The 136,582-nt window shown below is 49.9% G+C and overlaps 27 protein-coding genes and 16 pseudogenes across 27 annotated transcripts; 20 read left to right on the forward strand and 23 right to left on the reverse strand.

Moving 5' to 3' along the window:
- Window positions 1-6,588: 6,588 nt before the first annotated feature.
- Window positions 6,589-9,451, reverse strand: SAPIO_CDS2447 (putative beta-glucosidase I; the record flags this gene model as incomplete). The annotated part of the gene is made up of 6 exons (XM_016785462.1): window positions 6,589-6,734; window positions 6,784-7,642; window positions 7,703-9,078; window positions 9,138-9,193; window positions 9,253-9,285; window positions 9,339-9,451. 6 exons carry the CDS (start codon window positions 9,449-9,451, stop codon window positions 6,589-6,591), a joined length of 2,583 nt encoding a protein of 860 aa, XP_016644838.1.
- A 382-nt stretch (window positions 9,452-9,833) lies between these two features.
- SAPIO_CDS2448 (uncharacterized protein) lies at window positions 9,834-11,981 on the forward strand (the record flags this gene model as incomplete). The annotated part of the gene is made up of 10 exons (XM_016785463.1): window positions 9,834-9,870; window positions 9,935-10,082; window positions 10,138-10,145; window positions 10,195-10,443; window positions 10,813-10,823; window positions 10,883-11,031; window positions 11,190-11,263; window positions 11,317-11,503; window positions 11,558-11,734; window positions 11,786-11,981. The coding sequence occupies 10 exons, from the start codon at window positions 9,834-9,836 to the stop codon at window positions 11,979-11,981; spliced, it is 1,236 nt and encodes a 411-aa protein (XP_016644839.1).
- Window positions 11,982-12,193: 212 nt separating this feature from the next.
- Window positions 12,194-14,786, reverse strand: SAPIO_CDS2449 (uncharacterized protein; the record flags this gene model as incomplete). Its single annotated transcript, XM_016785464.1, has 8 exons — window positions 12,194-12,350; window positions 12,423-12,661; window positions 12,718-12,959; window positions 13,014-13,170; window positions 13,225-13,366; window positions 13,416-13,439; window positions 13,705-13,875; window positions 14,011-14,786. 8 exons carry the CDS (start codon window positions 14,784-14,786, stop codon window positions 12,194-12,196), a joined length of 1,908 nt encoding a protein of 635 aa, XP_016644840.1.
- Window positions 14,787-15,530: 744 nt separating this feature from the next.
- SAPIO_CDS2450 (uncharacterized protein) lies at window positions 15,531-17,724 on the reverse strand (the record flags this gene model as incomplete). The annotated part of the gene is made up of 9 exons (XM_016785465.1): window positions 15,531-15,756; window positions 15,817-15,993; window positions 16,143-16,236; window positions 16,294-16,367; window positions 16,421-16,640; window positions 16,905-17,057; window positions 17,124-17,323; window positions 17,388-17,484; window positions 17,694-17,724. The coding sequence occupies 9 exons, from the start codon at window positions 17,722-17,724 to the stop codon at window positions 15,531-15,533; spliced, it is 1,272 nt and encodes a 423-aa protein (XP_016644841.1).
- Window positions 17,725-19,215: 1,491 nt separating this feature from the next.
- SAPIO_CDS2451 lies at window positions 19,216-20,238 on the reverse strand (annotated as a pseudogene; the record flags this gene model as incomplete).
- An 854-nt stretch (window positions 20,239-21,092) lies between these two features.
- Window positions 21,093-22,727, forward strand: SAPIO_CDS2452 (putative pantothenate protein; the record flags this gene model as incomplete). Its single annotated transcript, XM_016785466.1, has 2 exons — window positions 21,093-21,407; window positions 21,474-22,727. 2 exons carry the CDS (start codon window positions 21,093-21,095, stop codon window positions 22,725-22,727), a joined length of 1,569 nt encoding a protein of 522 aa, XP_016644842.1.
- A 2,607-nt stretch (window positions 22,728-25,334) lies between these two features.
- SAPIO_CDS2453 lies at window positions 25,335-27,710 on the forward strand (annotated as a pseudogene; the record flags this gene model as incomplete).
- Window positions 27,711-28,954: 1,244 nt separating this feature from the next.
- SAPIO_CDS2454 lies at window positions 28,955-30,592 on the reverse strand (annotated as a pseudogene; the record flags this gene model as incomplete).
- A 427-nt stretch (window positions 30,593-31,019) lies between these two features.
- Window positions 31,020-32,413, reverse strand: SAPIO_CDS2455 (Alpha-mannosyltransferase cmt1; the record flags this gene model as incomplete). Its single annotated transcript, XM_016785467.1, has 2 exons — window positions 31,020-32,230; window positions 32,299-32,413. 2 exons carry the CDS (start codon window positions 32,411-32,413, stop codon window positions 31,020-31,022), a joined length of 1,326 nt encoding a protein of 441 aa, XP_016644843.1.
- A 1,023-nt stretch (window positions 32,414-33,436) lies between these two features.
- On the forward strand, window positions 33,437-33,985 carry SAPIO_CDS2456 (annotated as a pseudogene; the record flags this gene model as incomplete).
- A 792-nt stretch (window positions 33,986-34,777) lies between these two features.
- On the forward strand, window positions 34,778-35,545 carry SAPIO_CDS2457 (annotated as a pseudogene; the record flags this gene model as incomplete).
- A 184-nt stretch (window positions 35,546-35,729) lies between these two features.
- Window positions 35,730-37,994, reverse strand: SAPIO_CDS2458 (uncharacterized protein; the record flags this gene model as incomplete). The annotated part of the gene is made up of 6 exons (XM_016785468.1): window positions 35,730-35,779; window positions 36,098-36,307; window positions 36,397-36,501; window positions 36,559-37,310; window positions 37,369-37,788; window positions 37,846-37,994. The coding sequence occupies 6 exons, from the start codon at window positions 37,992-37,994 to the stop codon at window positions 35,730-35,732; spliced, it is 1,686 nt and encodes a 561-aa protein (XP_016644844.1).
- A 1,040-nt stretch (window positions 37,995-39,034) lies between these two features.
- On the reverse strand, window positions 39,035-40,851 carry SAPIO_CDS2459 (uncharacterized protein; the record flags this gene model as incomplete). Its single annotated transcript, XM_016785469.1, has 5 exons — window positions 39,035-39,282; window positions 39,363-39,577; window positions 39,654-39,995; window positions 40,424-40,720; window positions 40,793-40,851. The coding sequence occupies 5 exons, from the start codon at window positions 40,849-40,851 to the stop codon at window positions 39,035-39,037; spliced, it is 1,161 nt and encodes a 386-aa protein (XP_016644845.1).
- A 672-nt stretch (window positions 40,852-41,523) lies between these two features.
- On the forward strand, window positions 41,524-42,570 carry SAPIO_CDS2460 (annotated as a pseudogene; the record flags this gene model as incomplete).
- A 307-nt stretch (window positions 42,571-42,877) lies between these two features.
- Window positions 42,878-43,662, reverse strand: SAPIO_CDS2461 (Lactoylglutathione lyase; the record flags this gene model as incomplete). The annotated part of the gene is made up of 2 exons (XM_016785470.1): window positions 42,878-42,928; window positions 43,012-43,662. 2 exons carry the CDS (start codon window positions 43,660-43,662, stop codon window positions 42,878-42,880), a joined length of 702 nt encoding a protein of 233 aa, XP_016644846.1.
- A 465-nt stretch (window positions 43,663-44,127) lies between these two features.
- Window positions 44,128-44,940, forward strand: SAPIO_CDS2462 (annotated as a pseudogene; the record flags this gene model as incomplete).
- Window positions 44,941-45,096: 156 nt separating this feature from the next.
- SAPIO_CDS2463 (uncharacterized protein) lies at window positions 45,097-47,914 on the reverse strand (the record flags this gene model as incomplete). The annotated part of the gene is made up of 5 exons (XM_016785471.1): window positions 45,097-46,139; window positions 46,504-46,618; window positions 46,706-47,478; window positions 47,548-47,669; window positions 47,844-47,914. The coding sequence occupies 5 exons, from the start codon at window positions 47,912-47,914 to the stop codon at window positions 45,097-45,099; spliced, it is 2,124 nt and encodes a 707-aa protein (XP_016644847.1).
- Window positions 47,915-51,513: 3,599 nt separating this feature from the next.
- SAPIO_CDS2464 lies at window positions 51,514-52,062 on the reverse strand (annotated as a pseudogene; the record flags this gene model as incomplete).
- A 4,083-nt stretch (window positions 52,063-56,145) lies between these two features.
- On the forward strand, window positions 56,146-56,761 carry SAPIO_CDS2465 (uncharacterized protein; the record flags this gene model as incomplete). The annotated part of the gene is made up of 2 exons (XM_016785472.1): window positions 56,146-56,422; window positions 56,484-56,761. The coding sequence occupies 2 exons, from the start codon at window positions 56,146-56,148 to the stop codon at window positions 56,759-56,761; spliced, it is 555 nt and encodes a 184-aa protein (XP_016644848.1).
- A 550-nt stretch (window positions 56,762-57,311) lies between these two features.
- On the reverse strand, window positions 57,312-59,066 carry SAPIO_CDS2466 (uncharacterized protein; the record flags this gene model as incomplete). Its single annotated transcript, XM_016785473.1, has 2 exons — window positions 57,312-58,925; window positions 58,986-59,066. 2 exons carry the CDS (start codon window positions 59,064-59,066, stop codon window positions 57,312-57,314), a joined length of 1,695 nt encoding a protein of 564 aa, XP_016644849.1.
- A 2,171-nt stretch (window positions 59,067-61,237) lies between these two features.
- Window positions 61,238-63,410, forward strand: SAPIO_CDS2467 (putative urea active transporter 1; the record flags this gene model as incomplete). Its single annotated transcript, XM_016785474.1, has 5 exons — window positions 61,238-61,529; window positions 61,613-61,969; window positions 62,029-62,126; window positions 62,191-63,047; window positions 63,098-63,410. 5 exons carry the CDS (start codon window positions 61,238-61,240, stop codon window positions 63,408-63,410), a joined length of 1,917 nt encoding a protein of 638 aa, XP_016644850.1.
- A 444-nt stretch (window positions 63,411-63,854) lies between these two features.
- SAPIO_CDS2468 lies at window positions 63,855-64,427 on the reverse strand (annotated as a pseudogene; the record flags this gene model as incomplete).
- Window positions 64,428-66,026: 1,599 nt separating this feature from the next.
- Window positions 66,027-68,369, forward strand: SAPIO_CDS2469 (annotated as a pseudogene; the record flags this gene model as incomplete).
- A 713-nt stretch (window positions 68,370-69,082) lies between these two features.
- SAPIO_CDS2470 lies at window positions 69,083-70,795 on the reverse strand (annotated as a pseudogene; the record flags this gene model as incomplete).
- Window positions 70,796-71,968: 1,173 nt separating this feature from the next.
- Window positions 71,969-73,314, forward strand: SAPIO_CDS2471 (uncharacterized protein; the record flags this gene model as incomplete). The annotated part of the gene is made up of 6 exons (XM_016785475.1): window positions 71,969-72,002; window positions 72,107-72,177; window positions 72,251-72,462; window positions 72,520-72,601; window positions 72,700-72,991; window positions 73,052-73,314. 6 exons carry the CDS (start codon window positions 71,969-71,971, stop codon window positions 73,312-73,314), a joined length of 954 nt encoding a protein of 317 aa, XP_016644851.1.
- Window positions 73,315-74,134: 820 nt separating this feature from the next.
- Window positions 74,135-74,806, reverse strand: SAPIO_CDS2472 (uncharacterized protein; the record flags this gene model as incomplete). Its single annotated transcript, XM_016785476.1, has 2 exons — window positions 74,135-74,173; window positions 74,381-74,806. 2 exons carry the CDS (start codon window positions 74,804-74,806, stop codon window positions 74,135-74,137), a joined length of 465 nt encoding a protein of 154 aa, XP_016644852.1.
- A 2,009-nt stretch (window positions 74,807-76,815) lies between these two features.
- SAPIO_CDS2473 lies at window positions 76,816-78,574 on the forward strand (annotated as a pseudogene; the record flags this gene model as incomplete).
- A 270-nt stretch (window positions 78,575-78,844) lies between these two features.
- On the reverse strand, window positions 78,845-80,312 carry SAPIO_CDS2474 (annotated as a pseudogene; the record flags this gene model as incomplete).
- A 1,625-nt stretch (window positions 80,313-81,937) lies between these two features.
- SAPIO_CDS2475 (Uncharacterized protein) lies at window positions 81,938-83,536 on the forward strand (the record flags this gene model as incomplete). Its single annotated transcript, XM_016785477.1, has 3 exons — window positions 81,938-82,162; window positions 82,233-82,955; window positions 83,021-83,536. 3 exons carry the CDS (start codon window positions 81,938-81,940, stop codon window positions 83,534-83,536), a joined length of 1,464 nt encoding a protein of 487 aa, XP_016644853.1.
- Window positions 83,537-88,459: 4,923 nt separating this feature from the next.
- Window positions 88,460-89,972, forward strand: SAPIO_CDS2476 (uncharacterized protein; the record flags this gene model as incomplete). Its single annotated transcript, XM_016785478.1, has 6 exons — window positions 88,460-88,761; window positions 88,944-89,010; window positions 89,074-89,101; window positions 89,175-89,187; window positions 89,252-89,684; window positions 89,745-89,972. The coding sequence occupies 6 exons, from the start codon at window positions 88,460-88,462 to the stop codon at window positions 89,970-89,972; spliced, it is 1,071 nt and encodes a 356-aa protein (XP_016644854.1).
- Window positions 89,973-92,104: 2,132 nt separating this feature from the next.
- Window positions 92,105-92,917, reverse strand: SAPIO_CDS2477 (annotated as a pseudogene; the record flags this gene model as incomplete).
- A 1,740-nt stretch (window positions 92,918-94,657) lies between these two features.
- Window positions 94,658-96,667, forward strand: SAPIO_CDS2478 (Siderophore iron transporter mirB; the record flags this gene model as incomplete). The annotated part of the gene is made up of 4 exons (XM_016785479.1): window positions 94,658-94,911; window positions 94,983-95,253; window positions 95,326-95,668; window positions 95,736-96,667. 4 exons carry the CDS (start codon window positions 94,658-94,660, stop codon window positions 96,665-96,667), a joined length of 1,800 nt encoding a protein of 599 aa, XP_016644855.1.
- Window positions 96,668-97,027: 360 nt separating this feature from the next.
- On the reverse strand, window positions 97,028-99,584 carry SAPIO_CDS2479 (uncharacterized protein; the record flags this gene model as incomplete). Its single annotated transcript, XM_016785480.1, has 10 exons — window positions 97,028-97,200; window positions 97,311-97,455; window positions 97,518-97,698; window positions 97,767-97,784; window positions 97,863-97,960; window positions 98,058-98,181; window positions 98,260-98,509; window positions 98,619-98,730; window positions 98,980-99,403; window positions 99,496-99,584. The coding sequence occupies 10 exons, from the start codon at window positions 99,582-99,584 to the stop codon at window positions 97,028-97,030; spliced, it is 1,614 nt and encodes a 537-aa protein (XP_016644856.1).
- A 1,377-nt stretch (window positions 99,585-100,961) lies between these two features.
- SAPIO_CDS2480 (uncharacterized protein) lies at window positions 100,962-101,845 on the forward strand (the record flags this gene model as incomplete). The annotated part of the gene is made up of 3 exons (XM_016785481.1): window positions 100,962-101,072; window positions 101,193-101,301; window positions 101,373-101,845. The coding sequence occupies 3 exons, from the start codon at window positions 100,962-100,964 to the stop codon at window positions 101,843-101,845; spliced, it is 693 nt and encodes a 230-aa protein (XP_016644857.1).
- Window positions 101,846-102,843: 998 nt separating this feature from the next.
- SAPIO_CDS2481 lies at window positions 102,844-103,923 on the reverse strand (annotated as a pseudogene; the record flags this gene model as incomplete).
- A 2,116-nt stretch (window positions 103,924-106,039) lies between these two features.
- SAPIO_CDS2482 (uncharacterized protein) lies at window positions 106,040-107,544 on the forward strand (the record flags this gene model as incomplete). Its single annotated transcript, XM_016785482.1, has 7 exons — window positions 106,040-106,180; window positions 106,251-106,367; window positions 106,441-106,743; window positions 106,809-106,894; window positions 106,961-107,077; window positions 107,141-107,422; window positions 107,514-107,544. The coding sequence occupies 7 exons, from the start codon at window positions 106,040-106,042 to the stop codon at window positions 107,542-107,544; spliced, it is 1,077 nt and encodes a 358-aa protein (XP_016644858.1).
- A 5,601-nt stretch (window positions 107,545-113,145) lies between these two features.
- On the forward strand, window positions 113,146-114,395 carry SAPIO_CDS2483 (uncharacterized protein; the record flags this gene model as incomplete). The annotated part of the gene is made up of 2 exons (XM_016785483.1): window positions 113,146-113,356; window positions 113,578-114,395. 2 exons carry the CDS (start codon window positions 113,146-113,148, stop codon window positions 114,393-114,395), a joined length of 1,029 nt encoding a protein of 342 aa, XP_016644859.1.
- Window positions 114,396-114,851: 456 nt separating this feature from the next.
- On the reverse strand, window positions 114,852-115,628 carry SAPIO_CDS2484 (Uncharacterized protein; the record flags this gene model as incomplete). The annotated part of the gene is made up of 2 exons (XM_016785484.1): window positions 114,852-115,401; window positions 115,465-115,628. 2 exons carry the CDS (start codon window positions 115,626-115,628, stop codon window positions 114,852-114,854), a joined length of 714 nt encoding a protein of 237 aa, XP_016644860.1.
- Window positions 115,629-117,738: 2,110 nt separating this feature from the next.
- SAPIO_CDS2485 (uncharacterized protein) lies at window positions 117,739-123,773 on the reverse strand (the record flags this gene model as incomplete). Its single annotated transcript, XM_016785485.1, has 7 exons — window positions 117,739-118,736; window positions 118,884-120,005; window positions 120,056-120,116; window positions 121,089-121,778; window positions 121,968-122,090; window positions 122,163-122,283; window positions 122,395-123,773. The coding sequence occupies 7 exons, from the start codon at window positions 123,771-123,773 to the stop codon at window positions 117,739-117,741; spliced, it is 4,494 nt and encodes a 1,497-aa protein (XP_016644861.1).
- Window positions 123,774-125,760: 1,987 nt separating this feature from the next.
- Window positions 125,761-127,304, forward strand: SAPIO_CDS2486 (uncharacterized protein; the record flags this gene model as incomplete). Its single annotated transcript, XM_016785486.1, has 6 exons — window positions 125,761-125,849; window positions 125,933-126,064; window positions 126,132-126,291; window positions 126,350-126,621; window positions 126,688-126,970; window positions 127,053-127,304. The coding sequence occupies 6 exons, from the start codon at window positions 125,761-125,763 to the stop codon at window positions 127,302-127,304; spliced, it is 1,188 nt and encodes a 395-aa protein (XP_016644862.1).
- Window positions 127,305-127,929: 625 nt separating this feature from the next.
- On the reverse strand, window positions 127,930-129,425 carry SAPIO_CDS2487 (Uncharacterized protein; the record flags this gene model as incomplete). The annotated part of the gene is made up of 2 exons (XM_016785487.1): window positions 127,930-129,058; window positions 129,262-129,425. 2 exons carry the CDS (start codon window positions 129,423-129,425, stop codon window positions 127,930-127,932), a joined length of 1,293 nt encoding a protein of 430 aa, XP_016644863.1.
- Window positions 129,426-132,127: 2,702 nt separating this feature from the next.
- On the forward strand, window positions 132,128-133,386 carry SAPIO_CDS2488 (putative Dimethylaniline monooxygenase; the record flags this gene model as incomplete). The annotated part of the gene is made up of 2 exons (XM_016785488.1): window positions 132,128-132,409; window positions 132,487-133,386. The coding sequence occupies 2 exons, from the start codon at window positions 132,128-132,130 to the stop codon at window positions 133,384-133,386; spliced, it is 1,182 nt and encodes a 393-aa protein (XP_016644864.1).
- A 705-nt stretch (window positions 133,387-134,091) lies between these two features.
- SAPIO_CDS2489 lies at window positions 134,092-135,330 on the reverse strand (annotated as a pseudogene; the record flags this gene model as incomplete).
- Window positions 135,331-136,582: the final 1,252 nt, after the last annotated feature.

Genomic DNA, 136,582 nt, shown 5'->3' on the forward strand with positions numbered 1-136,582 from the left:
GAGCTTTACCCACTTCGCATTAGCTAATTAAGTAAGAAAATGGTATCTCCCTACGACAAGGATGTTTATGATTTCTCAATAAAAAATTTGTAGCAGATCTAGTAGATCTAACTAGGCCCAGACCAGAAGAATCCCTATATCGTCGATGTGGTAATGAAAAATGTAAACTTGCTGCTTGGTCTACTGAGGCTTATCTTGGTGGTTGTGGAAGCCCTGGAAACCCCCTGCTGGAAGGCTCTCGCATTTTCTCGCACTGCATGTGCTGCCTCGCGAGCTCTTGTATGTTCCGGGTTCAGCCTCGAAAGTCATGGGATGTTGGCATAACCCCGCAATTCTAGGCGTATGATGGGTTGGATACACAACCAGGCCATGCTTAATTGGGTTATGATCACTGGGGCTGGGATGTGCACTGCCTGGCTAGCCCGGACTAATTCTCCTGTATATGTTCCGATTTTCTATGTAATGTGGGGTAATATTTTGCATCCCTCAATCTCTTTCTACTTTCGGACGCACTCTCTTGCTTAGCTCTTGCATTTTCTCGGATCAATCCGAGTTAGAGTGGACTAAGTGTTGCTGGCTGTAGCTAAGGACCCGGTGAGGAGATGGCCTGGGAACAATCTTATCATGCAATCCAAAATAGTGTATCTGTGACTATCTCTAGTGGAAATGTTTCTAATATTTTCGGATTATAACGGGTCTATCAATTAAAGCTTTACTAACTTATTATGCTTTAATCATCTACTTCTTATATTGTAGAGAGGCGCAGACTGGTATTTCTGCTTTTACTTTAGGTGGTTAGATTTCTGAGACTAGTCTGGTTAGCCGGGTGATACCCTAATATTTAACGTAGGTTCGATACCTAAGAGTAATCTAAAAGTAATGCTTTCCCGACTAACTTTTAATATATTATGACGAATTGCCTGTAACTATTAACCTAGAGAATAAAGAAGGTAAATGGTAGATAATAAATTAGGCCCAATAGATCAACCCTACCTACACTGCTGAGGTGAAATAGTTGTCGTAGACCCCACTGAAAATCCCCTGAAATAGTTTAAATTACCCTTCCTTCTCTGTAATAATAATACCTTCAGGATCCGCCTCCTTTCTACGTGGTGTATTGGCTCCTAGACCATCAAAGATGAGAGCAATCTCCTTGAGTATAGGTCCCTTGGTTTCTGGAAAGATGAAATAAACCCTAATAAATTCGCAAACTACCAAAGGCAGAAAAATAATGTAGAACTTCTAGCCCATATCCTCAAGACCTATAAGGATGGCGAAGGTTGATAAGACTGTCCAGCAAGTCTAGAATAGCTGAAATAGACCTGCGCCCCGTATTTGCAGCGCAAACGGAAGGATTTCGACCATGTATAGACCCAGATTGCTAGTGTAGCCCAGGTTAAATGCTAGCGAAAACAAATATAAGAAGGCAACTACGGTATAACTGGTACTCTTGTTGGAGTTATCTTTAGCAAACTCCGCGCTCCCGGCGGTAATGGTGACAAGGCAACATAGAATGCACACTCCAGAGGCTAGAAAGAGTGTTCGGTGACCCAGTTTTGTGGGGAGTGTTGTGAAATACAGAGCCGAGACCTAGGATAATATTTGCTGGGTGGTGTTGATGAGAGTCTGCTGGAGGCTGCTCTTGATTCCGATGGAGCTTAAGATGGGAACTAGGTAATATAAAATGAAGGCATTCCTGGACATCTGACTAATATATATGCTCTATACTAGAATTAGAAGTTAGTGATAGTTCCCTGGAGTTTGGAAGAATTGGAGATAACCTTGAAGGATGCTTTCTGTAATAATTTTCCTTTCGGCCTCTAGAGCCTCGTGAATCTTGTGGTATTTGAATTGAACTAATGGGTTGTTTGTATTGCCTTTGGTGTGGTACTTGGTAAGAATAGTAAGGGCTTCCTCTGATTAGTCTTTCAAAATTAGAAATCTGGGGCTTTCTGGAATGAAGTAGAGATTAGTGAGTTGGATGACTGATGGGAGAGCCTGGAGGGCTGAAGGGATCCTCTATGCCTATGTGCTGTTGATGTGGAAGGACCTAAAAGTGGCCTAGGTGGTAACTATGGCTCCTAATCCCTATGAGGTCTGGAATAGAGCTGTAGTAGTAGTATGATGGGCAGGGTGTGCTATCTCTGTAATTAAGGGTCTGCTGTATGTGCTTAGCTGTATGGTACTAATACTGAGAATACTATGAGTAATAATAAATATGGGAAGGTTCTGAGTGCTGGCTTGGAGTGTAGCTCTGATATAATAAATAATGCTATTAGTAAGTAGACCTGCTTTGTGTCCTTATGTGTTATTGATGAGAGGTATAAATGGGATTGATATGAGGCTGCTAATTGGATATGTGGTATTGAAAAGGCCAAGAGTGGCACCTTTTGGTTTACTGAAGTAGTCTCTCTATATCTTTACTGACTGGAGACTGTTTATTATAGACCTATTAAAACTAGTACTAAGGATTAGACTCTGGTATATAGAAATAAGGAGTAATAACTTTAACCTATTTAATAGTAAATATAGAGAGAAGAGGGAATATGAGGAGGAGATTAAGTGTCTGTAAATTCTTGTGTTGCTACTAGTATTTAGTGTTAAGAGTTAATACTGGCTGGGGTGCTGTGATAGCCTGGGAAACCTTGTAGTTCTAGGCTTTATTGAATTTTGCTATGGTGATTTATGAGAAAGAGGTATGATGCTCTGAGTTAGTAGTGTTTATTATTTTATGGATGTTTAGTGAAGAGCTTTGATGAATTGAGGGCTTAGAGTTTTCTTATATAAAGCTTCTGATAAAGCCTATGATTGCTTTTGTTGGTTATAAAAATGCTGTTGTCTAAGTCCTGTGTGGAGTTAAAACTGGAAAATAGGCCTATAATACCTAAATTAAGCTCCTGAGGACCATGTAATCATGTAACAATGTCGTAGAGCTCTGGAGTATAATCTGACTACCTTATAGGCTACTATTGTAGAGAGGTGCTTGTGTGGGGCTTGTGGTGGGGCCCTTATATCTATGTAGTAAAGTGTCCCTGGTTATGAACTTGGTGTATCTATGTGCGAGGGTGAGTTCAAAGTTATAGTACTGGGGGGAGGTTGTGGGGAATCCAGCTTTTATTGTACTAGTAATGGTGATAAGCTAATTAGTTATTACCGAGGCATTAAAACCATAGGTCTCGTTCGATTTCTAGGTTATCTGGCAAATACGCTAGCTATCCTAAGTTTAGATATTATAGTGGTCTGCCTTATGCTTAACTGGAGGGCAAAGGAAATAATCTAAAGTAGCTTCTGTTTCTAAACTATCTAGATTGGAGAAGGTAATACTTAAAAGTAGTAGTAAAGGGTAAGTAGCCTCTATCGGCTGCGCACTCATCTGAAAGAATAGATGTATTATATAGTAGTTTAATATCCTTTAACTCTTTACCCTTAAGTATATAAGAGAATTAGAGTCTCCCTCCTAAGTATAGACAGTGCTAATGTCACTTTACCCTCGTTGGGTATGCTGGCCAGTGGAAATAAGAGTGTATCTAGAGCAGAATGCGGATTTAGTTTTTCTGCTGTTATTAGAAGAAGCTGTCGCTGACTGTTCGAGTCCGCTGTCACTGTTAGGTAGTAAGTAGATTGCGGCTACTGGAAATCTTCAGGCAGCTGTTTGTAAAAGTGTATAGCTGTTTAGCCTAGTAAACATTGTTGTCTTGACTGGCCGGTAGGTTGACAGTAATACTTGGAGTAGGGCTATTCTTGATGTATAGCCAGTCATCACTGGCCTAATATGCCTCCTGGATCCTAGTCTTGCGCCTAAGAATATATTGATGTTCTTTACCTACAGGCCTTATATAGAGATGGACAAGGTAAGTCCGGCTATTAGGAGTATTAATAATATTGCTATTGCCGGCCTTTTGAAGAGGAGAGAATAGTTTATAGCTTGCGGTCAAGATTGGATTTTAGGGATGTGTCTTATAGGGATCCCAAATCTTATGGGATTGAGTAATAGTGTAGTAATGAGCGCCCAACTCGTGCCGCCTTCGGCGACTAGGAGGTAGTGCTAGCCCTTCCGCTTCTATAGATGTGGTCCTTCAACCGCTCTCAATACTGTCCTTTTGTAAATATTCTTTCTTGGACCGACGAGTCTTCCTTTACGAGGGTCGAACTCTTGGAGGCAATGCCGGAGAAGTTCTCGGACTAGGAATGATCCTATAGTATATTGATAATTTATTTACTACTATTATTATTATAGAATAAGGAAGGGTGAAATCCCGAAGAGTTGATGTCGTAATATACTAGTCCTCACCGACTCGGACGATAAAAGGGTCCGGGTTAAATCCTGGAAGAATGGGAGTTTTTACGAACGGTATTTGGGATTTTATAGGAATTTGCTTGACAAGGTTGTAGTTTATGAGAAATTATGAAAAATGACCTGGGAGATGAGTATACTCGGTCGACTTATTTTTATCGGCCGAGTCGTTAATCCCGTCTCTTATGTCGTGCTACTACCTGCATTTAGTCTAAAACCCAAGCTATGTCTTAAATATGACGTGAGCGAAATATAATACTTCGTCTCTTAATAAACAGTTTAGCTACGTTCCAGCTTGGCTCAGCTATGACGAGTGTCAAGTGTGGTTATATGGTAGCTTGTCATGACGTGTGAGACCGTACTGCGTTTTCCCTATATTAATAGGTCGGTTGATAATTACCTGAGATAAGACTTTAAATAAATATAACTTACTATTATCGAAATTTTAGTTATCGCTGCCCCCCAGCTCTCTCGGCTCCTATTTCTCTGCGGCGGCTTATCAGGCCGGACATCGTGGACGTATAGTTGATATGGGAAGAATGCTTCAGTTCTCAGTTTATAGAGCTCTCTTACGAGCTAACTCCTATGAGAGGAATACTACCTTCTAGAAGAGAGTTATAGACCTCCTATAATTAGTAATAAGGTACTGTTTATAGTTTAGCTAGTCCCTACACCTAGGACTAATAACTTATTAGTATACGCAGAACCAGATTACTTAGTAGAGATTAGACGTGAAGAATATCTTCTAATATTATAAACTATATAAAGCTTTTAAATTTTTTAAGACTATAAAGTAAAAAAGATAGAAATAGTAGACTAATTAGCTAGATATATATCTTTATATTAATAGATCTTATATAAAACCTATATTTTATATTAATATTCTTAATTTTAAATTATAAAATCTATTCTTTTTAAGTTATTATTATTTACTATATTATATATATAATATTATAATCCTAATACTAAGGCTTAGTATATTAGGTAAGTATAGCTAGTATTAGAGTTGAGGGGCTTATTATAAAGTAAGTAAAGTAGTTAAATAGTATTTATAAGATATTAATAAAAAGTATATATTTAAGTATAAGAATATAGTTATATTTAAATTAACTACTAGAGAATTTTAAAAAATAAACTAGATATATAAAGTAAACTATAGTTTATATAAATATTTTCCTTCTAAGCTCTCTTATAATTAGTTAATTAGTCCCTAATTAACTAGTTAGTTAGACTCTTTCTATTTAACTATCAATTAGTTAGTCTTTAACTATCTAATTATTCCTTTAGTAATTACATACTGTCCCTGTAGTTTCTGCTACTGCTTACCGCCTCCCCTGGCAGCCCATGTCGCAGCCAGGTTATAATAAGATACTTATATATATAAAATAATAAAAAAATTATCTAGAATTACTATATAAGATAATTTATAAGAGATAATAATAATAAAATTAATTAAAAAAAGGACTAATAATTATTATCTTTAAAGAATTTAAAAAATTTATTTAAGAATTTAATCTTCTTTTTTTAGAGAAAGAAAAGAAAAAGAAATAACTATAGCTTTAGGCCTTAGTAAGAAATAATATTTTTCTACTTCTTTTAATATTTGTGGAATCTTTAGGATGTCTTTCTTTTTACTAATATCTCTTTTTTTACTATTATAATATATTTAAATATAAAAGTATAATTATATTTAATTTAATTATTAAAAAGTTTTAAAAGATAGACTAGATATATAATAGAATTTATAGTTTATATAGATATTTCTCTTTTAAACTCTCTTTAAGTTAATTATATTTTTAGCTAACTAATTAGTTAATTATAAATATAACTAACTTATTAAACTTCTATTTAATTAATTAATTAAATAAGGTCCTATTTAACTTTTTTTTTATATAACTTATAGTTTTACTATATTATACTACTTTCTTGTAACCTGGTCGTGGCTATGTCGTGATACTAAGAACGTTCCTTTTTTTACTAATATTCCTATTTTTACTATTATAATATAATTTTAGTAAAAGCTTAAACTAATTATTATATTAATATTATAATAATAATTTAAATATAAGTTAGCTAGTATTTTAAATAATAGTATTATAATAACAGTATTAGTATATATATATTTTTTAATTTCTTTTTAATAATATAAAAGTAGCGCTACTTATAATAATATTAATTAGGAGGCGGAATATCTTATAAGTTTATTTTAGAAGCCTGCTTTAAATAGCTGCCGGACCGAGTCTGTCGCCTTATCTTATTTACTCTAGAGTAGTGTTAAGTCTATAACTGCAATACTAAAGTCCTGTCCACTGGAAGCCAGGAGGTACAGTAAACGACTCCTTGGCGCACATTGTCTGGGCATCTCTCCCGATCTGTACTTGCCATTGGCCAGGCTCGGCTCGCCATGATGAAGTCAATTCATCCCAATGCGAGATAGCGTCTATCTTGTTGTTAGCGGGATACCGAACTTTTAACACAGCACGACTTACATTTGTCCATCTCAATAGAAACAGTTTCAGAATGCCCAGGTGACAGTACAGCGGTCTTAGCAAAGGCTTGTAGAGTTACTTCAGGGTGTATAAGGGAGTTAGAAGTCGGAGGTGGGGGGGTGGTGTAGAAGTGGACCGAATGAGCACCGGGAACCGACCCAGTGTTAGTCACCTTAGTAGAGACGTTGATCCGCCATGAGCTGGGCAAAGCGGATGCGGAGGCAGAAACGGTGAGTTCAGAGTACTCAAAGGTGGTGTATGACAAGCCGTGGCCGAAGGGGTACATGGGATCAATGCCTCTAGCGTTGAAGTGGCGGTAGCCAACCCAGATGCCTTCTTCATAGTAAGTTTTGGTCCTGGCCGACTTGAAATTGAGATTTGCAGCGATGTCAAGCTCTCTCTTGGGCAGACTAATTGGTAACCTGCCAGAAGGATTTACCTTCCCGTAGACGATGTCGGCAATAGCATTTCCCGCTTCATTTCCGCCGTACCAAGGCCATATAACCGAGTCAACGTGTTTCAGCCAGGGCATCGATACGGCGGAGCCTGTCTGCAGGACGACAACCATTTTGGTGTCTGGAGCCTCGGTGGCTACACGATGAACAAGGTCATTTAGCCGGAGAGGCAGAGACAGGTTGGGCCTGTCATAGCTTTCCGATTCCCAATCTTGATCTAACCCAACAACCAAGACAGCCACATCCGACGCTCTCGCCAGCTCGACAGCCTTGTCAATTGTTTGGTCTTCGTCGATGACCGGTAGGGACCCGAGCTTTATGCCAATGAGTTGCAATGGCTGGCTGTCTTGTCCTGGAGCCAGTGGAGGCTTTCTGGAGTCATGGACCAGGCGGAAGCGGTAGACCTGAGGATTGAGTTAGCGAAGCAACGTAAATATCCGGCCACGGCTTATCTATCAACTTACTTTGTCCTTAGTCACTGGGACCGTGATTATAGTGCCATTTCCTCCGTTTCCAAAGAAAGAAGAAGTTCGTTTCTGTCCTTTGGACAGGTCGGCCACTAGCTCATCGTCGAGATACAGCCAAGCTTGACCAGTGACACTGACTTCGAACTGCCAGTCACCGGTAATTGATGCGGTGAATAAAGCACGGATCTCAGTGAAGTAATCTTCCCCCAAGTCTGGATGGTGAAAATCGGCGAGCATGATGTCTGAGTTCTTCCAGACCTCAGAGACAGCTGGCCGGCTCGCCTGCCTACCGCCGATGATGGCGTAGTGAAGTATATCGAAACCTGGTGTGGCACCGTCCATACTGGTGAACTCTTCACCAAGGATGGGCAAGAACTTGGAACCCTTGCAGCCCAGTGTATACGATAGCTCAACGCGGTCTGGTTTGTTGTCGACTAGGCCCTGCCATGGCGAGACACACCAGGCCGGCCGAAGCCTTGCACTGCCACCGCCCATAATAACAGCGTTCTTGGCATTGGGACCAATTACGGCTACCTTGCCCTGCCGAATGGGAAGCGTTGACTGCTCATTTTTGAGCAGTACGATGCCCTCGTTACCGATACGCCGTACCAGGGCCGCATCCGCTTCCTGGTGCTCCTTGCGTGTCCATTCTATGGAGTCGTCTTGGCCATAGACGATATCAGGGTTCAAGGAAGCAAGCTTCTGGACCCATTTCAGGACCGTAGTGACTCGCTCATCGAGTGTCTCGGGTAGAATCTTATGAGCATTGATCGATTGACGCACCAGCTGCAGTTGACGCCAGCGAGGTTTTCCGGGCATTTCCAAGTCGAGTCCGGCGTTGATGGCCTCGGCAACAGAGTATGTACCCATCCAGTCGGATATGACAAGTCCGTCGAATCCCCACTCAGTTCGGAGAAGTTGTTTCAACAGCCAGTCGTGCTCAGAGCAGTGGGTGCCGTTGAGCTTGTTGTACGAAGCCATGTACGACCAAGGGCTAGCGCGGGCTTGTGCTATCTGGAAAGGCCGAAGATAAATCTCCCGGAGCGCTCGGGGGCCAATTATGGAGTCCTGACCCATTCTCTCATGCTCTTGATCGTTGGCAACGAAGTGCTTGATGGTTGCGCTGATGCCTTCGGCTTGAAGAGCCTTAATGTACTCGGAGGCCACGATACCGCTAAGGGTAGGGTCCTCGCTAAACGATTCGAATGCTCTGCCTCCGAGGGGACTTCGGCAGATGATGACGGTCGGCGCCAACAAACAGACTGAGCTCCTTGCTTTGGCCTCAGCGGCGAGTAAGCGACCGGCGTCGCTGGCAAGGGCCTGAGAGAAAGTGGCAGCTAAACAGGTTGCATCGGGAAGAACAACAGCAGGGGCTTGGTTCATGTCAGAGCCAGGACAGTCTGCGGAGATATTAAGCCATTACATTACTCACTCATCTTGGAAAATGATTGCCCTCGGGCACCGTTGGGTCCATCTGTAACCTTTACACTAGAAAGAAACCGTCAGTAAGGCTACCACGGAAATAAATAGCCAGACAAGATCCTTACGAAGGAATATTAAGCCTGCGTAAAGCCACGGTCCTACCAAGCCAAGTCAGTAAGATAAGCAGAGACGATTGCGCATTTGCACCCACCTCCACCAATCCTCCCCTGCGATAAAAGCCACCTTCTCCGTGAGGGACATGTGACGAACAAGATCCTCGACAGAGGCTGTCAAAAATGACCGATCCATTCCCGTGTTAGCCATTATGATGTATCTTTACGTTGGATGTGACTCGTGCTTTGTTCTTCTTGTAAGAACGGGGATCAGAGTAGCAAAGATAATAATAACGCCGGAAACTGGCTTTATTGTTGCCCCTGTCGCTGGATACAGTTCCAACTAAATGCTTGGGGCCTACGGCATCTCCCCGGAATCTCCACCACCTGTGGGGTAGCGAGTTGCATCAAGAGGTAACTCGTGGCTCGGATGTTCCCCGAATCTAATCTAAGTCAGCACTAGCCTTTACCCTCTCATATTCGTCCCTTTTCATGCCCACTTTTTCCCCAGATTTCACTGTGGACCGACCCAGTTGATCCAAATTTTCGAAACGGACTGGTCAGTCGCTCTGAGCATTTGATCTTCCCGAATCATGGCACAACAAACTTCTTCGTTTTCCAACATACCCAGTAAGAACATTCTAAACGAAGGATGGATCTTTGCAATTACAATGCCACTAACACCGTTGACAAGACAATACCCATAAGAAGTGGTACAAGGACCCTTGTCTCAAAAGGAACATCGCAGAATGGTGCGGAGTCCTTCTAACCGTCGACCAGCATGGCTTGCTTGCTAACGCAGCCTCATCAGTTTGGGATTGTGTCTCGTCATATTCTATCTTGTAAGTGACCCCATCTGCTAGTCCGGAGAGCATCGCACTGAGACATCTTGAATAGGGTTGTGAGTAAAGACCGTAAACAAGACGTGTCTTTCATCAACTGACTGAACCATAGATGATGCGAGCCTCCTCAACGGGTTGCAAGCTGTTGCCTCATGGGGCGAGTTCCTGGACGATCCGAAAGGCCCCATCCTAGGGCTCTACACTGCAACCCTGTATCTCCCATCAATAGTCACTGCTTATCTGGGTGATTTTGTGTCTCAACGCTTTGGGCGAAGACTTGCCCTGACCTTGGGGACTTTGCTTGTCCTGGCTGGTAGTCTCATTAATGCTCTTGCTGTAAAATCTGAGATGTGGGTTGCTGGTAAGTCTATCCTCCTTTGAATTAAACTAGGCTCACTTTGAAACGCGCCTAGGCCGGGTTATCATAGGTGCTGGGGGTGGGATGGCCAAGGTGGCTGCCCCAGCTCTCATTCAAGAGATTGCCCATCCTCGTTTGCGACCGATGCTTGCATGCTGCTATTATCCCTTCTTCTACTTTGGAAGCCTGCTATCGGCTTTGTTATGCTGTAGGTCGTCTTCATTATCATCGAGTCGTTGATTGCCGCGCGCTAAATTACGTACGCTACAGTCGCAAGCCTCTACATCCCGGGTAGCTGGTCTTGGAGGATGCCGTCGATATTCCAGGTTCTGGGGCCGTTATTGGTACTCGTAACGCTACTAAGCTGTCCAGAATCTCCCAGAGTGAGTTATCAGGCCGACCGTGTAAAATATCCTGTGGTTAACGAAGAATCGTGTCTTAGTGGCTAGTCGACAAGAACAGACTAGCTGAGGCTTTAGCTGTACTGAGCAAGCACCACGCTAACAATGTCGTTGATGACCCTCTCGTCCAATGGGAGTTGGCCGAGATCCAAGCTGCAATCGAGGAGGAACGTGCCATCCATCAAGTATCGTATCTAGACTTCTTCAGGACACCTGGAAACCGGCGACGCCTTGTTGTCCTCTTGTCCCTATGTATAGGATCTAACTGGGTAGGAAATGGCATTATCTCTTAGTAGGTCCGCAATGCTCAGCTTCTTCACACTATTCCACTAAGATGTTGTCTTGCAGTTATCTTACGCCCGTGCTTCGCTCCATTGGCATCACTTCGCCGTTACGGATCACGCTCCTAACGTCCGGTCTTGGTAGGTTGTCAAGTCTCTCAGAGGACCCGTCCAGCTAATGGAAGAGATTGTAGCTATCTGGAACCTCATACTGGCATTTGGTGCAGCGCTCAACGTCGAGCGCTTTGGCCGTCGTCCTCTTTTCCTACTATCTATTTTGGGCATGCTCATATCGTACTGCTTGGTTATGGGCTTCTCAGCTGGTTTCGACTCAACCAAGAAATCCGGACTGGGCATTGCCGTTATCCCAGCCTTGTTCCTGTGAGTAATGCTTCGCACTTGGTCATTCGGTTACAGAATCTGACGTGACTCAAGATACTACGGCTTTTACGACATCGCTTGGACACCGCTGCCGGTCCCGTATACAGCCGAAATTCTGCCTTTCAAGCTACGCACCAAAGGGCTCGCTATCTTCACTTCCGTTGGTACCATGGCGAACGCTTTTAATCAGTTTGTGAACCCCATTGCTCTGCAAGCAATCACATGGAAATAGTACGTAACATACTGGAGACGGCCAAATTTCAGTGACTGACTCAGGGATAGTTATGCTGTTTATATTACGATTCTGTTATTCTACCTGGTTTTCGCCTACTTCATGTATCCGGAAACCAGAAACTATACAATCGAAGAAGTCTCGATGCTTTTTGACGGTCCGGATGTTCACGCCGAGAGACTCAACGAGCTTGCGATCCTACAGGCCGAGAAGAGCAAAACTGGGACGTTTGAGCACCGCGAGTAGGGAAGAATGAAGAGGGGGAGCAAAAACACCATTTCCTTATCAATGTGACACAGGGACTCAAATGAGTCTTCGGAGTGCAGCGTACAGTACAAATCCAGTCAAAGAGTAATGCATATTCGTGCTCAGACCTCCTGGTAGAAAACCGTCGACGTGACGCCAGATGGGGATTCTCTCATCATCTTGTCGAGTAAAATGATACAAAGACCGCGAAATCATGGCCCCGATGATGGAGGCAGAAAAGACTGGGTAAAGTCGAAATAGCCCCCGAGGTCCAGGCTTATCTCGCCCACCGGCACGTTCTGGCCTAGAAAGGTAGAGATATCAAAATCCCAGTCCGGCTCCGGAAGGTTAGGCTCTGGCGCTGCCGAGCTATTCATATGCCGCGTCAGCTTACAGGATTAAGACGAAGACGACATCGGGAATTCAGTAGTTAACACATACCCGGCGATTATCCCTTCGTTATCGACAGAAAGCCCTGCGTGGCGTGTTAAGTCGCGACAAATCTGGGCTATCCAGCCACAGATATTAGTCGTGGATAGGTTATTCGCCTCCATCAGTTCAATGGCTTTCTTGAGATAGTGCAAGAGGACAAGCCGGTCTATTGGCAAAGGCTGCTCTAGCCGAGCCGTAAGTATCCGAATGAGAAACACTGTCGCTTGGCCGAGTATCAGGACCACATACTATTGGCGGCGGCCCACGTTAGCGAAGACACATACAGAGGTCGATGTGTACTCACATCTGCACCATATCGAATAAGTGGCTCGTCACCGGATGACTCAAGATGGCCTTTGACAATGGACACGGCCGCATCGCAGGCTCTTGTCAGATATGCCGTCGGTACCTGGTTTTGACGATGTTCATCATCCCCTTTCGCAGTGACGAGGTTTAACGAAAGCGAGTTCAAGCACAGCCTAGCATGCTCTCCATACATCACCACTAGTTTGGCGTATGTGCCGAGAGTGACGGCATCGTAAGATCCTAGATAGTGCGTGAGCGTCTAAGGTCGAAGAGCCGGAGAATGCGAAAACTCACCACCCCACGTCCATTGATGCTCCCACTCGTCTAATCGCGGGTTCATATCGGACAGAAGGGCAGAAACATTACTCCACGCAGCAAGTTGATAATCATCTTGCCGGTTGTTTGGCTGCAAGTGAGCGGTGCGAAGGCCAGAGATCAAATCCCACGTTATCTATTGCCAGGGCAAGTCAGCAAGCCAGTAAAGGAACAGCAACGAAAAACTCACAGTAGAAAGTTCAACAAGACTAGCCGCGTACGCCGCCGCTGCCAGATCGACTTGAGCTGAAGGTCCCAACATACGTGCGACAGTAAGATATTGCCGAGAGCAGGCAGCGATCGGCATGGCATGTGGACGACCAAATCCAAGGCTAAGTGATATGTCATATCTGCGAACAGGAATTAGATAGTGGATCGTACATAACAAGGGTGGGCAGCGCATTACTGGTTGAGCATTAGCCAAGTGTGCCATTGGTGCAAGACACTATTGACCTCGTCAATGTTTACGTTGGCGTCGAGAGTGGTAAAGCGTGAAATAAATGGACGATTCAATATGTCCGGTATTCCAATTCGATGTGCCAGGCGAGTACACAGCCCTGTGATCATCCACTGATCTGCTGATTGTCCTTTACCTCTAGGTATCCACACAGAAAGCAGCAGAGCAGCTTGCACGTCTGATAGTTGATGTTGTTTGCGAAGGAGGACAAACCCCAGGTGCGCATTAGCGAGATCAGCAAGGCCCTCTAGGGCGTTAGCCGAGATGGGTGGTAAAGTTAACAGAGTAGGCTGTGTCCTCCGATAGCTAGGGTAATAGCGAGCGGCAACGGCAAGGATGCTGGTGAAGAGAAATGGTGATGAAGATCGAACGTGGTCGAAGTGGCTGTCAAGGTCCGTGTACTGTTCCAAGAGTGGGAACGACGGATGACACTTTTGAAAAAACCTACATGAGACGTGGATTAGGTACGGTTGGGTAAGTGAGGTGGGGAGTGATAGAAGGTAGCACCACATGACCTACAATCCAAAAAGCGCTCTCGCCACCATCTCCCCAATAATACCTTCGGAAATAGGCTCGCTCTGCAAGTGCACTTGAGCCCTGTAGTGGGCCAGCCCGAGAGTGGGTTGAGCGGCGATACCACCTAGGCTAGGCTTTGCTGGTTCTTCAGACCACACTGTGGGGTGGGCCATCAGAGGAGGAAAGGGCGCGACGTTACGTTGCAGGGCGGCCCAGCGGGACTCGAGTGTCTCTGACATTCTAGGATTGGCCGAGGAGCTGCGCAAAGAATTAGGAGTAGCATCCGAGCCCTGGCTTTGGGCAGCTGGGCTGACTTGTTTGGGAGACGAGACAAGGTGCAGAGGTTCATTCACGTTGACTGATGAGTCTGGAATGGCTTGAACCCCAAGTGAAGGACCCGACAGTGGAGGTACTGAGGCATGGGCGCAACTATCACCCACAGGTTGCGGGTTCTTTAGGTGGCTCAAACTGGCTGCCAGATCCGCAATCGTCTTTTCGAGTTGAGAGAGCCGCTGGTTGGTTGCCGAAATGCTCTGCTGGGAATCCCATACCCGATCACCAAAGTCACAGTCGGCGCTGGCCCGTTGGCAGGCACCGCAGGGATGACCGCCCATACACCGAAGCTTTTTCATGCGGCATCTCTCGCAAGCTAACGCGGTGCGTTTCGTCCGCTGTTTCGGGGCCTGTCTCTCGTCGCCAGCTAGGGCGGCGGTTGAGTTGCGACGCTTTCGGGTCTGCCTAAGACTGCTAGCGTCTGATAGAGGCGGACTGGCCGACATGAAGCTGTATTTGTTAGTTCAGTTGGCGCTACGATTGGTAGATAGGTTCAGAGGCAGTGAGTGTTGGGAGAAAACGGGTCATCCCATTGATCTAATAAATCTTTGAGGGATCTACCCCCATCGCAATCAGACTTCAAAAACACTACACCCATATTACGTAACTTACCTAGGTAAGTTAGTACATCTTATAAATGGCGAGGTTGTGCCACTAGTTACAAGGTACCTTACACCTAGATTTGTCTCGTGACATCGTAGTATCGGTACAAGAGAAGAAAGAGCATATTCATACACGCTTCGTAGTTCGAGTCCAGTGAGATGATTCATTGCTAAAAAGGAGTTATACACTACGAGAAGATTGAAGGTGGATCAGGTGCCTAACTACGCGACAGTTGGAGATAGCCAAATCAGGTTGTATTGTTGACATATCAATATTAATAAGTAAGCACTAGATATCACAGTTACAATAAAGGAGTTTTTACTGTCGGCCAGTCCACCAGGTCTTTCAATCTCTACAGTGGGGGGCAAAAAGTTTGCAACCCCCCTTGCAACATTTTGCAGGGCTGGAGGAAGAACGCAACCAGGCTAACCAGTAAAAACCGAGACTTGGGCGGGGGGGTTGCAAACTTTTTGCCACGTAGTGTAGGTCTCTAGGAAATACGACGGGCCATCTCGGTCAGAACCAACGTCGACGACGATCAGCATCGAGATACCGAGCAAGTGTTCAGACATTCGATCAGGGTCAGTTTATTTTCCCTTGTCTTCGCCCTCGGCCATAGAGACAAATGCTTCTTTGTCGTCGCTGTGGCTACCTCTGCTGCGCTCAAGATCTATAGGCTCGCCCAAGGGATGCCCCTTCCTATCGAAGTCGAAAGCCCTCGCAGCATCTTCAGCCGATAGACGCTTAGTTTCGGGGAACATCAAAAAGATGAATACGAAATAGAAGAGCAGAATCGCAATATATACGGCGTAACTGAGTCCAAGCGGTAAGCAAATGACACCAATATCTCAGGTTTAAGCGCGAAGTACTCACTATCGCCATGCAATGCTCTTAAGGGCTATCGGGTTCACGAATTGATTGAAAGCATTGCCCAAGGTAGCTGTGCTTGTGAAGAGGGCCATGCCTTTGGATCGAATAGAGAAGGGTAAGATCTCAACCGTATACGCGATCGGGAGAGGGGTGTATGCAATGTCATAAAACCCAAAATAGCTGGGTCGATACGGTCAGCGTTAGGCCTATCGGGCTCGATCTAAAGAAGAACTTGCATAAAGAGAAAAGGGATGACAGCAATTCCCAGTGCGCGGTTTTGGGTGTTTGCGAACCCTGCGGATAAACCCATAACGACGACGTATGAGCACAACATGCCTACAGTCGATGTGAGAAATAGAGGTCGGCGACCGGCCTTGTCGCAGTACACAGAGGCGATGGCGGCGAGTATCAGATTCCACACCGCTACCGACAGGTTAGCAACAGCTTTCAACAGGTTTTCAGGGACGGAAATGTATTTACCAAGCCCGACGTTAATCAAAGTGATCTGAACTGGGGCAGTGATGCCGACAGATCTCAGGACAGGTGCGAGATAGCTAAATAATCAGTCGGAAATCTCATTCTGGCGGCAATTCAGAGTGCAACTTACTAGGTGATGATGCCATTGCCCATCCAGTTTAAAGAGCACGCCAAAGCCACAAGCGTAGCCAATCGCTTCCTATTTCCGGGGGTCCGCAGGAAGTCCAAGAAACTTGCGTCTTTCTGTGACATCTCCTTTTTGATAGCATCGTTAATTTGTTCCATCTCAAACAGTACGAGGGCATCGTTCTCATCGCCATTAGCATGCATCGCGGCGAGGATTTTGTGAGCTTGTTCTCCCCGGTTATTTTTCATGAGCCACTACATACAAGTTTCTGTGAGTTCTCCTGACGCCATTTACATGTGCCGGGGATTTTCTTACACGCGGGGATTCCGGGCATAGTACTGCCACAATTATGACCGCAAAGGGACCGAGTATCTGTATCAGCGACGGAAACCGCCATCCCCAGGTACCAGGCACGTATAAACCAACGTCTACACACGAGGGTCAGTTCAAAGACCTGATGTCGTCAGGCCTCGCTCCGAAAACTCACAGGTCATTAGAGCCGCGAAGAAGATTCCAAAGTAGGCAAATGTTTGGTAGCAGGAGCCAAGAATAGGTCGAAGCCGAGGGTGGCTAATCTCCTGAATGAGCACGGGAGTCGCGACTTTGATTATACCAACTCCTGCTCCCATAATAGCACGACCTAAAACCATTCGTGATTAGTCCCACTGCTATATACACCCTCTGGAGGTGAAAAAGACTGCCTTACCGGCGCACCACATGCCGATAGAGATGGCAAAGGTATTGACAAGGGCTCCAAGGATGAGAACCATGCACGCGATGATGATGCACCATCGTCGACCGATTTTGGTGGAGAGATAGTCACCAATGAACGATGTGAAGATGGAAGGAAGGAAGAAAGAAGCAGCGTAGATGCCAAGTAGGGCACCGGTAGGTTGTTTGAAGTAGCTGGCGAAGAGTTAGAAATCGACAGCATGAAGACGTGAGTAACAAAGACACTACGGTAACATACCTTTGCCACGAGGGCATGGCCTGAAAGCCAGAGAGAAGACTTGCTTGGTCTTGAGGTTGATTAGCAACCAACCCGTCGAGCATCAGGTCCGTCTTCACTTACATCCCTGTAAAGGTGGTTAGCTTTGTAAACCATGTAAGTAGCAGAGAACGTCAACTCACATTAGTAGCTATTACAAGGCAAAGCCCAAGACCCAAGGCCACGTTTCGACGTAAGCCAGCATCCTTGTACCAGATGGGATTGGTATTGTCTGGCAGCAGATGGTCAACAATAGGTACGTTGTTTGGTCCATGCAATAAGGCTTACTCGGGAGTTCGTGCCATTTGACGAGGGCCATTTTGAGAATAACTTCGGATGTAATACTTTTCGCACTCAATGTTGGGACCTTTGTCGTTCAAACAGTCTTGAAATTCCCCATGGGGATCCCCACGGGGTCCCCATCTAGGGTTTTTATGGAGGCCGTGATTTCACTTCTCATTCTTCGTTGTCCGATCGGGGTGCATGAGGAGAGGTCGGTTGCAGGGTTTTCGGGGAACTGCCGGGACTTTCCCAGTCTTGGCGGAGAGGTACGTACTCTGCCACTTGGGGGGGATTCGGGGAATTGCCGAGTCAGTACAATTATCATGACTGGACGAGTATCCACCTAACGTGGCGTTTGGTTCGCTGGCTTTATCCTTATATAATGATAATTTACTAATATTGTACTAAAGTTGGCCTCACGCTGTCTAATTCCTATGACGAGAAGGTCAAATCTCCAAGGTTTTTGGGGGACCTGCCGGCCTAATCTAAATCTTGCCACGTTGGAGCGACCGCTGCACGCCCCGGCCCCCCTTTTTTTTTAAAAAAAAAAAGAAAAGGTTACGAAGTATTATAAACTATAAAGGGTTTATTAATATCTAAAACTATCTTAAAGATGTAGAGATCAGTATTGTGATAGGGAAAAGGGGTACAGCAGTGGAAATGGTGACGTTCTCTCATGGGACCTCAAGAATAGAGGCGGAGAAATATTGTTCCTTACCATGGGCCAGGGGCAACATGGTTGTTTCCTTTCTTTTCTTTCCTCTCTCGAGGGAGGAAGAAAAACAACAAGGTTTTCAAGTTCTTCAAGTATTCGGTTATTAATCTTTCTTTCAATTGACTTCATTATTATTATTCTCATGGATCATCTGGTGTGGTGACTCCAGACAGTTCTTCTATTGTTTTGTGTGTCCAAGTGTCCTGTATTTGACACTTACATGATTCTTGGCTTCCCCCTATTTTGGAAGCCTCCTTTTCTTGTGATCCGGCCCTATTCCCGTTGATCAACCATTCCGACGTCCCATTACCATTCCTGCAGGAGGAATTGCAGCAGCTCCCTGCAGGAACCATTCTAGACCATTCGTTTCCTTTTCGTTTCATTCTTGTTGTGTGCGGGCAGGCTGCACTGCTCCATTTCAATGGTCATTAGAATAGTCTAATGGGCAAGTGGGATATTGAGAAATCATTAATCAGTCGGAATCTATATTAGGATACTTTATATCTAAAGAAGAGAAGAGAAAAGATAGAAAAGAAGTTAAAGTGAGGAAAATAGTAAAAGAAAGTGTCCTAAGTAACTCTCTGGCTGATAGGGAATGACTAATTGCTTGCTGCTGCTATGTTGCCCTTTGCCTGCTTCTGTGCTGCTGTCCTTTCTTAAGATCTATTCTATAAAACTGGGGGCTGCTATTGCTTTTCATATGTAAGTGAGGGCTGGATGTGTGGCATTTTGGGCTTCTGCGGCGGCACCGATCTGCAATGCGGTGGCGCTGCCGCCAGTTGCCCTACGCACCAACACAATATTATAATATCTTTAGTTTAACGAGCTGCGACTATTTCCAATGATTTTCCCCAGATACCGGAGCCAGTTCTCCCCGAGAACCTTTCGTATTTTATCTTCACTCCATCCCTTGCGCGCCATTGCAACCGCCAGCTCGGCTCTCTTAGCTAGAGGGCCTAGAGGCTTCACGACCTTCTGACTTCCCCATGGTGTCAGTTGTCGCGCGTAACCTTTATCCTTGTTGCACCAGACCAAGAATTCACTGGGCCGTTCGTGACCCTCGCTGGCATCTGATCCAATGCCCACTAGGTCTTCACCAATGAGCCCAATGACATAGTCCAGAGCGTCTACGTAGTCATCGATTGTGCTGTCGTTTCCCTTGGCCATGTGCGGGCCGAACTGGCTCAGCCCCACGAACCCGCCTTTGGCACCGAGTGCCTGGATGAGATCGTCGCTCTTGTTCCGTGGGTGGTCCTTTAGACCGGCTGGCAGGATATGGCTAAAGCACGGAGGCTTGCCCTCGGGTGCATGTTCGATGACGTCGATCGAGGTTTGCGGACCTACGTGACTCAAATCGCACACGATACCAAGGCGTGCCATCTCATCGACAACCTCACGGCCGAAGCCGGTGAGGCCGGAGTCGCGAAGTTCCAAGTATCCGGCGCCCGAGTAGTTTTGGGTGTTGTACGTCAGCTGCATCTTGCGCACGCCGAGATCGCGGAATACGCGGAGGTAGTCCAACTGGTCTTCGATGCCCGCTGTGTTTTGCCAGCTCAGTAGCACCGCCGTCTTCCCGGCGACCTTGGCGGCGCGGATGTCCGCTACCGAGTGTGCCTGCACGATGAGGTCGGCATGCTCCTCAAACCATTTCTTCCACTGCACCACGTTGGCGATGGATTCCCGGAACCCCTCCCAGAGCCCGCACGTACACGAGACGCCGGTGAGACCACCCGCGCGCCATGATTCGAAGATTTCACGGGAAAAGTTGCAGATATTAAGACCGTCGAAGTGGATAGTGTTGGCGTAGAGGTCGCGGGCCTCGGATTCTGTGACCATGCTGATCGGTGGGGCAGGGGAACGGCTAAGACGTTGTTGCGTCAACTGTTAACTTGCCACGAGGTGAAAACGAAGTCGAGGGTAAGTCTCGCCAAGCTAAAGATCATAAATAGTATTGTAACTATTATGCTTGGGTGAAGCAAACTTCCGAGAGATGAAAGATCCTGACAGTTTCGATGTTTTACTCGAATTTTTTTTTTTTTTTTTTTTTTTTTTTTTTTTCTCCTTCTAGTCAACAGCAGTAACGTCATTCACTCACAGTTACGCGGAATCTCCACACACTTAAGGAAACCGGCAATATCGTACGTCTCCTAGCGTCGGGTGGCCTCCGACAACCCATTCGCGATAGTAATCGCTGAGCCCAACTTGGAAAAGTCCGCAATGTGAGTAATCCTTCGGTCAAAGCGTCGGCCCCACCCCGACTTGGTTCCAAACTCCCACTCCCAAATTTTACAACTCTCCTTGAAGACAAGCCAAATTTTGCGGTGTTCTCTCTCCGAGTAGAGTCTCTCCTTTGGGGTCTAAGCAAACGTTCTCATCGATAGCGGCCCGCCTCAACGATGACGTTATCGGCGAAACGGATAACGACAGTTGGTGGTGGGAATGCACAACCCATAGTCGCGTCTACGTACTGGATTGATTGTATTTTCCATTTGTGGAATAAGGCAAGGGCATGCAATGTTCTCGTCGTAAAGGTATTAGGGGGGCTTCGACTCGACTGTTTTATATAGCCCACTGTTTTTCTCTATCCAGGTGTATAAAGTCTCATGGCTTATCTTTTTAGACATGTTTGTTTAACGAATATCCGTTCCACTTTGCGAGTCGTTCCTCCGCCCTCGAACAACTCGTGAAGGATGACTGCCCACGCGGACCCAGATCGGTCGTCGGACCCGCCCGTCTCGGCCGTAACCCAGAAGACCTTCGTAGCTACTGCTACTAAAACGGCGGACACAGACAAAAAGGAGAACGCCGATGCATATGTCACCTCCGATACCAACAGTCTGGCACAGACTCCACAGACTCTTACGTTACGCCAGAAGTTCCTTGCAGTCGTATGGGATTCTCTAGATAAGAGCCCCGAGGAGCGGGCATTTGTTGCCAAGGCGGACTGGTGGATCTTGAGCTACTGCTGCATTTCCTATTTTGTCAAGTACCTGGATCAAACGAATGTAAGTCTACTTTTTTAAGAATAGTATAGCGGGTACTAGCCGGAAGCTGACGACGATCACTGAAAGATCTCCAACGCCTATGTCTCAGGTATGCGAGAAGATCTTAAGCTTACCGGAAATGATCTTAACTACCTAACGACGTGGTGGAATGTCGGGTATATCCTCGGCCAGCTGCCTTCCCAGCTTGCCCTCACCCGGATCCGTCCGTCCGTCTGGTTGCCAACGCTTGAGCTCATCTGGAGCTTCATCGTGATGGGCATGGCCGGTGCGAAAAACGTCAAAACGTTGCACGCTTTGCGGTTCTTCACCGGCTTCCTCGAGGCCTCGGCGTATCCCGGTATTATGACGCTTTTAGGTAACTGGTACACGCCAAGCGAGTTGGGCAAGCGAGCTTGCATCTTTCAGGCTTCTTCAAGCGCCGCCCAGATGTTCTCGGGATACTTACAGGCCGCTCTGTATAAGGGCATGGACGGCCGCGCAGGGCTCCGGGCCTGGCAGTGGCTCTTCATCTTTGATGGCATCATCGGCGTGCCTATCTGCCTCTACGGTTACTTCGCCATCCCTGACGCGCCTACGGGATCGCGAGCCCGGTGGCTTAAGCCAAAGGATCGCGCCATGGCCGTCGAACGCATGGAGAAGTGCGGTCGAGAGCCCATGAAGAAACTCACGTGGCGCACCATACGCAACATTGTCACGAGCTGGCCCGTCTACCTCTTTTGCTCCATATTCATCGCCCATGTACTGGGCATCCGAATCTACAGCTACTTCAATCTCTGGCTTAAAGCCACCCGTCGCTACACTACCGAGGAGGTCAACGTCATCCCGACAGCTGGGTATGCCTTGCAGATCTGTTTCACTTTAACCTACGCTTGGACGTCTGATGCCATTGGCCGCCGATGGCCGATTATAATCGTGGCGTGCCTAGTAGCCATCATCGGAACGATTATTTTGTCTGTGTGGCCCGAGGACAACATCCCCGCCATGATGGCCGGGTGGCTCCTCACGTTTTGCGAGACTGGTGCTGGGGCGCTCATAATAACGTGGATTAACGAGATCTTGTCGCATTCCGCAGAAGAGCGCGCCCTCGTCATCGGCGTTGTCGAGACGCTGGCTTTCACTTTCCAGGCGTGGGTGCCACTGTTCGTGTATAACACGGGCCAGGCACCGCATTTCCCGATCGGTTATGAAATGGCCACTATGTTCTTTGGCCTCGAGATTGTCTTGACACTGGTCATTTTGTATTGCGTGAAGAAGTGGCCACAGGGTAAAAGGGAGAGGGAGGAGGTCCGGGATTGGAGCAGGGATGGAGGGGCCGTTTGATCGTTGCTTGAGAAAAAAAAAACAAAAAAGAAAAAACCTGTAATAGCGATAGAGCTCGCTATCTTAGGAGTGCTGCCCTTTGCCTTGTCTCACTTGGGATGGGCATGGATTACATTAATTTCGGTAAACTTTATATAAGTGTGAATCTTGAGCGTATTTGCTAGGTGGAATGTCGATTTGTTGACGTTGGTTACGATCAGGTTTAGCAGCTTTCGAACGCCCATCGTCATGTGTTGCCTGGAAGTAAAGAAAGAAAAACACTGAAGATGGCTTTAAAGTCATCTTAAATTATTGGGCTGGGAAATTCTGCTATAGGGTTCAGACTTCAAAGTGTAATAGGGACCTCTTGCTACGCAGCTAATTTGAGGATATATTGATCTCCAAAATCTAGTTCTTCTCCTGCTTCCAAGCTTTGAAGTCGAACCCTAATTCCTCTAGCCGCTTCACCTCTACCCTCTTCATCCCCAATTTTTGACTCGCCTCTTTAATAGCAGGAAACCGCTCCCGCACCCACGCCTTTTCCTCATCCCAATACGGCGCTTCCCTTCCGTGCCCTTCTCTCTCTAAACCATGTAAGGGGGCTGCTTTCGAGGACAGGTCGTGCAAGCGGTTGATATACGCCACGTCCCTCGGATACCGTAGGTCATGCAAAGATGAGACGTCACAGTCCCGCTTTTGAATTTCCTGCTCTTCCCACATTGTCATCTCCTCTTTTGTCGGTAGCGCTAAGCGATTTGACCACCATCGGGCTATAGTCGCGCTTTGTGCTTCCGCGATGGGAAACGGCACGACACGTTGCAGCACACCGAGGAACGCTAACGAGGGGTCTGGGATAAATAACATGTGTTCAAATAGGTGCCTGAGTGTTCGTCCATCTTCTGTGACGTGAGGGGAGAGACCGAGTAGAAATGGGTATGAGTAGAAATACCCCGTACAGAAGATGATGGAATCGATGCCGGACTCAGTAGTCCCATCAGAAAAGCGCACGATTCTATTCGCACTATCGTCAAACGATGAGATCTCGGGCTTAAAATGGATAGAGCTGGCTTCGTCATTGGACAAAGCGTTGGGCGCCGACTTTGAGGACGGGAGTTTCTCTGAGACTAATACTCGAACGCCAGCCGAGGCGAGCTGGCGGCTAACATCTAGACCGGAGGCAGAATTACCAACTACAATGGTTTTCTGTTCGTTCCTCCGAGCAGGACATTAGCGGATCGTACAAAATCTTCGCTTGTGTTCGGGTCGCATGTAGCACGCGTCACATCAACTCGGTAAGGTTGGCTCACCTTTCCGGTATACTCATTTGGCCGCCTGTAAAATTTTGAATGTGTCACGGAACCTGGATACCGCGCACTGAATTCCCTGAGACCCGGGATATCAGGGACGAAAGGATCGCTGTAGTGGCCCGTTGCCACAACCACGGCATCAAACGACTCTGTGTGCACATGGCCCGTTTTCAAGTCGAGCGTTTAAGGAGCCACTGGGTTTGGTGGTTGTCCGAGGGCTGCTTGTCTATTGAGATTACTTGAGTCTGGAATTGCACCTCTAGCCCCGACAGGGTTTCGAGCTCCCTGCCGTAGTTGTGCAGATAGTCCTTAACTACCCGGTGTGCTGGGAAGAGTGAAGCCGTCGCTGGGAATGGCTCACCGAGAAAGTTCATAAGACTGTGTGGTATATTTGTCTCTAACGCGTCGTAGATTGGCGACACGAACGAGGCCTCGCCACTGTCACTGGCGGAAGGGCGGAGAGGCGGGTCCGGTTTTGGGCACGGACTCACGAGGGGTACAACGAAGCCCACCTCCTCAGTAGCAACGGTGTCTGGCCCGTAATTCCATAATCCCCCAACCGACGCTCGCTGCTCAATAAGACGGATGCTAAACTTCTTCTCTGCTGCGAGGTATCTAGCCGAGAGGGTGTATTAAGTTAATACTGGATTATTTGTGCTTTTTTTTGAAGAGGGGGGGGGAGGCTCAGAGTTACTTAGCGGCGGTAAGACCGGTCGCACCAGCACCGATGATGGCGACACGGTGGATGGAGAAGACTGAGGATGCTGGCATTGACGAAGACATAGATACCTGTATGCCGAGGCAGGGGATTACGGGAGAAGAGGACAGGCCTTTGAGGCTTGATGACAAAAACCCGGCGCTGAAAGCTCTTTTGTACTTTACTTACAAACAACAACTCGGCCGTAGATATATGTAGGTGTCTCAATCTGCTGATCTTGCTTAGACACGGGCAGTGTGTAGTCCCTGTATTGACTGATGACAATGGGTTTTTTGCTACCGAAAGTAAACAGTTTAGCTGGCTGATAAGAAATTGAACACTTGGAGCATTCGAATGGTACGGTGCGAGTAAATGCCATAATTGATCAAATCATACTTCGTATTCCTGATGTCGGCCATCGTCCGACGCTAAAGTGCATGAAAATGCCCATCTTCGAGCACGCAATCGCTTAGGGATCCACGCCAGCACACCGGCATACAAACGAACACAAAACCAGCGTCGCCGACGATAACACCAGCGTCTCTCGTCCCCGCGCATGATCGGGAACGTTCCGATGCAGTCCCCGTGGCCAAGGTCGGAGGACCCCCGACATACTCAGCGATAATGAACTACGATTCACCTCTCCCAGGCCTTAACTCGACAGGTTTGGATTTCGGTGTAATGGCGCCTACAAAGCCGCCCATTCCTGAGTTAGTCCACCAAAATGCCGCCAGGCGGGACGACCAACACGAGGAAAGACCCCGCGATTTCGCCGTCTTTCCTAACACAACAGCGGCCATTCCCGTCCCACCGCACAGCAGTCCTCTCAGTTCCGTCAAAGACCTTCCTGCGTGCGACAGATGTCGCAAGTTCAAGAAGAAATGTAGCCGTACCTACCCCATTTGCACGCTGTGCGCCAACGCTGGTCAGCGATGTTCTTTCACCACCAATGCTCCCTCCAAAACGGCTTCGTTGCAGATTAGCCAGCTGGAAGCCAGAATAGAATGGCTTTCGCGCTACATCAAGGAGAACGTGCCCGTCCGCCAGACCGAGATTGAAGATGTCGAATCGGGGTCGCTGGTTGCGCCGCCACAAGGAGCCTCGATGCTCGCGGCACCTACCCTTCGCAGCGGCGTGCAGCAAAGCGGCGGCCCAAATGCGCTTAACACTTCGAACCTGAATGAAGGCGCCGGTTTCTCCACCTTGAATGGCCCAGGAGTTAACAGCATCCGAAGCCGTGGGACGGTAACATCCGCCTCGGCATATTACCGTGACGGTGGTCGCGAACCGCCCTTAACTCCTGCCTATACCATGCCGGTCCATGTTTCGGAGTCGGCGGGTTCACCGCTGTTCGGGCGTGGCCCACTGTCCGACAACAACCCGTCCACGTGCGATAGTCGCACATTAAGGTTGTTCGTGGATGCCTATTTCCGGAATGTACATCGGGCCTACCCGTTCATTGATCGTTCCCGAATCCTTCGGGATTTGGCAGATGTAAGACACGACATGGTCAACTTGTCACAGTGGAGAAGAAGCTCCGACACTACTACCCTCCTGTATCTTGTCATGGCTATCGGATGCACAACGCTTCAGCGCGCCGGCAGATATGTAGGCGCGTCTTTCGATGTTCCTTACTCGGGAATCGTTCACGAATGTCTGAGTCGCGCGGACACGGAATCAGTCCGGGTGCTAGTATTACTCGCCCTCCGCTCCCTATTTGACCCAGGGGCTCTGTCCACATGGGCTATTGTGGGACTGGCCGCTCGCCAGGGTGTTCTCCTGGGTCTCACCCGTCGAGCACCACAAGACGGAGGACTATCCCCAACCGAGATAGAACTGCAGCATCGTCTCTTCTGGGGCATATATGTGCTGGATAGAATGGTGTCTGTCTCCCTAGGTCTGCCCATGGCCCTCACGGACGAAAATATGGATGTACCGTTACCCTCTTTAACTCCGGAAGAATTTAATACCGCGGTAGGGGAGCGCCCCAGCCCGTCTCACATGCTCCAGACCAGCCGACACGTGATCCAACTCCGTGAGATCGAAGACCGGATTCTCTCCCGTGTCCTCCTACGCAAAAATGTCGATGTAGCGCAACTGCCGCTAGCCGATCGCGTAACTCTTGCACATGAGATCCGCGGCGACATCGAGAACTGGTATAGCAACGGCTGTCTCGTCACGCCTCAGGAGACAGATAACATCCCTATCCACAGCTCGATGACGTGGCTGAATGCTCGTTACTATCAGCTTCTTGTTCTGCTCTACTACCCATCTCGGTTCACCAGTTTCGGGCTGCTCGTACCTTGTACTAAACTGATCGAATTTGCCCAGAAACACATCCGAGCGACCTACACCCTATTTCAGCACCGCCAATTGCCTTTGAACCGTGTTACGCTTTACCGAATTTTTCCCGTGGCCCTGGTTTTGCTGTATGGGTTTATGGGTTGCGCTGAGGAAGGCCTCCGTTTCCCTGCCCGCGACGAGATTGCCACTCTTGTTGGGATACTGCAAGCGTTCCCCAACGGGGACTGGCTGCCGGCACGACGGGCGGCGCAGCACTTGACCCACTTCTTGAATCTTGTCTCAAACTTCCCCATGACGGTGTCGACCGGTATGAACCCGGCCGTTTCGACGCATCTCGCATGCTCTATGTCTCCGGGCCCGCAAGCGCCAGCACTATCCGCGCCCTCTTCCAGTGAATGCATGAAGGAGACGATGCCCGGTTCTGTTCGACCGACCGTATCATCATTCATCTCTCTAATGGAAGAGGTCCTCGGTAAATCATCCTGCTATTGCGTGCGAGATATCTTGGAGCAGCGGGAAACTGGAATTTGGGGGAGTGCTAGAGCCTCGATCCCTGCTGTTCACGAGCACATGCAGGTAGAGCTAGACGGCAATGGAAATGCTTCTTTAGGATACATACACGATCCTGCAAGCTTGTCCGGATCTGATATTCCATTCACGTATACTTGGGATTCTCTTGAACTGAGCTTCTTGTAGTTAGACGAACCAATGCCACATCTATATGTCACTCCAAGGGTATATAAGATGGACTGACTGTAGGCTTGCAAATATCCTCCCTCGCTGGGGATGATGAACCCCTTCCGTCTGAAGGCGCCGGTTCTCCTCACCTCCAGTTCTGGGTGGACCTCCTCTAGATATACTGGTTCGCCGTCCCGGCAGCAATAACAATTCTAACGATCCTGACAAAAACTAGGGGAAGAATTGTGAACAGACAGTTTCGCGCACAGACCTAAACATGTAGGATCTCCTCGCACTACCCGATGACGGAGCTGAAGTTTCCGCTTATGTACGTAAAGACATGGAGGAAAGGACCCTCCACCAACCGCGATGCTAAGTATTCATTGTGCCATGCCGAGATCCGAGCTACAATGCACCCTTAAATGCACCTCATATTGACAGGCCTAGAGAATGAGAAGCAGTGGGTTCATTTTGAAGAAGTAGGACGACAACCTGTTGTCCTCCGCCGTGACCGGGACGCAACGACACAGCGTGCTTGACTTGATCGGAGGCTGCCATGGCTCATATCAGTTGTATAAATATAGACAAGCTCATCTATGAAATGAAGCCGCCGGATCCAATATCTTCTGTCCCTGAACATACGCCGTCCGAGTTGAGGCAGGCGTTTCCTAGAGCGGACCCCCTACCGGGAGACTCGAGTTGAGTGCGTCTGTATTAACCCTAGCGAAGATTTTGTCAACTACACACGGAACCAAGAGGTGCATAAAGTTTAAATAACATATGGTCTTTTAGTATCCACCAAAGCCTGAACAAAAGGATCCGATTCTGAGCCGGCAAGACCTTGGGTGAAGACGCTGGAAGCGGTTACAAGCAAGGTCCACTTGATCTCGAACACGCACGAAAGAGCCTGTCTGCAATTGCTTTGCCACAACACGGGAGAGATCCTGAAATATACATACCGTGATGGGACTAAGGCTATTAAAGAAGACCAAGTATTTGCGGGAGAGGCGGGCTAGCTTGTGATAATAATTATGTAGTGGGAGCAACGCGCTACTACTAACATACATGCTGCCGGCTTAGTCCACAATTCCTTCTGAGACCCTCTCATTTGGGGCGCGGGGGGGGCTAGTATTCTCATCACAGCAGCTCCCAATTATAGTACGGTTGACAATCTTACGTCAAAAGAATCGACGCTGCTCGTGGCGGTTTGGAATAGACCTAGGTTGACTCGATGGGCTCACCACCGCTCATCCCTCGACTACCTAGCCCCGGTTATGCTTAGGCTTGGGCGGATCGGGCACGACTACTAGGCCCTTCGTACCCCGCAAGCCCATCTTGCCAACTGTGGACTTCGCAATTGATGGAGTTTCCGGCGTCATGAGTCCGTCCCTGGCGTACAAGTTGGCCTGCGCGACCAATGTCACGTTATCCCACTTCAAGCCCTTGAGATGGTTCTTATAGTAACCCAGCCAGCCCTGGTAAATCTTTGCCCTCTCCTGGATATCCATCTTCTCAGCAACACTGGCAACCGCTTCGGCAGAGGAGAGATCCGCGTCGTGAGGTAGAAATGAAATCTCCTTAAGCGTCCACTTCGGGAACCACGCCTCGTCCTCGGAGATAATGAAGATGCCACGGCCTTCTGCACTCGCCCGCGCCGTACGGCCGATACGGTGGATGTAGGATTCCTTTTCAGACGGTATCCCGACTTGGAACACGGTAGTGACGCCGGGAAAGTCCATGCCGCGGGCAACTACGTCGGTGGCGACGAGGATGCCGGTCTTAGCATCGCGGTAATTGTTGGTGACCTTGGTGCGTTTATTCTGTGATATTCGAGAGTGGAGAACGGACACGGGAGGCAAATCTGGAAGCTCAGAGAGGATGGCCCCGTATAAATTGCCAAGAGCAGCCGTGGGGGCAAAGACGATTGCCTTGAAACCTTCGCTGCCGACTGTGTCCATCTCTTCGCGGATGGAGCCTACCATGGCGGCGGCTACAGAGGAAAACGTCGGCACGGTGATGAGAAATTGAGGCACGCGCTGATGTATATTAGCCTCGCCGGCTGGGATGGTGGATATAAACTTGTAGCCGGGCGAGAGGACGAGACCGGCGACCTTGTCCACGTGGGCGGCGACGGTGGCTGAGAAGAGCATTCCCTGTCGGCCCGTCTCAGATCGGTCAGGCAAACGCTTGATGATATCCTTTAGGGCAGGGAGGAACCCCATGTCTAGTAGACGATCGGCTTCGTCGAGCACGAGAGTGTCCAAGTGCTGGAAAGAGTCGAGCACACCCTCATTAGACATATGATCCAAGAGGCGACCGGGGGTGGCGATGAGAATGTCGCATCCCTGCAGAATCTGCTTCTCCTCGCGATCTTTGTTGGTTCCGCCGATGGCAACACAGGTCCGATATCTTGGCAATCGCTGAAGCATACGCTTGGCCTCGTTCCCAATTTGCTGAGCGAGTTCGCGAGTCGGCGAAATGACGAGAAGAGAAAGTCTAGTTTCAGGTCCCCGGTTTCCGCTAAGCATGGTCTGTAAGGCGGGGAGAAGGAACGCGACAGTTTTTCCGGTGCCAGTTTTCGCTTGGACTAGACAATCGGTGCGATTGGGAGGTAGGAGCTCGCGAATAGTGGCGGCTTGAACAGGCATCATGTGATCAAACTTGAGATCCTCGGTGAGGGTTTCAATAAGGGTTGAGTGGACTAGATTAGTGCCCAACAGCTCAGAAAACCTTGGCGTATCCTGGGGAACGGGCTCGGCAAGAAGAGGCATCGCCACACCCTCCGTAACGGTCGTCGTGGGGGGCTCTTGTTGTGAAGGTGTTGGGGCTGATGGGGAAGAATTATCAGGATCGCGTCGATGTGGCCGGCCGTCGCGCCGGCGACGCTTTTGCTTGTCCATAGCAGCCGTGTGAAAGAACTGGTCTCCGAATTGATGCGCGATAGACAGGCTTGTCTAAGGGGGTTTGGGAAAAGGAAAATGAGAAAGGGTTGATAGAAAAGAAGGGAAGTTCAAGTTTTCTGTTTGTCGACGAGACAGAAGAAAAGGATGATTGTTGATTGATCTGTCAGACGCACAATGGGTAGGATTACATAAGACTCTTCCCAAGTTGTGGTGACGTTGGGAGTTTTGAGGGTGAGAACATAATGAAACAACAACTTGGTGATTCAGATAAAGCTGAATATGTCTCTTAGTATTTGTTTTCTCAAGCGCCTGGGTATCAGTCAATATCAGACATGGAGGCAAAGGGCTGAGTTGAAATTTTTTTTTTTTTAATCCTCCTCTCTTCCTCGGCCATTGTCAATTCGACATTATGGCGTTTCCACCGTCAAGACTCAAAGAGTCCCTCATCCCATGGCCTCCATTCCTGGTTGTCGTAGCTCGCCATGCATTTAATCTTTGCAGGAGGACTAATTTTCCATTCGATGACCGGTATGTCATTTGGTTCCTGCTCAACCCATTGGGAAGCGTATCCTTTCAAGGCCTTAATTTTAATCGCGTGTTCGTTGTCGTACTCAAGATTGACGCTAGGGATCACAGCGATCTTGCCAAATCCCGCATGCCAGAGGTCCTTACAGAAGAGCTGTGGCTCACCCTGGAAACATTCTTCGGGTGACGGAGCACGGAACCGGATGCCTTTGTCCCACAGGGGACGAGCAGTGAACACGGCAGCGCCGTTCCAACACGAGAATACTTGGAAAGGACTGTGACTTTGGAACCTTACACGATCCTCTGGTGAGTTCCAGAACAGGTTCCATGCCGAATCCCAATTTCCGTCGGGTGGAATCTCAAAAAATGAGTCGCCTGTGATGGTACGAGCAACCCAAACATCGTAAAAGGTTGGATGTTCTCCGACGTATGTCCAATCAAAGCCGCAAGTCATATCCGCGCCGATACGTTGCCTCTGGTGTACCAGTTCCAGGATGTCCTCAGGGCAGATGGCCACATCATTCAGAAAGATGACAGTTGTTTCGTGATTAAACCCGACCTCGTTGCTTGTCAGGGGCTCAAGCGCGAGATTCCGAAGCGCCGCGAGGTCGCCAATACGATCGCCGCTGGTGGACGGGTTGATATCGCTACGGAGAAAATGATATTGCGCACCGAGAGCCTCGATTTCCTTCCGGAGCAGACTAAGAACCTCGGAGGTCCCGTCCTGGGAATTGCCCTCGACGACTGATAAAACGCAGTGGCGTGGGCCAAGAAACCGCACCACCTCGACAATAGACCCCATCAGCCTGGGTAATAATGTAATGATTTCTCGTAGATCGAGAGCGAAAAAGTAGCTAGGCTCTTTGGGGGATTTTGGCTTCAAATAGTTGTATCGCTTAGAGTTGAGACGCGGACAGGCCAGGCCCTCCAATTCCCTGTTGTCGGGATCCATGATAGCATGTAGATACATCGTTGCGTTCTCGACGATCGGACGTGCAGTAGGAGAGTCAGAACTGGAGTTTGTCGGCCGCTGCTCGCTCGTAGGTGTGGACTCGGCTGTAGCTTCGCTTGCGCCGGGATCGAGGTATCTGGTGGGTTGGGAGATGGAGCCTAGAAATGAATAGATTAACAAGTGTGTTTGAGGAAGCAACTGCTTGGTCCTTCCTCGGAGGGCTTACGGAGAATGTGCGACGTTTTCGAGAGGAGCCCGTAGTAGGATAGGAGGAGGAGAATAACCAAGAGAATACCGAAAGCAGAACGGCGTCGAAGGGCCCTCAGAGTGAACCAGCCCATAGTCAGGATGGAGTCTTGAACTTTTGCCTCCGGCGGTAGGCCAAGAACGCGTCGCGTGTTGTATCAGGCGAGATTCCAGAGTATACAGAGTTGGAGAGCCGCAAATATGAAGGAGTGGCGTTTTTCATTGCCGCTCGTGACTCAAGTCATATTCTCGTTAAGCGCCGTCAGGGGAAAGGGGTTTCACTTCATCTCCTCGGATTTTCAACTAGCCAATTAGAAGCCGGGGTATTCTGTTTTGGTGACACAAGGGCATCGTCACGCGCATGGGGAGATGTGATATGCTTTGTGATTGAGCGATATTTCTGGAGGGTACCCCACCCGCGCAAAAAAAAAAAAAAAAAAAAAAAAAAAAAAAAAAGGAAAAAAAAAAGAAGAAGAGGAAGAAACACAAAAACCAAGAGAGGCCTTAGCCAAGCGCTTAGGAAATTTCGCTCCTGAACAAAAACATCCTCCAACCTTAGCTCATATCGCTCTTAAAGGTCGCCCTGACACGCTGGCCGCCTGGAATTGGCATACCTGGGCAACTTTTCCCCGCGGAACGAATACCGATCATGGCCTGCTGCCTTCGAAGAACCGCGTCCTTCCTTATCCAACTCGGATGGTTCTGTGCGGCCCTTGCTAGTCCTCGAGTGATTATCCCCCCCGAAAATCTCCCTTCCGTCACCGACCCAGCCACTATATTGAGTGCATTGCCGAATCTTGCGCAGAGAGAGTTGGAGCTCAAGATCAGGCAAGCTGGGAACTCTCTTGTGACATGCGGATACCTGAGTGGGGATGAGAAGCATCCTCGGTCAGCGGCCCCTGGATTCAACTGCCGCGTGGACACCCAACGAGGTCTCTGGGGATTTTGCCCAACCACTGTCATCGCTGCCAGTGATTGTGGACTTGCGGGGAATTGCATCGATAAACACAGCTGTTCCCGGGGATGCGGCTTGGCTGGAATTCCTGGCATTACGACCTTTACTTGGTAACATAGACCACCTCGCTTAGCTCTCACGGTCAATCCGCTCCAAATTGGCGATGGTGCTAATTCTCTTCGGATACAGTGGCTCGCAGGAGTTTTGTTCGACAGCGATTCTTGCCCTCGGCACCGACGCACATTTCTCGTACATCGCATGCGGCCAGGAGGCCATTACCGAGACGTATTTTCCCTCCCCGACTCAGGCGGCCGATACCACGACAGACTCATCTACAAAAAAGTCCCAATCGAGTGTAGAGTCTGCCGAGCCAACCCCAGCGGCGTCAACGTTCCCTGGCGCGAGTGCATCCAACCCGAGTCAAACGGCCAACACTGAGGCGAGTCAATCTGATAATGGACAACCGAGCAATACAGGCGCCATCATTGGCGGTGTCATTGGTGGGCTGGCATTGATTTGTATTACGACGGTGGCCACCCTGTACCTTCTACGGCGCAGTCGAAATAATCACGACGCGATACCGGGAGCTATAAAGGAGAACAATCCCCCCCAATCACTGTTGGCCACTCCGGCTGCCGTACCGTTGAAGCCGGAAACCGCCTGGGAGCTGGAGGGGAGACGGTACGAGACGCCGACAGAGCTTCCAGGCTGAAATTCGACCCATTTTTGATATAGCTGCACATATTGGCAACAAAGCTCGTAATACCAAGAGGCGAGTCGAAGGTCTTGAAGATGATTTGGCAGAAATTACTTGGAGAGTAGCCCCCTGCCAGAGGCAGGCATTCCCTTCGAAGTCGACAGAACTAAAGTCCCTTCTCAGAATGCCTTTCTCGCGGCTTTGTACTACTTAGCGCTGATAGATTCTTTAGAATGTGACGTGGTGCTTGAATCGGATTCAAGACGATGGATTTTTAAAATAGGAGGGGCCCCGTAATTAGAAAAGTCCAAGCAAAAGTCCACAACCCGAGACGATAATTACGCAGACAAATACAAGTGCCGCCGGCCTGGGGATTCGTACATGAAATTACACTACGGCACGATCGTTTGTATGTTTATTATCCCAATCTTCGGCGAGCCGCGCAGTGCAGGCATTTCCCAGCTGGGCCCATTCTCTTTCCCGGCTAGCCCCTCCCGGTCTTCCTGCTTCGGAATCCTGCGGAGAATCCGAAGGTGGAGGACGGCTCTGACCTTCCTAGTTAAATCTTTGCAACTAGGTAACATACACTCCCCGCTGTCCAGATGGCCCCTCGGGTTTCCTGGTTTTAAATGTTGATAAATAGTCTGCCCTCCTCCCGTTCAGGCATGTCTTCGGCATTTGCGCCACCATCTGCAACAAACAATCCGAAAGAAATTTCGGCACCTGATCCCGAACCCGTCCACTTTCCGATCAATTATGTCGGGGAATGCAATAGCGACTCCATCCGCCTCAGATCGTGCAACCTCAATGCCTTCAGTCTCGCCAAGTTTGCTGGGAAAGGTTGCCGTGGTATCCTGCAGCTGCAGTGGCATCGGTCTCGCTATCGCACAAGAGCTCAGCTCGCGGGGCGCACATGTCGTTATCAATTACCCCTTTGCTGGTCTCGCAACAGAGGCCTCAACAGCCGCTGCCAGCCTATCGGGACCTAATCTTGTGGTCGAGGCCGACCTCAGCACCGTCGACGGTCCAAGAAAGTTAATCGAAGCAGCGGTCCGGAAGTACAAGCAGATCGATATCCTCGTGAACAATGCCGGCGTAGCCGTCAACCTTCCGCTCGAGGAACATACACTAGAACACTGGGACGCATTAGTCAATCTCAACGGCCGCGGCACTTACCTCCTCACACAAGCGGTTCTGCCATATCTCAACCGTGGCAGTCGTATCATCAACATCTGCTCAGTGAGCTCTCGCGCGCCTCCTCCTCTCCAGACCATCTACGCGGGAACGAAAGGGATGGTGGATTCATTTACTCGCGTTTGGGCAAAGGAATTGCCCCCGAAGTACGGCTGCACAGTCAACGCTGTCTCTCCCGGCCCAGTTGCGACAACAGCTTTTACAACGCTCGGGGAGGACGTGATGAAAGTTCTCGGACCTACCATTGAGGCAACTCCAGTTGAGAGGAGGATGGGTGGACCCGAGGAGGTCGCTTTTGCGGTTGCCTTTCTTTGTGAGGAAAGATCACGATGGGTGAACGGAGAGCACTTGTTTGTCAATGGCGCCCTGTTTATTGATTAAACAGATGGTGTGGATATCATTGTATTGATGCTAGAAATATTCTCCTTGCAGCGACCCTACAAGAGTATTAAATAACCTCCGATTAGACACCCGGGGGGGGGGGGGGGGGGGGGGGAGCGATATCTATTTTGCCCATTTTTGATCTAGTTTCACTGTCCCCACTGCCATTCCAGTGGCATGCCAACTAGTCCACAGTGCTGAATTCCTTCAACTGAGTTCCCTCCGAAGAGGCTCCTAAACCGGTTTGTTCAGTAGCTCACTTCCTGATGCATCGGCAGGCGGAGGTCTTAGCACATAACGACGGAAGGATATTCCTGTCGAGTTTTAGGAGCTTCATAAAATAGTATGGGCTGGTGACGAAGCTAGAGCTAACTGGTAGGTTAACTAAATTTGAGATATCGTGGGCACTATCAAATCATTAAGCCTCTGTAGAAAGCTGCAATGCCCAGCTTCCAACCTGCCCCCGCAAGTGCATTCTTCCATCTTGATAATTCATGCCAACCTCACCCATATCACAGGATCCCCGTCACTTCCCATAACATGCCTACTCACCGACTTCGCGGTCGGCGTTCCAGTGAAGGAATTTCGTCACCCACCGCCATTTCCATGAAGCCCGGCGAAGTTTGTCCCCCCACACGTAGAATATTGAGGTAGACAAGAACACCGCTGCCGAGACGCCTGCAAGAATAGAGAACACTGTAATGTACCCATCCCGTCGGATCCACAAGTCCGCATAGAAACTGAGTAGAAATCCAAAAATGGCTATAGATACAGGGTCAGAAATTCCTGTAGTTAATATGCGAGGCAATCGGGATGAAAGGGGGGTGGGGATGTTCATTCCTTCTATTTACCTTTGAATACAGATTGTGTGATGATAACCTCGCCGGCGATTGGCCGGTACGAGTCGATAATGTATACTAGGCCGATGTTGTTCGATTGGACAATCGTGAAATTAACTATATAACCGTTAGCACTGAGATATGCAGCTTTCACAGTGGTTCATATTTACTCACCAAGTCCAATACCAACAGTCGCGCACATCCAGTGCAGTTTCTTCCCGAAACCAAATCCATATAGTAGACAGGACAACGGCCCGGTGACCAAGCTGATGGCCATGGCAGGCAGACGCATCTCAGGGGTACGGACACCTCCATTCCTGAGTGTCAGCTTGTCAGCAACCCAGTCTCCTGCATGTCCGCCCCAGAAAATTCCGACGAGAGAGCCGACGATGCTAGCAATAAAGGTCAACCCTGCCTGCCACGTCTCGAAGCCATAGATCTCCGAGAAAGCGCTGGAGAAGCTGGCCGAAAGTACAACAATCATGCCTATCGTCATTGTGTTAACTAGAGTTGCCCACAGAAGCGCCGGGAGTACGATGGCTGCAATAGGACGGAAGACTAGGTCAACCAAACGTTCGTTTGTGTACGTTGTTGTAAAGATCTTCAAGTCCTGTACGAAAGTCTTCCTCTGAGGCGGAAATCCTGGCTGGGATAGTGTTTCGATGTTCTCAACGCGTTCGTCTTTCAGGTCGCTCGTCCGGGACTTGTCAGAATTAATGTTAGGCGCGAGAACAGGTTCCCCAGTGAGAACGTTTATCTGTCTGTTATAGTTCGTCTCGGGGAAGGTGAAGAGAATGAGGAGAGTGCAAACTCCAATCAGAGCCGTGAACACCCAGTATATCATGCGCCAGCTGTGGTGCATAGTGATGAGACCGGAGATTACGACGCCGACGCCTACGCCAGCGGACAAGGCACATGTGTAGATCCTATTGTTGGCCCATTAGCGACCATACGCGGAATAAACATGGGGAAGGATGTGCTGACACCATGACGCGTCCACGTTGGTGGAGGAAGAAGATGTCGGTGAGGGTCAATGGTGCGATGACCTCGGGAGATGCGATTGCCGTTCCAAGAAGAATCCTAGCCGCAAGGGCACTCGGGAATGTCTTTGCCGCTCCACACCATACACTGCAGCCCGTCATGATGAGGAAAGAGGCAACATATGTCGGCCTCCTGCCGTACTTGATTGCAATCGGTACCCATATCAAGTTTCCGACGCCCATCATGAGAGAACATGCTGTCTGTAGGAAGGATACGGTAGAGATATTCGCAGCAACGTTTTCCGGCCCATAGAATTCGGCTGTAATCGGTCCCAGAGCCACGGACGGACCGACAGCAAGGCAATGGGCTAGAAAGATGCTAGTGCAAGAAAGGCCGAATATGTAGCGTTTCCGAGCATCGGACCTGTCACTAAATTAGATCTTGGTGCTAAAGTAGTCTCACGGTTGGCAGCGGACTTACCAGTTCAGTGGGTCATTTGGGTCATCAGACGGCTTCGGCACTAGAATCCTCTCGTTTGTAGCGCCATCAAGAAGTTGGATTGTACCTAGACTCCGTGGCTGTGGGGTAGAGTCTTTCCCTCCCTTCTCGCGTGGGAACTGGGAGTCCATGGCGAGCGCAGAGAGATGGCTACACAACAGAACGGTTGACTCGTTCAGAAGTTGGTGGGCGAGGCGGGAGGTCGTTTCGTGGACTTGAGGATGTCTACAGTAGGGAGAAGGACCGAGAATGAACAAGAAACATCCCTTGGCTATAAAAGATCCTGTTCCTAGAGAAAAGGAAAGAAAAAAAAAATAAATAATAAAAAGGAAAGGGGGTCACTTATTGGTGAACCAGGATTTTGGAACCGAGCTGGGAATGGTCAGTATTATCGGAAATCCCGAAAGGGCACGGGCTTTGCGGGGAAAATAAGTTGCCCCATGGGGTAATATCCTACCCTAGTGGCAGAACAGGGTAGTCTCGTTCGCTGACGTCTACTAAGTACCGTGAAGACGCAACGGCATCTTATCTTTGGGACATGGCCTAGAGGAGGAGGACGGATACACAATTGATGTCTCGCGATCCGATACCGAAACGCCCAGGCAAGCGACAGGGAGTCTGACGTACCGTAAAGGAAGGGTTATAGAAGAGAAACCGAGGGGTCTAGCCAAGCCACTAGCTTCTCGTCTTTGGAGACTTTCTTTCTTTTTCCAAGGCAACTACAAGGGGGCAAGCAGCACCCGTCCTCTCTCACGAACTGATTCCATCGTCTAAATGTCTCTTTCTGGAGCATTGGGTGATGAGTTTCCGATCTGGCTCGAGGTATTTGCCATTAGAAAATACCAGGTATAATCGGCAGCATAAATTAATTACATACTGGACACTGGACGGCATCGAATCCGCTAATCTTCTGCGATGATGTTACTATCGTAACCCCAACACAGTCACGGTATGGCAAAAGCTCAACATTCTTGTAAGATCAACGAAGTATCCAAAATCCGCATTTTTTAGCGTCATCTAGGCCCTAGCTTTACTACGAGGCCCTTTACAATCTTCTTTCCCTTACATCGATGTGGGAGCAAAATGATAGGGGATATTAATCCTGAGGTTGGAAACGGCTTTGCTGCTCACTTTCCTCGAATCCCGTCTGCATTCTCCAAATACCCATTACTTAATACCTCTCGTGTGTGTGGATTGCAGCAGCCTGCCTGCATTCCCTCTCAATCAGGTCTTGATGCGCTTGGCTTCTGGGCTTAATGGTCACCTTGTAGGGTTCCTCCTTCGCGTCGAATGCCAGCGGCTTGTCAACTACCACAGGATGAGATGGACACTGCTCGATATCAAAGCAATACACAAGTCGAGACACCGAAATGAAGAGGTTGCTGGCCGCAACATTATACCCGACACATAAGCGCCTGCCTAAAGTAATAGCCAAAGTTCATCGTTAGCCCCGATTTCAAATGACAAAATTAAACTAGAGAATAAGGCGTTTCTCTTACCAGCTCCAAAGCCAAGGTGGCCCTTAGTTATCTTATCAACGTCTTTGTCTAGGAATCGCTCTGGTTCGAATCGTTCTGGCTCTCTGTATTCCTTTTCGGACCAGGAGATACCCCAGTTATTCCACGTTACGACTGTACCCGCGGGAAGTCTATAACCCTCGAACTCATCATCCGTGGTGAGAGCATGTGGAATCCCAGTCTGGGCGTTAGTTGGTCTACAGGTAGACCTGCGTTAGTCATGGCATGGAATGAAAGACAGACCCTCACACCCGCCATCCATCCTAGGCTTACCTCCAGCGAACAGCCTCCTTGATAGCTGCCTTGATCATTGGGAGTTTGTCGTAATCCTCAAATGATGGCAATCTCTCGGCATTGGCACCGCAAACAATGTCCAATTCTTCCCTTGCTCTCTTAGTCCAGTCTGGATACATGGCAGTCCCAGCGATGAGAGACAAGAGGCTAGTTCGGGTAGTGTCTGTGCCCGCCTCAATAAGAGTTCCAGCAATAAATGCAATCTCGTCGGACGAGAATTTCTCCTCTTCATTTGAGTGGATCAGTTCAGTCATGAAACAGGGTTGCTGGACTCCGCGTCGAACTCGGCCTTCGAGCTCATCAATCAGTTTGCTGAAGACGCTAAGTAGGAAGACATGTCAATCAGCTCGCACAAAGCGAGTAATAAATAAACAAAGCCAGAGCAGCAAAGGATGGACACACACGCGCACACGCACGCACAACGGAATGATGAGGAGGGGAAAAAAGTAAATGACTATACTGCTGGTAAGAGGGAAGAGCAAAAGGTGAACAAGAGACCCAAAGCCTACCTTGTTGTCCGTTGATACAGGTCATCTCCTTTTCGCCTCCATAGCTGTAAACCTTTTAGCCATGGGATGCGCGCCAACACAGGAAACGCGTCAACGATCGAAGCACCTGGCATCATGTATGGAACGAACTCCTCTTGAACCTTGTACACAGCTGACAGGTTCTGATCTGTGGGATCGGTTCGGCGTCCGAAGATAACGCTCATTATTACGGAATTTGAGAAACGCCCCAGGGATAAATACCAAGTCTCAGGTTCATCTAGCAGCTGGAACATCAAGGCGCGGGACTCTAGATCCTGGAAAGGCCTAAAGGTGGCTTTCTGGCTGACGTTGAGGAGTCTGTGCATCATCTTTCGCTGACGGCGCCAGTCGTCTCCGTATGGCATAAGCAATATGCGCTTCCCACCCGAAACTATATCGTGTGCCATAGTTAGGCTCTGCCGGGAGGAGTAGATTGTTGCGCGCTTATCTAGCAACTCGTGGGCAACTCGACGGGAATTCAGAACCACCCAATATGTCCGACCGAACTTCAAGGTGAACCTGAGTCATCCAACCTTATCATTAGATCGCTGGCATTTCAAGAGGGATTGCTTTTCTCAGGACGTGGCTCACATCTCGCCATATTTCTCCCCCAGCCGCTTGAGATACGGTCCCTGGTCTGATTTGGGCATCTGGAATATGTTGCCTACGAGTGGCAACCCGGGTACAATTGGCGGGAATCGGTACTTTCTTCTCACATTCACATCTTCAAACAACAGCCAGCTGGCCCAGGCTGCACCCACCAATAACAGAGGTACAACTAAGTATCTCACAGTTGTTGTCACCAAGAAGAGCAGACCGAGATCCATTCTGAATGAAGAGAGAAGGGCCGGGGGGTAAAAGGGCGGGGGGGGGGGGGTCGCGTTGACTAAGGGGAGGGGAATTTCGTTTTCGGGCGATGAGAAGAAGAAAGTGAAGAAGCGTTCAGGATATCATCACATAAGAAACACTGATGACACCAAGGGGGGTTTTCTTCATTCTTTCCCATTGAAAAAGAATGGCCATCCATTGATTGGTCTCCCTATCGTCTCCGCTGTCGCTCGGGTGCTCTGCGTTGAATGCCGGCGTCGGGCGGGAATTCCGAATCGGCTCGCCGACTCCTCCAACAAAACTCCACTGCATTGGCTGTGGCTGAAGGGGTAATATAACGATCGAATTCCTTTGTAGAAATACTGCCACGGCTTGAAAAGTATATTACCATATGTTGTAGAGACAAAGGCCATAGACAATCCTAAACTCTTGGATCCATTGTGTTCACAAGTTACTGTTCAATTTCCTTCTTCTTTTCTTCTCACCCCCCGAAAATGCATATCCTCGGCCTTTGCAACGGTTCAATCCATGGAAACTCCGAAATCCTGCTCAAAGCGGCATTAACTGCCGCGGTCGCCTCAAATCCTTCGATTACGGTCTCGTGGATCCACGTGCCATCAGTGGTGATTCCTCGAAACCCCAAGCCTCTCAAGCCCGACAACTCCATCATACCGGAGGGAGACGACCAACATGTTAAAGAGGCCAAAGAAACCGATGTTGACGACCGCAAGGCAGTCCTCAATGCCATACTGGATGCGGACGCACTCATCGTCTCCACCCCGGTCTACACCCACCAGCCTCCTGGAACGCTGAAGGAACTGATTGATTACATATTGGGACCTTACGCGGACAATTCAAAATCCTTTCGTGCCTTGGCTGGGAAGAATGCCGGAGAACCCGAGTTCCGAGATGTTCAAGTAGACAGCCGAGAGATTAAGCCACGTGTGGCGGGCTTCATCGCCGTCGCTGGGTCGTCTGCTCCTTTCCCTGAACAGTGGACAATGGTGTTGCCGACCATGCACCTCGTCACGTACCCCATCCACGCGAAAGTCATTGATCAGGTCATAATCCCTGGATGTGCCAATGCCGGAGCTGTTCTGGTGGAACCGGCACGTACTGTTGAGCGGGCAAAAACACTCGGCGAACGCGTGGCCAGTCAGATCGGGAAATCATTCGACGATGCAAAATACCTCGGCGAGGAAGAGAATGGGAGTTGCCCGTACTGCCATTTGCTGAAAATCGAGTTCCGAGGTGGCAACAACATTCAATGCATTGTCTGCGGTGCGCAGGGAAAGCTGTCTAGTGGACCGGATGGCGTGATCCGCCCTGTCTGGAAGGAAGACTGTGAAATCAGCTGCTTGACTTTGAAGGGCAAGTGGAAGCATCTAGATGATATCAAAGTGAAACTGGGTCAGGAGCGGCGAAAGATGCCAACCATTGTGAAGGAGCGCGAACATTGGAAAAATATCCATATACCTACTGTTGATATGCCCAGTCTTAGGCATGACTTGGCGGCGGCGTTGAGGAAGAGCCGGATCTAGAACAAATAGACGTCGATACATCTTTTCACCGCAAGATACAATAGTTTCGCATTTATCTTCATAGTCCGGCATTCACTGAACACTGGAACCTAACTGACTAGTGGCAAAATGTTAAGTTACGGCCAGTTGGGATATTTCCAAGATGTATAATATATTATCTCCTCGTATTCATAACACTCAACATACGCAGTCTGTCCGGTGCGCATGCACATGATCTGATGGCACCTCCTCTCGGTATCGTGACCTTCACGCACTACTTCTATTTCTGGCCTTCAAGCTGGGCATGACGGGAGCGGCCGCCTCAATGTCAACCTTGGATCGTAAACTCTTGAGGCACAAGCTCGACAAAGTAACCATTCTACCGATGTCAGTTTCAGTCTGGCAGCTGGAATGGGATCGAGGCAGACAAGCCGTGGAGCTAAGGAAATTAGGATCACTAACCGGGTCTTCAACGAAAGCGATTTGCTGTAGGATCCGCTCAAACGTAGGATCAAGAGGATCGGTAGCGATGCCGTGCGTCGCCTTCTCCCATGTTGTGGTAGGGATACCCTCTACAGGGCCTTCGCCGATATCCTTGACGATCTTGACCCCTTGCTCCCGCAGCCGGTCAACCGCCGATTTTACGTTTGGCACCGTGAAACCAAGGTGATTAAAGCCTAGATGCGGCGGCGTGTTTCCATTGGAAATGTACGAGGTAGGTTGATTCTCGGATCCGTGGTAGTGGCAGAGTTCCAAGAGGCCTAGTGTACGGCTCAAGACGGAATGAGGTATCATGTCCCGAGAGAAGACTGATGGGTCGGCACGATGGGCAGGGGTCTGTGGATATGCCAAATAATAGATAGTAAACGGCCCCGTATTTGTCGTGAAGATGGTCCGCATACCCATTAGGTCTATGTAGAAGTGCAGTGTTGACCGAGGATCCCGGATTCGTAGCATGAAGTGGGTCAGGCGATATCCCACCGTGGGATGATGTTCGGGAATGGGAGGGTTGTCTTTTAGATCACCAGGGTGTTGCCTACCGACTGGAGGATAGAGCGAGGAGAGCTCCCGCAGACCGTCGGACGACTGGACCATGTTGTTGTCGTTTAGCATATCGGGGTTCTTGAAAGTGTTCCGCGTCGCCGTGTGGTGTGTCTGTTTTCTCAGTTCTATCCCCCATCCCAGGAGAAATTAGTAGCAATATGTAAGGTCTCAGAACCACCAATATAACAGAAGAAGCGTGTAGTTCACGGTATGAGCACAGATCGTAGAACCGAGTCATGTTCAGGCGTCGGGACTGAGTGCAAGTCCGATCGACGGATCCGAGGGCTGCCAGTCGGGATGTGGGGAACGAGCGGCTTAATGATCTTTACTCAGTACTCTTGAGGGCCAAGTCATTGTGTCGTTTATAAAGTCCTAGGTGTGTGATAGAAACAATCCCTAGAACAGTTTGACAATAACCTTTAGATCACTCAGAAACCCTGCATATCCTAACAATTCTCTTTTTTCTTTTCTTTTTTTTTTTTTTTTTTTTTTTTTTTTTTTTATCTTTTTTTCGCTTTCGAGCAAACATCGGGAATGGCGACATCAACGCAGGAAACACTGGTCAATCAACCAGCAAATCTCTCTGGCAAGGTGGCTTTAGTGAGCGGCTCGTCCTCAGGCATTGGCGCTGCCATAGCAAAAGAGCTCTCCGATCGGGGAGCAAGTATTGTGATCAACTACCCATTTCCCGCAGAGGAAGCCTCTGCAAGGGCCGTTCTGAATAGCCTGGCAACCAGCTCTCAATCAATCATTGCAGAGGCCGACTTGAGCACTCCCGATGGTCCAAAGCGGCTCGCAGCCATCGCCCGTGAGCGCTTCGGCAGAGTTGACATCCTGGTTAACAATGCTGGTCGTAACTCGATCTGCGACATGTCGGAAGCCTCCGATGCCGAAATCCTGCAGGTCTGGGACAACACAGTTAACCTGAATGGGCGGGGCACCATGCTCCTTACCCGTGCGGTTCTGCCAATCTTGGCTCCCGCGGGGTCCCGAATCATCAATATTGGAAGCTCCACTTCCCGAGATCCCGACGCACACATGACTATTTACGCCGGGACCAAGGGTATGATCGAAGCCTTCACACGGTGCTGGGCCAGAGATCTTCCCCGCAAGTACGGGTGCACGGTGAATGCCGTCTCACCCGGTCCTGTCGGGACGGAAGGGCTACTTGCGGCAGAAGGGGATTTCCTACGGGTATTGCAGGGCCGAAAGGAGCGAACGCCCATTGCTGCCCGTTACGCTAGACCGGAGGAGGTCGCTTGGGCTGTTGCAGCCCTCTGCGATAACAGAGCCAGCTGGATCAACGGGGTCATAGTTCCTGTTAACGGTGGGGGATCTCTATGGTGAGACGTGTACTCGTCTGTCTCCATATGACACCGGAGGTGAACAATTCTACCGAGGTTCAAATCAAAAACATGCAGAACAATAATAAAGAAACTTCATACTCTAAATTCGAGCTCCCAAAACATCCACTGGGGTCCATACAATGATGTTTACCATACACTAATACGAGACAGGGCTATTCGTATCTTTCCGTGCGGACATACCCAGCGCATGCATAAGGTAGCAGAAGCATTTTGTTGACGGTGGAAGGATATTCCTCATGGGGTATTTGCTCCTTATAGTGCTTATGAAGGCTTGCATAACTTCGTCCGTCGATTGGAGTGATATCCTAGGCGGCACCTCTACCTCGTCGCCGTGGGGGTGGTGAGAAATGACAGGTCGGCCTCTGTCGAAGGCGATCCACCTCTGCGACTCTAGCGACTCCTCCCCATCCAGCAGAATCTCATGAGTACTGGAGAAATTCACCCCGTCTAGGGGAATAAAGGCGCTGTTTCCATCGCATCTCTTGCTTGTGAGGGTCCCATATGCCCACAAACACAAGCTGGCGTGATAAAGAGCGACGGAGTGGAAGTCATTCATGGTTTCTAGCGGCAGAGCTTTGACTACTTTCAAGATCTGGCCTGCCTGCCAGACGGCCTGGCGCGCCTCGCGGGTATCTGCCCACTGCTGTAGAGCCGGGTAAGAAGCTTGCGCCTCCTCAAAGCCTTCCTTCCCCGCGAGCAGCTCCATCTGTTCGACATAGCAGTAGAAATGGAGCAACAGGAGCTCCAACACTAGAATGACTGCGCACGGAGTATCTGCGCCGCTCTCTGAGAGCCGGAAAGTCTGGTGGAGGCTGTCGAACACCCTGAGCAAGGACCGGTGTTGGGCCTCATCGGGCAGGACACTCTCTCGGGTGGCGACCAACCATCTGTCCACGATTCCCGAGACCGATACGAGGAGCTGGTGGCGGTGACTCCGAACAGTCGTCGCGATCCCATGTAGCACCGACAGCATTGCAATGTTTACGTCGAACAAGATTGGCAGATGGCGAAGCCGCGAGAGGTCGGCCAGGCAGTCCACCAGCGAGACTTCATGCATGGCATCGGGAATTTTTAATGCAAAGTAGGCTTCCTTCCAGCCTTCCGCGGACCCGGCGAACCATAATTGGCGTGACTGGGGGAATGGAAGAGAAAGCTCGGCAGGCATGAGGGGCGAAGGAGCTGAAGTCAGTAGCGAGTCTTGACCACAGTGAATATGCGTGTGATATACGAGTCTATTGGTGCCCGCCCACGTTAGAAAAAATAACAACATGGAGATAATAGAAGGAAGCATCAGGGAAACCGCAATACCTAGTCATTGACTCCTGTTCTAACCACCGCCGCCATTTATTTTCCAGTAAGAGACCGCAGTCATCTTGAGACGGGAGGTTGGCAGTGTACGAGGAACGGCGAAGTCGACCCCCAGCTCGTAGTATCTACCGTGGGCATAACCAAACGTCAGCGCTAGTTTCCATTGGACGCCCTGAAGATGCCTCCAAAATAACACTGGGATTTGTGTTACTGACGTTGGCTACATTTCCCATACTGCCTCCGGCGATTTCCATTTTCCGCTTGTTGCCACTCCATAGGCCAGTTTGGACCTCGAGCGCGTAGGCCTGAAGCCACTGCAGCTCCCGCGTGAGGACAGGTGCCCTCTGGGCCTAGGTGGATCCGAAGGCGTGTTAGCAATCGAAAGAAAATAAAATGTTACAAACCAGCACACACTTCAGACGGAGATAAGATCTCACCATGTTCCTGAGTTGCATCTGGAGAATCTCATGGACCGCCAAGCCAAATTTCTGGACAGCGTGGCTGGGCGACCTCACTGCCCCAGCCGCTACAATAGAAGCCAGTAGTTCAACTTTAACATCGTTGACTGAAAACGTCGGGACATGGATCCAGGTATCCTCTTGGCTCATATGCCATGCCAGGAAGGATCTCACCAAGATGCCGAGGCCGTCGCAGGAGGGGAATGTGGCGGCCACGCGAGGGACGTCTACCGGCTGGCAAGCGCTGGCCATCATGGCGAGGAGCCGATCGCGAGCCGCGAGCGGGAATCCATTGGGTAACAGCCTGGAATCCCAGCGGCCCGGTTGGTCCGTCGTGATATCAGCACCGTGCGTAGCAGACAAATTCTTCTCCTCCTCGGCTTGGAAGTTGACCGCAGGGACGGGCACCCATCTGCCAGTTGCCTTCCTGAAGGCATCCATAACCACAAGAGATTTCTCGTCATCTACTACTGGGCTGATGGATAGAGGGCTCGGTGCCACGGTAGAGGCGGCAACGAGCTCAGGCTCACCCATGCTGGCGTCAAAGCCGAAGAGATCGGGTAGAGGAGAGAGGAGGCCTGCTGGCAGGAAGTCATGGCTGCTAGCGAAGTTGAAATGATTCTGTACAAGATTGAGATCCCAATCCGCGTAAGAAATAACTCTTCGTATCTCATCTGGGAGGCCAATAGAGTCATCAGGGGGTGGTGCCGGTGCTGGTGCTGGTGGCGGGCTCGATAGATGAGGCGCTGTTCCTGTCATGTGAAAAGCAGAATGAGCGCTTAGATTGCCATCAATAATATGGACATTCTATTCTCACTCACCATCTTCACTGGCCATAACACTGATGCTCCGTACTCCTCCGGCATGGATGCTGCTGCCCGACAGCGCTCGCGAGCGGGCTCGATGTGCCACCCCGCCGGGGGATACCGTATCGTAAGTCGGGCTCAGGTTCGAGTTCGTCAGCTCTATGAGGGATGGTGGAGCGCTGCAATCAGACCTATCGACCCGCGAGGAATGGGCATCTAGGTTAACTTGTCTTATGCATGGTATTTTCCTCTTGACACAACGCCTGCAGTGTCGATCATTGTCACACTTCGTCTTTGAAGCCGCACAGGACTGGCACGCCTGCATTGCCCGTGGCCCCGTGCGGGAGCGGTAGGCACGCTGGCGTCCCGATTCACCGGACATGTTGTCCCACTCTGGTGCTCTCTTTTAACAAGAGATCAAGCTGATTCTGATTATCTGGTTAACATCGGGTAGTGCACGTGTCGTGAAAAGGAGATTTGAGTAAGATCACGTTATGGAATAAGCTGGTAAAAGTATCTCCCCGTTCCCCTCAGTGGCTCGGAAGTGAATGAAATCAAGAAGACTTTGAGTAAGATGACGAGTTCGGCCGGTTCAAGAGATGGGGACCCCATGGGGAAATCAAATCCATGTAACGCCAAACCCACCAATTTCTCCACTTTCGGCTTGGTCCAAGTCACCAAGTCACTCTCCCACCAAAATGACCCACGAGCATTCACGCCCTAAACCTCTTTTGGTTAGAGAGGACTTAAGGGGTTAGCCTGGGAACGTTGTTCAAGCAAGAGACATCAAAGCTGCAGGATACAGACCCAAAAGGAAAATGAACCCCGTAAGAATTCGGCGGCTTAATCTTATTTCAAGGTGCTAACTATTCAAGGGGACCGTCTGTTACATTTCCATCATGTGTCGAAGCAGTCCGGGGGAAAATTATAATTGAACTTGCTAGATTAAATTGAGAGAATTACTTCGTCCCCGCGACACTGATTCTGCATTGGCACGAAGATCTAACCCGAATCCCTGGGTCGCCACCCGTTCGCCACTCCGCCTGTAAAGGAGCATGGGCTTTCCACTAGATTTGTTTCTGTTTCTTACCCCGCAATCATTCCCACGTTCCGGCAGTTGGAGGAAAAGGACACGGAGCAGTGTTTAAATCCGATCACTTTCTTTGAGCTGGGCACGGATATATGCGGACGTCGTACTTCATACCAGAAGACGCACGTCTTTCTCGACGAACGAATAATTATATTCTTGGCTGCAAATTTAAACTTTCTTGTTGCCTTTCCTTTCTTTCTCAGACCCGAGCCGAGTATATGTGACTATACGGCAGCTGAAAGATACCTAGTTGTCTATTTCAAGCGAGTCCGGCCTCGGATCGATGGTACTCTTTCATGGCTCAGACGAAAAGAGACACTCATGCTCCGGGAGGACGAACCCCGAAAATGGAGAGCCGGCCGTCTGAATGAGCTCCTCGACACCATGCTCATTCGTGAACGAGGTTGCTCGTACATATCGGCTCCCAAATGCCAGCGTAAAACAGTGGCCGGCAGCGATCGTAAGGGTCTGGCCTTCCTTCACAGAGCTCCATTCATCATTTCCCAGAAGCTTCACCTTTAGAGATCTTTCGGTAATCACAAGGCAGTGGTCGACAGCCTTAAAGGTGAGCTAGCGAGCTAGGGGTGATGAACTTGGAGCCCTGTAAGTAGATGATTTTTCAATGTTGGAAATGGCGAATTTCTCGCTGCACTGAGACGCGTTGATGAATGGTCGTGACATCACGCCTCACAACATCCATCTCGGGCCGGTGTTGGCGCGGAGGAAGCAGGCCTCTAGCGGGCCTGGAAGCGTGTTCTCGGTCTCCAACCAGTTGCCCAACTCCGGTGGTCTATAGTCGGGTACAAAGTTCACGTCAAATTGGTCTTTGGCGGCCATGACCTTCGGGATTAGGATGGCCTGAGATCGCGGTCTTCGAATTCGGGTACAATGTTGCCGCCGTAGGTCTCACCTACGTAGACGAAAGAAGTCGACCCAATCTCCGGGAGCAATCAGACCCAAAGTCTCTGTATACGGTCCCAGCAGCTCGGGTTTATGGATCACTTTCTGTTACCCACTCTTGTCAATCAACCTCTCTCTCCCTCTCTTCAGGCATTTTGGTGCCCTCTTAGATGAACAATCATATTCCGATCAAGGGGGGACAAAAGTATGCTTAACGGAGGAATATATGTGAAGTCACCCGGTCCCATTATTATGCACTTGTCTCCATTCCAGAGTTTAAGGTACCCCTTGACCACATAGAACACATCGTGAACTTCGGCATGGCAATGAAAGCCAGGCGCGTCGGAGAGCACGGCACCGCTTTAAAAGACTGTAATCCCACCATTGGTATGCTTCGATGAGGCCCGGATTCTGAAGGTGCCTTTTGCTCCCGGGAATGGAGACCCGCTCGCCCTCAAGCTGGTCGATGATGTAGCTCGTCTGCGCGTCGGGCGGTGTCGTCCACACAGGAATACTCATCTCAACAGTTAGCCTCTGAAAAGGCAAATCAACGTCAAACCACGTGAGGTTAAGGCACAATGTAGGATCAAATGTAATTAAGTCAGTTGACAGGGCATTGTCTCTTTCCGATCTGCCCCAGAGAGCTTCTAGAACTTTGGGCCACTAGAAGTGCTCCTCACCGATCACCGTGGCCGGAATGTGGGGTAGATTCCGAGCTACTTCGGGATTTCGGTATGTAGCCCGAAGTCAAAACCGTCGTAGATTCGCACGTGTTTGACCTTTCGGTACCGGTTCCGAAACCCATCAGTGCACCGATTCACATTGAAACGGTCGCAAACACCAGATGAGGCTTCTCTCGGCTAATCATCAGGGTAAAATCGGAACCAACTAATTAGACAAACACAGTTGTTATCAGCTGATTGATCGATCCGCTCGACTGATGGTCTCTTCTTACCAGTATTGCGCGAAGAATAAAGAACAACGGAAGAGAGACTGGTTAGCCCGCCACAACGAGTCTCCGCCGCAGCTCCGACCCTTAATTGTAAATCCTCCATTGGAACCGGAACTGGTGGGTATTAGACAGTCTAGTTTAATTCTCCACAGTTGAGGCAAACCAGTCCGTCGGTCATCTGGCCTGTACATCTACTTTATTATCAACTGCGCTTCGGGGAACATGAATTGCTCTGGACTTGCCTGATGCGCTGTTGGGAACAGAATCGGCAGGCTGGGACACATTCCCGGGCATCAGCACGTCCCACTATACCAACACTTGTGGATGGTGGAACAGGCAATGATGGCAGCAGAAGTAGGCTTTGCTATCCTGATCCTATGCATGTTCCTGGAGTCCTAGAAGCGTCAAAATTCATCCTCCCTTCAGGATCTAATATTCTTAACAAGATCTTCGGGACATCACCCTCCGATGTTCCAAACAGACATCTCATAAAAAAACAGCGGATACTTGAAGCTGTGAGTACAGCAGCAGGGAGAGGAGCTTCTTCAAGGATCCTACGCTAGATTTTGGCATCAATATGTAACCTCCAGTGCCAAATTGGAAGCAAAACAAAAGCATTCTTGGAGGTAGCGCTATTCGGGTTCTTCAGAATGTCGGGTTGCTCTATCCGATACTATTACCACTTTACGGTACAGGCCAAACCAACGGAGGAATGGAATAATTACACCGCAGAAAATTACGCAAAACGTGCACTCGAGCAGAAGAAAGTCCATGGCCGGTCTATATGAAATAACGTGTCAAGGAATGTGAGGATTCTCTTGACTTTTGGCATTCGTATTTCAAAACTATCTATCCCCCTAGGTGGCGCCAGAACTTCCCAACATATGTAGCCGTAATCTCCGTAATCTCTACGACCCATTTAGAGGGAGCTGAAGGACCCAACCGGACACTACCTCCTCCCGAATTTCCCTGACCTCCTCGACGGCACCAAGCATACTCCTGGTAGAGTCATGGGGGCTATACTGGCTTGTGCCTAGCCTTATCCCCTGAGCCGTGCTGCTCGGCAGGCTCCGCTGGAGTGCGTGGTTGTAGGAACAGCCGTTGTAGGAACAGCCGTCGGAGCCTCCCCAGCAGGAGCCCCCCCAGTGGCCTGGGGAAGTTTTTCCGTTCCAGAAGAAATGACGACCCGATAGATGTACACACTGGCTCCAAGAGACGTGCTGACAATTGGGCCGGAATCGAGTTCTTTGTTATCGATAGAGACAGTGCAGGTCGGGATAATCTTGGTATCGCTAACCACGGCAGACGTAACAGTGCATCCAAGCGAGAAGTTTTCTTCGGTAGCAGTCGAGACGAAGCCGAAGTATGTCGGACCGACAGTGAGGGTTTCGTAGGTCGACCAGTTGTTACCGATGGCGTCCGTGGCTTTGACAGCGAGGGTAGTGAGTCCGCCGCTGACGTTGATGATGGACCCTTCAAGATCTCCTGATCCGCTGCCGTTGATGGTCCCGGGAGACCAGAACGATGTCGTGACCTGTGCAGCCACTCCGCCTGCGGCGAGAAGGATAGAGAGCTGGTTGGAACGCATCATAAGAGTGCTTTGAGAGAACTCGTAGGTGAGAAGAGAGATAACGGAGAATATGACGATGACCACAGTGATCTACTGGATTATCTGATGAAAAAGAATCAGATGAAAAGCAAAAAGTGAAGTAATTCGGTCGGAATGGGAGGCATATTTATGTGTAAGAAATAGTCATGACACCGATCTTGAAGCCAGCCGTCCTTTTTTGTCGCCCTTCCTTCCCCTTTCCACTACATGCTCAGGGAATCAAATCCTGCGGCTGCCATCCACCCATCACCATGCATCCAGCTATGAGTACGGGTCCTACTCCTCGTAGGATTTGCTATCCCAGTAACTGAGTACGCGTCAGCATGATTTACAGCACCATGAGCGCCCCTCGTGGCAGACGCAACGCCCGGTGGCGCAGTGTATGAGACGTGATGTTTCTCTGTCTCATTAGCGAGGAGTGGATCGGGCAACGAGATAGGCCCACTCGCTGCCAAATCGAAGTGGAATCAGGGCCTTCGGGGATTTTCACGGAGCATCCGAGACATCCGAACCCTTGCCATGATAGGGCCGAATGGACAACCCCAAGGCATCCCTAAAACTAGAGGTTAAGTCGGGACTAGAATTCGATGAGGATTATGTACTACCCGTTTTGAAGGACTTACCATTTTTTTAGCTGAAGCGATATATTTACAATGGAGTTGTCAGGTTGGATCAAGTGTTAGTGTTTACTTTATTGAGTCCTGGGATAATATTCGTTGCGTTAAGCAATATCAAGAGGTCTAGACGGAGCTCTGCTACTCCTACTATACTATTCAAATGCCCAAGTTTCCATCGGATTTGGCTCAATTTCCTCGGTTCTCCACTTGACCAGTTCCATCCTTCAGGAGCCGTGAGTGGTGGGTTTGAAGACTTGAAAGGATTCAAATTTCCTCAAGGGGCTTCGTAATCTTGGTCCCCCTCGCCCTGACGCGACCTTGAGAGATGGAGATATGCCAGCGCGGATCCTGACAGATATTGCGCAGGCCACTTGTGGACAGCGGCGGATTTAAGGGGCGTGAACGTGCCGAGAGCGAGATGGATACGTAAGTTTCTGAATTCGTACTCTCAACTCTTCAGAGTCGGAGATCTTCTAGGTACGAAAGCTCTACTGTAAGTCAAACCATAGGCTTTGATGGTATTTTCATCATTGAAAACCCGGATGGTTGAGAGGGGAGTCTAGACTCTATGGCTTGCGTTCTAGGTTACGGCGGCTAAGGTTGTGAAGCTGTGGAGGCTGAAACTAGTGGAGGGCGTGACTTCTTGTCTTTCTCTTTTAGCCCACCTCAAGCTCAGGATCAACATCTTGTTCGTTTCACCTGTGCGTTCTTCTCATAAAGAAGGATAAAAACTTTCCCCGCGCCGGAAAGGTACCCGGAAATATAGACAGTTGGGCCATAGAAGACGAAATGGTAAATGGAATAGGAGGATACGTAGTTAAGGATCGATTCAGTGTAGAAATTTGTCCATTAGGTGATCTCCTCAGTCACAGGGCGTAATTTTGACAGCAACCAGAGATTCTAAACATAGCTCCTGTGGTTGTGGCTGGTGAGCATAAAGGTAAACGAGAAAGCAGAAGACGAGATCGTGGAGATGGGTTGGACCAGTCGAGACCTCAACGAACAAGTAACGCTGTCTCGCAAGCTTTGAGGGCGATCTCCACTTCCCAACAAAAGCATCGGATTGATCTACAAAGGGGACGTTGGAACGCCAGGGAAACGAACATTAGTAATGGCCAGTTGAAGCGGTTAAACGATAAGCCGATTGCACTGACATCTAAGAAGCGCGGTGACACGCCAAGACTTGAACGACAACGAAGTAGCGTGTAATTCATGAAGGACGTCGCGTCCATACTCTCGTGTGGGCCCTGTCCTGGCTCTTTGTCTTGAAAACTACTACGAGGTACTACATAGGGTAGAGCGACTGCATGTCAAGTGGGTTATTTATTGTGTGATCGAACAGACGAGCGGGGCAAAGCTCCTTCCACTCTCATCAATGAACCAATGACTCTAATGATGAGCCTCGCATTCGCATTCGTTTCGGGGTAGCTGTGTTGATTTGCTTCCTGCTGGAACTTTTTGTGGCTCCACTCCGTAAATGGCCTAAATTAGGCTCCGTGGTTGTTGTTGGTTTAAGTCTCTAGTGAATATAGGAGCGTGTCGTAATCATAACTTATGTTAGAAGTCGACGCAACCACGTGGACACTTGTCTTGACATAACCTCAACAAGCCAGTCCGAAGCTTCCTCCGCAGGGCCCAGGACGCAGAACGGGCATCGGCTTCGTGGAAGGCCATGGGGCCGGGTATATGTGTCTCTTCGTATATAATAAAAAAACGTCGATCCCATCTATAACAGATCGTCGTACTTTGAGGATTGGAGACTGGGCGTCGGCTGACACAGCTTATAACTTCCCTAGTTATGAGGTATTCGAGAGGATTCTCCACGCTCAAGATAGCCCACGCACGTAGGATGGGCTCCGAACAATATGGGAAACTGTCACAGAGACCAGGTCCGGTGGCTTCGTATTGGGCCCCCAGTTCGGAGGTGGCGCTCTCGACGGGAGTTCGGATCCCAACGGTTTGATAATGCTGGCCTCGGCCTCCAATCCATCGACGGGTGCGGGCATTTTCAAGGGAGTTTCAGTTCGCACGAGATTGGCCAAGGAGTACTGAGATTGTCTACCCACTACTGTTCTGGATAATACAGCCTCCAATTATATTCCTTCTATCTTTTCAGTTACGGAAACCTTTGCCTCCTGGGGCCATTCTAACTTGCCCAGGGGCGGAACTCACTAAAAGTACCGGGCTATGTCCGTCGACATGATAGGGGCGACGTGGAGTAGGGTTCGGTTCAATGGCACCTCCCCAACGTCGCGAGGCGAGCTATTACAAAACTCTTTGGCGCATCTCCCCCACGGTAACAACGTGTTCCTGCATCACGCTTACATATCACAGCAGATTAGTCTTCCCAATTGTAGGTTTGGTAACATTACTAGCTCTATTATCAACAGCCTCTACTGCGGGAGACCCAACCCGAGATCGTGGGTTCGTACCTGCAGCAGGGCGGTCTCTCTCATCCCGGTTAAACTTTTACCCAGCGACGCCACCTGGTTAAAGAATTCCCGAGCACAAAGACACCCACAGTAGAAAGGAAATAAGAGGATGGAAAAAATAGAAGAAAGGTAATCATCGTAATAATGATAAACAAGAAGAGGGATAATTAGTGAGGGTAAGTAAGTACACTGTTCGCGGAACGAAAAAAAAACGTATTATTTGCCCAAGGGAGGACTCGAACCTCCGTTTCCACGGCCACAACGTGGCGTACTGACCCCTATACGACTTGAGCCTACCCCTTTAAGGGGGCATATAATAATGTTTGATTTCCCTCAGGGAAATCTTTCGCTCCAGGCGGGGGTCGAACCCGCAACCTTTGGATCACCCTCGTTTTTAACTGGGTGTTAAAAGTCCAACGCACTAACCAATTGTGCTACCGGAGCTACCAGCCTTTATTATGCTCAGTGGGCCCGTTACGTGAGACTAAGTAAGGGTGGTGAGCTGTGGCACCAGAAGTAAGATCTAGACTGGAGCGGCCTGAGAATATCTTCTACTTGGTAAATATTTGTTTTTGGAGAGGCGATGGTGAGACTATGATGAGAAAGCCTTCAGTGGGCATTCATTGCCCGGCACTGGGGTAGGATGCCTATTTAAGCGTTCTTTTCGTTCAATAATAACAGCAATAACACGATTACAGTTATTCCCTGACCCTAGTGATATCTAATTATGTGTTACTCTTCGAGTTGCATTCAACTGAAGCAGCAGGCCGCTTTTGCTCTCGAGTCTCACCATCCCGCCCTTTCACTCCCCTTGCCGCTCACGGTTTGCCGGGCTTAGGCAGTCCTCCAACATCCCACCAGCATCCCTGTCGTGTCTAGTGTAGTGATTGATCCCTGTTTTATTTTTTTTTTTCGTTTTTTTCACCAAACGCGCCACCGCGACGCGAAACTATCAAACAAACGAGAACCTGGTCACAACCTCGCAAGGATCTTCATTTCTGCTCCAAAGTATGATGGCCCCGTTGTCCGATATAGACCGTCTTATCCAGGCCCCCGAGCCTATCCTGAGGGCCGTTCTCCTCGCCCTCTGCCGTGACGATACGGTGCGCCTCAAGGCAACACAATATATGGACCAACTCGTCGAATGCGTCGTCGTGGAGCCGAAGGATGCCGCGAGGGATTCCGGGTCCCTGAAGCGGAAAGCTGCAACCGAACCTCGCACATGCGTACGATGTGAAGAAGTGTTCATCGAAGATGACAACTCTGAAGATGACTGCCTTTATCATCCTGGTGAGCGCATGGATCCTGTTCCCCCCCCCCTTTTTGTCTAATAACATTTCCCGTCTTGTAGGCGATATGGAGCCTGACTACGAATCGGACTTTTGGGCCGATCATGATGAAAATTGCCACGGAATCATCGACAGCAAGGAAAGCCGAGAGGAGTATCCGGAGGGGTTTCTTTGGGATTGCTGCGGCAGAATCGGCACTGATCCGGGATGTGTGAGCTTCCGTCACGAGGCTCATCCGGACAAACGACGGGGAAGTTGTGACACCCTCGAGAGCAACAAAAGTGACTTGGGCGAGGGGGACGGTGAGCGTGGAGGTGAAAAGAGCAAGGATGGGGACTGAAGCACAAGGAGCGCGACCGGGGGAGGCCGTGTGTTGAGATCCAACACAAGCCTGATTCTCATTCCCCGCGTATACCGGAGGCTCTAAAAAAGTTCTTTTCTAGTGAGACAGGAGACGCGGCACATATTTCTTTTTTATTAATCGATTGAAGGAGATATATTGATGTCATGGCGAGAAGAATATCGAAAAGTGCTTGGTCTTTCACCGCGAGTCAGCTTGCTCTGTCCCCGTACTTCTCTGGCACTGGCTAGTCCTCTTGACCCAGTTCGTAGTCTGCAAAGTGAGGCGAAAATCGAACATTCAAACATCAATCGTAAGGGTCAACCAATAGTCAAGGCGTCCAACTATCATTTACTATTGATATTCTTTTGGACAATCCAGCACAAGACTCCACAGCAGAAGATATATAGCCAGGTGAGGAATTAGAGACCAAAATCAGCTACATTACTGCGCGCATAGTATTGTTCAGGCGTCTTGAACGTAGTCAGACACATCCAGCATCTATGGGTTCAGCACCCGCCGCAGGTCATGTCTGTCTAGACTCGGCCGGCTATGAAACTCCACGTCCCCAATAGTTTCCACCGCCCGGTTCCGCAGGGTTCGCACCTGTGGAGAGCCTACCCTCAAGTCTCAGGGACGACTGATCGGAATGGGGCTGGCTAGCATCATTCGGATTCTCGATGATTCTATCCAACTCCTCCCATCTTGGATACCGGCACTGGTCAAATAGCAGTTGTCTGTCACTTCCAGCTTCCCCGTACTCGTGGAGGCGGTTCGAATCTAACGACCACACGGGTGGGATTTTGTGTTTTTCAAAAACCTTCTCAGCGATTTCACCTTTGACTTCTCTTCCGGGAGACTCTGCGAGAATACCATAATCGATTAGGCGGCCATCGCTTTGATCTAGCGCAATCAAATACTCGATGGGTTTCAGGCCATAGGAGTTTTCGACTGATAATGCGTTACCGCCCATATGCGTTAGGAGGCTCCTAACAACCCTGGCTTGTCGATCAAGGTAGTCCTGCAAAGTGTCCGGGTCGTACTCAGACCCATCGGGCAGAGGGCAAAATGACTGCAACGCGCGGTGTAGGGCGGTATTGCCAAGGCTGTCGCGCAAATTAGGGTCGGCCCCCTGGTTGAGAAGAGCATCTACGGTTTCTGGGTGAGTGCCGTACGCAGCGCAGTGCAGCAGTGTGCTCCCATTGAGGCCAAGTTCCACCTCTTGATGGTTGATGTCGACGTTAGCGAGGTCGTCCGTCATATATCCGTGAGCGGCTGCGTAATAAGCAAGCAAGCACCTATGAAGCGACGGCGTGAGTAGTGGCTGAGGAGAAGCAGATGTTGAGGTGGCGCTTTGGTCAGTCGGGTAGGTGGCAGCCTGCCATGCCATGCCGGAGATGGATTCACCTAACGGCGGACGAATTGGTAGGGAAGCGCTCAGCAAGCGGGGCCGTACCGGTCGCCTGGGCCGGCTGAGCCGGACATGGTCGGCGTGGGCAATACAGTCTTGACATGACGGATTGTCACATTTCGATGAGTCCCGCTGACGAAGTCGCTCCATGACGAGATGGCACTCGCTTGGCCGGGAACTATGGAACTGGACAACGTTGTTTGGATCACCCCAGAAGCTATTCCGGCCATCCCAATAGTGGTCGAAAGTGATGGAGAAGTCCTGCATTGCGGCAAGATTATCCGTCACCATACCTGAGCGTGATGTGCCGGGGAGCCGCACATTCATGTCGAACCCTGTAGTGAGCGCTGAAGAACTCATGTTTGACGATCCGATGACGGCGACGCAACGACACATGCAGCCCGAGGCATGTTCGCTTTCATCACATGAGCGCCGAAATAGCCAGCTTGTCGCATGGAAGGTTGGTTTGTCACAAACGACAACCTTGATTTCGACGTTGCCAAAGCTGGAGAGTTTCTGAAGTGCGGCGACTTCGGTGAGTTGGTGCTGGGTGGTGGTGATCATCCGGACCAGAGCTAGCTGTGGCCTTTTCGCCAGGGCTTCAAAGGAAGAAAGCAACCGAGTAAGCCCGTCCACTTTAATGTATGAGCAGAGCACATCGACGCCGATAAGCTTGGGGAACCGAAGCTCGTGGTTGATGAGTGTGGCGAGCTCATTGCCGGGTAGGTTTGTTATAAGATCGGGGCCATCCCACTAATAAATCTATAAGTTTAGCGCAAAGGCGCCGGTTTCGGTATCCTTGAGTTTACCTACCTCCTCTTCCCAAGCTCGTGATGAAAGCTCTCCTGCCGGTGGAGCTTTATGGAGCTTGCGCGGCTCTCGGGAGGACCACATGCGCGATTTCCGATTCATCCGGTGGTATAGCGGAAATTCACGGAGTCGTTAAATGTTGGGCGTATAAATCAGCAGTTTATATATACCTCGGGAACATCAATCAAATAATATAACTATCCACACTAGTTCACGGCTTCTGCTTGGCTGGATGTTCTGGGGTGTCGTGTGATGGGGGTGGGGGGAAGGTGTCAGAGTCGTCAGGCACATTGGGCGTCGCACAATGGGGCTCTCGTCATTGCAGAGCCGTGGCTGGTGTGTGGCTTTGCATTCTTCTCGTCCAGCCAGAAATCTCCCTGCCCAGTGACAGAAAGGAGCAGTAGTGCCATTAGGCCAAGCTTTAGGCCACCTCATGGATTCTGGTGGTCTCGTGGGGCAGGACATCCACATAAACTAAATAGGCTTGGGATAAGCCGGTTGATGTATGCAGATGATCAAAATGACGGATTGATCCGTCAAAGTGCTAAAGGGTGTCCGAATATAACTACAAGCGAAAGCCGAGACATTTATTTATTTTTTTCTTATTTTTTTTCTCCCCTTGAGCACTGAGTAATCTAACCTTCAGAATATTTCATGATGGGCCAAAAGAAAAGGAAAGGCATCTCGGGGAAATTATAACAGTCTATCTCTTAGACGTTGTCTGGCCCTCGAGAAAAGGTACCAATAGTGAAATGTCGACAGATCAATAACATTGTACTTCCGTGCTGTATTCTCGTTCTGGACTGCGCTTCCCAATATGGAAATGGCAAACCTACCAATAAACGTCAGCAAACACCAGTTTAATGCGCCGGTCCTTGGAATCCATAAACCAAAGAACAAACAGGGCGAATATGTGTCGCCAATCATTTTTCATCGGTAAAGATGCTCTTCTCAGACCAGTCTTGGCGCAGAGATCACTCCCTTGTTTGAAAACAGTTATTTGAGCTACTGACGGCAGTTTAGAAATAAACTTGCATTTGTCGAGACTGAGCTCGGGGAAGAATGCCTGGCGGAGAAAAGCGTGTTGATGGCGGAGGCCGGGGGAGGTGTGGGGAGAGGGGGTCCACACAGTCTCTCCGCCAGTAATGTTTATACCTGGACACTGGTGTAGATTAGGAAAGACAGTTTGAAGAGTGTCAAACTACGGTGTCTGGCCTGACTGGATTTCCGTAATCGGCGCACTCCTGGTAAGCTCTGTTCCTCCGGTACCGCGTTCACATTATCATTCTCAAATTATGGAAAAGATAAGATAGTGATCCACTGCGACCCCATGACAGGTATGCAGCGTTCGATAAGCTCTCTCGAGCGCGGGGCATTCCGAGGACGTGGGGGTGAGACAGCAATGTGCCGTCCAGGGCCGAAGACTAGCGCAGTGGCGTTGGCCGAAATTGGAAGCCTGGCGGGGGTTCACAATCGCGCCGAGTTGGTATTTTCCAGGGCCTTGGCGGGCTGGCTCCGGTCTCGATTCGCTAGACACGGCTTGTCTTGCTATCACAACGGCGCCATATTAGATATGGGAATGTCGCTGGTGCAGTCGAGCTCAGGCATTGGCTGGGTGCGCAAGGAATCTAAGATGCCGGTCGCGTTTTCATCCCCAGAGGCTGACCCATTTTTTTCCCCATGAAGTTACCCAAAGATTATCAGAGTCGCAATATCTAATCGACATTGACGTTCTATACAAAGGTAATCGGCCTATCATTGTCGTCTGATAAAGCCCACGTTCTTCCTAATCAGGCCGTCAGACTGTCTCGGGATGAGAAAACGCTCGATTCAGGGCAAAATAATATTTATTATGGTCGCCATGCACTCAAGCTCGCAGAAGAGCTCCGATGCGCTCTCCTTGCTTCTTCGCTTCACCTGGATTCTGGAGTGGACCACAGTTTCCATACCTTTCGTGCGTTGAACTAAGTTAATAATATATTCTCACTCTGCTTTACGTCTCCCTTCTGCAATTAATCCTCTGCCAAAATGGCGCCGGCCCTGAGCCAAAGCGTCGGTTATGGCATCGTCCTTGGCGTCGGGTTTCTCTTCGCTTTTGGAATGGCAAGTACAGTTTTTCTATCACCTTCTCGATCCTGGTTTTTCTCGTGTATCTCCATGAAAAGTATTCGGTGAATAGATACTGACCAGGGGCAATCTAGATGGCCGCAACTTATGTTCTCAAGAGGTATCGGAAAGAGGTTCAGACGTCCGAAATGTTCACCACTGCAGGCAGAACTGTCAAGAGTGGTCTCGTTGGCTCAGCTGTCGTATCCTCATGGACCTGGGCGGCAACCTTGCTGCAGAGTTCGGGTATCTGCTATCGATATGGAGTCTCCGGCCCATTCTGGTACGCATCGGGCGCGACGGTCCAGATCCTCCTCTTCGCAACACTGGCCATTGAACTCAAGAGGCGCGCTCCCAATGCGCATACCTTTTTGGAAGTCATCAAGGCGAGATATGGCCCTGTTGCACACATTGTTTTTATCGTTTTTGGCCTCATGACAAGTAAGCCACAAGTCTTAGTTGCATAGCCGCCCATCAATCTCTTGTCCCCCATACACCCATTGATACTGACTACATCATGTTAGATATTCTGGTCACCATGATGTTGCTTGCCGGGGGTAGCGCAACGGTGAATGCTCTCACGGGCATGAATACCGTTGCCGCCATCTACTTGCTGCCCCTGGGCGTAACGATGTATACCCTATTCGGCGGACTGAAGGCGACTTTTCTGACGGACTATGTCCACACTTTGATTTTGCTCATCATAATCACCATGTTCTCACTGACAGCCTACTCCACGTCCGACATTATCGGAAGTCCCAGCAAGATGTTTGAGTTACTTCAAGAAGCGACACAGAGACACCCAGTCGACGGCAACCAAGATGGAAGCTATCTTACAATGCGATCAAGTGATGGAATCAAGTTTTTCGTCATTAATATCGGTATGAGTTGCTCGTTCGACTCTAGTTGATTTTCCGATGCTAATGAATTGCGCCATTAGTTGGCAACTTTGGCACGGTGTTCCTCGACAACGGTTACTACAACAAGGCGATCGCGGCTAGTCCGGTCCATGCGCTGCCCGGCTACGTGATTGGAGGCGTAAGAATTCACATTGAGTCTGGCTCGGGGATCTCTCCAAATTGCTAACTCGCTGTTGGTGTAGATTTCCTGGTTCCCGGTGCCGTTCTTGACCGCCACCACCATGGGGCTGACTGCACTCGCACTCGAGAATAGGCCATCATTCCCTACCTTCCCAAATCGCATCCCGGAAGCGGAGGTGTCTGCAGGCTTAGCTTTACCTTATGCTGCCGTTGCCCTCCTCGGGAAAGGTGGCGCGGTCGCTACTCTCTTGATGGTCTTCATGGCCGTTACTAGCGCTTCTAGCGCGGAGCTTATTGCCGTCTCCTCAATCTTCACCTACGACATTTACCGGACGTATATTAACCCCAATGCGAGTGGGCGACGTCTCATTGCTGTATCCCACATTGCCGTCGTTTGCTATGCGCTGATCATTGCCTCGGCATCCGTCGGCCTTTGGTACAACGGCATCTCTATGGGCTACATCTACGTGCTTATGGGAGTTCTCATCTCCGCTGCTGTTCTCCCTGCAACTCTGACTCTGGTGTGGAAGGGTCAGAACAAATGGGCGGCGGTGCTCACACCTCCCATTGGTACCATCCTTGCCATCATCGCCTGGCTGGTCACGGCAAAGAAAAAGTGCGGGAAGCTGGATATCGAATGCACAGGATCCAATGATCCCATGCTGGCAGGGAACGTGGTTGCTCTCCTCGTGCCCCTTGTTTTGATTCCCATCTTCACGCTGGTCTGGGGAGTGGACAAATATGATTGGCAGACCATGGCAGCCATTCGCAAAGCCGATGATCATGAGCTCACTGAACAGGCCGGTGTTGACTTGGAAGAGGTCCCTGGGGGCCACGAAGAGACGGTTACAGAGTCTGCGGAAGAGCAGCGGGTTCTACGCAAGGCCCTCAAGATTTCCGTTTCTACCACCATCTTCATGTAAGTGAATTTCCAAAGAGAGAAGAAGGCATCAGCTGACCTCAGTTTAGGACTCTTGCACTGCTGGTACTGTGGCCACTGCCCATGTATGGCTCCAAGTATGTCTTTAGCAAACCGTTCTTCACTGGCTGGGTTACAGTCGCCATCATTTGGATTTTCCTGTCTATTATCCTTGTCGGCATTCTTCCATTATGGGAAAGTAGAGGCACTATATTCTATACCACCAAGGCCATATTCACTGGGAAGAAACCACCGAAGCATCCTGTCACGGCGGCTGGAACTACAGAGCAATCAGGAGATGAGGGTCCGTTGTCGGAGAAGAGGCTTGGGTCCAAGGAAACCGCCGTCGTGGTTACCCAGTAATGACTGTAGCACAGTCCTTCGGATATTGGTCAAGAATGTGGACAGAAAAATCTAGGAATAGCATCACAGGGACGAATAGTGAGTTCAACTATCTACTTACAGTTCTTCTTTTTTCCCCCATGACTTGACGTCTAGCATCGATCCGCCCATACATCATTTCTATGAACACTAGATTGGCCCTAGTACAAGTTGAGGCACTCGTGCATGATCGATGGCAAGGCCAGGACAAGAGCTCTCGCCACATGCCAATTGTAGTGAGGTTGGTTATTGGCGTACTTTCCCAAAGTAAGAAACCTTACACAGGATGTAGTCAATCATGTCGCTTATCTGTCAAGCGTCAACACCATCGCGTAGATAATTGTAGTCATATTCTCAATTTTCAATCCACACGACCACCGCCCCAGACCTCTTCGCCTTCCCAAGTAGAAAACAAACGACATTTCACTAGAAAGCAAGCGTGGCGTTCTTGAACGGTATCAACGCGAGGATAACTGCCTGGACATAGTACGCCGTCCGATCAATCACATTATCCGTCAAAAGACCAACTGAACCGGTTTGTTGCTTTGAGTTTGACCGACCAAACACAAGGTCATCCGCGTGGCCTAGTTCCATGCCCCCACGCACGAGCTTCGCCGTCTCTTCTGGGAGATAATATGCTCCCGTGCGCGCCTTGCCTGTCCGCCCTTCCTTATCCGTGACCACGATCCAGGCGAAGTTCCGAAGCGATCCCTCATGCTCGTCCACCCCCCCTTCGATCCCGACCCAATAGTCCGCGTCGGGTTCGAGCGCGCGGACATTCCGCACCCGGTTCTGTGCGCCACGCAAAGTCTCGTCATCGGATAGTGGCTGCTCCGGAACTCCAGATGGGACAGTGGCACCGCGAGCGACGTAATTGTTCGTTGGAAACATGAGCGAGAAGCCCTCGAGGGCGGCATTGACCTTGACGGGATTCTGGGAGGCCACAATCACCACCCGTGGCGGAGGGAGGCCGTCGTGTTGACCCCCGGACGGCGCCATTTAAAAGGCAGATAACGCCGGAAGTGAGCAAACGAGCGACGTGTGAAGAGTAGAGTTGGCGCAAGACTTATCGAGGTTGGGTAATTTGCTGAGGACTAGAGAGACTCGAGTCGGTGGACGTGTTCGAGTATTTATTCTTGTTCCCCCAAAATATTCACGGACGCTTACAAATCACAGCGAGAGTATCGAACTTGGAATCACACCCTGCTATCGGAAAATTGTCACTCCTCATTGGTAGTGTTCCAAGCCAACAAGAAGTTGACAATATCTTGTGTTGTTTGAAAATGTATCTTGCATCTCATACGAGTGGAATTTTTGAGCGAAAATCCACCCTGAAATTCCACCCACATCACCTCCCACTGCTCTGTTTCTCCCGTTCTCCCTACCCACAAAGGGCACTTGAGATTTGAAATAGAAAGTTCGCGTCAAAGACGACGAATGGAAGAAAATGATAGAATAGTGGTAGGAGGGTGTGTTCCGAGGCGGCCCTGAGATCTTGGCTGGCGGTAGTACCGTGTCGGCCGTGGATTCTAACTCGAGCCGACTCCTCCATTCGGGTTCGTATGGCCTCCGAGGACGCTCCGAAGATGAGGACGATGATCGAATTACAATGGGCGTGCCTACAGATCGGGTCCATGTCCGGTGCTGCGGGAGCGCCAGACTTCTTAACTGATCACGACTATTTCGATGAAGAAGATCAGTTCCTTGGCACATTAGAAGAGCCACTGTGGGAAGTCCAGGGTGTAAAGAAACAATTCGCGGCTGGTTCCCGGAGCCGTGAGGCATCTCGAGAGGCATCATCTCACTCCCAAAGACAACTCGACCCAAGAGCGGCTGTCTCACCTATCGATGAAGGCCGGGGTTCTTCGCCCTCGACGGAGAAACGGGACTTAGCCTTACGTCCCCTGCCACAGCCAGAGCGAGACAGCTCCCCTAGCTCGAAAGAACCACGGGCAACGATGACGCCATCGCGCTCACAAGCCGAAGGATTTGAGAACAGGCCACCACCAGCGAAATAACCTTGCGGCAGATTATGTGGGTAGAATCGAGTATTCTGGCAATTATTCTGGCAGTTGGCAACACACACACACACACACACACACACACACACGTCGAAACTGTGACACGAGACGCATGCAGGTCAGGGTTGAAGATTTCCCTCAACTTCGCCAGCTAGGCAAATCGAGGAAAACAGGTAAATCCCGTACCACGGAATTATTAGCAGCGTTGTGGGCAGGTCACGTTTCGTAGCATTGGGCTTACCTGCTCTTAATATCATAGTCTTGGCGCTCCTGCAGGACCTTCTGTGTAAATTAGGCAATATCTGGAAATGGCAGGTCACCCTCGGCCGTCAAACATCCTACCTGCCCATGCGGGTAGGTGATCGGTGCTGGTACTACTACTATAATGATGTTAAGTGATTCACTAGGAACTTTGTAGAAACAGCGAGCCCAGAAATTGGCTAAGTTTCGTGACGAGTTTATAAGGCCCTCATGTCCTTACCATGATTTTCCACCGCCATTCCCACAATTTCCAACACCACTGCTTTCGGGGACCAATTTCTCAGATCTGACCCAGGGAAACTGAAAGTAGCGAGACATGGTAACAATGGCGTGCAGAAGTTTCATGGCTGCATTGCTCTACTTTGGGCATTTTGCTTCGGCCATTGATCCTCCGCGCCAGGCCCACCAGCCAGTCGGTGGAGGCACGCGCCTACTTACTTTCAACCAGACGTCCCCGAGGGCCACTCTTCGCCCTTCGAGCGTCAGTGTTAACTGGGCGGCTGCCGGAGGCGACGGTCAGCATATCACTTCGAACGCCGCTGGAGACCTTGTTTTGGTGGACATCGTGACCGGATCCAACAAGACTTTTGTCGCCGCTGATCAGCTGCCGGAGAATGTCGCGGATTACTGGATCAGCAGCAACGCAAGCCGCCTACTCATCGCCGCCAATTCAACCAAACAGTATCGGCACTCTTACTTTGCTGATTATTTCATCTTCGATGTCAATTCCAGCAAGATCACGCCGCTCACAGATGATCAGGCTGGAGACATTCAGTATGCCGAGCTCGCTCCAAGGGGCGATACTGTCGCTTTCGTTCGTGGCAACAACCTCTTTCTCCTCGACTATGGCAGTGGAGTTGTTAAACAAGTCACCGATGATGGCGGACCTGATATGTTCCACGGTGTGCCGGATTGGGTTTACGAGGAAGAAATTTTTGGCGGCCGATCTGCTTTGTGGTTTTCCCCAGATGCCGACTATATCGCTTTCCTCAGCTTCAATGAGACCGGCGTCGGCACTTTCACCGTTCCGTTTTATATGGATGGCAAGGAAGTCGCCCCGTCGTATCCTCGCGAGCTTGACTTGCGCTACCCCAAAGTCGGGTCTACCAACCCTACTATCGAATTGAATCTGTTGAAGGTATCATCCGGAGAGTACCAACCTATTCCTATCGAAGCCTTTGAGTCGGATGACCTTATCATCGGAGAGGTGGCTTGGGTCACGGAGACTCACACAGGATTCATTTACCGCGCTTTCAACCGCGTACAAGATAAGGATGCTCACGTGTTGGTCGACCCCGTCTCCCTCGACTCTCGCAAGGTACGCGAGAGGGACGGAAGCGATGGCTGGCTTGAAAACACACTCTCGATTTCGTACGTTGGGCCCCTGGGTTCTCCAAAGTGCACCAATTACTATATCGACCTCTCGGATGAAGATGGCTGGAACCACATCTACCTATATCCAGTACAGGGTGGGAAGCCAATCCAGCTGACGTCTGGCAACTGGGAAGTCTCGGCCATTCTGCATGTAGACCTCCCCAATAAGCTCGTTTATTACCAGTCTTCAACACGCCACTCGACCGAACGACACCTCTACAAGGTCTCTTGGGAAACGAATGAGATTACTCCCTTGGTCGACGACTCCATTCCAGGTTATTGGTCCGCGTCGTTCTCCACGGCCGGAGGATACTATGTCCTCAGCTATCAGGGTCCAGATGTCCCGTACCAGGAACTCTACGCGACGAATGCGACATCCGAGCCCCTCCGCGTTCTCCGAGACAACAAGGGCTTCTATGAAGTGATCTCTGAGTACAAGTTGCCGAATATCTCATATTTTGAGCTGGAACATCCAGACGGGTACGCACTAAACGTCATGCAACAACTCCCGGCCAACTTTGATTCTTCTCGGCAGTATCCTGTTCTTTTCACGCCTTATGGAGGCCCGAACTCCCAGTCTGTTACCAAGCGCTTTCAATCCTATGGTTGGGCGGCATACATCTCCTCCGATCCGGAGCTGGAGTACATAGTCTACACGGTGGACAACCGCGGTACCGGTTACCGAGGCCGTGAATTCCGCTCTACTGTTGCATCACGTCTTGGTACATTCGAGCCACAAGACCAAATTTGGGCTGCTAAGGAACTCGTTTCCAGGTTCGATTATATCGACTCTAAGAAAATCGGTATGTGGGGTTGGTCTTACGGAGGATATCTCACCGCTAAGACACTGGAGGCCAACTCTGGCGTATTTTCTCTCGGGCTCATCACAGCGCCCGTCTCCGATTGGCGCTTCTACGATTCTATGTACACCGAACGGTACATGAAACGGTTAGAAGACAATCTTGAGGGTTACTTGGAGTCGGCGGTACATAATGTCGAGGGCTTTAAGAATGTCGAAGGAAGTTTCAGTGTCCTGCACGGAACTGGAGACGACAATGTGCATTACCAGAATGCAGCCGCCCTTATCGACCTTTTAGTTGGGGGCGGTGTCTCTCCGGCTAAAATGAAAATGTTCGCCTTCACAGACAGTGACCACAGCATCAATTACCATGGAGCAGATCAGTATATTTACCGGTTCCTGACGGCGCGGTTATACGACGAGGTGCAAAGGGTATCCGGGAAGGGGGAATCGGCACACCAGTGGAGCAAGAGACAGAAATCCTGAGCATCAAAATAAGATGGCCTGCAGTTAGTCCATGATAGAGGGACGATGATATTTCATTCTACCCTTGGTAGTGATTCTGGCAGCGGCAACGCTTGGTTCGAGTGGTTTACACGCCTTGAATAGCGTCACTCTTCTCAGCGGTGGTGATGCTTGAGGACCCCGTTGGGCCTTCGGCTTCCACCAACGAGGTTCCGCTTCTGCTGGAAACTTGCGACACATGACCTTATTGCTTAATATATTAATTTATTAAATTTTTATCTAATCCCACGATTTACTGAATTATCTTATGCGTCTCTGTCATGCCTACTTGGGTTTGTAGTCTCAGAAAATGAGGAGTGACCTCGATCCGGTGTTCCTTCTCTTGCAGAGGATCATATCCCGTATCGCTATGGCGTAAATGACGACGTCAATCTAGTAATAAATGATGGTTTACACCAGTGAGGTGAGTGAATCCATAGTTGAGTGACATGCCAAAAGAGGACATTGATAAATTGCCCTTCTCCCAGAATAAATTAGTCTGTGAGCCGCACCGATCTTGTTCTTCATCCTTTGGCTCACACTAAATACATGGTCTAGACAATGCCCACTTCAGATATTTCACCCGTTGGTGTTATCTTCTGTCTCATCAACCTGCCCATCTATGAAAGTCTCTCTTCGTCCATCCCCCTCAAATCAGTAAATCACCCCTTCATCCCCGAGCTTTTTGCTTCAGTCTACGCCGTCGAACCCCCCACAAGGCTCGTGAATAAAGCGATATCTACACCTTCTAACGCCCATTCGTCTGTCCTCGATTCCGCGCTAGGCACGACGAGCCTCGAATCTAGTCCCTGGCTACTACCTCCATCAGGCGTATCTAATGGCCATGTGCTTATGTCCCAGTCTGTCAATACAGCCTGGGCCACAGGGCCTTGAGAGTTGAAGCCAGACGGGATGGCCTGCCAGTCCGTATCGACAAGTTGGGTGACACTGGTTTCATTTTCAGGGTGACGGACCGTCAAATTCACTCCTCGTTGTTGGTTCCGGTGGTCCTCTCCGTTTCTTGGTGAGGCCGGCTCACTGGAGATCGCCAAGTCGTTCTCAGGGGCCTGTGATTCCGTTGCATCCCGAAGCCGCGTTCCCAAGGGTATTAGGTGTTCCATTTCAGTCCCACCATGGAGGGTCGCCTGGACAGGACTGTGCTCGATTTTGATAGTCCCAAAGCATGGGATCTGTATATGCAATAGAGTAGAGCGGTCTCCCGCTTCGCCGATATTTGGAGACTCCTGTGATTGTCGACGAGTCCCCGGAAAGGCGGTTGTCATGTAGGACCGGCCCTTGGCAGATTCGCTGTCAATAGCCAGCAATGGCCGGAGGATGCCGGAAATCTTCTGCGCAATGGCATCTTTCCCCTCCTGAGCCATTGTCTCCATAATCTCAAGGGTGTGTTCGAGGAGTCCGCGGTCGCTCAGGCGCTGGTGCCGGAGGGACTGGAAAGCTGTAATGTTTTTGCCCGTGCCGCAGGCTTTGCTCTGCCGACGAGCTTCGATGTGAGCGAGACACAGCGTCGTGCTAGCAATAAAGGCGATAAAATCGACGCCGCGGCAGTAAGAACTGAGCGTGACAGAGCTCCTGAAAGACACGAATTGTGCAATAATGGAACGACTGGCGTTGGTAGCTGTCATCTTGCTGTAATCATAGTTTGGGCCTGTAGCAGAAGGAGGCAACATTATGTAGGGAAGGTGAAGCTGTACTAGAAGGTGGTGATAGGCAAACTGATTCATTAGACGAATTGTCTCTTCGAATGCTTTCTCATCGTTGCTAATGACAGAATTGAGATTAGGGTTCATCAGCCACCACTGCGGTGGCATTAATGCCGCAGCCTCCTGGAGAATTTCGTCGACCTTCAATGTAGCTGTGAGATCCACCATTTTTTCATGACGAGAGTAACGCTGTAGAATGAGCTCGGCAGAGACTGCCATCATGCGCTCCATGCGTTCCATGGCCGAACACTTTTGCAGCGCCATCGGGCTGGCGAACATGTTTTCAGCCGATCCCTGAGGAAGGCCTAGCATTAACGAGAGATAGCGGTCTGTGCAGACCAAGCGAAACCACATATAATCCGGGCGGATGCGATCGCGAGTGCCTGATTCGAGAATGGGGCTCGGAGATCCAGTACTGGTGTGAAGTCCCATCATCTGCGCCATGGACATGGCTCTGCGGTTCTTCAACCAAGCGAGACGAAGTTTACCAGCATTGTTCAGGTACATGCTCTCTATCATAACACATTCAATGCCCTCAAGCGAGCCAGCAACCAGTTCGTCATTGCTGGTCACAAGCCTCGAAGCTGCCTTGACGACTCGGGACTCGAGAGTGGGAAGGTCTAGGGTGATACTTCCAAGATCTCCGGTTGGGGGTTGAGCAATGCCCTGTAAAAAGGTCCCTAGCATTAACAATCTCCTCGCGATGAGGACTGGATGATGATCTCCTTCTGGAGGTAGTTGCAGAAGGCAATGGAGGGGCGAAAGCTGTCTGGAGACGAATTCGGAGTACGGCAGGCACACTACGCCATGAGACAAAACCGAAAGACCGGTTGGAATGCGTAGTATCTTGTCGAGATCATTTTGGCTAGGCCATGTCGCTACGAGGGCCTCACAGAGTTCATCCTGACTGTAGGCCAACAGGGTCTCTGACTCTGCCGATGTTCTCCTTGAGGGGGGAGAATGTTGATTACTTCTTGGATTCTGTTTCCTCCATTATTAGTTGAATGCTGAGTTGAATTCATAGCCCAATGTATCTTACCTGCAACTCGGTATCTTCAGTTATACCTTCTCGACGCCCGTCCAACGTGTCTCTAGTTATGCTCAAAGGCTCGTCGTGAAACTCTTGGCTGAGGCATTTGGTCCGACGGCTTCTACACCCGTCGCAAACTAATTCTGTGGGCGCTGCAAAGGTGAATCGGATCTTGCGTCGCTTGCATTCCCAGCAGCTTTGCGTGCCTCTGCGGACCTTTCGTCTCTTGGGCAAATTCGGTCGTGTTTCTTCCGCCGCGGCGAAATTGAGGCCTGACATTTCGTTTTGCTGTACTCGCCGCGTCGGTATTTCTACTCGGCGGAGAAAGCTTAGCAATCCTGCTGCTGTATGTCTCAACTCGGAGAAGAAGGGAAAAAAAATGCTTGATATGTCATTTCCCGACCGTCGCGTAAAGTGTAATTTGGAAAGCCATCAAATGTCCGAAAGTTCATGCGACTCAGGATGCAGATTCATCTTCGCCGCGGAGGAAGCAGCGCCCCGCACCTCGGGAAAAGAGTTGCCCGCGGCGCTACATGATCGCGGGATCTGACCGAATGGGACTAAACCCAGGTCGGTAAAGTCTGTCACTTTGTAGTTACTCGTTCGCTCTGGGTCACAGTGATGCTGCTCCGTAGACCATGAATATAGAGCTTAATATAATGTGAGGACCGACCTGCAATTTCACAGTGTCATACTCACCGTTGATTGTCCAGAGAATTCCCAGATCTCTATCTTTCCTAGCCATCAGCTTTAACAATATCCATTGTCGAGTCTAATTCACACCACCCCAATCCCCCCTTTTTCTTAAGGCGGGCGAGGTACTTCCTACAATGGTCAGGGTCGCTGTGGCTGGCGGCTCAGGGCGTACGCTTAAGTTTTTTCCCTTATATATATATATCCTTTTCTTTTATTTTGATACCGACTTGCACTCAACCCGTCACTGAAGGCTGACGCATTTCCAACTGCAGAGGTCGCCCGAGAGGTTATCGACGCCCTGGTGGCATCAAAGAAGCACTGTATTACAATACTGAGCAGGACCGTAGGTGGACTCCTATAAACCACTTCCAGCACAGGCCCTGACTGACGCTACCGGTTACTGACCTTTTACTTAGGATGCTCCCATGGCCATCACCGCGCCCGGGACCAACTGGCAGACCGTCGACTACAGTGATAAGAAAACCCTGGTCGAGGCCCTTCAAGGGGTCCATACGCTCTTGTCTTTCGTCCAGCCTCTATCGGACCCTGAGCAAAGGTCGCAAAAAAACCTTATTGACGCCGCCATCTGCGCTGGTGTCAAGCGCTTTGCACCAAGCGAATACGGAAGGTATCGATGCGATCTTGGGCGACAATAACTGATGCATACTGAGATTCGATTTATTAGCGCAGGAATCGCCCGTATGCCCTGGTGGCAGGGGAAGGACAGAATAAGAGAGTATCTGAAGGAAGTGAACAGTGAAGCGAATGTGAGTACCCTCCGTTGGTTCTCTCTAATATGCTCCGCATGTAGATAGCCTAACCCACTGTTTCGGTTGCCCATTCTTACCCATTCCATTATGAATAGGTCCTCGAGTACACTTTGTTCCAGCCTGGTCTGTTCTTAGACTACCTGGCTTTCCCTTACATGACAGCGAAATATCTCGATCCCCTGCAAACTGTTTTCGACTTTGAGAACAGGCGTGCCATGGTTGTGGAGGGTCACGAAGATGCCATTATGACTCTAACAACGGTCGCGGATCTTGCTGAGGTTGTCGCTCTGGCAGTTGAATACAGTGGTAGATGGCCTACAACCAGTGGTATTAGGGGCAATCGACTCACGTTCTCCCAAATTCTGAAAATTGGAGCGAGAATTCGAGGTGCGAAAAATCGAACCAGGTTCCAAATGATAGTTAGGTGTCGTTAACACGTGCGTACAGGACACGCTTTCGCTGTCGAAAAAGTTAATATTGAGGATCTCGAGGCTGGCCACCTGAAGACGTCGTGGCGCCTTGAAGCGGTTCACCAAGCAGCCTCTGACCACGACGCATCCAATCTCCTCCAAGCTGTATCCATTGGCATTCTTCTAAGCAGTTCGAAGGGCGCCTGGGACTCATCAGACGAGGTGAATCAACTCTTCCCAGATTATGAGTTTACTCAGGCCGAGGATTTCCTTTCAAAGGTTTGGAGTGGAAAGCCATGAAAATGCAAGCTGGTCATTTGCAGGTCTTGTTGCAAGTCCTTCGCAGAGAGTGGTTTTCCCTAGTTTCGGTATTTCTGCTGGAACAAAGCAGCAGACTACGCCCAACACCGGACAATGGGTACGCACGTAGTCAAAATAGCGATACGAGATGGGACATGCGGTAAGCGAGGCATTTAGTTCGATCCCTCGTCCACCTCCTTTCCGCGGCCGACGGTGAATGTCTTAATCTTAGATAAAAAAAACCATCGGATTAGAATCTGAGCGTGCCAAACAATAAATATTTCTAGGTATCCCCGGGGCCCCTCTTAGACATCTTCTTCAGCGTAGCTATAAATCTCCTTGTCGGATCGGTCTTCGGATGATCTGACGACCCATACGTGACTCGGCTTTCAAGCGACATTTCCGCATACCCCAGAGCTACGTCCGGGAATCCCGATTCTAGAAAAGACTGCGCGAGAATTCCGTACAAATCTCCCGTCGCGGCCGTCAGTCGCTCCGTCTCAATTAACCGGACGACCTCCTCTGCAAGGTTTCTCAGTGTATCATATGCGTGGTTCCTTGACTCCCTGATTTGGCTGATGATATCCGCGAGGCGTTGCCGATTGCGGTCGGAGGGTTTGCTAAGCTTTGGATTCGTACATAATTCGCATGTACATGTAAAACCCCAGCGCCGAAGGATTTCCTGTCGGTCGTCGGTTTTGAGATTCAACGGTGTATCTTTTTTTTCAGGCATCACATTCTTAGCATAGGCAGCCAAGCTTGCCGCAGAAAACAGCAGGAGAAAAGAGCCACATGGTTGCCCTGGACCTACAGTTGATGCTTAGTTCCTCTCCACCCTTGATGTCGCGATATGCAATAACTTCCATTGTCATTAGACGATTAGAGTAGCGAGTGTAGCAACTAAAAACTTTATCAGCGTGGGATTGCGTTTATCAACCTGGTCTTTTGCTGAAATACCTTGGGTCGCAGTCGTGATTGAACCTCTAGGAGTCGTACAGATCACAATATTAGTACACTCCCTCAGACTAACGATCCAAGATACCACCCACAGATTTAGAGAACCTACTCCAACTTCAGGGAAGAGTCCCCGATGGTCTTCACGGCCAGCGAGGTACACACTAAACGCGTTTGTGTCAAATCTTCCCCAGACAAAGTCATGTCCTGGAAGCGTTGCCATTTCCGAAACTCGCTTTTTCTGCGCTTGCGCCAGGTTCTCAAAGCCTGTATGTGCCAGTATGTCGAGGCGCCTCGGAAGGATGCCCCGCGGAGGTGCCATGCTGATCATCGTAGCTGGCTCGGCAATGACCACCTCCCCCTTGCGGATGTCGCGCGTCGCGATGACACCCTTGCCCCGACCCGGGACGTCCACGACGACGTACGGCGGCACTTCATCACCCTCGGGTGCCGGCACGGCTGGGCTTGGCTCGTACCATTGAGGATTTGGGTCCTCGAGAAGCGCGACTACGTCAGCAGCTGTTTGGGGAGATGTCATGAGCGAGATCGATAAGCCATCCCGGAAGCCATGATACGTGAAGACGCAGTACTTCTCACCCGATTTGACAAGTGGGTACGCGCAAGTTGGAGGCAATGTCCAGGGTTTCCATTCGCCAGTCTGGCTGCTCGTGACATCGTCCACTAGTAGGGGACAGATTGAGGTGTCTCGCCGGGGAAGAAGCGGGCCTTCCTTGCCCCACCGGCAGATGCGTGTTGCATCTTCGACAAAATGGGCTGCTGTGGGCTGCAGGAATATCAAGAGCGCCGTCACGAGTGATAATTTCCGAAGAGCGCTTCCGAAGACGCGTCGTGACCGTGACAGAGACATGAGCAGGCTTGGCGAGTGATCGTGGGACAATTGTGATGAAAGCACTCTCCGAGTCCATTCAAATAGCTGCTACGACGAATAATTGCACGTATCTATCGCGAGCGCCGGTGGTCACTTCATTTTAGAAAAACTTTTTCGCTTCTAAGTGTTAGAGAAGTGGTATTGCAGGCAGGTCTAACTTGATCAACGTCAGGAGGCCATGAGGGCATTAAGCCGGGTAAAGAAAGCTGTGACAGATAGATTGGCCCATGAGAAGTGTTTTGTCCCAATCTGATCATCTTCTTCCGCAAATACACGTGACAATTCCTCAGGAGAGTTTTGCTCCTTTGCCTTCGAAGCCTCCCTCCCCAGAGGCTCCCGCCCCCAAGAAACAAACAAAATAAACCACAACAGCAAAGCGACACCGATAACGCCTACCTATATAAAAGATTTCCATCCCCATGAGCCTACGTAGGCAGTCTCTCAGCTTCGCCACGGGTACTAGTCTGCTCTACTAGATTCCACAAGTCGAGATCCGCAGTTAGAAAACCAGGCGTCCTCTCCAACAGCTTGCCCGTGAATAATGTTGGTGAGGATATGGGGGCGGTATTCCACTGGTGCTCCGCACCTACCGAAATTGGGAGTGGGAGAAGTTGCTCCTCTATCCAATCTCGACTTTCAGGAGACATGATCATCAACATGTTGCCGTGCTTCTCTCTACTTCGTATTGACTGTAACCTACAACTCAACGCTGTAGCTTTTTGACCGGGCTCTCGATTAATACCAATACCATCGGACTATCGCAGCGATTTTTAGAGCGATTGTATGAGATACGGCGAGGCGAGGCCACCATAAACAGGGTCACTATATAATGCCAGTTAAAAGGTGATAGGCAGCGTGGCTACTTACAGGCTTCGTGATGGAGAATAGAACCATATCGAGAAAAATGATAGCGGATATGCTACGAGTGCCTTCCTGAAATGTAGAGGGGCAACTAGTTAGTCCTCGATAGCCAAAGAGCGATGCCCGCGTCCATCCTATGGCGAGTCTCAATCCGACGCCAGCGTTGTGTCCTAGTACCAATCCGAGCAGAGCCACTGAGGCGCTTGCATGCGACAATGCCAGTCCCGGCCTACTAAGCGAGGCGCAGGATCATTTGAAGACTGGTCGGCGACGTTCTGTACTATAGAACCAAACGTTGGCCCGGCCATCCAAGCTGAGGATAAGAGCTCTAATACTAAGAGAGGAATGGGAGGGTAAGCACTAGGAATTAGTTACATAAAGTCCTCACGGCCCCGACATATTTTTGGCTACACAATAAATTACCCGTAGCGTATAGGATTCGGTAGTGCAAACACTCATCTTAAGCCGTGCCGGCTCGGAGTTCGAGTCATCGCCTGATCCCCGACTGCAGGCATTTTCTAGTTTCGGTGGCGAGAGTATTATCCATCGGAAAGTGCCCCTGACCAGATAATGAGAAAAAAACAATTAACGAAAAGGAGAGGAAAAAGAGGAACAGAATCCTTCAGGATGGTCATAGAATCTATCACGGTTAAATCGGGTTTCCACCATTTTTGGACTTCTTCAGGCAGACGTTGACCGATAACTCAGACTATAAATCAAAGGGACATTCCCCCAAGACAAGAGCGATCAAATCCCCAAGGTCACCTCTCTTACTCAGTTGTTGAGATACAGATACCATGAAGGTTCTCAGTGGTCTTATCAGCCTCGTTGTGGCGAACTTGTTCACGGCTGTTGCAGGCCGGACTCCTTTCGATGACGTTGAGGGTGAGCCTTATCTCGCATACCTCCTTACGCCTCCACGTCTCGACCTTTCCGTCGGCTGCGTCGAGGATACACTTAGCCATGGCTACTGGGAAGTCTCCAACTTGACGCTCCAGATACGGGCTGACGAGTCTGAATCCGAGACCCTCGACTTTGTTTTGTCGAGCCCCGCGTTCAGCTGGCGAGTATCCTGTTCTCATTCCCAGAGTGAGTCGGAAGCAACTGCGTGCGAGTACTCCGGCGACGAAACGGACCTCATGCCGTCACGGACCGACGTGCGGCATCGCTGGGTAGATGGTGGATCTATCGAGGTTGCCCTCAGTCAGGAGTGGACTTGCCCCGGAAAGGAGAGTGATGTACCGTAACTTTACACGTGATGCTCCCCAAAATTTCATGCCCCTTGGGTCTAAAAAGTGTGATCAGCTTTGAATTCCTGCTCAGTTCCGCCTTCTCAATCGAGCAGGATGCCCTGCGGCATAAAGACACCGCTGACCGCGTCGTGACGGAAGACACTTTCTGGATTCCGTATACAATCGAAGCCCCTGTCTCATTCACTCCAAGTCTCGAAGTCTCAGATCGGCCTCCAGGGAGCACTAACTCAGGCTGTCAGGCAGGGTCCTCGACTCCATCCTGGACCGTCTCGGACTTTACCTGGGGTTGGGGTCAGCACAACAGTACGGAGGTGTTCGGGCTCTCTGTCGCGACATTCAACGTTACCCACGACCTGACGGGTTATACCGTTCGTTGCTCGATAGGCGACGGCGTCATTCCCGGGCCAATGAGACAGAATGGGGAGCCCTTCCCAGACCAACAGAGCCCCAGATGGCGGCACTGCGGCGTGGACGCTTCCAACGAGTATTATAGCCCAGAATACCTCCCCCTAACCCTCGTGCGAGTTAATGGAATCAGCGAGACTATTGAAGTGGCGCAGACCTGGTTTTGTGACGAGGAAAGCGAAGAACCGTAGGTTACCCCGATGTTTTCCAAAACGAGGCTCCTGTCTACTAATTGTCTCCCAGTAGCCAAAAATACGTTGGTTTCGCGTCCTTCGGGTTTGGAGACCTCAGATGCAAGGCTCTAGAGGAGGGCGAATCCTTGGATGATTATTTCGCCCCGGAGATGGGCGCTGGATACTTCGACATAGATCGTCATGTCTGTATTGGAGTCGGCGATGAAAAAGCTGACGGCACGCTCGTCAGGCAGTTCGACCTTCCCACCGACGCGTTCGAGTTCCAGAAGCCCAGACCCAACGGGTGCCTAGCCACGTCCCTCAACAAGGCTCTATGGTATTGGACCGTAAACTCGGTCAAAATGGTTGTTCAAGGGGACCCGCCATCCAATGTCTCGTTCGTGTCCTACAATACAAGTATCAGTGAATGTCCGGACACCGTCGCCAGGCAAACTCCGCAAGGGTGTCCTGACGGAACTATAACGGATGACATCTATCTTGTAGACCAGTGGGTCGATCGGAGATCTTCGCCCTTTACATTCTCCGTCTCTCGTTCGTGGGAGTGCCACGACAGAAGCCCCAATCACCCGTAAGTGTGCCCACGTAGCCAAAATTAGAAACTTATCGTCTCCGCGCTAACTTCGGTCTACACGCTGCAGGTTCACGTTTCAGCTAAGAGGGATGATCGACTTGCCCGAAGCGACGTGCACTGGGGAGGGTTCTGATGAGGTCTGCATCGTGGCAGGGAACCCACTCGGCATCTATCCGGTAAATATGACTATTCGGGCGACGGGTTAGTGTTGGCCCAAGCCGCTCTGTCCAGTCAGTAACATATTGGAGGTAAGATTTTGCAGCAGAGAACGCCTAAGTTTTCCGTCTAGCGTGGCTAGACTGTTCTGCAAAAGATTGTTCACAGACGGCAGCTTGGTAATAAGTGAAACCATGACATGACACATGTTAGGAATAGCGTCTCAGTTCGGGTACCAAATTCTAATCTATACATCCTCCCGCCAGGAAGTGCTGTTTCCCTTGCCTGCGTGCTGGTTCTGAGGCTTATCATCCTCAACACTGCTCGTCTCAAGACATATCTGCGTCGACTTGAAGATATTTTGTTTACTGGACGTTGACTGTTCATCATCCAGTCGATTCCAGGGAGAACCCTCTTTTCGTCGAAGGCTCGTAATTCGTCCTCCCATTTGTGGCCCACCAAGTGAGCTGAGCTGCGTCCCTCCCTGGAAGAGAGAAAAAAAGGAGTGTGGTTAGCATGGAGTTAAGGGTATGAGCGTGCGGATTTTGGGTTCCCTTACATCGCCGGTGGCCTGTCTAGATTTCCGTCCTGAGAAACCAGAAGAGCCATGGTAGAATTTCTTGAAGAGTATACGAAGTGGAGGCAGCGAACATGCAATAACCCCCAAACCCGCCTCTAACACCGACCAAAGAATCGTGTGGCCCCAGTGATCTAGGTGGCGAAACGATGGTAAGTTATGGATGTTGGGTCGCGAAGACACCATGAAGGGATAATGCAATGGCAACTTACAAAGAGATTCGTTCGGATACTTCACAGTATCGTAGGTATGATAGTATCCCATCCGGACGAGACCGGCGGCACTACCAAACATGCCCAGGCTGAGGATGATCTGTATAGATATCTTCCTTCGCTTGGGCATCTGTAGGCCCTGCAGAATAAAGAATGGTGTTATCGCGCATGTCCAGTCCACCAGAGCTAAGATGATGGAACCGGCGTAGCTGACGATGATCCAGCCCTGTCTGATACGGCAATGGCCCCTGTTTTGCAGATTGTCAGTTTCGCGTAGCGTCTGGGGCGATGAGACAAAGGAGACGCACAGTTTCTCGTTCCATAACGCCGGAATGGGCGAGCAGCTAATAAACATGATGACCAGGCACACCAATGCGTTGACCGCCAGCACAGTCATGTTCCCCCAGATGATGTAGGAATAAAACTTGGTCGTGGTCAACCGGAGGATCATGATGGCCATGGCAAGTTTTGTGACAACCGAAGAGGCGAAGTAGATCAACTCAAAGTAGAACATGTATTCCTCCACCCTAGCCTGGTAGTAGATGAGCATCCCATCGGGTACTTGACTGTCGTGAGCTCCGAGGCCCCAGTTAGTGGCGAGGATGAGAAAAGCTATGGAAGGCCAAAGCGGAAGCTACGCGGGTTTCTGTTAGTTGAGTGGCAGAGAGCACATGCAAGTGGGCAAAACGCTGACGAACCCATCCCGCCACGGCAAAAATGTCGTCCCAGCCCCATGCTCGCTGAGCTCTTGAGAGCTTGACCCTTACGTAGACGCGGAGACCGACGATAATGGTGGCAAGGACACACAGAAGATACCCTATTGCTTGGATTGTTCTCGTGAATTTCCCAACCGGTATTGGCGGGACAGTGTAGGCGATCTCTGAGATCCGTTTTCCTTCTTCGCTTCGTCGTAATAAAGATTCCATGGTGGAGTGAGCTGCCAGGCGGGGACTGGGACGGCTGCGGACCTAAAGAAGCATATGAAAGCTGCGCACCAAGACCTACGAAGTAAGAACAAGCACCCTCCCCGCTAATGGCAGTTGGCAGTTTGACAGTTTGACAGTTTCCAAGCCGCTGGGAATCGACAAGCTAAAGTAGGACAGCTCCAAGCCCCACTTACGTTCTGGATTCTTCGTGCAGTCTGCCGAGCGCATCTTCCCCCTGCAGATCCGAACCAGAAGCAGGCTCTGCATGAGGGATACTTCAGTACTTGGTATGATGTCGACTCCTGAGTGGAATCACAATTCGCTTGTTCGCTAGTCCTTTGTGGGTCTTCTCCGTTTCATTCCCTGCGACGTTAATGTTTGCCCGAAAAATCGACAAGGGATCGTTCCTTCGACAGGGTTGGTCAACTTGGTCGGAACAGGGTTACAGTCCCCCGTTGGTAGGGACCAGACTCTTTCAAAAAGAACCGGATTGTTTTGCCCCCTTCCCACCACGCCACGCCTTCACTCGTGCTGCATGAATCGAGCGACGGAAAAAAAAAGTATTACAGACATGGGGCATGGGTGGTTGACCATCCCAAAGCCCGGGCACTGGTGGAAGCGAGTTCAACAGAAGACTATTAAATGTCTCCACTAGAAAAAGAAAACGATCTGAAGTACAAGTACGACCTCCCCCTCTCTCCGCATCCGACAGACAAAAGAACGATAATAATTATAACCGAGAACTACGAAGAGACTCTTCGTGCATTGCGAAGTAAAGTCTCCAGCGTCGCTTTCAGAGCGGCTCGACCAGAGCTCTCCGGGCTATATCAGTACTTACATATATAACTCCTTACACAATGAATCCCTAGAATTGCCCTCGTCACTTTGCATGTCTCCTTTTTGTGATAGACCTCCATCAAGGAGCGCTCGCTGGACGAAGTGCCTCCCCTGCAGGCTCGTATGGCGTTGCCCGGTGGCTTGGGAACATCCATCACTCACGAAAGTCCGCGAACCCATTCTTCTTCTTTTCCTTCTTTTTCTCTGTTCTTGTGACGTGACCCCCCACTGCCCACCCCCTTCCCGACATCCAAGTGGGGCGGTTCCATTGCATGGGTTCTCGCATTTTGGAGCCACATTGTGGACTAAGACCCAGAACCCGCCACTGGCCAGGGGTTGCTCCTCCTCGACCCGCATCAGAGAGATCTGCGTCGCGCTAAACCTCTAAACGGAACGCGTGGCCTGAACTGAGAATTCGCCGTTTTAAGAGTGAAATTATTGGATTTACCGACTCCCATGGTGCAATTTCACTATGTAACATCGTATTTTGAGAAAGGGATGTGGTATTCATCTATTATAAACCGCCGAAAACCGCGTATTTTTTGCACCTACAGAACCTTGCAGGACGAACGATTATTGCAGCAGTAACGAATTCATACGCCTGCCCCCGTTGTAGTTGTGCAATTCTTAGGCGCGCAGGCTGTGTTCGCATTTGTGGCATCTCTACTTCGTAGAGCGCGCCCTACCTACTACGCACGTCTCTGCTCCGTTTTTCTCCGCATCGGTTGCTTTTTAGTCCTATCATCCGTCCCACTGCCAAGCGAACTGCAGTATAGTACGGATAAGACATGTTCGGCTTCTTGTTCGGCCAACCCAAACCGCCGCAGCGCGTGTTGACGGATCATGTCGTCCCCGTCGGCTTCTTTGACGACACCATCATTTTCAGAACGTTTGTTTTGTACACACTCTTCGTGTTCGACGATGTCCTCGATGCCCAGAAACTCCATAACTCTTTGACTCGCGTAGTCAGCCGCCCTGGCTGGAACAAGCTGGGGGCTAGGTTGAGAAGAAATGTAAGATTTAATCGTTCGAGAACATCTCGTCAACTTGGTAGAAAATAAATCTGACACGGCACTCGATTAGGATAAGGGACAACTGGAGCACCACATTCCAGCGACCTTCTCCCAGGACCGCCCGGCGATCGGCTTCGACCACGTGGACCTCAGTAACTGGGCCGTAGAGGACCATCCCGCTGCCTCCCACATCCCCCGCCCGCCGCGCGATGGCCGGCCCGCAATTGTAGGAGACCCTGACGACCTTTCGGAGCTTGTTCATGGTCCCGAGATCCCGAAACGTCTGGACGACTATATTTACACAGATCGGCCTCAGCTCGGGCTCCGTGTTGTCTCATTCAAGAATGCAACTGTCGTCGTTTTGCACTGGATACATCTTGCGTGTGATGCTACCGCGAAAAGATCGGTGCTTGATGCCTGGACATTGATGCTTCAGGGGAGGGAGGACGAGATTCCCGAGCCGCTGGCTGCCGACAATTATATTCTTGAGAATGTTGGCAAAAATCCCGCGGAGCCACATGTGCTTGCCGATCGCCGCGTCACAACACCGGGTCTCGTTTCGTGGGCGTTCCAGAACGCGTATGGTTTGGTGATCCGTCCAAAGGAGCACCGCATGGTCTGCGTGCCGGCTGCGTACCTCGCAAAGCTGAGAGAAAAGGCTCTGGCAGAACTTGCATCTCAAGCCGCCGACGCAGGACAGAAGACCGGGCCGTTCTTAAGCGAGGGGGATGTTCTCGTGGCGTGGACAACACGCCTCGCAATGGCAAATCTCCCAAAGGACTCCGATAGAACAGTGAGTGGTTATCTCTAAGAGACCAAATTCGCATGCTAACATGAGATATTTGTCCGTGTTTGAAGGTTGCAGTCCAACAAGCATATCAATGGCGCCCCGTCTTGACTGATCTCATACCCCCCAACACACCCTTCCTCAGCAACTGTGTTGGTTTTCTTGTGACCCTAATGCCGGCAAAGGATCTTCTCCAGAAGCCCCTCAGCTACCTAGCCTCGCACATCCGCCGCTCGATTGAGGAGCAGGGCTCGCGCGAACAGATCGAAGCCTACACCTCCATTATCCGCATGGATTCCAAAAATAAGGCCCCGCCATTCTTTGGGGAGAGCTCGATGCAGTTACTGATGTTCTCGAACTGGCAGAAGGCAAACATGTACGGAACTGATCTCTCAGCGGCAGCTGCCAAGCCGCGGGATACCCCGTTGTTGCCTTCGTATGTCCAGAGCATGCAGGGCCCGTACAACTTCTCCGATGGCATTATCATCGTGGGAAAGGATACAGAGGGAAACTATTGGCTCTCTGGGTATAGAGTGAAGGGACTTTGGGAGATGATGGAGAGGGAAATGGGGAAGGAGGAGATCTAATTTTAATTGCCAGCCAGAGCCGGTTTAGGCATTTTAGAGCCGAGCTGAGGCGAAGCCCTGCGGGACGACAATGGAACTCTCAACTTGACATTTGACCTAGGTTATAGATTAGCGACAAATTTTTATGCGAGCTGCTAGTTTGTTAATTATTTCGATGCATTCTTAACAAACAGCCGTGTTCTCCTCCTATTATCAACACACATTGTGGTTACAGATATGTGGTCGGCCTGCTCGTCACAGTTGCAAAAGCAGGGAAAAGTATGTGGATATACTTCCCAGCCAATAGCATGTCGAAACAAAGCTATGCTCCAGCCCAGCGGGAGTGAAAATCATCCCACTTGTACCAACAGAATTATACACCTCCGACCATCTACAGTGTGTAGATAGCTCGCTCTGTGTTCGTTTGGAACAGACGTAGCTATTCAAGCCATCACCGACTCGAGATCGTAGATGTCAATCACCCTTCGCCTCTGGGTTTTCAGGTCAGACCGTCGGAGGCAACTAGCACTGATGCGGAACTGCCCACTACTTCCTCTCCCCTGATGCATATCTCGGAGCTAGGCCAACTGGCACACTCATGTCGAGACCGTATGTTCTCGACTAAGCTTTCCGAGAAGCCACCTATTCCACCCCTAGGTGTTTAAATTCCGGTAGCACAGGTGGTTTCTGCATTGGTGACCGGTTCAGCGCTGTCGTCCTCCTGACAGGCCAATGTCCCTTGATTTAGTCGAAGCGGGCCCATGCCATATATGAATTTGACATCGCCCACCGGTAGTTAGAAGTTAGTCCGGGCGGCTTCTTCAAATCATTCGAGGGTGGGTTCGATTGAGAACGAACTTGCTCCATTGCGCTGCCGCAAGCAAACCCGCACTTCTCTTCGGCCGCCTCATTGCCACACTAACACCCCTCTATTCATCGGATCGCGACGAAGACGAGTCAATGCGCTCCTTATCGGGCGTGCCGGGAATCTATCTTCCTCGCCAGCCACATGCTTCCTCCTATCCCCGCTTTGATAAAAACAGGAGCGGCGCCAAGAAAGAGAGGCCACTTCAGCCGGGTGGTTGATTAATTTGGCTGAAAAGCAATATTGATACGTATATGAAGGAAACGAAGGAAGTAAATGCGGGGCATCCGATCACAATCATAGTGAATCGGTATTATCTTTCATATACCTCAGAGACAGTGTGCTTCACTGACATGAAGTCAATTCATCTATATAAGGGACTTGGTCATCTCCCGTTCCCGTTCCCGTTCCGGTGAATATCTGATGTTTGCAAGTTCTCAGGACTCCCGTCTCAAATAAGAATGCGTTTCGTATCACTACTCCTCGCGGTCGTCCTGGCGCCCATCGTTGGCTTTGCTGCCCCAGCTGGCCACGATGGAGTTGTCACCAAGAGGGAAAATTTATGCAGCTTGAGTGCCCCTCCCGCCCTCTGCCAGCCAAATGCCACCGTGACTGTTGAGGAGACAGCACTTCGAGCGTATCAATTCTATCGGGCGTTTGTTGTGGACGGAGACCCCAGGACCATGTTTTCGCTTATTGATTCGGTTTACAAAGTGAGTAGAATTTCTTCGCGGCTAACTGCCATGCAGACGGAGTCTAACGCACTGTAGCAAAACACCCCGGGATACGCAAGTGGCCCTAATACTATCTGGCCACTTTTCTGCGGTGGAAGAAAAATAGGAACCGAGGAAAGCACTTCGTGGTGCTTCGACGCTAGCACGAACATGTCGTATGCGCGGTACTCTACGACAGACAGATGGCGTTGGGTTGATGGCTGCGTCCACGAACACGTAAGAGTAACCTCAGAATCGCATATGGACAGACTTCTTCTTCCACTAACTACTTCGCATCTTTAGTGGGATCAGGGTGAGAGGATGCCACCACAGGAGTCATGTTATAAACTGCCAACCGACACGGACGCTGTACAGTCGCCTTCCGTCTAGTAACAGTGTTACTCCTAAATGTTTAGGTAGCCGTGCTGCACTTGGAATCTGCGGTGTTGTGCATTCGGCTCAGATACGTAGTTTCTTCTCATGACATCTCAGAGGTGTCAGGTGAATTGATAACACCAATCTTCACCGAGCCGTCACTTGGGAACTTCAACAGAGAATTAAGAAGACCCAGGTATTCAGTGATGGGCTGGAAGAGGAAGGACTGAGTGAGTTTACATTTGCTGGCTGTGATTTGTTGTTCAGCGAGCATGTGAAGTCATTGATGAAACTGTGATTCATGATCACGAGAGTTGAGATGCCCACGATTGTATTAATATTGCTTATCGCTGTCGGTACTCGTAATCACCGTGGAGGGATTCAGGTGCGACGCCGTTACTTTGCTGCTAGTTGTAATAGATCCGAGGCGGTTGCTGCCGACCTTTCTATGATGTCCGCAAGCTGAATCGAAGACCCATACCTACTGCCGAGGGCACAATGAGGGTGAGAATTGACGCCACCATGGATACAGTTAGACTACGGAGCGTGACGTCACGAAATAATTAACACTAACAAAAATGAAATTCTGTTCTCATATATTTTCGATTTTCGGTAGAGGGAACAGTAGAATCTAATTGGTAGCAGGTGCAAGCGTATGGAGGGGGCATTTGTTGGTGCGGCGTTCGAGAAAGAGGCCTCGATATTTCGTGCTTGGCTCGATGGGAATCTTGTGGGTTGAGGCTTGTCTCTCGGGGCCTTCTCCCATGCAGCACCACACAACCCATGTATATACATTTGTCCCGTGTTCTTTATTCCCGGGAAAGCAGATTGTCTACCCCGAATCTTCCGTGTTCAGTCTCGCCACCTCTTTCAAGAAGTTCCTCGGCCGAAATGCCCTTGACTCCCTTAATGCTCCCTGCGATGGATATGGCCTTCTGTTTCATGGCTTCGGGTACCGGAGCATCGCTGGAGAGAGTTACTTTGCCGTCAACGCAAGATACCCTGATGTCTCCGCTACCAGGGATTGCGTTCTCCGTCATAAGTTCGGCCTTGACTCTGGCGGCGATCCAAGGGTCGCTCCCGGCATGTGAAGTATCCATTTCGAAGAATGCTGCCTTATCGTGGAGATCCGGACGATGAAAACAATACTGATTTCTTTGACAGTAGTATGGCGGTGATTCGGTGATTAGAAGAGTGACAGAAAGAAAACTCCAAAGCTAATTCTCAAAAACCGCGGGCCTCCATATATACACCAGGCACTTCCATCAACGTCAGATCATTTGGTAATATCATGATCCTCACACATTTCATCGTTTGTAATAAACTCCGTGCTGCAACGGTTTCGCCCGTAGATAGACTCTCCCTATTCCAACGTCCTTTACCTAGATTAGATAACTAGACGAACTGACATCCCTTCTAGAGAGAATGACATCATCAAGCCATCTAGATCACTTGTCAGATACTCTCTCTATTGACATTGATGGTAATCTCAGGAAGATCAAGCTGAGATCTGGGATCCACCCTAAGTCTATTTTTCGAACCATAGTCACCGCCATGTGGCGACTGTGACTCTGTTAGCATTCGTCCAAGATTCGCGTCTTCTGTACGCTCGCTTCATCGAGGGATTTTGGACGAGTTGCTGTATAGGTGGGCCAACTTAAAGTATGCCGTCGTATGATGATGATGGAGCCAGCTACCTCACTGCACCGGGCGGGGCACTCTATTCCTGTGATGCGAATGATCTCATAAACCCTGCAGATATATCTATTCTTCCAGTTTCCTCCAAGCTGTCGTGATGTCGGATGCCCATACACTAGAATTTGGTGATTTGGCTGGCCACCGGAGGATAACTGAACATAAATAAACTATAAAGACTGAACTAAGACAACATTACAAGACCTAGCTTTAAAACTTGAGACTTGAGACTTAAAGAACTTGAAGAAATGGATGAGGAAGATCGCTGACCTTAACCTTGAGCCGGAAATTTCTTTTCCCGATCCCCCTATAGTCCTGGCCAGAAATAACTCCCAACGGCCCTACAAACTGAGAAGTCTCTCACCGATGACACTTCCAGGACCGTCTCGATAGGTCGATAATATTTTCGTGAGAATATTCGGAATCTTGGCTGGCTGACAAGGGTCTGGACTTACCCCGCCCGTCGAGTCGACACACACAACGCCACAAGAAGAGTGCTGGTGAAGGCCCTGAAGGGTTTAATTGGCTGAGTTTTAAGCACCACGCCAGGTTCGGGCCGCCGGCAGATGCAAAGGTGTGTCCGTCTTCTCATTCAGTTTAGTTAGCTTGTTTGCGTGCGAATTTGCGAGTTCTGGCTGGGACCACGAAGCGTGCGTTGCATCAGACTCGCCGAATTTACGATATGTGACCGCGGAGTGCGGCTCATTTCCCCTAGCGTCTCCGCCATCACAAACGGCGCACTTTCACTTGCCCGTTATGGTCGTGATGCTTCTCGAAAGCCCCGCAGCCAAGGCAAATTCGAGCCAACCGACCAGATCATCTGATGGCAAGAGGGCAGAGAAGCAGACTTTGGTCACTTTTCATAATCTTCAAATTGATGCCATAAGAAAGAGGATAAACTAATGTCGATCAAGAACGGACAAGAGGGGCTTGGGCCCAAGGTATTTGTGTTAGAACCCTAATGGCTACTAGAAATCACCAAGCGGGTCAACGGGCATCTGACAGGTGTTTGGGGAGGAATTGATCATGGAACAGAGTGACTCTTGCAGGGCATAATCTGCCCACGTCGGTTGTCAATAGTGACCATTTGTAGAAACAAACAACATGGGGGAACGCGCAGGCGCTAGGGTTCCCTTGTACGGAGGGATATGCGCCTCGGCTGCGCTGGCATGCGCCGCCCGCCATTGCTTTTTTGTTTCGTTGTTTTATTTGAGCAGTCATCGCATTCGCATCTTTTTGTATTCCGCTTTCCTCCCTTCCATAACAAACATCGTGCCGCCCCATGCCCGATCAACAATGACCGAAACTACCACCACAAAAGAACACTCGACGTCGCCGAAGGAGGCGGCGGCCGCCACAAGTCCAAAGTCCGCGGGGGGTAGCCCGAAGTCGAGCGGTAGTCCCAAGGGACGAACTTCCCCCGCTGTCGGCCCGAGCATTGAGGAGGCGATAGAGGCTGACGATGCCGCGAATGACGATGCGGATTCAGCTTTCGGCGATGCCTCCTCCTCGACAGCTTCGATCACTTCGAGCATCTTACGGTATAGGACGATTAATGGGCGAAGGTTCCATAGCGAGACGGGAAATGCTCTCTACTGGTCAGTTAGAAAAAAAAATATTCAAAAAGGCGCCGGCGGTGGCCCGCTCATGACTCGTTTTCTGATTGCTGTTCAGGGGATCCAACGACGAACGTCAAAGCGAATCGATGGATATTATGTGATTGTTCCAATTTTTCCTTCGCAGTGGAGGTGATGGCTTTTTTTGGCTAATTTTCCTGTAGCCATCACATCTGGACACTTGCTCAAGATGGCAAGCTGTATCTTGCCCCCCTCTCGCCCAATATCGAGGTATGTAGGAATGTCCCTGCTATTCCCGTCTGGCAATGATGATTTGCTGACTTGGACCTTTAGAAAGCTATCGATATCGGTTGCGGTACCGGTACGGCACATATCCTCTTCACTCCCTATCTCTTTCGACGTGGTTAGACTAATAAGCATTCCCTCCTCTGCAGGCACGTGGGCGATGTGAGCTTTCCGCGTTTTCATGTGCCGCATCCCAGCGAAAGTCCATCAGCTAATAGGGCAACAGTGACTTCGCCGACGAGTTCCCCAACTGCGAGGTTATCGGCACCGACATCTCCCCAATCCAACCGAGCTGGGTCCCTCCCAACTTGAAATTCGAAATCGACGACTGCACGCAAGAATGGACATTTGAGCCCGACTCGGCAGATTACGTCCACATTCGCTACCTCATCGGCACCATCAAGGATTGGTCCGCCCTTTTCAAGCAAGCCTTCAAGACTCTAAAACCTGGAGGCTACCTTGAGAGTTTTGAAGGCTGCCCTTATATCGTGAGCGACGACGGTACCATCACACCCCAGATGGCCATGGGTCAGTGGGGCGATGTCTTCGTCGAGGGCTCCAAGAAGACTGAGCGTACGTTTACGGTTGTTCGGGATGGTATCCAAAGGAAGGCCATGGAGGAAGCCGGGTTTGTCGACTTGCAGGAGTGGAACTACAAGGTACGTTGCTAGCTCCGTGTGGCGACGGTGACAGAGTGGCCTAACGCGGGGACTTTGAAGTGTCCGATGAGCCCCTGGCCTAAAGACCGCAAACTAAAGGAGATGGGCCTCTACGGCGAGATCTTCGCGACGGGCGACCCGGAGGGTTTCCTCACCTTCGTAACCAGCATTCTCGGGTGGTCTAGGGAGCAGTTTGCCGTCTTCAACGCCATGTTCCGCCGTGAGGTCCACGACCGCCGGAATCATGGTTACTACCGCATTAAGGTCGTATGGGGACGTAAACCCTAAGGCCTATGCGTCTAGGATACCAACTTAACGGCAAATTTGTAAAGGGATCGTGAGGGACCGGATCTATGAGCCCACGGGGATGCTAGCTTGACGAGCACGACTATATTTCGAGATTTGAGGCCCCTATTTTTTGTCGCTGAGTTTAGAATCAACCGTCTCTGAATCTATTAAACTAATAAGAGAATTTGTCTTTATCTCCATTTTGGCCCGCCTATAAATCGGTCCATCCTGACACTGGTCTGGGCTCACCTCCTTTCCCTTCTCTTAAGCCGGAATGCCAGAAATACTTTAACCTTGTCTCTTCGTTCTCGATACCATCCTCTTCCATTTCGAATTTCGATACGCACCATCCCCTTTGCCGTACCTCTTCCTGCGCCCATGTCCATTACTGGTATCCGTGTCGATGGGGGTGGCCACCCATTAGGCGTGGGCTATATCCAGGACCCGGCGGGCGTGTCTCGGCAAAGTCAATGTCTGGAGGCCGACACTGTCGGCCCGTGGACCCCTGGGCGACAGTGCCATTCATCACCACGAGACGTGGAGGTCTCAATAGGCCAGGGGTGCAGAAAGCAGGGTCGTGGTAGTTTCCGGCCGTGCAAAGGAAGTAGTGGGCTCAGGGGTACCTGACGGGGGAGATGTGCCCGTTGGAGCGTGCGACTATCTGTTGGTGGACAGTCGATGGATATGCCCGTGGTGATAGAATACCCGACCTCCAGAAAAGCCTTGGAGTCAGAAGCCCCGTAACCCGTAAAGATATATGGTGGAAACTCCTCCATGAACATAAAACTGATCTCCGGAAGATGGAAACCCGGATATCGAGTGATGTTACGTAATCAATGAATCTCAGGACTGGCAAACAATCAAGCGGGACAGCGAAGGAGCCATCCCAATGATCTCATGCACCCCAACAACGCTATTATTTTAGTACTCACGGAAGTTGGGGTCCTCTTCGCACACCATACCATCTTTGTCCCTTGCTTAAGACGGGCGAATGACTATTGGCATTTTGTTAATGCTCCGTTTCATATTATCTTGCCTCCAATAAGAATCTCGCCAGAACGCTAATTTTACTCGCGATCGTCATCTCCCCATCTGTCTACTGGATACTGGACGATGAGGCTGGGCTCTGCTGCATTAATATCACTAATCCTAATTCTCGGGAATATTCCGTTCTAGGTATTGATCAGCACTGAAATCCTTGCTGACATCTGGCTGCTTTTTCTCGGTCAAGTTTGAGTTGACGCTGTGGGTACAATGGGAGTCACATAAGCCGGGAAATATATGAGACCGATTCACTGTAGGGCTGAGCCGAATGCGTGGAAACGACATCCATCCCACTTGTATTGTTCACGAATATAAAGAAACATAAAGGGCAAGCTCTGCTACAAAAGGTATATGCCACGGCTGTAAACTTTGCCAACTTCTTCTCTGTTTTCTTTATTCACCTTCCCTTCCTTTTCGCATTGCAACCGCCGAATCGAAACACAATCAATTTTCCCGCTACCGATGAAGTTGCCTCTTCTCGTGCTCGCGTCCGGGTGTATTACCTGGGGAGCCACAACGCCAGTTTGGGAAGACGAGGGAAATGTTCTTGAAGGTAGGATTTTGACGTGTTCGAGCTTCAGCTTGAGTGATGTTCTGTTTCTAAGCCAGGAGCCCACTACTGATGCGACATACTCTGACAGCTCGCCAAGCCTGCAACTCATACCAGCAATGGGCATGCGCCATTGCCTGTCGACAGAAATGGAACTGCGATCCAACTTGCGGTGGCAGCCCGAACTGCAACGGGCTTTGTGCCAGGGTTTTGAGGGATTGTTATAGTTGCTGCGGGAGGTCGCCATGCAAACCTTGTTAAATAGCCCTTTTGTTTCCCGGACGCCGGGTCAGGGACAAAAGCTGTTGCTATGGACGACTTCGAGGGCTTTTGCCTTTGCGTACATGCCTGGAGAATCAAGATGTACGGTTCACTTTGGAAGCCGTAGCGATGGGATCTTGGCTCATTCTCAGTCTACTCTTTAAGGCAACCCACACGGATGTTGTTGTAATAAACGATGATTTGTGTCCCTAAGCTAGCCGAACAGACTGAAGCTATGCATTTGTTCCATCAAACTTTATGTGGCTCTTTCCCGGTCTCAAATGTAGTAGTCGGACGAAGCCGATGAGGATGAGGATGGGTAGTCCCAAAGCACCCATTCAAAGCTAGTTTGTCCATGCTCTGAAGAGAATTTCCCTCGACCGAATATACAATCAGCGGTGACCAAAGGCTTAAAGACGCAGTGCGTCGACATCACTTCTCGAAAGCCTTGGAAAATCCGAATGGTGTCTTCCATGTTGTCTGCATCCACGATGACCTGAGCCGAACCAGAAAGGGCCCGGCTCAGGTAATCCAACTTTGGCCTCAACCGCGCCGCCCAATCTTCAAAAATATCCTTCGCACCTTCCGGGGACCCGTTCTTCCGATGCTCCGGCTGCTTTGCCACGATGCCTAGCATTGTCACGTTCCCAAGGACACCATCCCAGATTGTTGGATTCATCGTGAAATCAGGACGAGAGAGCATCTCCGCAGCCTCGAAAACCATTATGATTTTCTTCATCTTGCTTCTTCTCTCGGTGCTGAGGAGCTGAGCGAAATTTGATTGGGCTTGATTATCGATCTGAATTTTGAAGGTATTGCGTCCGTATAACATTCTCTCCACCTCTTCCGTAATCTGGCAACACACAAGGAGTAGAGCAGGCAAAGCAGCTTTTGGCCCTAGTGTCCCATAGAAGTATTCTGAAGCCGGCTCTTCCACGCAAAAGCCCTTTTCTCGGGATGCACCGGAACGGTTCCAGGAATAGTTGAAAACAAGATTTTGGGGGACACACAACCGGTAAATCTGGTCGCGAATTTCTAGGGGCAAACCCAGAAACGTGCTACTGGGATAAGGTGAAAGAGAAGGCGCCATTTTAGCCAGGAAGATGTCTGCGGATAATATCTCTCCATGGAATGTGAGGGAGGCTAAGATCTAGGATGAAGTGGGTTCATCATGTTTTTCTTTGACGGACGAAACTAGCGGTGTGCCTCTCTGTATTGTGGTCTTCCCTTGACGAATCAGGCCACCCAAGCCATGCCAACAAAAACCAAACATGCCAATGCTGAGATAATCGTTAACAACCAAAGACTATTGTGGGAACAAACGTTGTTGAGCAGGAAAGAAATTTCCTGGGAAAGAAACGAACGAATGAATGATACTAAACTTGGTTCGAGGTTCGACAGCAGCTCCCCGACAGCTGGCAGACAGCCGGCCAGGCCGCCAACAACTTTTGATGTTGAATACACCGCAGGAGGACTTTGACCCCAGCACCGACTTTGCGTTGTATTCCCTGTCTCGATCACCTTTGCTGCATTCCATGTTGTGTCCCAGTGTCACCTCGATTAGTCACCGCGAAATCCAGGTTTGAGCCCGTTCCACTTACACTATTTTTCGATCGGCCTCAGTGAGAGTCCAACTTTGCAGGCTGCGGGTGCTAATACCACCACGTTTCGCTTGGCTGTATTAATCAGCTTCAGCACGCATGGATAACGATATTCGATATCATTAGTTCTTGTTTTTTTGTTTACTCTGTTTCAGCAGCGCTGTCTTCGTGAAGCTTTCAACTCAGAGAACTGCCCTATATAACCACATCAAAATGTTTAAGTATTCGCGGTCGTCCTCTAATAGGAAAAAAGATGCCGTCGACCTCAGGCCCATTTTCAATATTTACTATTTAAAGACACCGCAGAGAGGAGAATATTACTGACGGTGGATACCAGAAAGTCAAGAATGAGCTGTATGCGTATGTCAAGTTGTCAGAAAACCAAGGACAACTTCCCTGTGGCGCCACATCGCATGAAAGTGCTCCGATAGACGAGATCGATTCAATCGTGAGACGATCTAACAAGACCCTGACACCTACTGACCCGACTTGCATGGATTGACAGGGACGCGACCCTTGACAGTTCTAGAAGCGTCCTCCGGTTTCGCACACCCACTATCTTCTCAGGGAGCAAGCATTGAGGTCCTAGTTTAGACCTCCAAAACCGTCATAGTGAGCCGGTCGAGTAGCCCTGCTGGCACTATTATGTAACTAGTGACATGATGGTAGGATTGCGAGGCGGATTTCCCTGATCTCTCGAATCCTTCAAACCCTTTCCAGCTCTGGCGCCATTCGAGCTCCGAGAGTCTACCTTGAAATGGTCGCACACGGTCCAAGGATCTGGGCTCCAGTGAAGCGACAGATTCCGTTTTAAGCTTAGTTTTGTCGATAGTTGATGTGAAATGAAATCTAACCAGCCAATAAGAGAGCGGTGGACTCACAAACTAGACCCGAAGTCGATGCGTCCTTGACATTTATGTGCCGTTTTTCCGTTGTCAAGATTCGTGATTCGATCTAATCTTATCAGATGCACCTCGAGCTGCATCGCCAACCCCCGCGAAATTGTGGTGTAATATCCGCCTGATGGAAACTTATTCGTAATAATCATGCCTCGCGACGGCAGGGTAGCACTGCGATGGAGGGACGCACTTTTTTTTTTTTTTTTTTTTTTTTTTTTTTTCCTCTGGTTTTATTTAGTGGGGACGACATCCTACTTCATCGTCTCTCCATCTTCTCATGTCTCTCCAATGTCCCATGTTCTCCTTCCCTTGCAAAATTAAACGAACAAAATGGCAGTGATTCCTAGGCTTCGTGCAGGCTTCCGCCGAACGACGGCCGAGGAAGCAGCGACTGACATCGCTGTGCATACACTTGAGGAGAACAAGAATGTCACAGGCGTCAGCGATGCTGCTGTTCGGGAAAACGACGCTGATTTGAAGCCATGGCCGGAACTCCCTTCCGGAGATGCTCAGCAGGGTGTCAAGACAATCGAGGCGGTTACGCTGACCTGGTCCAAGGCGTCCCTTGTTGCGGTCTTCCTCCTGTAGGTATTTACGCAAGGAGAACATTTCTCTGGGATTATTCGGCTGACGGAATCCATTCCCCCGCCTCTAGGATGTGGTTGCTTTACTTCGTCAACGCTTTTCAGGCCTCGATTCTCTACAATTTAATACCCTATGTCACGAGCGATTTCGAAACTCATTCGCTCTTGACTGTCATTTACATCGTTGCGAATGCCATGTCCGCTGCAATTTACATTCCCTTGGCGAAGCTGCTGGATGTTTGGGGCCGAGCCGAGGGCTTTCTTGTCATGACGGCTTTTGCTACGCTGGGATTGATTCTCATGGCAACCAGCCACGGAATCTCCACATTCTGCGCCGCGGAGGTATGACCCAATACGCCAGCGCGACGATAAATCGCTGTGGAGAACGAAAGTAAACTCTAACGGATTCACCAGGTTTTTTACACTATCGGATTCGGAGGAATGACGTATAGTGTGGATGTCATCACCGCCGATGCGTCTAAACTAAAGAATCGTGGCTTGGCGTATGCATTTACATCATCTCCATACATGATAACGGCATTCGCTGGCCCAAAGGCTTCCGAGAGCTTTTATACTCATGTCAATTGGCGATGGGGGTTCGGGTGTTTTGCCATTATCTTGCCTTTCGTCGCTGCTCCCCTATTCGTGGTCTTGAAGGTGAACCTGCACAAGGCCAAGAAGCAAGGCATTCTATTCAGAGAAAGGAGTGGCAGGACGCTACTTCAAAATGTCCAGCATTACGTCGTAGAATTTGATGGTGAGAAATGCGCCTTGACGTCCCAAACCAAGAGATGTTGGCATGTACTAAATCTTCTCTTCGTTAGCTCTCGGGGTCATCTTGTTCGCTAGCGGTCTTACGGTGTTTTTGCTTCCGTTTACTCTCGCCGACACCGCGCCCAAAGGTTGGTCGTCAGGTTACATAATTGCCATGATAGTGGTCGGATTCGCAGTATTGGCCATGTTCGGCGTCTATGAAGCCATGCTGGCCCCGAAGCCATTCATCAATTTCAGTCTCCTGTCCGATCGGACTGTGATTGGAGGCTGCCTCCTCTGCATGACATACCAGATTTCATATTATTGTTGGAACAGCTACTTCACCTCCTTCTTGCAGGTAGTTAATAACCTGAGCGTATCCAAGGCTGGTTACGTTGGCAGCACATTTGATGTGGTCTCGGGAGTACTCTTGCTGTTCGTCGGTTTGTTGATTCGCAAGACAGGCTATTTCAAGTGGATTCTCTTCTTTGCCGTTCCACTCTATATCCTCGCTCAGGGCTTGATGATATACTTCCGACGCCCCAATGGATACATCGGCTATATCGTCATGTGTCAAGTCTTCATCTCCGTCGGTGGAAGCATCTTCATCATTTGCGAACAAATCGCCGTTTTGGCCGCCGTCGACCATCAGCATATTGCTGCTGGCTTGGCTCTTCTGTATGTGGCTGGGAATGTTGGGGGCGCGGTGGGTAATACGATCTCTGGTGCAATCTGGACGAACACATTCAGAAAGGCGCTGGAGAAGAACCTTCCCGAATCCACCCTGCCTGACGTGGAGGATATTTACAACAGTTTGGACGTCCAGCTCAGTTATGAGGTTGGGAGCCCTGAGAGGCTGGGTATCCAGCAGGCATACGGTTATGCCCAGACGAGAATGCTAGCTGCTGGAACGGGAATCATGGCTCTGTCTTTCATTTGGATCCTCCTGATCCGAAATATCAATGTCGCCAAAACATCGCAGGTCAAGGGTATGGTGTTGTAAAAAATGTATCTATCCTACGCTGTATTCACTCTATCCAGCTACGATGCTCCTCATCGGAAGGATCAAAAAATACTACTGGAATAGTTCACACATTTTGAAGGAGCTGTGATCCGTGGAAGAGAGACTGCGAAATCTTGCTCTGAGGTGACCCTGCCTAGCCTTCAGGCGAGGATTAAACTGCAAAAGAGATTAGATATATTATCAAAGCTTACTGCTGTTAGTAAAGATGCCTTGTCGAATGGCATTCGAGAATCGTCAAGGACTGATTTTCTCAAAGACTCTCTTGGCCATCCCTCCGCGAGTGATGATTGGGTCTTATAGCGCTTCTGAGATCAACAGCTGTCGGTCCGCGGACGGCAATTAATACTTTGCGTTCACTGTTCCACACTCCTTCCCATCAACCTCGAGAGAAAATTTCATCAGCCCGGACGAATCATTCTCAATTACGAGGTGGTAATGGATCTCGGTATAAAACTCCCCATCGGACGGCCGCTGTTTGGTGGTGAAGCAAGTACGCGGTGCTGCGCTGAGGTCTGATGTCAAAGTGCAATTTACTCTGACTATATAACTGGTTAATACATTGACATAGCGTAGGCCTTACTGCGGTTGAATCAATAAAAGTGCGAATGCAGATCTCACGTACCTCCATTGGGATGTGCTGGGGCCAGGAGAGCATTGCATTCGTAGAGGTGGTCAACGAACTGAAGCTCTCGGCCACGGGGATAGGACCCTCCCAGAGATCGGTAGAAGGGAAGCTTGATCTTCTTGCCTCGGACCAAATCCTCACCCTAATTTTCCATCACGTCAGTTGTTCTGGCGCTTCTCGACTCGCACGCACTCCATAGCTCACCCTGTAGATAAACCAGCTCATGGTTTTACATTTTTCCACCTCCGCCCATTTATCCCATATCTTGAGATGGCCACGGTCCCTGGAAGAGTTCCATGTGGAATTGGCGCTGGAGCCGTAGTGCTTGGGCGCTTTGGTGGTTTTGACGACTGGGGCAATGCCCAGCTTGCTCATGACCGCTCCCCTAAGAAACATCAGTTAGACATGCTAGAGACTATTCGCAAATTAATAGCTCTTCACGATGTCACGTACCTCACAATTGCAGACCAACTTGATCCAGACGGTTTTGTCAGTAATTTATTCAAGTTAATAGATGGTGGGTTAATACCCTGCAATGAAAACACTCACGCTTCCCGAGGCTGGATAACGAGAATACCAGGATTTGATTTCTCGATAACTTGCTTCAAATAGGCACTGGATCCGAATCCACCAACAAGAAATATAGCCTACGAACCGAAGAAATGCTTGTAAGCTTCGTCCAAGAGAGTGGTCACGGGCGTAGAGAGCCTTTCCGGATGTAGAAAGTTTACAACTCAACCTCACCTTAACTGCCGACTTTGTCTTGGATTTCAGCTGCAGTCGTTCCATACGAACGCTGCTCACTTGTTCGGAAACGAGTTTCTCGATCTCCCGAGCGATGGGATCGAAGATGCGAAACATGGTATCTCTGAAGGATTCTTATTAGTCGAGTCCAACTGATCGATCCCCTTGGGATTTTCGCTTTCCGGTAATATAAAAAACTAACCCAGACAAAGTCATCGAGTTACTCAGGAGCCCACGAGCAGGGTTGTCTTCTAACCCCGCCATGGGAAAGCTCACAAATCTGTCCGGGTCGTTTCTCCCCCGGAAAGCCGGCTTGATGGCGCCGTCGAAGTCTCGCAGAGCGCACCGATACGCGGGGGTCTTCTTCAATTCGGCGTATGCGCTGTCTCCAACTACCTTCTTTATCTCTTCCTCGAAGAGTTTATTAACCATCATCGACCCACAAATGCCCCCTGTTACTGATGCTTAGTTCGCATGTTCCCAGTCGACGTCAAGAAGAAAAAGAGAAGTAGACATGAAATCTAAAAGGGAGGAGGAATGATATCAATGGAAAGCACTTACCAGACGGAGCTGTCAATGCCTTCAGTTCGAAGGGGTCCAAACTAAGGATTTCGTAGGACACGAGATCGACTGTCCCGCCTCCTGCGTCACAAATCACGATTGCGTCACCAGCCTAGATTAGGGGAAGCCTTTCGGTTAATAGACACATAAGATGTCCGATATGTGGTTTCGGGAGATCCTGCAGCGGTAGCGTTACCTTCAGTCCTCTATTTTTCATGGAGTGGAGAGTATGCAATGCGGCGGCTTCAGGCTCCGCAATCATTTGCACTGGATAAATCCCCGCCTTTTTTGCAGCCTACGATATGTACCGTGAGAACCCGTTCAACAAACTGAGCAAGGCATGATAAGAGTTCAATCGTACCCGAAGTGTCAGGTCCTTCGCTTTGTCTGACCAGACGGCCGGGACAGTGAGCATAAACTTCTTATGGTAGCAGGCGACGAAGCTTGGATCAATGGCATCCGATACTATCTCCTGGAGAGCATGGCTAAATATAGCCTTCATATAGTCGGCGGCGACATCTAGAACAGATTTGGGTAGTTTCGCCATCTCTGCTTTAATATCAGTTGGAATGTAATATGGCCGTTTCTGCTCCGGGTCCAGAAGGAGCTTGAGGCCCATAATGTTATCAGACAGGGTGAGGTCTAATTGGTATCCCCATTTCACATCTAGACTTCTGCCATATCGAATGGCGGTTGGGGTCTTGGGTGCGATTCGGTCTTCACCGCCGGGCCAGTTTGTAATGGGATAAATCTCCTCTGGATCGGTTGAGAAGGCGTAAGCAATCCTATCATAGATTAGATACAGAAGAGTCAACAAAATAGAGAGAAATGGCAGAGTATGGGGACCGACAGAGCGGCGGGGTGCAGAGAAACATACCCACTGAATGTAGTGCCAAAGTCAAGGGCAATGACGAGGGTGTCGCCCTCTGCTTCCTTTCTTTCGGTTGAATATCCGGGGGGACCCATCTTGTTGCAGCCTGTTTGGAAAAGAAGAACCGGATTTAAATAAGTATTGAAGAGAGGATCTCACGGAATCTCGCCGTTATGTGAAAGAGTAAGTCCCTGGATACAATGGAACCGAAGGTGGGCACAACACAAGGTCATATATGCTGTGCTACAAATCCAAATTAAATCTCCCGGCACACGTGCTCCATTCTTTTCATATGAAAAAGGGTCGTAGAATTCGGAAGCGTGATGCCAAGGTTTGAGGCCTGGTAGCTCTCTACCATCTCGAGGCACGTGTGTCGCGAACTGGTGGGTGAGGCTAGCCGCGCTTATCTTTCTATCTTTCCACTACTCCAAGCATCTCCGGTGGAGGATTCACAGTAAAATGCGGCTCTTTCCGGATTGTTTTGGATTCGAAGCTATAAGACCCTCTCCCATTTGCCGTAGCACTCTAGCAACACCTTTAAACTCACATCACCGGAACGGCGCGGACTGTTTGGTAGTCTTGGCTAGTTCGAATAACATGGTCGGCTTCGAACCCAGGGTCGCGCTTTTTTTTGATGGTCAGTTCATCTAAGGTTAACCTACTGTATAAAGTAGGTTTGCATTAAATTGTAAACAGACCCTCAGGGAGGTCGCGAGGGTCGACTGAAGAGTTTGAGGGGTCCAGGCACGAAGGGAGTTATAAAAGGGATCGAGATTCACACACAACCTTTTAAAATTTGACGGAACTCGAACGAGGTTTCTCATCATATCCACCAAATTCACAGCCGTTCAGCCCGAAAATTGGCCCATAACTCCCAACGTTATGTCGCAATCCACAGGACTCCCGATCGTAGAGGGTGGAGTGGATGTGGCGCTTGCACTCATAGAGATTCAGCAACAGGTTCTTATGGAATTGAAGAGCTTTCGAGATGACTTCGGTCAACTCACTCATGCGTGGAGGTCCTATTCCATGCCGCCCCCTGCCGTCGAGCCTCCGCCAGGACTTTTTAGAGCTTCCACAAACGCTGTTTCTACGAACACTGATGCCCCAGAGGGAGACTCTGAGGAGCGACGGGGTTTGATGCCCAAACTCCAGGAGATAATGACGGCTTGTTCTCAAGCCGTAGCTGTAAGCATGATGTCCTCAATCATCCGCCCAACCCCACCCCCCAAAATAATAATAGCCACCAATGTACTGAATATCATCCGCAGTACTCTCAAGCGGCCGGCCCGAATCACACACCCAAACTCACACCCATCCCTAAAGAAGAAAGGGAAACCCAGGCCATGCAGGCGTGTGCAACTGAGGCCGACGAGCTCAGACTCACTGTTAAAAACCTTCGGCAAATGTTGATTGGCGAAAGGGGAGAGAACGATGCCCTACGGAGGCGACTTGCCGAGCAAACCGCCAAAATGAACAGCCTTCAGAAAATGATGCTTAGGGCAAAGAGGAAGGACGACAGTCCCGATGATGGAGAGGTCCAGCGGCAGTTCCTGGTGCTGAAAAGCGACATCCTCCAGTTTGTGAGAGCACACCTCTGTACCGACTCAGGCCTTGTTTAGTTGCCCTCTTCGATACAAGATGCATCATCCGAGGTGAAAGAGCTTTTTCTGCGCTCGGTAATTGCCAACCTCTTGCACCAGCACTTCCACCCTCCTTGCTCGCTCCTATTTGGAATCAATGATCATCTCAAATACAAGAATCCGTTTTGGGCAACAGAAGAACGACTGAGGCGCCGCAGGACATGCGAAGGTATGGTATATATTGACTTTCTGTTCAGTACCGAGGTACATCGCATAGGAGCTGAATGTTGAGAAAATTAGAATCCGTTATCAAGGAGTGGCGAATCGCCACAATCAAAGCCGGAGAAGCTCTTCAAGGCAAAAATCAAATCTACCCAAATACGGTCGCTTGCGAGATGTTGGAGGATATATCCCCCTTTCTCTCTGACAAAGATGACAAATTCAAGCGACAAGGTGCCCTCGCCGATCTTGAGAAGATATGTTTCCGCGTCATGGAAATGGCCCTTGCATTCCGCTCCTCGAATATCGACTACACGTGGGAGCAGCTTGTACCGGCGCAAGAGGTATCTAAATTGTCTCCCGATTTGTATAACATCATAGGGAGTGAAGGCCCCAAACCTGAAGAGAGTCGCAACTTTGAAGTCTCTTTTGTTGTGTTTGGAGGTGTTGTGAGAGGGGACAAGGCAACCGGATCACTCTCGCAGGGTAAGACTCGCCTGAGTCCAGCGGAGGTTGTGGTCAGAGATGGCTCAGGACGAGAGCCTCGGAGATAGCCTTTTTTTCCTTTTCTTTCCCTTTTTTTTTTTTTTTTTTTTTGGCTTTTCCTTGTCTTAACAACAGCTCTAATATTTCCGGTCCCGGAACACAATTGATAGTCCTCAAAAGAAGAGTTTACGCAGTTTCTAGTGCCAAAAGGAGGAACCGTGTCTAATTTTAGTACGTTTCAAGGTCAGGGAAGTCCATACGGAAAATCGATCATCTATTTCAGTCAAGTTAGTCGCGAGATAAAGTTGACGCTTTATTCGAATCAAGATACTCAACTCTTCACCCTCTTCCAGATAGGGATCTTTTGAGGAGGGATAGAACCTTGGGGACGCATCAATCGGAAACCCCCATGGAGATAAATCTAGTCGCTATACATGCTGCAGAAGGGAAACCTCAAATGATTACGCACATGAAGGAGGCTCGAAGCAACCCAACTAAATCGATCGACTGTACTTCCAGTGATATTGAGTATCTTCAATCAGCATTTCAAGGCTTCCTCTACCTTTGTAGAACAGCCATATGTAGAATCTTCGTAGCGGTGGGTATCGTTTTCATCAGTGTTTGCCACGGTAGATAGCAGTCCGACGCTTCGAGAGTCATGATTCCATGCTCCAAGTTCTTCTTTTCAAAATGCAGTTTGTCTTAGCAGACCTGACAAGATGGGTTCCCCTAGCTACCTCGATATTTTGGCAGCGGGAGGCGACGAGGATGCAACATGATGTGGAAGAGATCAGGTCGTGTCTCTCCTTCGGACTGCCAGCATGCATTGCTGTGGATTCGTCGGGTCCAGAGTCGGAAGCGATGTGATCTGGAGAACACGAGGCTCGAAGAAGTCCATGGGGAGACACTTGTGCCCAGTTGTTGGCGGTCCGCTGTCTCTCCAATGTAGAAGAAATCACGTGCTACCTTTCAACGAACGGAGAGATAAATTATGCTTCTGACGGCACATCGTGAACCATGATAAATCGTTTCATTTCTTCATAGAACTAAACTAATCAATCCCACTTTATTCCGAGGGCTCAGGTAGCGATTCGATCAGTTCAATAGTTTTGTGATCCACCATCGCTGCGTTGTAGCGCTTGCACATGGCGAATACGCGCTCTCTGCCTTGCATTTGATACGGGGTCAGAACCCATCCCATGCCACAGATCGACGTCTTCTTGTACTCCGTCATGACCTCCTCGTCATCAGTCGAGAGAGTTGGGCCGCCAAACTTCGCCAAAGCCTTGAGATAATGGTCGAAAATTTCCATCTCGTGAGCTCTCCGGTCCTCGACGGATAGCGCCCCGAGAACGAAATACGTCACGTCGTGGAATGCGGTTCCGATGTAGTGGGTTTGCCAATCAAGGAAATAAGGCTTGTCATCAGCGTCGATGAAAGTGTTGCCGATGTGTGGATCGCCGTGCAATACGGCAACGAACTTAGGGTTTTTGGTGGTAAAGTGCTTCTTGAGGGCCGCCACCGTGCGCTCCTGGTTCCTGATCTCCTCCGGCGCGGGCGGCCGATCGTCGCTGAGGACCATGGCTTCCCAATTCAAGGCAAGGCCGAGCATTACGGCCTCGTAGGAGGAGTATTCTTTGGTGGGAGTAGCGCCCCAGGTGCCAGCGTGCAGAGCTGCGAGCTGTTCGACGCCGGCCTTGACACGCTCGACAGGCCAGTCCTCCACAGGGTCGCCGAAGGTGTGTGCTTTACTCAAGTCATCCATGACCAAGATGCCCTGACCCTGCTCGGGATTCTCCACCGCCTTCCAGACTTTGGGAAGGTTGATGTTGGTCAAGGTTGGTGCGACAACGTTGAAGAACTCGACCTCTTTAGAGTACATCTTCTTCAGGATTTCGCTGTAGCCCTCCATGGCGAGCATGGCCGGGTTGAAACCTCCTTTGAGGCAGATATACGTGGGCCGAGGCGTCGCGGCATCTTCCTCATCTTCGTATGTGACAGTGATGAAGATTTTGCCAGCAGTTGCGTTTAAGATGCTGTTGGTGATCTCAAAAGATTTCACCTTGTTGCCCAGAACAGATCCAAGCCATGAGGCAGTGATCTCCTCAGGCACCATAGGAAGGGTTTGAAGATTAGCGGAAGACATTTTGGCGACGACGAAGATGCTCGGTATGGAGGCTAAAAACAAGAACGCGGGGACAACTAGTTAATTACCAACAACCTCCAATGCGTCCACTCGTCTTTCTACAGTGATCATATATATACCCCACTAATTGTCTGACCGCCCTTCGTGGGGTCAAGGGCACACGTCAACTGACCTTGCCCGATTTCCTTCATTGTTTCCTATTTCCCTTCCCTCCCCTCCCCTCCCCCTTTCACAAAACCAGGACATAAAATCCGTTTAATTTTCTTCATCCTGGTGTTGACCAATCATAGGGAGTCTCTTTTCCTACAATGGTATGGTACCCCGTCGAGAATTTCCTTCGTAGTTGATCATACGAAGTACCTCCCTCGCTTAATTCCTTCGGACAAAATCTTGGAGATTTTACCATGACCCATCTCAACGGCGGACCCATCTGGTCTGTGTCCTCCTGCATGTGGTCGGAAGTTTACGGTCTGCCCCAGCATTGGTACATGAATGAGAGGTCCTCTTAGATAGTCGATAATCTACTTCGTAAACAATAAACTACGAAGTACAAAGGGGGCTTATTCCAAAGTCCCACCGCTTGCTATCATCATCATCGTCATCATCATCATCATCTTCTTCTTCTTCTTCTTCTTCTTCTTCTTCTTCTCTTTATTCTTCTTCGCGCCATTGATGCGGTGTGTATACTTTCATCCCCCTGAAAACGACCCCTCATATTCGATGAAATTGGTCTCCTGTTGCTCGACTAAAACAGGAAGGAGTGTATGTAAATCGATATCCCTGTCGCCGTTTCACTAAGACGTGGGTCCTCAGCGAATTCTCTCGAAAACCCTGCAATTGTGGTCCTGCAGGTTCTTAGCGAGGCGAGACCCACCGTCCGAAATCACGAAATCAATGCCGTTTCAAGGGTCTTAAACCCCACGAGGGGTGGCCCAATGTCCTGGGCTACAATCTTCGGGATGAAGGTAAAGCTCTTTCTATATAGTTTATATAGTTTAGCGCACCGGAAATGCAGCTGTTGGAAGATCCTAGGAGCAGGACCGCCTCCACATCAAAGACGCTCAATGCCGATTACGGCACCCCATCAGGGCCAGGCCGTTGGATTCCTCGGACACTCTTTGGTTCTGATTGGCTGGCGTTGAAACTGGGGGGGGGGCCAAAACCAGCCCCTCGGAGTGGGCATGAAGTACCTGTGTTCTCTACATCCCCAGGAGGTACCAGGCACGGAAAGGGAACGGACTGGTTTGTGATTTACACTAGTGTCCACCACGCTACTGCCGTAGTCTGGCCGGGTGGCGTCCCCGGCCCCTAACCAAACGTTCGGCTTAGTCGACTATTCCCGCTGTCATTCGGGCCTTACTTCGTACTCTGTGCTAACTGTTGGGCTGGGAAATACAATCTTGATCGAGATCGACAAGACTACTCCGAACTCGTCATGGCGCGTTATGCGCACGTCACGTCCGGTATTGGGCAACCGTTGGTACCAAGTCGGTTGGGAGGCGATCTTCACCTTAGGCCTATTCTGGATGCAAGGTTCGAGGTGCCGGATACTGTTCCGCCTTCCGTAGCGTGGCGTAAACCCCTGCGAGGGTGTGGGTAATGACGGTTTCTTAACAATTTAGTCAGCGACGAATGAAACGACATAGGACATAATGGCGCAGTGTTGCACCCACTGGCTTGGGAAGCCCATCTTCAACTCGCCCCTCGTATGATTACGGGGGATTCTTTCGCCGTCACACTAGTGCATACGCAATGAAGAACCGAGGGTTTGTACCTGCGGAAACTTTTTCTTTTCTTCATTGTTTGGATGCAACTCTAAGCTAAATGCAGAGAAGGGGGGAAAGAGAGCATCCCCCTTTAAAGCAGGGATCGCAACGATTCGGGATCCTGAACCATGGGACCACTTGTTTTTGTTACCAGAGTCGCATTCCGGGCAATGTTTTTGGCAAGATCTTCAAGCATACCTGTCCGTTAAGAACTGCCATTTTCCTACCATCCAATCCAGCGGTTTCCGTCCTTTGTCGAGACCTCTCTGCAAATGAAATCTTCCATGCCGCTCGTCTTCCTCTCCCAACGCCCTTTCTTCCTTGCTGGCTGATCCGAACACTCTGGAAAAATGAGCGCCGCGCGAGAGGCTTACTACCCGGTCGGCCTGACCTTCGTGGCGATTAACGCCGTCGCCGTTGGATTGCGATTCTGGTCCCGCGGCATTACCAGAGCTGTCGGCTATGACGACTTTGCTATGGCCATTTCCTTTGTGAGCTTACCCACCAAGACCGCCCTACGAGAGTCCAAGCGCAAACAAAGTTAGGCTAACCCGCGAACAGGTCGGGTTTCTAATATTTGTTGCCTTCGAGCTTGTCGCAATTGACAATGGCATCGGATTGCCACCTCCAGAGGCCCCAGATATGGCATATCTAGCGAAAGCTGTGACAGCCGCCAAAGTAAGTCCGCCATGCCCATCTTAACCCCGATATAAACTTGCAAGAAGGACTAACGGTTTTTGCTTCCTCGAAGTTCTTCACCATCGCCCAAATCGTTTACATTCTCGCGACAGGCATCTCGAAATTAGGTGTGGGACTCGTTCTATACCGACTCGCCAGCAATGCCGACATGCACCTAGTGCGCATCACCTTGATTGTGTCGATGACGATCGTCGGGATTTGGTCGCTCGTCACGGCACTTATTTTCGCCCTGCAGTGCCGTCCCTTGTCGGTGGCTTGGGGCGTAGGCAAAGGCACCTGCCTTTCGACCGAGACCATCGGCCGCACTGCAATTGCCCTCTCGGCTATAGACGTGACTGTCAGCTGGTTGTATGCGGTAAGAACAATTCCGGTCCTGATCATATGCATAGATCTATCGCGTAACTAACAGCCTCGGCCCAGCTTTTGCCCGTTCACATGCTTCACAAAGCGCAGCTGCGCCTCAAGGTGAAAATTTCCATCATGGTTCTGCTTGGTTTGGGTGCAGTGTAAGAGAAACCTCATTTATGTGACAAGCTGGTGTTTGGTAGTAGGCGCCGCTAACCTTTGGGCAGGAGCTCCATTGCAACCATCATTCGGCTCAAGTACGTCATCGATGTCACTCAAATGACGGAAAATGAAGGTCTTGCAAGTCCAAACATCATCCCGAAGACTCTTGAAGCAACAATCTAGTATGTAACGAATGCACACGGAGCCCCTGCCCCCAAGTAGACACTTGCTAACCTTATCGACAGTTCCATTGTTGAGATTGGACTGAGCATCTTCGCGGCCGCACTCACGGCATTGCGCCCCTTGGTGAAGAAGCTCCCATGCTTCAGCGGGTTCAGCAGCGCCGGTGGCTACGGACCAACGTCGAAGGGTCTCTCGTCGAGATCGATGACAGGTGGTGGTCAGGACCGAATCAAGGGCCCTGTTTATCGGCTTGAGGACATGGAGCCATCGACAGGCGACAGCGAGGAGAATATTATTCACCCCAAGAGGATGAATGTTCAGGAGGACACTCGAATCGAGATTAGGTACGAGCCAAGGACAGCTAGCCCCCAGGTCCATAGGCAGGCCTGGTAGGATGGTATTTGCCACCTCCCCCTTGTACACCTCACGTATTAGTATGCGTCGCACTGCGAACCAGTCGCCTTGAAGTGTTCCATACAATACAAGACTTGGGCGTCCCCACTCCGTGAGTAGCGCCCTTCACATCGCTCGTCCTTCGTTCATATAGACATCGTGAGCAAAATGGATGAACAAGGACAATGTTAAGGTTTGGGCCTACGTGGGGTTAGATAGTTATGCAGATCTACGAGTCGATGTAACGTGCTCGACGAGAATTTCGTTGCTGAGGACGTGACTCTACTTATCTGTTCTAGAGAGAACCTTCCTGCAACTATGTACTCACAGATCTTGACCGAGGGAACCACCCTTATTAGTACATTCCAATAGGGTCGTGGTGTCGTGTAACTCTAGGGATAAATAACCCAAGGCAGTTTCCCAATAGTCGGAGTATGAATCTTAACAAAGCCGACACAGTAGGGAGTCTGGAGTATAACATCTTGTGATGAGCATAGCGGTCTATACTTTCCATCTTCATGAAGTAGGATTTATTAGGCCCTTATGAAGTAGAGAGCTGAAGAATCTTCTATCTAGTAACGTGATAGGCGGTCGAGTGAAGTCGTAGAAGCTCTTCTACTCAATAGACTTGATATTCATCATTGAACTGCTTTCATTTCGGCCTACTCTTCTGCGAAGAATGTACTTATCGTGTTTAGTGAAATTGGGACATCTTTGGATCTAATGTCTCGTTGTAAAGCGAGGGAGCATATGCAATTCTTAGTCTCCGGACCAGGAGTGAACAGCGTACAAGTACACCAGGGAAAAGTCCAGAACCATTTGCCCCTATTTCCCCCCTCCAATCACACCCTCATTCGTTCTCCTTGCAGATCCTCTTAACTCGAAACCCTGCCCCAGGACAGGGGAAAAGCTCCCCGATACGTTCACCGAGAATTTCCATTTCCTTACCTAGCCCGGAGGGCATGAACCAAGTTGCGCTCGTCTAACCCGGCCTAGGGGAGTGAATCTTGCTTTGAGCCACTCCGACCGACGGTTTCATGGTCTAATCGAGGGAAAGAAGCCATATTTTGGGCTAGAATCGATTTCAACTAGAAACTCGCCGTTGCTATCGGATTTTCCGAACGTTGGCTGGATAGCGAGAATGGTGTTTAATGTCGAAGCGACCGATACGCAGGTCGACAGTCCTCGAAATGAGCTTAGAAGCAGCGGAGGCGGTAACAAACAAAGCATTGAATAAGATCGTTCGCATGTTAGCAATACACAAATCTAATCTGCGGCGGAGGCATCAACGGGGGAGTGGCGAAGACGCGGGTGAACTCACGAGGCTAACCATCATCGATTTAACCAGGAGGAACCTAGACAGAATCACACGTTGCCATGTTGGAAAGTGTCCATCGTCCCCGGCATCCTAGAAAGTGGAAAACAACAGTGCTCAGTACAACAAGGTGTTTCTAAACACCAGTAGCGGTGGTTAATATACTCCTTAACCAAGCCGTGGATTCGATTGAAGTGATGGATCGGAGATTAAAGAGGATGAACGAGGCAAGGAATTGGCCCCCGAGGATCGAACGGCGAAGACACAGACTCGAAACTTTCGACCACGAGTTAGACCAATCCTACTTATGTAATTGATGAAGGAGTTCTATGGAGTGTCATCTTTCCTCTTCTTTCTCAGTGTAACGACCAGAGGCTTGTACCCTTCGGTCATGCCGCTATCTTCTCGAGGACAGTGGTCAAAAGGCAGGGCAGCGGCTTACCTGCTGAATACTAAAACCGTAATACGGTAATACCGTTCGGGTTAGCTATCCACGTCATGGATGATTATCTTCCCATGATGTAGGAACGTTCTAGTGGCCTGCGTTTATATTCACTAGAATCAAATTTAGTATATAATTTGATGCATTTCCCCTGTCCGATCCTCTTGGAAGGTCCATCGTTGACTCCCCTCAAAATCTTCGCCTTTGATCAACATCTCACTCCACTTGTTCCTTTAGAATGTGGTATATCCAATACCTCAACTCCCTCATCTTTCTACACATAGTCAGGAGTCTAGTTTCAAAGGGATATCTGCTCCCCATAAACGGATACTATCCCCAAACGAACTCCCTCTCGCAGAACTAAAAGCTGTTGCAAACTAGAGCTCTCGTCCACCCTTATCGTTGGTCGGGTTTCTAGCAAAGGAACAGAGACACCTACGGATATACTACCCAACGGGATGGATCCGGGGAATCTTCCCGACTCGCGACACTTGAATTCAAGTGGCTACTCACAGCAGCACATGGACCCTAGTGAGTGCCCGGTTTCAGACATGACCCCAACCCCTACTTGAAACAATAATTCCAATTACCCAGAAGTTTCGCAATCCTTCGTCATGCACACACCGTACCTTGGCCAAGAGAGTGAACGAAAGATCTACTCTAAGATGATCCCGGGACCCAGTGCAGCCCTGTCGTGCGGCCGAATTTCCAGTCTGCTATCCCATGCATGCACCAACCAGGCCCGCGCCGGCGACTTCGATCGTAAGCTTGCGCGATTCTCCGTCTGTGAGTTCCTTATCCACGTGACTTTTGTCAAGACGTTTTAAACCACAGCGGGTCGAACGCAGTAAGATACATGCAATCACCAGCTCAAGGTCCTCTTGCATAATTGGCAGCGGGGGATCGATCTGGCAGCTCAACTTGTGTCAGCACGGGAAGGAATACGACGCCTATGACTTCGATGCTTGCTAGGTCACTCATCGGTTGGCTCGAACTGGTCGCGATCGCACATCGTGTCTGGCCGTCGCCATGGGAGCACAATCGCATCGTATAGCCGCGCTGTTATCCTCACAATTAAATAAGACCTAGATGCAGACGCTCCCATTCATGATACTCACACTGAAAAGCTACAGAGTCCCCTGGAATGAGTAATCTCTCGGATCAAGAACACACGGTGAATACAAGAAAAACTGAACTGGCAGCAATCATTTAGATCCCGTGTCCGGTCTTCGCGGTCAATCTTAAGGGGAGCCTACAGGGATTGCTGGGAATGCACGAGACCTACCTTCGGTATTCTAAGTCATTGGCACTATATCTTGTGTTGCACACGACGTAGACTCTAATAAGACTAATCGATCAAAGCGGCACAGGGCTAGGTTGCGAGTAGCTCATACCGGCTTTCACCAGATTAGTTTTTCTTCATCTGCTTTGACCGTAGCACCTTACTGGATCCGCCTTGTTCTGTCAACGTAGCCATGCGGTTCGGTGCCTCAATTCCTATCAGGAAGGCAAGTTGAGATATGCTGCTGACTATAACATAGGAGAGGAGCGTCGATCTTCCAGGAGAGGTGACGCACAATATCAAGGTGTTCTTCGATGTTACGGGTGGCAAGGTTAGAGAAGCATTCCTTATGATAGCTTTGTGTATGGAGTGACTCAATTAGGCTCAAGCTATCAGTCGGTCAACGGTTATAACCACTTGACAGAGTTGAGGACTTTCTGTTGCACTTGGCTAGTCAGACTGATGTCTACGCTAGATCGCCCTAAAGACGACCGTACGTCGCTAGACCGAACATAGGGGCGGGCCACCAGGATTGGAGCAGAAAACACAGGCTTACTAAACATTAATGGCTAGAAGTGGTAGAAGCATAGGATACGGGACAGCGTAGATGATACAGAATACAGCCCGGGCAACAAGATGTTCACGTAGCTATACACCGACCCATTCATATAGTGCCTTAGGAAATCCACTATCATGCCGAATGGCCTGGGGGGGGATCGCCCGCAAATAATCCGACCACATCTGCCCAGTCTCTCGAATGCTATATCCCATGCGGATAGCGATATCCCTCCATTCCTGTGAAAGGGGAGGCTACGGTAGGCTCACAGGCCAACATTTTTAAGAAGCCATCCATACTTGATGGAGCACCAGCGGAGCTGCATATATCGAACTCTAGATAACAGCATCCCGTATCGAGGCCGGCATACTGGTAATACTAAGAGCAGTGGGACAGGCAAGTTCGGAACAGTACTAGCTAACCATCCGGGCTTTGATGTCCCCAACAGTGTTATTGGGCCCCAGTTTCCCGAGTCCTATTTAGCTGCCGTGATGGAGAATCTGGATTAGTCAAAGGACACTTCTATACCGGAAACGATGGGTCGAGACACATCTTATGCCGAATCTAATGGAAAGGTCATTCCATATCAGAACGAGACGACACCTGCTGAGAACACTTGCATCTTTGCGGCTCCCGCCGTCTACAAATAGGCGCCTCACTTTAGGATTTAATTGGCGCCCTCTGACAACAGTCATTGTGTCCATAAACGGAATTCTTCGTGGTCCTTCCACTCTGGGTTTAAGCCCCAAGCTGGCAACCTTGTCTAGTTTCCGTAGTATGAGCTGTTCACACCACACGAAGTATACGTATGGACATTTATTTATTCTATTTCTGTCTTCGAGATAAAAGGATTGCAAATTTTATCTCTGAGCTTCGTTGTTTTCTTTCCTCTATCCTTGGATGCTTCTCTACATACGCAGGATGCCTCCGTGAAATGGATTTTACCTTTCGGACGTAGCGAAGTGGTCCACTTGAACTTCGCGAGTACCCAACTCGGCAAACGGATCACTCGGTCGATGATCAGGCAATTAAGGAACGCGTCATGTTAGTATCCGTAACGTTGGATATACAGAGGTGATGATATTAGGTATGCCTAGTGCGATAGAGCATCCGTGAATGTGGTTTGACTCGATGCATTCGCTACTCTTGAAACAGGGCCTCATCGGACCGAAGCTAGGGCGATCGGTGTGCCACTGTGGAGGACTTGAATCGAAACTTATTAGTTAGAAAATGGCCATTCTCCCTGGAAAATGACTGGAAGGCGCGGGTGGCCAGATGCGCTCAGTTTTTCACATCGGAGAGGAGGCATCTCTAGTATTTGAGGGTTGTCTGCAAACATTCCTCATTGGCGGTGATTACATTCCTTGGCTCTTGGCTAGCTCTCCCCTCCCTGCCCAAAAGCCACGCAGGGGGTGAACAAGTATGTAACCATCGCCAAATGTATCCTTGCTGGATATCATAGAGCAAAAGTCATTGGGCGAACAATCCACGGCCATCATTCCCAGAGAAACTCATATACGCCGATAGTATCTAGCCTTAAAAAAGACGCATCGTATCGACAAACGTCCTACGTCCATCGCGCGACCAGCCCAACACAACACCACGCCTACCTGGGCTGAGACCGCCTGCCGCATCATGTTGCATGTTGCGGTTCCTCGATTGGACAATAACAAGGGAAATATTGAAATAGGGAGGTTTGTTTTTGGTTTAGTGTCAAAATAGGGAACAGCTGGATGGCCCGTGCGCAACTAGCACCAGCAATCAGCAGAGAGTATTTTTTTTCTTTTTTATTATTACAGGAGTGTTATTATTATTATTTTACCTCGCTCAGTCCTGCTTGTACTTGCCCTCGCCGCAGACAAGACGCAGCACAAAGTTGAGTCCATTTGTTCTCTCTCTCAGGCTCCCTCACACCCTCCCCCCCGAAAAATTGTTTAATTCTCCGTGGACCCGTTGTTATTAGTCGTTCGTCATCCAGTTTCGACCATAACACTTAAACCTTTCATCTTTGCATCCAACAACAACAACCCCAGCATCAACTCCACTCAACATATCGTTCGCCACCCCATCGCTCGCGCCATGGCCCAACGCAAGTTTGTGAGGAAGCCACTCTCTAGCCGCGATGCATCCCGGCGACAATCACAAAAAGGCCTTGATCCTTCCACAACGCCTGCTGCGCCTGCGCCTGCGCCAGCGACAGCGACCGCAAACCCAACCAAGCCGCCTCAGGCCAGGCGTGCCTCGACCGTGAGGGTATCGCGGAGGAAAAACCCTGCTCAGCCCGAGAATGGTACGTTTTTTCATCTCACTTCATTTTACGCGATGACTTGTTCTATCGTCCATCGATTTTCTTTTGCCTTACCGTTCCTTCTTTCCCCCTTTTCTTTTCTTTCTTCCAATTTTTTTTTCCGTCCCCCCCTTTCCCCCCTGTCTTGTCCTAGACTATATCCCGCGTCTCCCGTATTCGTCCACGCCCACCTTGGCAAAGCTAAAACATTAATCGGGGATCAGTGCCCGCCGCTGCCCAATCGCCACCTATGACAAACCCCGAGGTTGATGAACCCGAGATTAAAGAGCCAACTCCCACTTGGGCCGAAGATAATGCAGCGCCCCGCGACGCCCAAGATGACAACCAGGCGCGGCCCAGCACAGCCGACAAAGACGTGGTTGCCACCCGCTCTCTCTGGTCCCCGCCTTTCAGCCCCGTCTCAAAGCCACCACAACGTGAACGTCAGGCAACCTTCACCCCGCGTCGTAACATCCCACGCAAAGTCGCATCACCCAAGCCGCGGGCCGAAGTTAGTAATGCTACTACTAATAACCACGACGGCGTCAAGGACACCACCAAGGACCACACCCAATCAGAACAGCCCCAGGAGTTCAAGGCCATCGTCAACCATCGCATCTCAGCTGCCTCACCTAACCTGTTCGATCTGTGCATCAGCTGGGATGTTCCCCGCGGCTCCGATGAGGAGGCGTTCACCTGGGAAGCTGAAGAAACAATTCAGCAGGATGCTCCAGCAGCGTTGTTTGAGTACTGGCGCAGTATCGAAGGCGGCAGGGAGGCTCAAATGCGTGACCAGGGACTGTGGCACGTCTTTGATATTAAAGACCATCGCGTCAAACCGAAGTCGGGCGCGGTGGAGGTGTGTGTGACCTGGGTGGGATCCGACGTCCCGAGCTGGGAGTCCGAGAGCAAGATTTCAAAAATTGCACCGCAGGAGTTGGAGGCGTATTGGGCACGGAGGGGAGGTAAAGAAGCGATTGGTGGCGCGAAGAAACGGCGAGGGGTGGGCTCAACGCCGCAGGCGAAAAGGGTGAAGGCGTAGGGCTTGATGATTCTAGCCGCGTAAAAACGAAAGGATGGGGGGGAAAAAATGTCGGCGGACCGACCCAGAGGCAAGAGCGGATTTGCGACGCAACCGCAACTCCGATTAGGTTGTCGCGAACATGCTGTTTTCATGGAGGGCGATTTTAGTTTTGTAAAAGGGAGCTTTTGGATTTCGACGATCAGGACCACTATATTGTTTTTTTATACGTTACAGTTTTGTTTGGATATACTTTTTTTTTTCTATATTATTTCTATAACTTTTCTGCCCTCTTTTCGTTTTCTCTTCGCCCTCTTTTTCGTCCGGTGCTCGGGCATCCAGCAGTGCTGTGTTCGGCGACTAACCTTGTCCAGGCCAAGATGGAGATCATGAAAAGCCAACTAAATCGTCATCGACCACGAACTACCATTATCCCTTCGCGATGTTTTCCAAGAAATATGCTCTCTATCGCCAGACTCATTCCTCAATAACGAGAAATCTCGTGCAGTCATCCTGTGCTCCCCGTTGTCCAACTGGCATGATCACAGGCTGGTGGTTTCGAGAAACGATCATCGTGCAAATACGATAGGCCCCAGCCGGAAGCCCACCGATCACAGCAGTCTGGAGCAGCCCGTCGCCATTACCTTCGTTGTTGACCACGGTAAAGTATGCAAAATCCAGAGGATCAGGAGCCTTCGTGGCTCGCAATGATCCGATGTCCTGGATTGTAACGTGACAGTGTCCGATAACGTCTCCATTCTCGTCCAAATTTTGCGGGGCGGCATAATAGCTCGAGGACGGGTTCGCTTGGAAACCAGCTCGGAGGTGTAAGGTCTGGATAGAAATGTTAAAATTTTCATTGGCAGGTAATTTGTCGCCGGGTTGAGGATGAACAATGATGGAACCGATCATGTTGGCAGCGGCGGGAATCTTTCCCATCGGTATCCCGTTGCAAGATCCCGTAGCGACCTGCCTGCCGTTTGTCAGTTCCTGGCCTGCGCAAAAGTTGATAAAGTTGGCACCGTCACTAGGCAAAAGTTAGTGTTATTCAAGAAGGAAAATGCACGCTGGTAAAATAGGTAGAAGTTACACCTCGGAGTCGACTTGACCAAGCAGGGCTCCCGGAGTGCCTTCCTCTTGCCCTGTTGACGCACTCGCACTCTGGAGGGCATCTGAGGCCAAACAAGTGGTTTCCGATTGTCTGGGAGCAACTGGACTATCGATACCACCTTCCCCGTTGAACCGGGAGGCCATTGGCGCTAGGCCTCTAGCCAGGCCACATGAGAGTAAAACTACCAGGTTCACCCTTGGCGAAACCATCCTGATCGGATCAAAGCGCTGGCAATAAAAGACGACCGAGGGGCTGGCAGTTTACAAATCGAGGGGAAAGCGGATCCAAAGGCATCACCGAGGTCCCAGAATCCCAAAATAAACGCACGGGGGACAGCTCTACAAAGCAGTTATATCCCTCCCGGACTGTATATTACTAGCAGATAATACACGAAACTTATTCCAGCGAGGGCAATATATGAAGTCGGTTAAATGACGAGATGCATTTATTTCCCGGGACTATTCTGCGGATATAGATACGTCCAAGCTGGGAACTCGTGGATGATCTCGAGGCAACAAAAAGAGGGCGGGGTCAATTTTCGTCCCCCTCCCCGCCTTATTTCCCCGCGTTCGACAGTCTTGGGATATCTCGCGTCTACGAGGTAGCTTGTACATATGTACTTCAAACCTGAAAGCCCGTGTTGTGCCCAGATTGATGTAGAACTGCAGATATGGTGGTATGCAAAGAGGCGTGTACGTGGCAGGGATATTCAGTCCTCATTACTTCGTAGATTGGTCCAACCGTATCCGCGTTGCACTTCCTCACTCTGCGTTGATGTCCTGAAAATAAGACACATGCGGAGCAACTAGAATCTTGGAACACAGTGAATCGTGGCAATTCTATGATGGCGGGGTCGCCTTAACCAATCGCTCTACGACCAAAAAGTAAATCTCGCAAGACACCCACAACAAAGTTAATATCGCAAGAATCGCTTGTTGAGCTCATATCACCACATCGGACACATACATGGATGCATAGACGAGATACTTTGTCGGCCCTGGGCCCCGACTGTATCCTAGGGGTTAGGGCTCGAGCAGAGCCTTGTGGTGTTTCATGGACCTCCCAGACAATTCACCGCATTTGACAGGTAGTTTCCGTTTCAACTTGAGTGCGCCTCAGAAGAATGAGAAGAGTTGAGTAATCGTCGCGTCTCGTTTCCCGTCAAACATAATCACGATATAGCACAGATCGACTAGGCCATGGTGTCTAAACGCTATGGTGGCAAGCCCAAGGTCTTCTCCAGTGCCTGGACACGATTATCCAAAGTATAAGCAAGGGATGAAGGCCCGGAGGTAGCGCAACGTAGATTTAGTATGACGTGGTGAGGCGAAAGTTCAAGGAAAATTCCATGAACCTTCCGTACAAACAATAGTTTACTTGCTGCTTTTCCCCGCCGCTCGGCAGGCGAGGTTCAGGGCAGGATTGCTTCTACTTGGAATTAAAATTTACGAGGATAGTGAATAGGGCTCTAAATAAACAAGAAACGAACATGATTCCGAACTTCGCCACCACATATACCCTACCGCATCCTATGAGGGGCTGCGGACGGGATCACTCCTACCGGGGCTCCCCCTCGGGATTATTAGCGTAAGTCACAGTCGCCCCAGGTAAGCTTGACTGAAATCAGGAAGGGGAAAAAAAAAAAAAAAAGAGAGGGGGGAGACCTCTTGATTCACTGTGTGTGTGCCCAAATGGAGCGTTTCTGTAGACAAAAAGAGAAGAAGAAACCAAAACAAAAATAAATGTTCGTGATAAGAGTGAGATTCGAACTCACGCCCAGTTTCCTGGACCAGGAATTCACGTTAAGCTAACCTTAACCTGGCGCCTTAGACCGCTCGGCCATCTTACCAGATTTAATTGGTGTTAATCTCCATCGAGAGTACAATAGTGAAAAGCGAATGCACCCCCGCCATTCTCAGAAGTTTTTCTTCCCACCGGGGGCTCGTTAATAGCCATAGTATACCAACCAGTCCTATGATGATGTGCGGACATGATCGACTTACATATCTACGCATGATCATTGTATAGTTCCGAGGCTACGTCAGAAATACGGTTTTCGTGATTTTGAGGTACACCTAAGAATGGTTCCACGAAATTGCCACGGCCTGCGTGATCATGCGTTGTAAAATTGCCACACTCTTAAGAGTATCTGTCCCCTCACTTGTATGGGATCCATGTACTCCGTAAGATACACCTGCCGAATCCCACTAGCTCTTTCTGCCTTCATCTTTCCTTTTGCTTTCCTCTAAGCGGTTACCGAATCTCAAAAAGTGAATTCTGGATACCACTCTTCTCTCGATACTGAATAGCTTGGCCGTCCATCATTCCGTGTATATAACACTCGCCTTTGAATAGGTGATAATGTTGGGTGGGAGTTAATGCTGAAAATGGGTCCGAGTCGTAACTATCGAAGTCGACAACAGCAGATCTCTCAGATAGTAGCCTGTCTGGCTTTGGGGGTTTCATGGGCGCTTTGGATGGCGACATAGAAGAATGGGATCTAGCAGACTTTGTCGGTACCGAGTCTGAGAAGAATGCCTGCGCCCTTGGGGATATGGGAGACAGAGCCGTCTGAGCATTTGATTCCCTCCTCCGCGTCCTGCGACGCTCAATTGCCGATATGAAATTCTTGGCGTGGTAGGCCCACTTCTCCTTCTTTTCCTTATCCTTCTCCATCTTCTCTCTTTCGTACTCGGTGGCATTTTTCTTGAACCTGCGCAAGATAACGGGAACGCTGCACCCGTACAAGATTGAGACAAGGTCTCCTTTTTGCACGCCCTTTGGCACAAGCCCGATTCGGTTGCTTTTCGTCTTTACAAGTGCCCTGTTCCACACCACCACTTCAACCCGACGGCAAAAGTCTGCAAGAACAGACGAGTGGCCGTGGCTGATGTGGTCACTGGGCCGTAGGTACCCCGTATAGAATGCTGATCTGAATGCTTCCTGGCAAGCGCGGGAGAAGTACTTGGGCGGTGTGGCAGATAACCATCCCCGATCCGCTACTAAAGTGCGCCAAAATTCTTCTGGAGCCTGCTGGTCCACACTCGTCCACCCGCATGCACGTGCCCATTCAATTGGGACGTGGCCTCCCTGCGAAGCATCCTGCACCTCTTCAATCTCATCGAGCTCGAACCCAAAAACGAACATGTTATAGTAGTCGGGCGACTTGGGACTATCGAACCTCAAAAATCGGGAAGCGACTGGCTTTCTTCCCGTGGCACTGTAGTTCCTGGCACTGAGGGTGGGGGACCCTACAAGGCTGTCAGCATTTCTCCTGCTGATGATGGGCTCGTGGTTCCCATGACTGTGGAATGGATGAACGACATGCGAGGACCCTGTGACCTGACAGACCCACGACGGCAAATCTGTTAGTCGTCTTTTCTTGCCCATATATTTACCTATCTTCTCTTGCGGTTGTGACCACGGCCGGCATAGGATGTCCAGGGCGCGAGAGGGATCCGCATTGTGTATGCAAAATTCAACAAACTCGCGACACGCCTCCACGTAATCTTCCTCGTAATCGACCGTGAATTGACGGGCGTGCGTTCTCCGAGAATGCGAAACGGTCCACTCGATTAATTCGGATTTGTACTTCTTCAAGATGTCTGTATTCGTCGGGGCATTGGGCACCGGCTCGTTCGAATCCGTCGCCTCTGGACTCTTCCTTGCGCCAGCAGGGACTGCATCGCTGGAGATGGATAGAAGCGCATATATACTGTCATGTGGTACGGTGACCTCGAAGACAGAAAAGTGCCAGGCAAGATACTCTAGCTTCATGACGGGTTCTCGCTGAGTGCCACGGTCGAGGCCTGCGTCATACTTCCCAAAGAGACTCCTCGTCGCTTCGACAAGGATGGCGGCTGGAAGCGAGGACACGTCCTCAAACGTACGGGGTTTGTTGTGGAAGTCGGTGCGTTTCTGGATGAGATTGGAAATGCGATGGGAGCTCGTTTCGATGTCGACAAAGAGTTGAACCGCGTCCGCAAAGTCGTCCCATTGGATGCGGTCGCTATCTTGTCTTCCACAAATAACCTTGGCGTCTCGTGCAAGCGCGATCTCCTGGATAATCCAGCTCCTTGAGAACCACGGCCTCCTCATGAAGTTCAGGAATGACCGCCACTTCGGAGCTGCATCCTCCTTAAAGCACTCGTCAAATTGCGAAAGCTGGAGCATCTTTTCGCGGATAAAACGCATCGCCGCCTTACTGTCATCGTCGGCCTCACCGAGCCACACAAGAACACTCTCAGCCAAGCCATAAATGAGGCTCATCAGCTGGATCTGGTGGTTGCGCTCGAAAAAGGCGTTCTGGTTGATGCAGACGGCATCTACCCAAAGCGTTATGTTCTTGTTTGTGCGCCGTAGGGCAAGAAGCGCGTCATACAAGTTCTTGCGTACTCCTAGGGAGAAGACGTCATTTCCCTCATGAATGTAAATCTCGTGCTTTAGGGTGTCGTCGCTGCCCCAACACCATGATAATGCGGAGTATTTCTCGTTGCGGATGGCGTTGGAGATCCCTCCATCTTCATCGAAGAGGTCCAGCGTGACAAGCTCGCAATCAATGATTTCATACCCCCACCTTCGCCCGTTTCAACCTTAAGAAGCGCAGGGACTGAGTGGGATTCGTTAAAGTTCTGTAACGGTACGGAGGCACATGCTCATTACTGTATGTCCTGGCCCGTGGGCGGGAGACTTGGAGATGGAGGTCCGTTGTTGCCATGTCGTGACGGTTTGCAGGCACCACCAGCGGGGAAAGTGGTATCGAGTGAGAAGGTGTCTCGCTGTGTGATTTTTTTTCTGTTCAGCTCAACGCGAGCTGGATAAGACAGCAGGCTCGTGATCGAGAAAGCCACCATGCTTTGCAGCTTTGTAGCCGGTACAAGCGACCGACCCGACCCTCCGTGACCATTTTAGGATGATGGTGGCTGGCTTTCGGTGACCAGGCTGCGCAATAATTAACAGAAAAGTTGCATTGAGCTATCGACTCGCTTCGATCGCCACGGAATTATCATTTCCGGCGGCCTGTCAGCTGAAGAAAGGAGATGAGGGGGAGGGGGTATTATTAGCCCGAATTTGATGGGGTGGATGTTGGGTGGGTGGACAGCGAAAGAGCCCTGCTCGCCTTCTTTACCGGTCCTGAATTTAAGTGGCTGTGATTCCTCGAGTCCTGCATGGTGAGAGATTGGGGCCCTAATCACACTATCGAATTGGCAATGAGATCCTGGCGCTGGGGCTGCGACCCAACGCTTGACCCAATGCTCGTGCCTAATAGATAATTTATCGCGTGCGAAGCCTGCCCCAGCATGTGCGAAACCAGCCATTCACCGATCTGAAAGGAAAACTCACTCTCCCTGCAGCTCTGCAGGGCATGGTTCCTCCCGGACTTTGTGTTCAGGAGCCCAAGCTTAATGGTCAACGAGAGAGGAATGCTAGGAGTTGCAGATAATAGGGCTTAAAGATAGTCTTATCTACTTCAAGACCTACCGCCATGTCCCTCGAAGCTCTACTCTTTAGGTTACTTTCAGCACGGAGATATTCCATACTCTCCGTCCCTTAATGTCACGGTCCCGTTCTGCCACCGTCGCCCCCCCTTCGATGGATCTTACACTTCGCTCCTCTCCGACTGGAAGAATTACATCCAGCCCATGAGCAAGCCAAAGGGGCTCCCAACTTTTGGTCTTCTCGACGGCCACCTTCACTATGATACCGTCTCCAGGAACACTGCTGATGGTATAGGCAACCCGGACGGTGCATATATCGAGCTTGGACTGAGCGCTAATCCCATCATCTTCCATCCAGCTGTTTTCGAAGGTAAAAGACCCGTTCGGAATCGAGGAAAGTTCTACACTGCGACCAAAACATTTCGGCGGCGGGAAGATTTCCAAACCTCTCCAGTCGTCTTTCTCCATACCCGGAAACTCGTCTTCATCTTCCTGGATTCCTCGACGGCATGTCGTTACCCTATTCTTTCCTACGGGTACAGCTGTCCCGCATTTCGCCAGAACCGGGATAGAATCGTACCAGGCTGAAGTTACGGTATGCCATTGTCCAGATGGCAAATGTTGATACGGCGCGTTCGTATTGAGAAAACCCCAATCTATGGCGGAATGTTCAGTGTTCTTTGGGAGGTAAACCCGGGCACTGGTCTTTCCTGGCTCGTAAACCCCAGCAATTAAGAGCGCGTCGCCGAGCCAGTATTGTGTCTCGCCGTTGGTAATCTCCTTGCCCCAGACTTCCGGGTCTGATTCGTAGCCCCAGCCGGTCCATTTTTGTGGTGGAACGGCGGTTAGATGAGACTTCAGAGACAAAGAGTATGTGTATGGTATGAGCTCGTAACGTCGCTTGATGGAGGTACGGATGATCGGGGTTATACTAGGATACATCCACGGCTCTATTACCTCTCCAACCAGGTTATCATCGACCGATGTCTTGTAGCAGTTTATAGCGAAGCGCGGAGAATGGATTCCGAGTTGAACCCAACGAACAAGAAGCTCAGGAGACGGCTGCGGGCCCTCGAACCCTTGAGTTTGATAGTCAGCACTGCGCACAACGTTGATCTCTGGAGGCTTTATTTCCCAATACCTACCACCAATATCGTGCCCATAGCACTGCGGTACCATAGCGTTAGAATTTGTTTTTAAGAACACCGTTTTATTGGACTGCTGGAACGAGATACTAACCTGGAGGAGAGAGAATCCGGCATTCAGAGCCAAGGCATTACCACCTTTCATGCTCTCCCAGCTGGTAACATTATCCCCACCCCACGAGCAAGAGGCGTACCTCATTGTTCCCGCCGTAGCACTGCGGGTTAGTACGACGGGTCTCTCATCAGGCGCATGGTCGACGCACGCATCATGAGAGCTTTTTGCCATCAACTCCGTGTGTAGAGCCCGGCCCCATCGTCCCACATACCGCTCGCTCGCCTTTTGGGCCTCGCCAGCTACCACCGTCTCAAGTGCGCAAACCCAGTCGTCGCTCGGAATATTATACTCGTTGTTGTCATTCCACATGGCATCGATTCCGACTTCTTTCAAGGCTCGACAGCCGTTGTACCACCACTCAAAGCCGGTCTTGCTGGTGAAATCGATGTGGCCACCTTCGCCGCTCTCTCCACCGCCGGCACTCCATAGGCGAGCAACGGCACTGCTCTTTGTGACTGGATCGTAGAAGAGCGCACCGGCGTCGACCAGCTTTTTGTACTCGGGATGGTTCGCTAGGACGTATGGTTTGATGTTGGCTAGTAGTCTGACTCCCCGTCGGAGACACTCCCTCGTAAATACTCTTGGATCTGGGAAGCGGTGGCGGTTCCACGTAAAGACGTTGCGCGTTTTAGGTTCGGTTTCCGCTACCGTATACCCGCTGCTCATCTGAAACGCTGAGATGGGAATGTCTTTCTCCTCGCACTCTGATAGAAACCGTAAGATGGCATCGGCTGCTCGCGGCTGATCCTGCATACTGTACTTCATACCGCCGCCGACATATCCCATCATGTACCGAGGTACGAGGAGCGGGAAACCCGCGATCTCGGCGTATGTCCGTACGATCTCCTCCACTTTCTTTCCGACGATCAGATATTCCTCAAGCCCCCCGTACGCTTGTCTGTAGGCCTTGAAGTGGCCCCAAAGGCCATCAATTTCCGAACCGATGCTCCAAGTAGCCCGCGCATGAGTCGTAGAGAAAACCCCAACGCAACCGTGGCGAGTAATGTTTATGAGAAGAGGGATGTGTTTGTATAGAGGATCGGTGAGATATGCATCGTAGCCGAAAGTATCACTGGCAGTAATGGAAAAGTGACGGCCGGAAAGGTCCATTGGCGCCGCCTTCTCGCCTAGCCCGACATGAAGCGTGTGCTTTTTGTATTTGGAATAGTGCGCTATCCCGGGCCCATCGACCACGTAAGAGCGGAAGGAGAGGTCTTCGTAAATCGGTTCGTGACCACCAGTGAGCTTCAGACACACGATAGGGGTGCTTGACCACTCAACAAGGGCCTCAGCTTTGCCGGTTTTGATCGTCTTTGTTTGGCGGTCTAAGTTGAAGTCAATCTTTGGCGTCTCCGCCAAAACCACGCTGGGCGGCTTTACGCTTGGGTATGGGGGCAAGGGATGAGTATCCGAGGTGAAGCATAGCCGAAATACATTGTCACGGATCGTGTCAAAAGTGAACTTGAAGGATGAAGGAAAGACGTTGTCTTCTGAGAAGAGTGTAATCGACGGGTGTCCGATTCCATCATGTCCTGCCCGACTCTGGTTATCGAGTCGGTAACGACGAGGCACTCGTTCATGGCGAGACATGTTCGCTACGGAAGTCAGATGATCTGCTGGATAGGTTGTTGCTGTCGTCGATATAGCCAACTCTGACACAAAGCTGTGGGTGTACTAAATTTCCTTCGAAAAGAAATTAAATTTGGCCTGTATTTTTCAATCTCAGCTTCTTACGGATTGCTGCGCGGAAGAGCTGACGGATCTCAGTGGAAGCGCTTCAATCAGTCCAGTCTCGTCCCAATCAGCGCTACGACTTCGCCCACATGGCTCAAGGTTTCAACGAGGTCGGTCTTTCAACGAGGATTGGGTACCTTCCCCGCAACATGTGATCTCTAAGAGAAAAATACCTATGTACGAAGTAGAGGGGAAGATTATGAACGGCAGGGCGAAAAACGAAGAAGTAAAAGGAAACGAAATCAGTATGATTCGTAGACAATTCAACACTTTTGCTAAACAGAGTGACGATGATATTAGATCGAAGATACTGCGGGACATGTATTTCAATGAAATTCACATTCCATCTAGATACATTCATTGTGTAGCCGCCATGAGAATCCGATGAGAGGTTCTGACTCCTAACCTCATATTCCTGGCCTTAGGATTTTCTCTCCCAGTTCGGTCACCTAGCATTCAAAATTCACGCCATGCTCTAATCGAGCTTATGGTGTTATAATCACCCAAGGCTTAAGAACGGCTCGCAGATCTGCCATCAAATTACTTCCAGTCTTTGGAGGAGAATAATGCGGCGAGGGTCATTCGCCGATGTAGGGCGCATTTTTCCTCCGATGACCTGAGGAGGCAAAAAGAGAAACATGAATTGTCTGTAACCGAGTCTTCCCCAAAGGTGGGGAATAATGTTGAAGAGGGTTCAGACCTCTGAAGATTGTGTCGCTCTATGGCCTTATTGACTGAGCCACCGGGCAAAGTGGTCACGGGAGTCTGGAAGCATGGAGAGAGTCCGCTCAGGAAGGCCGGCGAGACCGGCAACCCGGCCCAAAAAAAAAAAAAAAAAAAAAAAAAAAAAAAAATGTCTACCAATTGATGGGAAAGCAATTCGTGATACGCTTCTCTGACTACATTTCTCTTCTAAACGCCCCCACACCTAGCGACCACCGGCATGAGGACAGAGGGTTTCCTTTGGTGCAAGAAAAGAGATGTCACTCCTGAGAAGACCCCCTTGTCTTTTTTTTCCTTCTTTTCTTCTTCCTCGCCCACTGACAGGATATACAAGGACCACCGCAGCAGGATTAATTAGGCAAAATAGGAAGTTATTACACTGAGAACCAACTTACGTAGACACTGCTTCTTATGACCACAAGATCCTCAGCTGCCAAAGGTGTCTAATCAGTTAATTAATGTAGGGGGCCCAGTCGGCATCCTTATTCCCGCTCTGCCCGGAATCAACCGCACCTTGGGGGAGACGGCAACATTGTGTTCTCCCGTAGAACAATGGACTTTGGATGCCAAGACCAAGTCCCGGCCTCGCAAACAGACAGCCATCCATCTAGTCTGCACTTCATTTGGATGACGGACCCAGGTCACCCTGGGCAAACGACTGTCTTGGTGGGGAAACTTGGCGATGGCATCAACTATCCCAAGGAGCCGATTGGCCGACCCCGGCATCTGATTCATATAAACGACCCGGGTATAACTGTCAACGAGGAATCTTCCACGCATTTTACCGACCCGCGGGCATTCGGAGCGCTTCCATTGGGCCACTGTTAAGTGTTTTTCTGACGACAATTAAATCTAGAATCGATCATAGGTGGTTTGCAGATGAGGCTTCGTAGTGTCTGGATATTGCCACTCACTTAAAAAAAAAATGTCAGATAGCCGTCGAAGCCCGGTTCATTATGCGGTCGGGATCTCTCTGGCTATAAGACTCCCTTTATTCAAAAGGAGAGATCATTCCACATAAAAAAGTTCGAAAAACGCGGGAGTTCTTTTTCGCCCCTCTGCCGTCAAGTCATCACGATAGACTGTCAAGTCAGGTGCAGACTAGAGAAGACCATCCACGATGCGTTCTGCTTGGGCCCTCGTGCTTGCGGCGCCGCTCCTCGGTGCGCAGGCCAGTACCATTAAGAAGAGATTTTCCACTCTTGACGTGTAAGTTAGAATACCCCTCTCCTTTTGCTTCGCTGGCATCATGCCGAGGCTACTCTTGTCATTAACAAGTCGGCATGAAACAGATGGCGAAACGGGGACTACGAGAGGGATATTGTGGACCAGCTGGCAGATGAGACATTCCCCAAGATTGCCGAATGGGTAGAAAAGACGGGCTCGAAGTGTACGCTTGAGAATGCCGTGCAGAGGAAGGAATGGTAAGTTTGAAAATATGGAGTACCCATGAATGGAAAATGGCCCGGTGACCAACTCTTTCATATCCAGGGCGGATTTGACCATCGACGAGCGCAAGGATTACATCCAGGCCGTCCAGTGCCTCATGAAGCTACCTCCCAAGGCCCAGGAGCAAGTCCCTGGTGTCCTCAACCGATACGATGACTTCGTTGCTACCCATGTCACGGGAATCCCCGTTCTTCATGCCCCTGTAGGTAATCTACCTAGGGCCCATCAAGACTCAGGTATCTCCGCTAACGCCGGGATAGACGAACCTTTTCGCTAGCCACAGGTACTACATCTGGGCTTACGAGCAAGCCCTGAGAGACGAATGTGGGTACAAGGGATATCAGCCTTATATGAACTACCAGCGACACCAAGATCCGATCACCTCTCCTCTGTTCAATGGAAACGCCACCAGCATGGGAGGCAATGGCGCGCCTGCCACGTACGGTGGTGTTGTAATGCCCTATCCACGCCCGTACAACGTCATCCCTGCTGCCGGCGGTGGTGGCTGTGTCACTGAGGGTCCCTTCGCCGAGTAAGTCTCATCTCGTGCTATCTTCACTCTATGTCGTAGCAAACTTACGCTGACAAAATGCATCAGTATGGTTGTGAGCCTCGGTCCCCTCGGAACCGTGCTCAACGACCTCCCTAGAAATCCTCGGGCTGATGGGCTTGGCTCGAATCCCCGATGTCTCCGCCGTGATCTCAACAAGTTTTCCGCAGCGGGTGCAGACGCGAACCACTCCTACTCTCTGGTTATGGACTACCCCGACGTGGATTCGTTTTATAATCGTTACCTTGGGCAGCCGTACCTCCGAGGTGATGAGTTCCCGTGGGGTCTTCACTCCGGCGGCCACTATATCACTGGTGGCGATCCTGGTGGTGTAAGTGTTCTAATATTTCACGCTCCCTCTCCTCAAGCCGTCCCTTACTTCTCGTAAGCAAACTGACACAGTAATACACCAGGACTTCTACGCTTCTCCCGGAGACCCAACTTTCTGGATGCACCACGCCGCTCTCGACCGTCTTTGGTGGCTGTGGCAGATGCAGGACCCTGAGAACCGCCTTCAGGCCATCCCTGGTATTAGCTTCTCCAGAATGACGAACGCGGATGCCCAAAAGACCGTGGTAGACCTCAAGTGGACTGCTGGTCCCCGCACTCTAGGAGAACTCAACGACCAGATGGGCTCGGAGCCTTTCTGTTACATTTATGTATAATAATCGGTGGTCTGACTGTCTAGTTCCGTGCGGTTGATCCGTCCCCATGGCCGGCGTGGGCCATACAAAGCCAATCAGCTGCGCCACGATGTTTGCTTTATGTGTCCACTATACTTGTGGGTAGTATGTAGCAGTTTCTTCCACAATTTATGAACCTCTATGTTCACCTCCGAGTCTGCTAAGCTTGGCGCCGTATGTTTCTCCCCTTTTTCATTAGGCCGGGTGAAGTGCATACTATGTCTACCCACGGCAAAGTTTTATTCATGGTGAGATCTGTTTTGCTCACTGCGCCTTAAGGTTGGCTTCAAGTCGGCTCTAGCACTTACAATGGAAGGCTTGGAAAGGTCACAGATTTAAATTTCCTCTTAATTATCATTATTATTTTCATTTCTTTACTGTTCATTGTTTTTGTTTTTGTTTTCTATCAGCGGGGCAACCCAAGCTCGGCCCAAGCCCCCAGGCTCAGGGAACGGCTCATCTTGACAGAGATAGAAGAAGTAATGCAGGTAAAGCGAACAATTACTCAGTAGGGCCAGCTTTAGATCCGATATGTGATATATCCCTCGCTGGACCAAGTATGGTAGAACAGTTAGATGAGTTAGTTTCGCGCAAACCCGAGATGACTTTAGACATTGACTGCTAGCCTGAACCCTACTCTTGCGAACCTAGTTACCACGAAAAAGAGGCACGCTCCTAGAAGGAGGAAGCCTGAAAAGAGCTGGACACCGAGATATTTTCCTGTCGATCTGAGAATGGCGCCGGCAAGGGGGGGACCGCACAGAGAGGCGATGGCATTGCAGAAGTTGGAAGTGCCTAATCGTGAACCCATAAAACTGAGGTCCTCCGTAATGGAAGCCAGGACGACGGCGGGTAGAGACACGATGCCACCGGAAGTGAAGCCGTACATGACGGCGAAGACGATATTGCCCGCTCCCGTGTGGACTGCGATCCATGTGAACGCCACGGTACTGGCCATGGCAATAACTACTATCATCGTGTTGATAGGGCCGATGAGGCCAACTGCTGGAGATGGTGCTAGACGACCGAGAATGGAGGCAGCGTTGAGAATAGCGACGAGCTTGAGGGCTATGTTTGTGTTCGTCAGGCCGTGGCCCAGAGCATAGGTCTGCAGATAAAAGATTGGCGGGAAGAAGCCGAAGTTGCTGCAGAACATGGCGAAGCAATAGAAAAGGTACGCAGGCTCCCGGAAAGCCTTAGGATCGAAGGGCGATCGAACTTTGCGCGGCTTTGCACGGAGCCGCATGACGGCCACGGAGAAGGAGCATGTTATAATAGATATGAAGCCGAGAATTCTATTCGTCCAGCCGAAGCCTACATTGTCGATCAAGCCTTGGAAGATGAGCGGGTAGATTACTCCACCAAGACTGCTGCCACAGACGGTGAAGCCGGTCACAAGAGCACGTTTCTTGAGGAAATACTGTGGCAGGATCGAGAGGGATGGCACGACCATACACCCGGCACCGAGACCAATGCAGAAACCTTGAGCAAGGATGATCTGCCAGTATTGTGTAGCAAGACTCATCATCATAAAGCCGAAACAGACGGCGATTGATCCGAAAGCTATCGTGGCTCTGAACCAGCCACCGTCAAATAGAGGACCGGACACAAGCCCACCTGCGAGGAGAAGAAACGATTGAAGAGACCCAATCCAGGCAATAGCATCGGGTGTTGAGGAACTCAGGAAATGTGTCTCATAATACGTCTGATACACTCCAAACGTATTCGCAATGCCCCTTGCGTGTGTTAGTATAATTCTTCGGCCTTTTTCCTGTTCTCTCGCATTTTCCGTTCGCCGATGCATACCGTTCAAGCGGCAAAACAGTAGAAAGCGAAAAAGCAGAAAAGGAAAAGGAGGAAAAAAAAAAAAAAAAAAAAAAAAAATCAGTAATAATAAGAAGAATTAAAAAAAAAAAAGGAAGCAACTCAATTAACTCACCATGAATTGAAGAAGAGGGCAAATGCCCCTGCCACTTGGAGCCAAGCCACCAAACCGCCATCCGGAATCTCATCGCTGAAAACCTCGGGAATGGGTGTGATCTCGACATCATCAGAGGGTCGTGGCTCGGCCGGGACGGCTTTCTTTTCCTCGTCCTCCCCCATGACGGATGCTAAACCAACAATCCACCCTTAGGACTGCTGTTACAAAATGCCATTAGCTGTCATGGGCCGTTCTTCGTTGGTAACCGACGCAGCAGTGCAATATAGGCTATAGGCTGTTCCATTCATATAAGACCGCCTCCAAAGCGAAAACTTGGTGTTACAGCGACCTTTAGGACCTTTAACTGCGCTGGGGAGAAACAAGGACGTCCAGAAAATTTCTTCCCACCCAATTTGCTTAGAAATCGGTTGAGCTTTGCTGTTGGGTCGTGGGCTCGAGACCACTTTATCCCTGATCCTTGCCTTACCTGTACTGCGAATACGACCTTGGCACACATGGGTTGCGGGGAAGTGTGGACCCCTTTGTCCAAATTGGTCCGGTTACGCTCTCCGGCAGTTCTGCTTGGCTCTAGCTCCGAATGCCGAGTGCCGATCGGGGATCCTCCGATACATCAATGGCTAAAACTCTCCTCCATTTCCATGCCCGGGAGGTTGTCCAAGGTAATATGAGTATCTCAGGCGAGGCACGTCTTGCCTGGACTCACAAATACGCAGTACTATTCTGATGATGTGCTGCTTTAGTTAAACCTGCTCATGTCCTCTTTCCAGTGTAACTCGCACCTCTCGTTTATCCGTTTTCCTTTGTTCTCTCTTCCAAACTTCGTGAAAGGGCAGTAGAATACTATAATGAAACTGAAGAGGGCACAAGCATAGAACGAATACCTCCCTCAAATGGCTGGAGTATGAGACGTGGAAAATGAATCATGACCGGCTTCACACGTGGCTTATCTCGGAGACACCTCTCGAGGGAAGCAAACGCCATCTATGACCGCAGTAAAGCACGGCTGCACGTGAACCCATTCACCAACAAAGCCGAGGCTCTGGCAGGTCAACTGTGACATTACCTATACGGAATACGACAACCAAAAAGGAACGGAGCTGAAAGGACTCTCCGTCTGGGAAGGCGGCATTAAATACGAACGTCTTCCAATCGCCGCTGGCCGAAGTGCCAAGTGTGAGGTCGGAATCTCAGACGGTTTGGGGCACTAATCCCTCGTCACCATGCCATTCGGACTGAAGGTCGTGGATCACGCCACCACCACCCACGTAATCTTACTCAGGCTAGAACGGGAGTGAGGTGATTGAGGGAGTTCATTACGGTGTGTCCAAGGAAGAAAGCCGGTGAATGATGGTGCCCGACTTCGCCGAAGGTGCGTCCGACCTATACGGTAAACGGATCGTATGGGCGGATTATCCTGTGCGGAACCCTCTGTTATTCGACAACTACAAATCATGGTCTCCGACTTCGGAGGGTCATTGCTTCTGGCCCTGGGACCTTTGAATATCCAGCTCGACGAAACGCGTGACGAGCCTCCGGTCAGGGCCAAAAATTACGAACACATATCTATTATGACGCGAGAGATATTTACGCTAGGATGAGATTATCGAATGCAAGATACTTCACGGTGATGACGAGGATATAGTGAACCCATGTCAGAGATATGGTAAGCGTCAAACTTGGAGAGACAGTAGCTCGGCAAAGGGCTTCCTAATAAGGTGCTAGATTCAGTATGGGTCAGTGCCAGAATCCCTGAAGTGGATATATATTCTCGTTCGAAATATATGAAAGCATGGATCACCTAGCTTCGTGTACTCGGGAGAACTGTTAGTAGGCGCGAGTAGCCCTTTATTAAGCTTGCAGATCATGTTCTAGCTGCGTCCACACTACTCTCTCTTTCCCACGAGTGTTTTTTTTGCTTCCCTTCCCCTTATTCTTCCATAGGGCTTCTCGATCTAGATTTTTTGATCATTCCGAGCCTCGAAGAGTTCGTGTTGGGCGGTGTGTCAAGACGTGAGAATATTGAGCATGACAGTAGGACAAATATGGGGGAAGTGGATCTTGTACATTGACTCTAATAAAATGGCGTAAGGACTCACTTACAAAACGATTTCATAGACAAAAGATAAAAAAAAAAAAAAAAAAAAAAGGGCCTGTCGTCCATTCACTCACAGTTTTCGGCCACGTTTGCGGCTACACGTGACGCGGTGATGGTGAAATATCCGATGGCGATGGCGAATGACCGATTCCTACCTGCTGTCCGGCGGTACCCGGATTGTTCGGAGAAGACCAAGCCATCAGGATGAATTGTACACCTCGAAGCTTTTGTAACGACATTGGCAATACTCAGGGAAAATGAGTATAAAATCTGTAGCCATCATTGGTGCCGGGGCCGCAGGTATTGTAAAGACGACGGCGAGCTGTCTTGAACGTACAATCTAAGATGTGACTACGATAGGCGCCATCACGGCGGCAGCATTCAAGGCGGAAAACTATTTTGAACGGATCCGGGTGTTTGAGAGGCGAGAGACGCCAGGCGGGACATGGCAAGTCGACTCGGCTATCTCGCCCTTCGCATCGACCAAGGCGATCGGCTAACAGAGCATTGAACTTTGAAGGATCTACGATGCGGATCCCAGAAAAGCCCCCCCTCCTCGGCCAGGAGGCTTGCCTCCGGATATCGACCCGCCTCTGTCTATCCCCGAGAGCCTACCACGAACCACCCCCCCGAACCGCCAAGAACGGTTCTCCTCAACGCCGATTTACAAATCTCTAACGTAGGGCGTGGAAAAAAATCTCCGTTCACCTTGGACTTTCCTCCCAAGCGGCTAACAGCAAAGGCAGCACGAATGTGCCCGATATAGCCATGTCCTTTTCGGATGCCAGGTTCGCATACGGACCCTTTGCTCCCTACTGGGTACCCCGACAATACATCGAAAACTATTTCTCTATCCACAAGACGGACTCGTATTTGGTACTCAACACTACCGTTGAGAAGCTGACGAGAATCCAGCCTTCATCGAAAGGCGGGGAGGATAGGTGGAGATTGGTCTTGCGCAAATATGAACCCGCCACACATGTCGACATCTGGTGGGAAGAAGAGTTCGACGCCGTGATTCTTGCAAATGGACATTATTCAATTCCCTATGTGCGTGAAACTCTTTCCCAGCATCTTGCCGTTTCTTCAAATGGCGCGTTTTAGGCTGAGTGAGCTGACGTCCATAGATACCCTCCGTCGCGGGACTGGAAAAATACTTGGAGAAGTTCCCTGGTCGTGTTGTTCACTCAAAACTTTACCGCGAACCGCGTATCTACACTGATAAGAAGATTCTGATTATCGGAAATTCCGCTTCGGGTCACGATCTGTCCAGCGAACTGGTGGCATACGCCAAGTCGCCACTTTATCAATCGCGAAGGTCCAAATCCAGGTGGGACGGGGACGAGCCGCCCAAGGGAATCGAGTGGAAACCCATCGTGAAGGAGTATCTCCCGAACGGCCGCATTGTGTTTGACGACGGTACATATCTGGATGGCGTTGATACCGTCATTTACTGCACCGGATATAAACCGTCTTACCCGTTCTGGGACGTGGAGGCTAATGGACGCCCACTCTACGACTACAGGGCTGGAAAGCTGATCAAGAGCTACTGGCATAGCTTTTTCCAGGACTTCCCTACGCTTGGAATTGTGGGTTTGCCTCGTGCGCTCACATTTCGGAGCTTCGAGTATCAAAGCATTGCCCTGGCAAGACTATTCTCGGGAAGGAATGCCACCCCACTGCCACCATTGGAGGAGCAAGTGAGATGGGAAAAGGAAAGAGAGGAACGCACCAGAGCTCAAAGACTAAAGTTTCACGACATTGCCTGGGATACAGGGGAGACGTTCGAGTATCTAGAACGACTCTTTAGAATTGCCGGGTTGGGGACACTCAAAGGCGAAGGCAGAATACCCCCAGTTTTGGATAAAGCTCTGATTTGGGCGGTGGAGCACATAGTTAAATATCCCCGCCCTGGAGATGGAAATGATAGGAAGAAGCCCTTAGGTGAGATTGAATCGCTTGATGCGGATAGCTCGATCAGGGAGGGTTGGGTGCTCGTCGACAAGTCATCGCTATGTTCCTTGTAGACTAGAGCATGGACTAGAGTATGACGTACAAATCAAAGTTCTATTTCTTTTCTCTATCTCCGTTAATTTTCAGAATATCCGGGTGAACACAACGTGACGAGTAGGTCGGGGAAGGTGGACCCAATATGGAAGAGCCCCTCGCTTCACCAATATACCCTAGCACACATAGCACAGCCCCATGCATTCTCCTATCCGCCTTTATCCCCGCCTACTATGCCATCTCTACCTGTTCCGAAGGCCTTTTTCGTGGTGTCTCGGTGTCATCATTCTCAGACATGGAGCACTCCTCTCCGCTGGATTGCAGACCGCCTCGTTCAAGGAAGAGCTGAGCCTCCTTTGAATATTTGCATCGCTTTCTGATCGATGGTCCGTATTTGTAAAACAAAAATGGGAAAGGTGCACACAAAAGGGATAAGAAGGCCGGTATTGAGCTGGCCCAGTGGATTCCTAGGTTCTGATACATGTAAGGCGTAAATAACGGGAATGCCATCGCGCATAATGATCTTATTATGACCGTAGAAGCCACTGCCGAAGCAGAAAAGAGGGTGTAGGAGTCGACGAGATAATTTTTCCCAGAAACGAACACGAGAGCGAATGCAAAACCGAAAAGTGCTCCGGCTGCGATGCTGGACATCCAATGAATCGATGGGGAATTCGCCCAGGCAAACCAGAATAAACCTACTGGCAGAGCCACGGCACCAATCATCATTGGGGGTAGGCGAGATTCTGGAAGGGGCCTGCCGGACTGCTCGAGGAGGCGAGTGTAGCGAGAGTTATCGAGGATATTGTAGATGACTCCAGCCACCAAGCCGACGAGGACCCCCATGAAGGCGAGTCCAGTGAATCCTTGGTCCCATCCGCGAGCTTTCTGGTAAACAAAGGGGAAGGCAGCAAAAAGTAAGTAGAGGGTTCCTGTTGCACAAATGTTAGCTTTGTTCCTGGCGCGCGTTTAGCAAGGAGTATCCCTCCGTGATGGGTATACTCACCGTAAACAATCGACATGTAGATTGTCAGAATAAGAACGATGGGCTCCCGGAATAGAAGTAGCCACGGCCGCGTCACGGAGATTTTGAGGTCCTCGATCAGGCCCGGCCGACCTTTGGCGATATCAAAGTGGCAGACATAGACCTTTCCAGTGTCTCGACTGAGCCTGTCTGCCCGCTTACGCAATAGGATGGGAGCGAAGGTTTCAGGCACTAGAAGTGTGCACAAACCCCAACACAGAGCACAGAAGACGGCCATGAGAATCAACACCCATCTCCAGCCGTCGGACTCGCCCAGGAATCCACCAACAATAGGGCCTAATGCTGGTCCCATGAATGGGGCGATCGCGAAGAGGTTCACAGCCATTCCACGCTCTGACGCAGGGAAGGTATCCGCGATAACGCCCCCGGTGTTTGTCAAAGGAGAGGCCCCGAATGTTCCCGCAAACAACCGCATGATCAGGAGAGTTTCCATGTTTTGAGAGAAGATGGCCCCCACGTTAAAGAAAGTCATGGCGCCATAAGTGAAGAACAAGACCTGCTGCCGACCATAGACTTCGCTGAATGGAGCCCATAATATAGGACCTAGAGCAAAGCCGAGAACATACAGCGATACTCCCAGGATAGCCGTGATATCGCTCACCTCAAATTCCTCTATAATTTGCGGCAATGCACCGACATAGCCGGAGGAGACCAGTGATACTGCCATGGTGCTAAACGAGAGTATGATCACCAATGTCCACTTGGCTAGCACCGGAAGGTTCATTGGGTTTCTGGGGTCATTTTCGATCCAGTCGACAATGAAGGGGTCGTCTGCGGTTCCACTGCCTTCGTATGGCCAATTTCGTACCTCCTGTGTGATTGCGCTATGGTCGAGAAGAACTCTCCAATACGGAATAGACTTTGGCTCTTCTTCGGCTTCCAGTTCTGCTCCGCGTGTAATTCCTGACAGCTTCTCCATCTTCCGAGTAGCTCGAGGTTAAACCGTAGGGAGTTAAGGCGACAAGATACGCAATCTCGGGGAGAGCACTTTTAACGTAAAAGAATTATGACATTTGCAAGCAGTCTTCAAAGATACCCATTTCATAATGGACACCTCGGTTCTTCCGTCGATATTTGAATTCGAACATCGGCCTTTCGGCGTTTAGCTTAGCCAACAGAAGGCTTTGCCTAGTCAACACTACGGAATATTTCTGCAAGAAGATGGACAAGGAGGGGAAGATACAGAACAATTATTTGTCTGCCAGTGCTGCTGGGATTGACGTCTGTGTTGCTGCATTGCTTAGGGATGCGGTTTCCAACGGAGCATGTCCATATTCGGTTAGCGCCTTGCGGATTGAAGCCGAAGTCTGGGGAAATCGTGCCGCCACGAAAGCCCGAAAAGCCGAGACATAATCCCGATAAAATCCTGCGTCTCCATCCGGAACTTTGACTGCGTTATTCCCGAGCAATTGGTTCTTCTCGGGAACATCCCACCTCAAACACCGCTCCACGCCTGACGCTCCGATCTGGAAGACAATGACATTGAGTAAGGCTTGTGTGCCATGTCATAGTCGGAAGGTCCGCTGTGATGCTGCAGAGACGGGATTACCTTGTCGTAGATGCGTGGAGCGCAACTGTGTTGATCGTTGCGTGCGCGTCAGCAGGAAACCCAGAACGTAGGACGATCATCATTCGTTCCGTTTACCATTCTCACAGACGGCTTACTTACTCTCGAGTCTAGTCGGCGGCGAGGGATACATCAGAGAACCTCTTCTGTCTCGCAAAACCAAGTTCTATCGCCCAGTGAATCCCCCTCAGAAGCCTTTTCCCACTTCGTTCCATTGGACAATTCGCAGGTAAGCCTCAAACTTACCAGAAGCTGCCAGGAGACACCAAGATCGTGAGAATATGTTAACAGTGAAATGAACCCAATTCCAGAATTCCACCTTAATTGGGGCCGAAACTGCCGAAGAGCGGCAAAGTGTTTTGCAAGGGCAATATGATGTACCTACAGTTCTCCCAGCACCGCCTCTTTCGGAGGACGTAATCACCGTGTCCGGGCCAAGCAAGGACCTCATTGAGTACCCCAGTAGCATGCACTATTTCACCGTTTTGGGGGGCCTCATTGGCGACACGGAGATACGTCGTCTTACAAAGGCCCATCCTCTGGTCCATGGAGGTGACTTGGGGAGGAGGCGAGGTCAGACTATGGAGGAAACTGGACGACCGCC

This window comes from Scedosporium apiospermum (genome assembly GCF_000732125.1).
Source record: "Scedosporium apiospermum strain IHEM 14462 chromosome Unknown SEQ_SAPIO_0086, whole genome shotgun sequence".
Taxonomy (NCBI): Eukaryota; Fungi; Ascomycota; class Sordariomycetes; order Microascales; family Microascaceae; genus Scedosporium; species Scedosporium apiospermum.